Below are 144,179 nucleotides of genomic sequence, written 5' to 3'. Positions count from 1 at the left end.
TCATCTGCGTACTTGATTTCTTTGCCCTCTGAATTCAATAGTCCTCTTTCTTTATACAAAGCTCCGTGGGCATGAGTGGTTAAAAACGCATACTTGGAGTCCGTGTAGATGTTCACTCTTAAACCTTCAGCCAATTGTAACGCTCGTGTCAGTGCTATCAATTCTGCTTTCTGTGCTGATGTTCCTTTTGCCAGTGGCCGAGCTTCTATCACCTTGTCTATCATTGTTACTGCATATCCTGCATAGCGGATCCCTTCTTTCACATAACTACTGCCGTCTGTGTAATATTGAACATCGGGGTTCTGGATGGGAAAATCACGAAGATCTGGTCTACTTGAGAATACTTCATCCATCACTTCCAAACAATCATGTTGACTTTCAGTTGGTTGTGGCAAAAGGGTAGCTGGATTTAAGGTATTTACAGTCTCTAAATGCACTCTTGGGTTTTCACACAACATTGCTTGATACTTAGTCATACGGCTATTACTAAACCAATGATTTCCTTTGTAATCCAACAACGTCTGTACTGCATGTGGGACTCGTACATAAAGTTCTTGACCCAGAGTGAGTTTATCGGCTTCAGCTACCAGCAGGGCGGCTGCAGCTACGGCTCTTAGACAAGGTGGAAGTCCGCTGGCCACTGCATCCAATTGCTTAGACATGTAGGCAACGGGTCTTTGCCATGATCCCAAGTACTGTGTCAATACTCACACAGCCATTCTTCTTTGCTCGTGTACATACAGGTAGAATGGTCGTGTGTGATCAGGCAGACCTAATGCTGGGGCACTCATCAAAGCCTTCTTCACATCTTCAAATGCCTTTTGCTGTTCTGGGGTCCATAGGAAGGGATCGTGTTCTGTACCCTTGATAGCTGCATACAGAGGTTTTGCCAATATCGCGTAACTGGGAATCCATATCCTACAGAAGCCTGCTGCCCCCATGAACTCTCGCACTTGTCTTCTATTCTTGGGTGTTGGTATTTGGCACACAGCTTCTTTTCTCTCTGGCCCCATTATCCTTTGACCTTCAGAGATATGGAATCCCAGATATTTGACAGTTGGCAGACACAACTGAGCCTTCTTCCTAGACACCTTGTATCCTGCCTTCCAGAGAATGTGTAGTAGATCGTGCGTTGCTTGCTGACATATTTCCCTTGTAACTGCGGCTATCAACAAGTCATCTACATATTGTAGTAATACACACTCTCCTGGGATGGACTCGAAATCCAGTAGATCTTGACTTAGAGCTGAACCGAACAGGGTAGGTGAATTTTTAAACCCTTGGGGCAGTCTTGTCCAAGTCATTTGGCGTTTTGGCGTTTTTTAACGGGCTACAGCATTTTCCCATTGGAAAGCGAAGATACATTGGCTTTCTGCGGCAATTCGGAGGCAAAAGAAGGCATCTTTGAGGTCTAAGACTGTAAAATAGGTAGCCCCGCCCGGAATTAAAGCAAGCAGGTTATATGGATTGGGCACAACTGGATGTATACTAACAACCGCATCATTGACTGCTCTCAAGTCCTGCACAGGGCGATACTCATCTGTACCGGGCTTTTGAACAGGCAGCAATGGGGTGTTCCAGGGGGAAGTACAGAATTTTAGGATACCATACCGTATGAACTTATCCAGATAAGATTGAATGTTCTTCTTAGCCTTCTGCGGAATGTGATATTGTCGTAGGCTCACTGGATAAACTCCAAGTTTTAGTTCGATTTTAATAGGTGGAATATTGCGGGCCAGTCCTGGTGGGTTGTTCTCTGCCCAAACTCCTGGTATGTTGAATAAGGATTCATCACTCCTAGGGTTTTGGCTAGTCAACGCTGTATAAAGTCGCCACTCTTCTTCCTTTGGTATGGATAATGTCATAATACCTGAAGGTCCATTAAACTTTAAGGATGTTGTTCCGTTTGGTAGGAACGTAATCTGCGCTTGTAATTTGGATAGCAAATCACGTCCCAGCAATTGGACTGGACATTCAGGCATGTAAAGGAATTGATGTTTTACTACGTGGCCTCCCAATGTACAGAGTCGACTTTTAAGAACCGGTTTTGCAGCACTCCTTCCAGTTGCTCCTATTACGGTAATAGTTCTTCCAGATGGAGGAGCAACTAGGTTAGTCACCACCGAATGTTCAGCACCAGTGTCGATCATGAATGCACTCCTTTTTCCCCCTATTGATACATCGACCATAGGCTCCGCTCGACCAAGGGGGATGGAGCCCGGTTGGTATCAATAGTCCTCCATGACCGTGTCAGCCAATCCTACAAAGTCCCTTCTCTATCGCGGGACCTTTGCGCTGCGGGATAGTACCTATCCTCTCTTACACTTCCTCTATTACCATTACTCCCTCCGGGACCTCCTCTACCTTTCGCTCTGCCTCTAAAGTTTCCATAACCTGCCCTGGGTGGGTCTCTCTCGTACTGCTCTCTTTTCGGACACTCGCTTCTCCAATGCCCTTCTTCTCTGCAATACGCGCACTGATTCCTACTCAAGGGCTCCCTATTCCACCTACTATTGCCTCTATCTGGGCCCCGTCTATCTACGCCTGCGATCGCTACCGCTAGCATATCCGCCTTTTTACGCATCTTGCGCTCTTCCTCTTTCTTACTTTCTGATTCCCTATTCATGTACACCTTATTTGCTACCTCCATTAGTTGGGTGATAGACATTCCTGCAAACCCTTCTAACTTCTGTAGCTTGCGCTTAATATCTCTGTAGGGTTGGCTGACAAAGGCAGAGTTTACCATTCGGGAATTATCAGTGTCTTCCGGATCAAAGGGGGTATACAAGCGGTATGCCTCCAATAATCAGTCATAAAAGACACTAGGTGCTTCATCACTTTTCTGAATCACCTCAACTGTCTTCGACATATTAATGGCTTTCTTCCCTCCGGCTTTCATGCCAGCAATTATAGCATCTCTATAGGCTTTTAGGTGACGCATATCTGCGCCATTAACGTTCCATTCGGGATCGGTATTTGGATAATGAGTTGCGGCTCATGCTGCTGGATTGGCTTGATTTAAAGTACGGCTTCTTCCTCCAGTGCTTTAATGGCCGCTTGATTAATCCTAGTCCTCTCCTCATTATTAAACAATGTCATTAATAATTGCTGGCAATCAGCCCAGATTGGATTATGCGTCTGGACTATCGAGGTGAACAGGTCGGTCATGGCTTGTGGTTTCTCAGTATACGAGGAATTGTGGGTCTTCCAATTCAAGAGATCGGTAGTCGTGAACGGGACATATACGAAGACTGGGTCAGCATACACCATTTGACCTGTGGCATCAAGATAGGCTGACCCAGGATTCAAACGAAGAGGCATCTGATAATGTTTGGGTCGTTGGGTACCGGTCAGTTGTCGGGTTAGTATAGGGCTACGTGGAAGGGCGTCGGTTAGAGGTTCCGGTCGGGGGGTAGTAAGACATGAGGATGTAGAAGCTTGATTTTGGGGAAGGTCGGTGAATAGAATATTCCGAGCCGGGCTAGAAGAAGCCTGACCAGAAGCTTGAGTTGGCGCCAAATCAGGATATATGGGTTTAACGGGGGTTGGTACCGGAAGGGGAGGTTTAGTAACGGGTGGGATGGATTCTGAGCTGGAGGAGGAAGTAGATGGGGACAACGGACGAGTGGGTGTGGAACTTCCTGTACTTGTATCACTTCCCTCTACAGGGAAGTAAGGGGGCGGCATAGGGATCTCGGACTCAGGGGGCGTGTCCAAAATGGGCTTAACCATGGTCCTAGTGGACAAACAAGTCCTGGCCACCATGAGGCGACATTGCTCCTCGTGGCATATCCGGATCCATCTTGGCGAGTCGTTTACGGCCTGCCTCCAACAATCAATGTATGGAAACTGTCCGTAAAGTTCAGGCCTACCTGATACAGCCACGTGTACACGCTGTACCAGATTTGGATCCAAACTGCCACGCGGCGGCCATGCCGCGACCAAAGTAGGCCACTCCCTAGTGCACAAAGTGACCAAACGTACAGAAGACATTTTAACCCCAAAATCACATTTTGTAAATCCCTTTTTAAAATTCTTCACCATACAACCTAAGGGATCCAAAATCGTTGACTCCGACGCACCCATACTTATCAATGGAGCGTCGTTGACAACGAATGCTATACACACACTCTATTCAACAGTCACACCCATTTCTTCCGGCAACAGCACCACGTGGTACAGTTACCAAGTGAAACATACACAATAACACGATAAAAACACTCAGGGAATTCCCGTACACACACAGCTGTTACACCAGTCACTAAGTAATCGATATTATGCCCTTTGGCGAAACCTTACAGTCACCCACGCTATAATTCTCTATATATGAATTACCCGTCTATAACACACCCCAGTAACATCGTCTTTTACAAATAGTAGTTACAGTACGGTTAGCATAGGTCAAAGTACAATTTAAGGTCACAATACAATTATTAGTGGTTATGGTGTTAGACATGCATTAGACGACAATGATTAGTACTTATATACAGTGTCAGTAAGTATACAGTGTTATGGTACCGTGCACTATAATACAGCAACACACTATTAACACTCTCGCTAGACGGCTGAGCTTGCGCTATCTAACAAGATATACACTTTACTAACAATCTTTAACACATATACAATCCCAACTAAACTATTGGCCAGTACCTTGATGGACTACCTAAAACTATCTACATCTGTTTTGGTTAGCCACACTGCCCAAGCACCACATATAGCGAACTAGAGGGCGGAATTTACAACAGAACCCTTTTAGTCTTTCTACTCTATCAATAGTCTAGTGGGTTCCAAATTTACACGCCTTCCCACTTAGCCAAGATAGGTTGAGAGCTAGCAAACGATAATGTACATCAGAGTCTGCTTAGTCTCCCGGTCCCTCCGACCTAGCGAACAAATTGTACACCCTAGAACGCTAGTCTAGACAAGACACCGGTGTCCGGCTAGGGCTATTTACACAGAACCTCGCCTGACTCCAAACCAAATCAAACGGTCTTACTAAAGAGCGTTCGATTGAGCGGTGCGCCTTCGCTCCTTCCCTCCGACAGAGGGGGCAGATTCCATACACAGATTTAACCCCTTATGAGCCTACCGCACAATCGGTATACCCCTAGTGGGTCCGCCGTCTAAAACAGCGGTCGTCTTACCTCCTCGTTCCTGAACCTGAGTTCACACTCATCGACGGGGACACCCCAGCACTTACTACGTAGCGGCCGATGATCTCCTGGACAACAGACCAGTGGCGCCGAGACGAAGGGAGGTCCACGCAGAAGTTCAGGGGTGCAGCCGTAGAGAACGTGGGCAAAGATAGACCGTCTCACGCCTCTGCTTCTCAGCTACCGTTGAAGCTTCCCGGCCAATGCACCAAATGATACCGGAGAAACTGACGGAAGCCAAGCACAGAGAGATGGACACAGGTTTCATCAGGAAGGAAGAGATTCTTTATTCGGTTCACCGATCGGGACTCAGAGGGACTAATGTCACCAAAATACAGCAAGTTCTGAGCCCCGGACAATAGTGCAGGCTCCTTATATAGGCATATAACTCCTCCCATATTAAGCTCCACCCGCACATTCTCTTAACCAATCAATACAAATAAGAATTAACTTCCTGCTTGACCGCATGGCCTGTCCAGCACAATGGAGGAGGGGAATACTACATCCTGTATTCTCGCACATGCTCCGTACACTACTGATCGTATCTTGCCACGTGCAACCAACTGATCGATACGTCAGCATATGCACGTACACATGCCACGTGGTAATCTCGGCCTACTAAATTTATTTTTACCGAGATTCCACCACACAGTATCTGATGACTATATCTGCCTGTCATACTGGTAATCCTATTGCAAACTTTTCATAGGGGTTATTCCCCAATTAGGAAGATACGCAAATATTGGCTCCTGCTTTCTTTTTTTCTTTAATTTTGACAAATATATATAAACACATATGCATGCGTTATTAACTGTGCGCGGTTTTCTTGAATCTACATTATCTTTGATAACTCCACCGGGGTGGGGTCTGGTGACCATGGTAACCATTCAACCGGGCCTCGTCTACCTATCTACATATTGAATCATTTTTCACCGCTACAGCATAGTGAGGAAGGGCTCCATCTTGTTAAAAAAAATAAGTCTTCATTTTCATGCTCCAACTGCAATTGTGGTATAACATTTTCTGGGACCATGGTCTGAGGTATAAGAATAAACAATATACGATAATAGAATGGAAACTGTATACCTAATTATGCATCCCCCCGTATAAAATTATATATATCATTCCATTCTAAGTGTATTTTGAGATACATGTGTGTGTATATATATATATATGTATTAAGGCCTTTTGGCCTGTAATTGTGGGAGGGGCGTATGACACATCTCTTCCCTACTTAAGGGACACCCCTTACCTGGCTCCATACCATTCGAGGTCAGCGCTGCATAAGGATCCACTTCCGGTTCTCGTACGGCGCCATCTTGGTTTTTCAGAAACCCACGATTTCTCCATGTGTAGCTGTGTCCAGGAATCCTCTTCAAGGTTTTCCGCCCATCCAGCTCCTCGTGGCTCCGGTCTTCATCGTAGATAACGTCCCAGGGACTTCAAAATCGTAAGTCAGACGCCCGGTTTAGTCTCAAACGGGTCCTCACTTTACGGCTTTACGGCTTTACGGCCAGGCCGCAATCGCATACGTTAATTTCTCATTTCGGTATCACTTGTCCGTGGCACACCATTTCGTATCACTTCACTGTCGCTTCATTGTAGCGAAGCTCTCATTCATGCTGCCTTCCGTTTCGACTGTTACATACCTCTCATCTAGGTCGGTCACAATTTGACGATTTTCACTGGTTTTCTTTCCATTCATTCTAAGTATGCGTTCGACAGTTTGCTCAGTTATGCACACATTCGTTTCACATCTGTCATAGGGCAAACTCTGTTTCTGTTCTATATTTAAGCAATTCGGTTTTACTTATTTTAGGTAATGTCATGAATTCGTATAAATCAGTTATACTTGCCATACTTATGCATATGATACTCAGTTCCTATCTGGTTAAAATTGTCTCTTATGTATTGGTTTAGATGATTTTAATTTAATAATTTATAGATTTCATGTAATAATTAGCCTACAATTATGGCTTATTTCTAAGGTTTTGGTAATCATGCTTTTCCTTACAACCATGTACATCACGTTTATTACATGGCATTTACAAACTCAGGCCTTTTCTTGACATACTCAGACGACGTAACACGAGTATTCAAGAACACGTTCATATATGTCTCACAAGACTTTCGGGTTTGAATCACACGTTTTGGTTCAACCATTCATACGTCACGTTACAGCAACATTTTCTGCATATTGTCATTTCACATTAAAAGGCCCTTGCATTTCCCAGATCAGTTTAGTGACATGCATATCATCTGATCACCTTCCATATATACACATTACACGGCCAATCCCCTGCTGCTAGGTATCGGACTCAGCGTAACGCTTGTCACCAAGCATGGGCAGTCATGTCACTATCATACCCATAGACTTTTACACCTCCCACACATACTGGTAGAAGCCCTAATCCCAGCCTATACAGATTACACAGGTCTCACATGATCCATTCTCACTCTATCACATTTAGTTTTCTACCCTTTTAGGTTTATCCGGGTTTTTCATACCTGTCGAATCTCAAAAACTTTATACATACGACCAGGTACGTAAGCCTGCTCACGTTGTAATTCACATACGTTTCATTCTCCTAGGCCATAGAGTCAGGGGCGTACCTAGAGCATTTGGCACCCGGGGCGGGTCCTATTTTTGGCACCCCCCTGCCCCCCCCCCAAATTTAAATATAAAAACAACCAATTTTTTTATGTATTTAGCACTAAGCAGTGTTTGTGTGTTTGAATGTATGCATGTTTTTGTATGGAGTATATGTGAGTGAATGTAGCGGTGTGTTTGTATGTAGTGTTGGCGTTTGAATGCAAGCATGCATTTGTGTGTTGTGTGGTATTTGAATGCAGTGGTATGGTTATATATAATGGTGGGGTGTGTATGTAGTGTTGACATTGAAATTCATGAGTGTATTTGTGTGTAGTGTTGGCGAGATTGTTAGATGTCTGCACATATACACATACACGGACATACACACATGCAGATACATATACACAAAACACAGTCACACACAGATACACATTGACACACATGCAGACATCGTGGCGACTCTAGGAACAATATATATGGGGGGGGCACATAAGATACCACAGTCAAAACAGGAGGGGGAGGGGGAGCAGTAAAACTTCTCACTAGGGGATGGGGTAATATGCTGCCATTGGCTGTCTGATGCCAGCATGCTGTGTTCTGCATGCTGGCATCTGACTACACATTTGCATATTATTCACATTAGCCACCCAGATTTCTTGTTGTGGGCTGGCTGACAACTCTTAATTGCAATCTTTGTTTAGCAGATAACTCCTCTATTTGCTATCCTTTGTGGGATTGCCATATTTAAGGACACCAAATAAGGTGCTATCTGCTAAACAGCACCCTCATTTGGTATCTTTAAATATGGAAATCTCACATACGGGCACCAATTCAGGGAATGATCTACTAAACAGATAAAGGATAAAAAAATGCCCTTTTCTTATTTTCAGTTGTTTAGCAGATAAATCCCTTATTTGTTATCCTTATGTGGGATTGCAATATTTAAGGACAGGAAATAAGGGAGCTATCTACTAAACACATACGCAGAGATACACACAATCACACATAAGCACAGATTTACACAAACACAATCACTGACCCACAATCACATACACACACACAAATATTACATACATACACACATTTAATCATTAAGAGGTCCATCCTGCCTCCCTACCTTGCTCTAGAAGGGCTGGAGTGGATCCTCAGTCCCTGGTGGTCAGTGGTTGCTGCTGGGATCTCTGTGCTCTTTCTGCACAGGTCCATCGCACGCCCTGTAATGATGCCGAGGCCGCGATGACATCATATCCTGGCTGCCGGCTCACTGCAGGGCGAAGACCGTCAGACACAGTCACTCACACACAGTTACAGGCACAGTCAAACACGCAGGCAATCACACAGGCAGACAGTCACACATACACACACAGATTCACAGACAGTCACACCCACAATCACAGGCAGACAGTCACACATACACACAACACAGTCACAGGCAGTCACTCACACACACACACACACACAGTCACAGACAGTCACTCACACACACACACACAGTCACAGACAGTCACTCACACACACACGCACGCACACACACACACAATCACAGGCTGACAGTCACACACAGTCACACAGACAATCACAGTCAGACAGTCACACACACAGTGGCACACACACACACACACAGTCACAGACAGTCACACACACAATCAGAGGCAGACAGTCACACATACACACAACATAATCACAGACAGTCACACACACACAATCAAAGACGGTCACAATTAGGGATCGACCGATATTGATTTTTTAGAGCCGATACCGATACCGATAAGCTGTGAACTTTCATGCCGATAGCCGATAGCCGATATTCTGTACATTTACCATTTTGAAAAAATAAACTCTTTCTAACGGTAAATGCACAAAATATACATGCCACATGTAGTGGATGAAGTGTATTTAGACAGGGGAGCTGTGTGTGTAGTGGATGCAGTGTGTATTTGTGTAGTGTGTATATATAGTGTATGCAGAGTGTATAGTGAATGCAGTGAGTGTTTGTGTAGTGTGTGTATATATATATATATATATATATATATATATAGTGAATGCAGAGTGTGTATAGTGAATGCAGAGTGTGTGTTTGTGTAGTGTGTGTATAGTGAATGCAGAGTGTGTGTTTGTGTAGTGTGTGTATAGTGAATGCAGAGTGTGTGTTTGTGTAGTGTGTGTATAGTGAATGCAGAGTGTGTGTTTGTGTAGTGTGTGTATAGTGAATGCAGAGTGTGTGTTTGTGAAGTGTGTATGTATGTAATGCAGTGTGTGTGTATGTATGTAATGCAGTTTGTGTGTGTGTAGTTTGTGTATGTAATGCAGTGTGTGTGTGTAGTTTGTGTATGTAATGCAGTGTGTGTGTTTGTGTAGTGTGTATGTATGTAATGCAGTTTGTGTGTGTTTGTGTAGTGTGTATGTATGTTATGCAGTGTGTGTGTGTTTGTGTAGTGTGTATGTATGTCATGCAGTGAGAGTGTGTGTGTGTGTGTGTGTAGTGATGTAATTTGTGTAAAATGGAGGGGGGATTTTTTATGTTTATTATAATTTTTTTTTATATTTAAATTGTATTGTTTTTGTTTCTTTTAGTCCCCCCCCCCCCACCTGCTTCTTACCAGGGAGGGGGGGATATAGTATTCCCTGGTGGTCCGGTGGCTTGTTAAGTACTGTGGGGCGGCTGCTCCCTCCCAGCAGCTCCTCCAGCTCCCCAGTGTAAATCTCGCGTCCCTTAGTGCCGCGCGGAGCGTTGCCATGGTAACCCGTGGCAACGCTCTGCAGACGCGGGTCTCGCGAGATTTAGACATGGAGCTGCAGGAGCTGCTGGGAGGGTAAGTCAGCGCTTGCCGCCGGCCCCCCCAGGATCGCCGGGCTTGTAATGAGCCTGGCGGTCCTAGGAGGTATTATCGGCAATATCGGTAGCTATATTGGCCGATACCGATATTTCCGAAAATAACGAATATCGGCCGATTATATCGGTAAAACCGATAATCGGTCGATCCCTAGTCACAATCACAGTTACACACTCACACACAGTCAAAGACAGTCACAATCACAATTACACACTCACACACAGTCAAAGACAGTCACAATCACAGTTACACACAGCACACAGTCAAAGACAGTCACAATCACAGTTACACACAGCACACACAGTCAAAGACAGTCACAATCACAGTTACACACAGCACACACAGTCAAAGACAGTCACAATCACAGTTACACACTCACACACAGTCAAAGACAGTCACAATCACAATTACACACTCACATACAGTCAAAGACAGTCACAATCACAGTTACACACAGCACACACAGTCAAAGACAGTCACAATCACAGTTACACACAGCACACACAGTCACAATCACAGTTACACACTCACACACAGTCAGTCACAATCACAGTTACACACAGCACACAGTCAGACAGTCACAATCACAGTTACACACTCACACACAGTCAGTCACAATCACAGTTACACACAGCACACAGTCAGACAGTCACAATCACAGTTACACACTCACACACAGTCAGACAGTCACAATCACAGTTACACACTCACACACAGTCAGACAGTCACAATCACAGTTACACACTCACACACAGTCAAAGACAGTCACAATCACAGTTACACACAGCACACACAGTCAGACAGTCACAATCACAGTTACACACTCACACACAGTCAGACAGTCACAATCACAGTTACACACTCACACACAGTCAGACAGTCACAATCACAGTTACACACAGCACACACTCTCTCACTTACAGTAAGCTTGGGCTGGAGTAGGAGTGGATCCAGTCCCTCCTGTGCTGTAGTTGGGGAAGCAGGGACTCCTTCCTGCTTCCCCTCTCTCTGTGTGCAGCAGTATGAGGCTGCATTTGGCTCCGCCCCCGCATCCGGCTTGGCTCCGCCCCCACGGCCGTTTTAGCTCCGCCCCCAAATCTCCGTGCAGGTTTCCTGCTTCCAGCCCCTGCGTGTGAGCTGTGTCGGCTGCCCGGCGCCCTGCTGCTACGGCACCCGGTGCAGCCACACAGCTCACAGAATAGCAAGCCTGGCCAGCCCTGGTGGCACCCCCCTGCCTGATGGCACCCGGAGCGGACCGCCCCCCCCGCCCCCCCCTTAGTACGCCACTGCATAGAGTACTGGCAAGTTAGGGGTATAGGCCAAATAGGTACCTCCCTTCTTGGCATTTCTGCCTATCGTTTAGTGGTCCGCGAGGCCAACACCCCGCCTCAACGTTTCGGAGGCAAACGCCATCGAGCCACACGTGAGTTAGCCGCCTCGCATATTATAGAGAGGGCCTCACCTGTCACTCCCTCCCCCTGTTTTTCTTTTACTATCACCGAGAGGCCTACGATTCCTGCCACTACGACGGGTGGCCTCAATAACCCCTCGCGCCAACTCATAGACAGAGCCTCTCATAGCCACTTGGCAACTAGCAGGGCCTCACCTGTCACAAAACTAGATTAATTCTTCGCCTTTAAAGGGAAACTCCAATGCCAGGAAAACGATCAGTTTTCCTGGCACTGGAGGGTCCCTCTCCCTCCCACCCACCAATCCCCAGTTACTGAAGGGGTGAAAGCCCCTTCAGTCACTTACCTGAGGCAGTGACATGTCCCACGTCGCTGCCTGCTCCTCCCCTGCCGCTCCTCCTACTGGCTCCGGCGGCCGGCGGACGAGACTGATCCCGCCCACCGGCCGAGGAGACCTAATGCGCATGCGCGGCAATTCCGCGCATGCGCATTAGGTCTCCCCATAGGAAAGCATTGAAAACTAATTTCAATGCTTTCCTATGGGGATTTGAGCTACGCTGGAGGTCCTCACACAGCGTGAGGACGTCCAGCGATGCTCTAGCACAAGTTTCCTGTGCTATGGACCAGGAAGAGACCTCTAGTGGCTGTGTAGTAGACAGCCACTAGAGGTGGAGTTAACCCTGCAAGGTAATTATTGCAGTTTATAAAAAACTGCAATAATTACACTTACAGGGTTAGGAGTAGTGGGAGTTGGCACCCAGACCACTCCAATGAGCAGAAGTGATCTGGGTGCCTACAGTGTCCCTTTAAGGCCGAGTTAGCCTGCCAGTATCACCCCTGGGTTTTTCATACACTAACCAAATATTTTGTCATCTAGTATGTTTCAAGAAGGGGTAGAGGATTTCTCCCTACCGGGCACTCCGGCTAGAGCAAACTAGCCAGAGGTGGCTAGTCCAGCATCTTTCAGGTCATGGACAATCCCTCGCATAACCAACGAACTCAGGAGACGTCAAATCCCATTTCCTGCAACAGCAAGGAAAGCGGAACTCTACAAGTTACTGCACACCTCAACCGATAACATGGACGCTGGGGAAGGGACTAGCCAGTCTAACCCAGGACATGGCATGCTCTCATCCCTCATGGCATCCATGAGCAAGGTCAATTCTAGGCTGGAGAAACTTGAATCGGTCACTACAGCCCTTACCATGGCTGGACCGGCCGCTGCAACCCCTCCAGTACTGGTCGAGTTGCAATCCGTTTCTCCAGCCATCACCTCGGATGATCAAGAGGTTTACCCTGCCCATATGATACCTGAGCACCTCAAAAAAGATATCCTGGAAGGTAAAGATATCAACTTGGCTTCATTGCTGATTGCCTCCCAGGATGTCGTAGAACATAAGACATACGCTTATGACGATATTTCTGTGGTGGTCAAATCTAGGGATGCCCGATTAAATAGGAAACTGACTATCCCTGAATTTGTGTTGGCATTTATCATGGGAAACTGACTATCCCTGAATTTGTGTTGGCATTTATCGTGATGTTATCTGTGCTGTATATCCCCACAGACGTGAGGAGTTCGACTTGTATATGCACAAGCTGGTGGACCTGGGTAACAAATATGGTGGGTCAGCTTTCTATGATTACCATAGATCCTTTTCTGCCAAAGTGTCTGGCGCTTTCTCCCAGTACGGAACAAGGTCCAACTGGAGCAAGATTGATACGGTCATTTTCTGCAGACACTTTGCAGGTCTAAGAACGCCGGCTTGTGCATACTGCTCCTCCATGGCTCATACGGCTAATTTCTGTCCAACCACTGCGAACGAACCTACCCCCTCGCAGGGCACTAGTTCCGCTGGTTCTGCAGAAAAAACACCCAAAGATAAACTGGGACGGCCTATTAAGTTTCTGGGCAAGTCCCAGATATGTAATAATATTAATGTCGGAGCATGTAATTACAGTGGATGTCGGTTATTGCATATATGTTCAAAATGTTTCAGGGCACATGCTAAAACTATGTGTCCAAAAAAAATGTACCCTAAACAATACTTAACGTCGATAAACATTTCTGTACTTACGGCATTACTGTCACATCATCCATCTAGACATTTGGTGGAATTCATTATCTCAGGTCTATCAGAAGGATTCCACACAGGTCTCATACACATGCCTTCCGGAATCCTGGAATGTCCTAATTTACAATCCGCACAACAAAACCCTACAGCGGTGGACACACTCATAGCCAAAGAAGTGGCAGAGGGCTTCCTATTGGGGCCCTCCAGTCCCCTCCTTTCACCACATGGCAGACAAACCCCATTGTCACGGGGAAATCTTCCCACAAACAGAGACTTATCATCGATCTATCTGCACCTCACACCTCTGCCACTCCTAGTCTGAACTCCCTCATACCCTCTGAGGAATTTTCACTGCAATATTCCACCATAGATCACGCCATTACGGCTATCATGCAGGCAGGGGTCGGAGCATGGCTCAGTAAGACCGATATCACAAATGCCTTCAAGTTATTGCCTATCCACCCTACACTATGGCACCTGCATGGTATTAAGTGGGCCGGGAACTACTATTTTTTCTCACGCTTAACTTTTGGTTCCAAAAGTAGTCCGTCCATTTTCGACGTATTCGCCGAAACCCTATGCTGGTTATTATTAAATATAGCCAGATGCCCTATAGTTATACATTATCTGGTTGATTTCTTACTGGTCGAGGAGAATATTTCCCCTACCAGTAGCCTCAAAGAAACCATCAGCCTTTTCAAACAGGTGGGCGTCCCAGTCTCCTCCACCAAGACTGAAGGACCAGATACCTTCATCACATCCCTGGGTATCATGCTAGACTCAGCCACCATGCAAGCTAGCCTGCCACGCACCAAGGTAGAAAACATTCTTACCAACATAAATCTCTACATACAACTCGGTACTTGCAACCGCAAAGAATTACAGTCTCTGCTTGGGTCACTGAATTTTGCCATGCGCATCATACCTCAAGGCCGGGCTTTCATCTCACGACTCCTTTACATGTTCCCACTTTTTAGACATGATGCACACAGGTTACCCCTGGATACCCAAGCCACGGCAGACCTACTTATGTGGAGAAACTTTTTAACCACCTGGAATGGTAAAAGTATGTTCCTCCCTAAATTGTCTGACTCCTCACCTACCATTTGGTCAGGCGCGGCGTCTACCACAGGTTTTGCGGCAATTTTCGGGAACGAATGGCTTTGGGGCAGCTGGCCTTCAGAGGTTCAGGACTTGGAGGGTTTTTCCACTATCTCAGCTCTGTTTGAGATATATCCCATCGTGGCGGCTGCCGTGGCATGGGGGCATTTATGGGCATGTTCGTCAGTACGTTGCTACTCAGACAACCTGTCACATTATAAACAAAGGCTGATCCAAATCACTGACTATTATGAGATTCCTGAGGAAACTCACTTGGCTGGCTGCATGTCATCATTTCTTCTTGTTTTGTGTTCATGTTCCAGGTGTATGTAACACGGCTGCTGACAACTTGTCTCGTTTTAATTTCCAGGCTTTTCGGCAAATACTCCCATCAGCCGCACTCACAGCCACGACCACTCCACTTTTCCACCATCTAGTAATGGACTAGACGCTATCATGCAACATAGCAGGACATTGTCCCAATTAGCACTGTCTACCAATACCCGGAAAACTTACGACAGGGCCTTCATTTTATTTAAAAGATTCCTGTCGGAACACAACATCTTGCAACCTTTCATCATGACATCCTTGTTGGGCTTTGCTTCTTTTTGCCACCTCAAACTCAAACTATCAACGGTCATTCAACGCTGACCTCGAACGGTAAGGAGCAAGGCAAGGGGAGTGCCTTAAGTAGGCAAGGGGTAGCAAACCAGCACCACAAATCCAGGCAAAATTGCCTTAATACTTGTGTTAGGTGCTTATGATAGTACAGTGTGAAATACCATAAATAAATGTAGGATAATAAAAAGAGCAAGTCGGTTGTGGTGTGCCGGAACCGACGATGAGGTAGGCCTGAGGACACACATTAAGTAATCAAATTTATTACACACAACCAATAAAGATACATATATCAACCAGACATGTTTTTAAAAAGCATCCCTTAATTCTTGTACTGGGTTCGGTATGTACCGTGAGTAAGCGGATGATTTCCAGCGCCCCAGTGTTTTTATAACATGAGTTGGGATGTTGACACTGGAGGCTGTGGACGCGGCTCCTATACGAAAGGAGTGTCCTGAGTAGTTGGCTGCGTTGAGGCCCAGTTGTGTGAGCAAGGACCTGACGTAGGTCATGAAGGTTGTAGTGGTGAGTACTGAACCTTGTAGCTGTAGTAATGGTTGTGAGGGTAGTAAGTTATGATGCTGTATGTATGCATCAAGAACCCTGACGGGACACCATCTGTTGTGCGTGGGATAGTACGGAATGTTTACGGGTATGTGCTGACTGGTTTTGGAGTGAGGTAAAGTCAGGATGTAATGATCCATATGTTTTGTCAAGTGGGAATAGAGGAGGAAAGGAGTAGTTTGGGTCATGGTGGTTGTAGGGAACTCTCTAGGTCTTAGAAATCGATAGAAAGCTATGTATATTGCTGTTTTGATGATAGAATATGTATTGGTGTCAAACGGTTTTAAGTCAAGCAGGTTAGACAACGCTTTGAAGATATGGTTATCTATGGGTAGCCTCTGGGCTGTATGTGTGGGTTCTGATTTCTGAATACCTCTGAGTATGGTCTTAATCTGGTGAGAGGCCATAAAACTGTTGTTATTTGGGTATAAGATTAGCATGTGGTGTTGAATGCCAGTGAGATAGAGTTTGATGGTGTTATATGACATTTTAAGTTTAAGGTGGCAAAAATAAGCAAATCCCAAAAAAGATGTCATAACAAATGGTTGCATGATGTTATGTTCCAGAAGGAATCTTTTGAATAGTGTGAAAGCCCTGTTGTATGTTTTGTGTGTATTATCTGATAGTGCCAATTGGGACAATGTCCTGCTATGCTGCATGATGGTTTCTAGTCCAGTATGAGTTGTTGAAATGTTGGAGTGATGGTGGCTGTGGGCGCAGCTGACGAGAGTGCTTGATGAAAAGCCTGAAATTTAAAACGAGACAAATTGTCAGCAGCTGTGTTACATATACCTGGAACATGGAAACAACATAGAAAGAAATTATGACAAGCTGCCAACCAAGTGAGTTTCCTCAGAAATCTCATGATCGTAAGGGATTTGGAACGACCTTTGTTGATGATGTGACAGGTTGCCTGGTTGTCTGAGTAACAACGCACTGGCATATTTGCCCATAAATGACCCCATGCTATGGCAGCCGCCACGATGGGAAAGATCTCAAAGGGAGCAGAGGTAGTGGAAAAACCTTCCAAATCCTGAACTGCTGTAGGCCAGCTGCCCCAAAGCCATTCGTTCCCAAAAATTGCTGCAAAACCTGTGGTAGATGCAGCATCTGACCAAATGGTGGGAGATGAGTCAGTCAATTGAGTGAGGAACATACTTTTACCATTCCAAGTGGTTAAAAATCTCTTCCACATGTTTAGGTCTGCCGTAGCTTGGGTATCTAAGGACAACCTGTGTGTGTCGTGTAGGAAGCGTGGAAAAAGATACAAGAGTCGTGATATGAAGGAGCGGCCTTGAGGTATGATACGCATAGCAAAATTTAGTGATCCCAGCAAGGACTGTAGCTCTTTGCGGTTGCAAGTACCGAGCTGAAGGTAGCGGTTGATGTAGGTAAGAATGCTCTCTATCTTGTCGTGTGGTCGGCTTGTTTGCATTGTGGCTGAGTCTAATTGAATACCCAGGAAAGTGATAATCGTGTCTGGCCCCTCCGTTTTCTTAGGGGAGATTGGTACACCTAGTTGCTCAAATAGATTGGTGATAGCTTTGAGGCTACTAGGAGGGGAAGTATTCTCCTCGACCAGTAAGAAATCGTCCAGGTAATGTTCAATGTCGAAAATAGCTGGGCTACTTTTGGACCCAAAAGTTAAACGGGAGAAAAAAATAGTAGTTCCCGGCCCACTTGATGCCATGCAGGTGCAACAGTGTGGGGTGGATTGGCAGTAATTTAAAGGCATTAGTAATATCGGTCTTACAAAGCCAGGCTCTGACCCCTGCTTGTATGATAGCTGTAATGGCGTGATCTATGGTGGTGTATTGCAGGGAGAATTCCTCAGAGGGTATGAGGGAGTTAAGACTGGCGTTGGCCGATGAGTGTGGTGCCGACAAGTCAATGATGAGTCCCTGTTTAAGGGAAGATTTCCCTGTGACAATACCAATGGGGTTAGTGCGCCATTCTATGAATGGAGGAGCTTTGAAAGGCCCCAATACGAAACCCTCAGACACTTCTTGGGCTATGAGAGTGTCAACCGCTGTGGGGTTGTGTTGTGCGGATTGTAGATTAGGGCATTCCAGAGTCCCGGATGGTATGTGTAGAATACCCGTGTGGAAGCCTTCTGTTAAACCAGAGATAAGAAAGTCCACCAAGTGTCTAGACGGGTGATGTGACATAAATGCAGTAAATACCGGCATATTAATGGACGTTAGGTAAGGCTTGGAGTACATTTTATGTGGACACATGGTTTTTGCATGCGCCCTAGAACATTTTAAACAGATATGCAATAATCTGCACCCGCTATAATTACAAGACCCAACATTGAAATTATTACATATCTGGGACTTGCCCAGAAACTTGATTGGGCGTCCCAGTTTGTCTCTTGACAATTTCTCTGGAACACCAGAGGAACTAGCTCCTTGCGTAGAGGCATGTTCGTCCGCTGTGTTGGGACAGAAATTTGTCGTATGGGCTGTAGAGGAGCAGTATGCACAAGCTGGTGTTCTTAGACCTGCAAAGTGTCTGCAAAATATGACGGTATCAATCCTTCCCCAGTTGGATCTTGTTCCATACTGGGAGAAGGCTCCAGACACTTTTGCAGAAAAAGACCTATGGTAATCATAAAAGGCTGAACCACCATATTTGTTGCCAAGGTCTACCAGCTTGTGCATATAAAGATCAAACTCCTCTCTTCTATTGAGATAGACCGCACAGATGACATCCCGGTAAATACCAAAGGCTAGTACAAACTCAGTTTTTTAGTCAGTTTTCTGTTTAGGCGGGCGTCCCTAGATCTGACAACAACAGACACATCATCATAAGCGTAAGTCTTATTCTCAACAATATCCTGGGAGGCAATTAACAGGGAAGCCAGGTTGACGTCTTTACCTTCCAGGATATCTCTTTTAATGTGCTCAGGGATCATATGAGCAGGGCTAACTTCCTGGCCATCCAGGGTGATGGTTGGAGTAACTAATAGCAAGTCGGCGGGTGCTTGTGAAGCAGCAGCGGGTGGCCCTGCTAAAGTAAGGGCCGTGGTGACCGACTCAAGTTTCTCCAGCCTGGAGTTGACCTTGCTCATGGACGCCATGAGTGAAGACAACATGGAATGTATGTCTCCTGGGTTGGACTGGCTAGATCCTTCCCCGGCATCCATGTTGTTTGTTGAAGTGCGTAGCAATTTGAAAAGTTCTGCTTTCCTTGCTGTAGCGGGGTAGGGGATTTGCCGTCTCCTCAATTCCGTAGTTATACGAGGGATCATCCAGGATCTGATCGATGCTGGACTAGTTACCTCTCCTCCTTGTGTAGGAGTGATAGCTCTAGCCGGAGTGCTGGGTAGGGAGAAATCCTCTACCCCTTCCTGAGACATACTACAAACAAAACAATTAATTAGTGTATGAAAAATCGTACTGGCAGGCTAGCTAAGCCGGATGGCGAAACATTACACTTGTTTGGTGACAGGTGAGGCCCTACTAGTTGCCAAGTGGCTTGAGAGGCTCTATGCGTTGGCGCGAGGGGATTTGAGGCCACCCGTCGTAGTGGCAGGAATTTTAGGCCTCTCGGTGACTGTAACACAGAAAAACAGGGGAAGGGAGTGACAAGTGAGGCCCTCTCTATGCAACATGCGAGGCGGCTAGCTACCGTGTGGCCCGATGGGTGTTTGCCTCTGAAACGTTGAGGCGGGGTGTTGGCCTCGCGGGACCACTAACTGATGGCAATTGCCAAGAAGGGGTAAATACCTATTGGGAAGCCAATGACCCTATTGCCAGTACTCTAACCTAGGGGGGGAGAAATGAAATGTATGGCAGAATACCATATGAACAGGTGTACGTACCTGGTAGTATGAATATCTCACAGGAAAACCGTGTGGTGAAAATATATCTAAACCTGGAGAGCCTGAAACGGGTAAAAAAAAGAGTAGTATAATGAGTGTGGACTGTGTGGGAAAGAAGTAGACTGTGTAGCCTGTCCCAGCGATGTTTTTAAGGCTTGCTGGCGTATTACTTGTAAATGAAATGTAGTGATATACCATGGGAATATAAATGTGTTACCAAGGCAAAGTGAAGCCATGGCTTTAATACACAATTCTGTCTAAAACAGTGGGGTATATACATGAAATGATGAAATGTAATCCACGAAAGGATTTATACATAGCAAGAAAACCGAAACTCAATGTGAAGGGAAACAGAAGCTGGGACGAATAGTTTAAACGTATGAATTTTCATGCGAACAGCAAGCGTGTTTAAGCATATCATGAATTAAGTGCCGAACAGCAAAACAACCGAAATGATAACTTGTTTCACTGTAGCAAGGGAACAGTTATATGCAAAATGATCACCTAACTAATATATATGATTAGCCTAATAACCATACGAAATGAAGCCGCGAACGGCTTGTTCAATTGCGGCATAACAGGGAAAAACAGTAAAGAGAGGACCCGTGCTGTACCGTGCACCGTGGGAAACGAGCCTGGCGTGACAGGTAGGTCTAACTTACGGTTTAGGAATCCCTGGGACGCGATCTACGACGAAGACCGGTGTCAGAAGAAGCTGGATGGACGGAAAGGCCTGCAACAGGATTCCAAATTGCCTTAATACATATATATATATATATATATTATGAAATTATATATCTTTCTTAAATGTATGTGTGTGTGTATATGTATTAAGGCCTTTTGGCCTGTGTTTGTGGGAGGGGCGTATGACACACCCCTTTCCTACTTAAGGGACACCCCTTACCTGGCTCCATACCGCTCGAGGTCAGCGTTGCATGAGGATCCACTTCCGGTTCACGTACGACGCCATCTTGGTTTTTCAGAAAACCCGCGATTTCGTCTGGTATAGCTGTGTCCAGGATTCCTTGAAGGTTTTCCGCCCGTCCAGCTCCTCACAAATCCGGTCTTCGTCGCAGACCACGTCCCAGGGACTGCAAAATCGTAAGTCCGACGCCTGGATCATTCCCACGGCGTCGCGCTTTTAAACGGGCCTTACTTTACGGCCCCACGGTTTACGGCCTGCTCACATTCATATTGTTCCCCCTTTTTATCGGCAAACTTTTTGTGGTATAAATCCTTTCGGTACTTTCTAAACGAATGGTACTCATTTCACTAAAGTACTCATCTCGGTTCATTTCGTCATTTCATAGTACCATAAGCACTCATTTATGCTGACTGGCGTTCGGTTTCTATATTTCGTAAACACATATCTTTCGTCTATGTCAGTGTCAAATAACACAGTATCTTGTTATTCATGCTAAATATGCTTTCGGCAGTTTTGCTCATTCATTCACGCAATTCGTTTCATATCTTTGTCATGCAGCCACTCCATTCTGTTTTATATTTAAAATACATTTCGGTACATTTACCTTTTCATGTGCAGTCTCATTATATATTAAGCTACATATTAGGTTTTCTATCTCATGATTTTCCTATGTTTATTGGCTTAGATGATAGTCTAATTTACATTAATTATCGATATCATGTATAGTACATAAATGTTATAGCTTATCTCTAAAGGTTATTTTATGAAGATTACGTTTTATCACAACCATGTACACACGATTACATGGCACGTACAATTTTCTGACCTTTCTTTATGTACTCGGACGACATACCGAGTATACAAGAACACGGTCCCAATTTCACAAAACTTTCGGGTTGAATCACACGTTTTGGTTCAACCACTCATACGTCAACGTTTCTGCATTTGGTTATTATTTCTTGTAACCATATAGACACATTATACACACCCAAAACCCTGCTACCAGGGTAAATCTCAGCTTCATGTTTATACACCATAACAAGACCAGTCAGGTCACTACCATGCTTATAAATTTTTCCCCTCCAACACATACTGGTAGAAACTCAACTACAGCCTATCTAGACTACATAGGTATCACAGGATCCATTTCTCACACTATCATATCTTGTACCCATTTAGGTTTACCCAGGTTTTTCTATACCTGTCGCATCTCAAAACTTTATACATACTTCCAGGTACGTAAGCCTGCTCACGTCATATTTCACATACGTTCCATCTCTACATAGGACATAGAGTACTGGCAATTTTAGGGGTATAGGCCCAAATAGGTATCTCCCCTCTTGGCATACTGCCTATCGTTTAGCGGTCCGCAAGGCCAACACCGCGCCTCAACGTTTCGGAGGCAAATGCCCCTCGGGCCACACGTGAGTTAGCCGCCTCGCAAAATTATAGAGAGGGCGTCACCTGTCACTCCCTTTCCCTATTTTTCTTTTATTGTCACCGAGAGGCCTACGAATTCCTGCCACTACGTCGGGTGGCCTCAATATCCCCTCGCGCCAACGCATAGACAGAGCCTCTCATAGCCACTTGGCAACTAGCAGGGCCTCACCTGTCACCAAAGAACAAGATTAATTTTTCGCCTTTGCCGGCATAGTTAGCCTGCCAGTACATTCCCTGGGGTTCCACACACTAACCATATATTTTGTCATCTAGTATGTCTCAAGAAGGGGTAGAGGAATTCTCCATCCTGAGCACTCCGGCTGGAGCAAATACACCATCACAGGAAGAAGATATGGCTAGTCCAGCATCTTTCAGGTGATGGACAATCCCTCGCATAACCAGCGAACTCAGGAGACAACAAATCCCTTTCCCCGCTATGGCAAGGAAGCCGGAACTTTAGAAGTTACTGCACACCTCAACTGATAACATTGATGCAGGGGAAGGGACTAGCCAGTCTAACCTGGCAGATATACACAGCATGCTATCATCCCTCATTGCATCCATGAGCAAGGTCAATTCTAGGCTGGAGAAACTTGAATCGGTCACCACAGCCCTTACCATGGCTGGACCGGCCACTGCGACCCCTCCTCCACTGGTCGAGTTGCAATTAGTTTCTCCAGCCACCACCTCTGATGAGCAGGATGTTAACCCTGCCCATATGATACCTGAGCACCTCAAAAAAGACATCCTGGAAGGTAAAGAAGGCAACTTGGCTTCACTACTAATTGCCTCCCAGGATGTGGTGGAGCATAAAATGTATGCGTATGATGATATTTCTGTGGTGGTCAAATCTAGGGATGCCTGCCTAAATAGGAAACTCACCATCCCGGAATTTGTGTTGGCCTTTGGCATTTACCGAGATGTCATTTGTGCCGTATACCCACACAGGCGTGAAGAGTTCAATTTGTATATGCACAAGCTGGTGGACCTGGGCAATAAATATGATGGATCGGCATTCTATGATTACCATAGATCTTTTTCTGCTAAAGTGTCGGGCGCTTTCTCCCATTACGGGACAAGGTCCAACTGGAGCAAGATAGACACGGTTATTTTCTGCAGACACATTGCAGGTCTAAGGACGCCGGCTTGTGCATACTGCTCTTCCATGTCTCATACGGCAAATGTTTGTCCCACCACTGCTAATGAGCATGCCCACTTGCAAGGACCTAGCTCTGCTGGTCCTACAGAGAAAATATCCAAAGACAAACTGGGAAGCCCTATCAAGTTTCTGGGCAAGTCCCAGATATGTAATAATTTTAATGTCGGATCATGTAATTACAGCGGATGTCGATTATTGCATATATGTTCAAAATGTTTCAGGGCACATGCTAAAATCATGTGTCCCAATAAAATGTATCCTAAACAATACTTAACGTCGATAAACATTTCCCTATTTTCGACATTTCTGTCACATCATCCATCTACACATTTGGTAGATTTCATAATCTCTGGTCTATCAGAAGGATTCCACACGGGTATCATACATATGCCTTCTGGAATCCTGGAATGTCCAAATTTACAATCCGCCCAGCACAACCCTACAGCTGTTGACACACTCATAGCTCAAGAAGTCACAGAGGGTTTCTTATTGGGACCTTTTCAGTCCCCTCCTTTCACCACATGGCGGACAAACCCCATCGGTATTGTCACAGGGAAATCTTCCAATAAGCAGAGACTTATTATCGATTTATCGGCACCACACACCTCAACCACTCCTAGCCTGAACTCCCTCATACCCTCTGAGGAATTCTCCCTGCAATATTCCACCATAGATCACGCCATTACGGCTATCATGCAGGCAGACCGACATAACAAATGCCTTCAAACTACTACCTATCCACCCTACACTGTGGCACCTACATGGCATCAAATGGGCAGGAAACTACTACTTTTTCTCACGCCTAACTTTTGGTTCTAAAAGTAGTCCAGCCATATTTGACAAATTCGCCGAAACCCTATGCTGGTTACTACTCAATATATCCAGATGCCCTACATTCATACATTATCTGGACGATATCCTACTGGTCGAGGAGAATACTTCCCCTCCCAGTAGCCTCAAAGAAACCGTCAGCCTATTCAACCAGTTGGGGGTCCCAGTCTCCCCTACCAAGACCGAAGGCCCAGATACCATCATCACATTCCTGGGTATCATGCTAGACTCAGCCACCATGCAAGCTAGCCTGCCACGCATCAAGGTAGAAAACATTTGTACAAACATTAATCTCTACATACAACTCTGCACTTGTAACCGCAAAGAACTACAATCTTTACTGGGGTCACTCAATTTTGCCATGCGTATTATACCTCAAGGCCGTGCTTTCATCTCACAACTCCTCCACATGTTCCCACTTTTTCTACATGATGCACACAGATTATCCCTAGATACCCAAGCTACGGCATACCTACTCATGTGGAGAAACACATGGATATCCCATCGTGGCGGCTGCCGTGGCATGGGGACATTTATGGACAGGTTCGTCAGTAAGGTGTTACTCAGACAACCAAGCAACCGGTCACATTATTAACAAAGGTCGCTCCAAATCCCTTACTGTCATGAGATTTCTGAGGAAACTCACTTGGTTGGCAGCATGTCATAATTTCTTCTTGTATTGTGTTCAGATTCCAGGTGTATGTAACACGTCAGCTGACAATTTGTCTTGCTTTAAATTCCAGGCCTTTCATCAACTACTCCCGTCAGCTGCGCTCACAGCCACGGCCACTCCACTTTTCCATCATCTAGTAATGGACTAGACGCTATCATGCAACATAGCAGAACGTTGTCCCAACTAGCACTATCTACAAATACCCGAAAAACTTACGACAGAGCTTTCATTTTATTTAAAAGATTCCTTTCGGAACACAACATATTACAACTTTTCATAATGACATCATTTTTAGGTTTTGCCTCTTTTTGCCACATCAAACTCAAACTTTCTTACAATACAATCAAACTATATCTAACAGGCATCCAACATCACATGCTAACGTTACAACCCAACAACTCAGGTTTTATGTCGTCTTACCAAATTAGGAACATCCTTAGGGGTATACAAAGATCTGAACCCCTGCATACAGCACAGAGGCTACCTATAGATTTTCATATCTTCAAAAACTTATCACACCTACTAGATTTAAAACCCTTTGCCAACGGCACAAATCTAGTCATCAAAACAGCAATTTATGTAGCTTTTTATGGTTTCTTGAGACCAAGAGAATTTACCGCCATCAACACAACACAGTCCACTCGCATCCTGCTTCATTCACACTTAATTAAACACATGGACTATTATATCCTGACACTACCTCATTCCAAAACCAATCAACATGCACCCCCAGTAGAGGTTAAGTACTATCCTACTCAAAACAGGTGGTGCCCTGTCAAAATACTGGACTCTTATACACAGCATAACAATGCACCGCCATCACAACCACTTTTTGTTCTACAAGGTTCAGTACTCACCACTACCACCTTTATGACCCACGTCAGGTCGTTACTAACACAGCTGGGACTCAAGTCAGCTAACTATTCAGGCCACTCCTTCCGCATAGGAGCGGCCTCCACAGCCTCCAGTGTAAACATACCGGTTCATGTTATCAAGACACTGGGGCGCTGGAAATCATCCGCTTACACACGATACATTCCTAACCCTGTACAAGAAGTAAGAAATGCTTTTCAGAACAGGTCTTGTTAAAAGTATGTATCTTGGTGGTATGTAATAAATCTTGGATTTTCTATTTTTGCCCTCTTTATTTACAGGCCTACCTCATCGTCGGTTCCGGCACACCACAACCGACTTGCTATCTTAATACCATCCTACGCTTATTAATGTTTTATTCCTCTGTACTATCATGAGCCTATCACACAAATATATATATATATATACACACACATATATACAGTTGCAGGAAAAAGTATGTGAACCCTTTGAAATTATATGGATTTCTGCACAAATTGGTCATAAAATGTGATCTGATCATCATCTAAGTCACAACAATAGACAATCACAGTCTGCTTAAACTAATAACACACAAAGAATGAAATGTTGCCATGTTTTTTATTGAACACACCATGTAAACATTCACAGTGCAGGTGGAAAAAGTATGTGAACCCTTGGATTTAATAACTGGTTGAACCTCCTTTGGCAGCAATAACTTCAACCAAACGTTTCCTGTAGTTGCAGATCAGACGTGCACAATGGTCAGGAGTAATTCTTGACCAATTTTCCTCTTTACAGAACTGTTTCAGTTCAGCAATATTCTTGGGATGTCTTGTGTGAATCGCTTTCTTGAGGTCATGCCACAGCATCTCAATCGGGTTGAGGTCAGGACTCTGACTGGGCCACTTCAGAAGGTGTATTTTCTTCTGTTTAAGCCATTCTGTTGTTGATTTACTTCTATGCTTTGGATCATTGTCCAGTTGCAACACCCATCTTCTGTTGAGCATCAGCTGGTAGACAGATGGCCTTAAGGTCTCCTGCAAAATGTCTTGATAAACTTGGGAATTAATTTTTCCTTCGATGATAGCAATCCGTCCAGGCCCTGATGCAGCAAAGCAGCCCCAAACCATGATGCCCCCACCACCATACTTCACAGTTGGGATGAGCTTTTGATGTTGGTGTGCTGTGCCTCTTTATCGCCACACATAGTGTTGTGTGTTTCTTCCAAACAACTCAACTTTGGTTTCATCTGTCCACAGAATATTTTGCCAGTACTGCTGTGGAACATCCAGTTGCTCTTGCGCAAACTGTAAACGTGCAGCAATGTTTTGTTTGGACAGCAGTGGTTTCCTCTGTGGTATCCTCTCTTGAAATCCATTCTTGTTTAGTGTTTTACGTATTGTAGATTCGCTAACAGGGATGTTAGCATTTGCCAGTGACTTTTTGTAGCTGACACTCTAGGATTCTTCTTCACCTCATTGAGCAGTCTGCGCTGTGCTCTTGCAGTCATCTTTACAGGACGGCCACTCCTAGGGAGAGTAGCAGCAGTGCTGAACTTTCTCCATTTATAGACAATTTGTCTTGCCGTGGACTGATGAACAGCAAGGCTTTTGGAGATACTTTTGTAACCCTTTCCAGCTTTATGCAAGTCAACAATTCTTAATCGTAGGTCTTCTGAAAGCTCTTTTGTGCGAGGCATCATTCACATCAGGCAACGCTTCTTGTGAAAAGCAAACCCAGAACTGGTGTGTGTTTTTTATAGGGCAGGGCAGCTGTAACCAACACCTCCAATCTCATCTCATTGATTGGACTCCAGTTGGCTGACATCTCACTCCAATTAGCTCTTGGAGATGTCATTAGTCTAGGGTTTCACATGCTTTTTCCACCTGCACTGTGAATGCTTACATGGTGTGTTCAATAAAAACATGGAAACATTTCATTCTTTGTGTCTTATTAGTTTAAGCAGACTGTGATTGTCTATTGTTGTGACTTAGATGATGATCAGATCACATTTTATGACCAATTTGTGCAGAAATCCATATCATTCCAAAGGGTTCACATACTTTTTCTTGCAACTGTATATATATAAATATGTTGGGGCATGTAGAATGTTTTTTTGTTTTGTTTTTTAAACTTATTTCAGTGTTCGGGGACTGCCTGACAACCCAGGCAGCTTTCCCTGCAATCACAGCTATAGAAAGCCATTCCGACCATGCGATCACATGGCCCAGAAGAGACGTATTTTTATTTATAAAATATTTTACCAGGAAAGATACATTGAGATTTCTCTCGTTTTCAAGTATGTCCTGGGTCCATAAATCATTGCATTGTTACATTAGGGTACAATAAAATACAAAAACAATATTAATACACAATATATACAAAATTTAACATAGAACAGGTAGGAAATATATAATCAACCATGACATGTGCATTCTGTTTTGAGGTATGTAGAGAGGGATCGCTTAAAGGACTTTAGGCTTGGGGAAGATTTTCAAGTGTGTGAGAGGTTGTTCCATAATTCCGGTTCTCTTTAGGAGAAGGAGGATCAGGCTGCTTTCTTTTTGTATTGAGGTAGACTAAATAAAGTGCTGGTACTGGGTCGGAGGTTATAGGAGGTGGGAACAGCCGGGGAGAGCATTCTGCTCAGGTAGAGTGGGAGTTTCCCAGAAAAGCTCTTAAACACAAGGCTGGAAAGATGAAGGGTGCGTCTGGATTCCAGCAACAGCCAGTTTAGTTCTTTTAGCATGTCACAATGGTGGGTCCTGCAATTACTTTATAGCACAAATTGGCAGAACGAGTTATACAATGTATTGAGTTTATTAAGGTGGGATTGCGATGCAGGTGCATATACTACATCCCCATAATTAATGATTGGCATCAGCATTTGCTGTACAATCTTTTCCTTTACTGAAGGGCTTAGGCAGGATTTGTTTCTGTACAGGGGAACCTAGTTTTGGCTAAAGTTTAGATGCAAGTTTTTCTATGTGGAGGCCAAAAGATAGATCGAGGTCTAACAACATACCCAAGTATTTGAAAGAGTGGACTGCGGTCAGTTTGCTCTTTGAATTAGTTTTGATGGATAGGTGGGAATTGTGTAATTTGGGTACTGTTCCAAAGATCATTGTGACAGTTTTGTCAGTGTTCAGGAAGAGTTTGTTTTTTGTGATCCACTTTTCTACCTCTGTGAACTGGTCTTGGAGCACAGCCTCAAGCTGCGGTAGATCAGATTTGCTTGCATAGATTAGTGTGTCATCTGCGTACATGTGTACATTTGAGGATTTGCAGACATTAGGCAGATCATTTAAACATAATGTAAATAGTAGGGGGCTGAGAATGGAACCTTTGGGAACACCACACTTCCTGGGAGAGGGAGTCGCTGTCAGAAATGGACACATATTGCGATCGATCCAATACATACGATCGAAACCAGGTTAGCGACAATCACCTGAGTTTTTGAGTTTGTGCAGTAGAATGTCGTGGTCTTTACTGTGTCAAAGGTCTTTGCAAAATCAAGGAAAATAGCTCCAGTTAGGTCTCCTTGTTCCATGCCAGTTTGGATGTCATTGCAAACTTTTAAGAGGGCAGTTGTAGTGGAGTGATTCTGGCGAAAACCCAATTGATCAGGGGTTAGATCGTTAGATTCAGGGCCGGCGCTACCATTAAGGCGGACTAGGCAGCCGCCAGGAGCGCCGGCCCCCCTAATGCTGCAGTCGCCCGAGCGCTCTGTAGAGAGCCTCAGGCGGCTGCAGCTTCGCCCGGGCTGGTGCGTCCATGAGGGCGCACCATGAGGAGAGGGGCTGACAGGAGGGTAGCGCTCAGCGCTCCCTCCTGTCACTCCCTCTCTGTAGCGTGGCCGAGCCCTGTATGATTCGCCGGTACAGGGAGCATTTGTCTCCTGTACCCGGACGGACTAACAGGAAGTGAACACTGAGTGTTCACTTCCTTTTAGTCCGGCCGGGTACAGGAAACAAAAGCTCCCTGTACCTGCAGACAGTACAGAGCTCGGCCACGCTACAACATAGGTAGGGGAGGGTGGGGGGAATAAAGGGAGAGGGGAGGATAAATAAATGGAGAGGGAGGGAGGGGGGGAGAAATAAATGGAGAGGGTGGGGGGAGAAATAAATGGAGAGGGAGGGAGGGGGGGAGAAATAAATGGAGAGGGGGGAGAAATAAATGGAGAGGGGGGGAGAAATAAATGGAGAGGGAGGGAGGGGGGGAGAAATGGAGAGGGGGAGAAATAAATGGAGAGGGAGGGAGGGGGGAGAAATAAATGTAGAGGGAGGGGGGGAAATAAATGGAGAGGGAGGGGGAGGAGAAATAAATGGAGAGGGAGGGAGGGGGGGAGAAATAAATGGAGAGGGAGGGAGGGGGGGAGAAATAAATGGAGAGGGGGAGAAATAAATGGAGAGGGAGGGAGGGGGGGAGAAATAAATGGAGAGGGAGGGAGGGGGGGAGAAATAAATGGAGAGGGGGGGGGAGAGAAATAAATGGAGAGGGAGGGGGGGGAGAAATAAATGGAGAGGGGGGAGAAATAAATGTAGAGGGAGGGGGGGAGAAATAATTGTAGAGGGAGGGGGGGGAAATAAACGGAGAGGGAGGGGGGGAAGAGAAATAAATGGAGAGGGAGGGAGGGGGGGAAATAAATGGAGAGGGAGGGAGGGGGGGGAGAAATAAATGGAGAGGGGGGGAGAAATAAATGGAGAGGGAGGGAGGGGGGGGATAAATAAATGTAGAGGGAGGGGGGGAGGAGAAATAAATGGAGAGGGAGGGGGGGAGAAATAAATGGACAGGGGGGGAGAAATAAATGGACAGGGAGGGGGGGAATAAATGGACAGGGAGAATAAATGGACAGGGAGGGGGGGAGGAATAAATGGACAGGGAGGGGGGGAATAAATGGACAGGGAGGGGGGGAATAAATGGACAGGGAGGGGGGGAATAAGTGGACAGGGAGGGGGGGATAAATGGACAGGGAGGGTGGGGGAATAAATGGACAGGCAGGGTGGGGGGAATAAATTGAAAGGGGGGGGGAATAAATTGACAAGGTGGGGGGGAAGTAATTAACAGGGAGTGGAATTGACGGGGTTAGGAGGGGGAATGAGAGTGGGGAGGGGAGAAGAGAGTGACAAGGGAGGGGGGAGAAGAAAGGGACACGCAGGGGAGAAGAGAGTGACAAGGGAGGGGGAGAAGAGAGGGACAAGAGGGGGAAGAAGAGAGGGACAAGAGGGGGAAGAAGAGAGGGACAAGAGGGGGGAGAAGAGAGGGACAAGGGGGAGAGAAGAGAGGGACAAGGGGGGAGAAGAGAGGGACAAGGGGGGGAGAAGAGAGGGACAAGGGGGGGAGAGAAGAGAGTGACGAGGGGGGGAGAGAAGAGAGTGACGAGGGGGGGAGAGAAGAGAGTGACGAGGGGGGGAGAGAAGAGAGTGACAAGGGAGGGGGGGAGAGATTGACATCCATCACACACACACAATGCACCCCTTGCACACAGAAAAACACACAATGCATTACACACACAGACACACACACACAAGCAATTCAACCCTTACATACAATGCATCCCTTACACACAGAAACACACAATGCATTCCTTACACACACTCAATGCACCCCTTACAGAAGCACACACTGCATCCCGTACATACACAGAAACACACCTTGCAGCCGTTACACATACAAACACAGATTCACACAATGCATTCCTTACACACATATCAGGACATCCCTTACTCCTGTGAACAAACTATTTGGTGGAACATGAAGGTGGACCCTGGGGCCCAGACCATGAGCTGTGTAAAGGGCCTTTAAAAAAATGGAGCTGCTTTCCGTTCTCCCAGAACACAAACAGCCTCCAGAGAGCCTGTTCTACACCAGACGAGTGGAGCCAGACTGCAGCTAGAGCCCATCACCATCCTCATCTGATTGTAAGTAGGCAATCTAGTATATTATTCGTGGCACTAATCTCTAATTTACCTCACATTAAAGGGACACTTTAGTCCCCAGAACCACTGCAGCTTAATGTAGTGGTTCTGGTGTCTATAGCCTGTCCCTGCAGGCCTTTTAATGTAAACACGGCGGCACTGCAGCACTTGCGTTAGTTAACATGGGGCATTGTGATGTCATATGGGGGGGGGGGGGGGGAGGGCGGCAAACTTTACTTTTGCCTAGGGCGGCAAAAATCCTTGCACCGGCCCTGGTTAGATTGTTGGTAATACTCACATAGTTGCGTATGGACACATTTTTCTAAGATTTTTGACAATACTGGGAGCAATGATATTGGGCGATAGTTAGAAACCAAAGTAGCGTCACCACTTTTATGGATAAGTACTACTCTTGCAGTCTTCCAAAGTTTGGGTATGTATCCAGACAGCAAGGATTCGTTAATTAGGGTTGCGATAGGTTTAGCAATTGCCGGCTCACTGAGCTTCAACAGCATTGCTGGTATTTGATCAGCTCCAGACTGCTTTTTCATTTTAGATTATTAAGGTGTTTTTTAATGACACTAATAGGTACAGGTCTAAAATTGAACTTGTCTATGTTGGGTCTTTGCAAATTTTGTGGGACCTGATCCACATTTGTAGTTTCAGGATGTGTCATTTATTAGCTTGGCAATCAGGGTGGTGGCATTTGCTACATCTAAGGGAAGTTGCAGGGTTTGGTTGTCTACTTTGACAGTGGAGGGTTGGGAGTGGATTGGGGGAGTTTGTAATTTATTTATGACTTTCCAAAAGTTTCTAGGGTTTGATAGGGTATTGTTAAGATTTTCACAGAAATATTGGGCCTTGGCCAATTTTGTTTGTGTTGTGCATATATTTAGCCATTGTCTATATACACAGTGATCATTCATAGAGCCAGTACGCTTGAACTTTGACCACAATGAATCCCGAAACTGGTACATTTGGATGAGGTTAGCTGTGATCCATTTCATATGTGCTCCTTTTACTCTCACCTTACGCAGCGGGGCATGCAAATTCTAAATTTGTAGGAGTTCAGACTGAAAGAATTTAACTGCACAGTCTAGATCTGGGATAATGTTTAATCTGGGCCATGGGAGGTTCTTGATGTCCTTTAGAAAGGATTCAAGATTAAATTTTTTGAAAGACCTGGTGAGTTTAACCTCGGAAGTACACTAAACAGTGATCGCTGAAACTGTTATGGAGAACACCTGCCTCCTGGATTCTATCAGGAGAAGTGGAGAGAATCTGTCAGGGTCTTACCTGAGTTGGGAGTCTGTAGCGCAGATATGTTGCTCACCCTTGCAGATAGCCACAGGCCAAGGTGGTCAGGTAAGAATTCACCTGGCCTGTGGTAGCCGAAGTCAAGGGATGCCAGAGGTCAGAGTAAATGTAGTCAGAAGCCGGGGTCAATAATAAGTAGAAGATCAAACGACAGGAACACTGGTACGGAACACACAACAGGATCAAAGACTTGATCCAGATCACAGGGCGAGGCTGAGTTTAAATACCCTGCTGATGTCTGATCAGGGTCAGGTGAAGCACATCCATAGTCAAGGTACAGCCGCCAGTGTAGTACATATGCCAGGATGAACAGGACCAGAATGACTTGTAGCTAAACAAAGCTGCTGTGGCTCAGAGATAGGAAGAAGGACCAGGACTGTGAAGTTCCCTGGTTCAAATCCTCTGTTGGGAACTCATGGGGCGACCATATCTGGCGGTGAGAACTGTGACAGAATCCAATCTAGCAGGGTATGGTTAAGGCTTTTAATGTTTATGCGAGTTGGGGAGGAGATTCATTGCGTTAGCTGCAAAGTCTTAAACAGCGTGCAAGAACTATTATTTTTAGGATTCAGACAATCGATATTAAAATCTCAAAAGACCAACAGTTCACTTTTTGGGTTTTGAGCTATGGTTTCACTAAGGAGATGGGCTATGTCAGAAAGGGAATGCACAGGGGAGCTAGGTGGGCGGTAGATTCCTGCAATAATGATTGATTTACTGCACGGGATCTCAATTGTGCCAGAGAGGAAATCAAAGGTGGCAGAAGGGCTAAAGTTTTGTAAAGGGGTAAACTTTATGGAATTGTCAACATAAATAACAATGCCTCCTCCTCTCTTTGCTCTGTCATTTCTAAAACATGAATACCCCTGTATTGCAATGGCGGTGTCTGGTATTTTAGTTGTTAACCAAGATTCTGAGAGCACAATGATTTTTGGTTTGTAATGGGAACACCAGGCTTGCAGTGCATCCAGATTAGGGAGTAAACTACGGATGTTGCAGTGCACAAAAGAGAGGCCTTTTTTAGTGGGGAGATTAGAACTAGAATTAGCTGGGGGACCAGGGTTAGACTTCACATCATTTGCAAGGGCAAGTAACATAAGGAATAGGAATTAGGACATCATTTTTGTTTGGCCATATATTGAATGGGATACTTTATAATTTTGTGAGGTGGGGATAGGAGGGCTATTTTTTTTTATAACTCTCCACCAGCACTCAGCAGATAAGTTACAGCAGCAGAGCAGGCCATGGTGTAGGATAATTTGTTTTCCAATTTGAGATGTGTGCCGGAGGGGGACGGACTGGGTTGTCAGACAGTCTCCCTCCCCCCCGAAGCGGATCGGCAAGGTGGGTAAATATATGAGCACAGGGGCTGAAAAGCGTTACGGCATTCTGTGCCGCAGTAAAGACCTAAGCCCTTTAAATGCGGACGGCAACACCGTAACAGCGGTTAGGGGTTCTCCCTCTAAGGCAAGCATGTCAAACTCAAAGGCTAGCAAAGGCCAAATAAACAAGGTTCAAGTTCATGTAAGCAGCAAAAAAAATAAATGTACATTTATGTAGAAACATAGGTTTATTTGGAAAGTACAGTATGTAACAAAACACTACCCTATGCCTGGGAACATCTGCTATTACCGGCCCTTTAAGAGCCAGCCGGGCACATACACAGGTACAGAGACATGGGATTATAACGATATATTGTTTATCCAGTAAAAGGATACCAAACTGTATAGAAATTGAAAATGCTTACCTGCTTTCGTGGGGATTCTTCGTTAAAGCAGTTCGTGTCTTTTAAAACATTCGCTTTTTTGTGAGACCCAGACGGTATGGACCCAGCATTCATCATACGAATGCAAACTACCGAACACCGGACCACCCTGCTACCTAATTAAGTGGTAATTTACCTCCCTGATCAGCACATCCAGTCTTTATGGGAAACGCACGAACGCTTTGTTTAAGTTCCTGGGTGGCCGCCATTTTGGGACTTTTACACGTGTTTGCGGTCATCTTAACTCCCGAACAGCGGTGTTTTGCCGTCGAGTGTCTGGAACTAAAATTGGACACTCGAGTAGGCGAACACCGCTGAGATCTCCATAGCACCGTAAATTCGTGGAAAAACTACCGACCGCCATGCCGTTCGGTAGAAAGACTATGCAGCATATGGGGATTCTGACGAACATCAAGATACCCACGGATGGCAAGCTTTTCGTGACGTTTTAACAGACGAACGAGGACCGACCGCAAGGCCAAAACTCATGGAACTATTTTCAGCTAATGTGCCTGTGCGGTTGGTCAAAACTTTAAAGCTCCATAACTCCCGAACCCGTTAACCGAATGGGATGATTTTTACATATGTTGCTCACATATTTGGGGTACATCCAAAACTAGGGTAAAAATGTGTGCTTGTTACATAGTTACATAGTTAGATAGCTGAAAAGAGACTTGCGTCCATCAAGTTCAGCCTTCCTCACACCTGGTTTTTGCTGTTGATCCAAAAGAGAAAAAAAAAAAAAAAAAGAAAACCCAGTTTGTAGCACAATTTTGCAACAAGCTAGGACAAAAAATTCCTTATTGACCCCAGAATGGCAGTCAGATTTATCCTTGAATCAAGCAGTTATTACCCTACATTGAAAGATTATATCCTTGAATATTCTGTCTTTGCAAGTATGCATCTAGTAGCTGTTTGAACATCTGTATGGACTCTGATAAAACCACTTCTTCAGGCAGAGAATTCCACATCCTGATTGTTCTTACAGTAAAAAAACCTTTCCTTTGCCTTAGACGAAATCTTCTTTCTTCCAGTCTAAACGCATGGCCTCGTGTCCTATGTAAAGTCCGGTTTGTGAATAGATTTCCACACAATGGTTTGTATTGGCCCCGAATATATTTGTATAATGTTATCATATCCCCTCTCAGGCGACGTTTTTCTAAACTAAATAGGTTTAAATTTGTTAACCTTTCTTCATAGCTGATATGTTCCATTCCTTTTATTAATTTTGTAGCCCGTCTCTGCACTTTTTCTAGTGCCATGATATCCTTCTTTAGAACAGGTGCCCAAAATTTCACAGCATATTCAATATGTGGTCTTACCAGTGATTTATAGAGAGGCAAAATGATATTCTCGTCCCGAGAATGAATGCCCTTTTTCATGCATGACAATACCTTACTGGCCTTGGCCACTGCTGATTGACATTGCACATTGTTGCATAGTTTGTTGTCTATAACAATTCCCAAGTCCTTTTCGTGTGTTGTTATCCCTAATTCACTTCCATTAAGGGTATACGTTGCTTGTGTATTCTTTACGCCGAAGTGCATAACTTTGCATTTTTCAACATTAAATTTCATCTGCCATTTGAGTGCCCAGTCCTCCAGTCTATCTAAATCCTTCTGCAGCAAAGTAATATCTTGCTCACATTGTATTATTTTACAAAGTTTTGTGTCCTCTGCAAACACTGAAACATGACTTTCAATGCTGTCTTCAAGATCATTTATAAAAATGTTAAATAGAATTATGTTAAATATGTTAAATATTTATCTGAGGGGAGGAGATGTGTGGGTTGTACCTTATCTGTTATTGGTTACTGTGTTAATTATGTAGGAGTCTCCCTTGCATGGGCAGCATCACATAAAAGGAGAATGCATGCCATTAAAATTCAGTTCTTCTTGACCCTTCAAAACGTAGCCTTGTCTCGTTCTTGGAAGGGGATTTACTGCATAACCACCTTGCTCTTTTAATAGCTATGCCTGACTCTTCACTTGGATCTCGTGGATGGGAATAAGCAACTTCATTACTATACAGCAACTTGCCGGGAAAAAGGACGTCTCCAATGGCAGATACCCTCTCACTACCTGGGTAGCCGTTACACAGTATAATAATAATAATAATTAAAAAAAAAAAACAGCATCCCCTTCTACTAAACCCCAGTCCCCCCCCCCCCCCGTCCATCTACTAAATCTTAGTCTCCCCCTTTTATACTAAACCCCTGCCCCTGTTCTAACTCACACTCACTGACAGACATAGACACAGAATTACTCTAACACGCACATTCACTGACAGACACACTGACAAACAGGCTCCCACACACATACAGCCATACACCCAAACACACAGCCAGCCATACACCCAAAACACACAGCCAGACATCCATACACCCATTTCCCCCAACACGGTTTTTACAATTATTTTAATTTAAATCCACCCAGTGTCCCTACCTTTGGGAGAGCTGGGTGGATTTATTACCTGGTATCTAGTGGGGCTGCTGGGCAGGTGTACATTCAGGCAGGCAAAGGGGCGGACAGGCAGTGAGGGAGCATTGATTTTGAGCTCTCCCTGCTCAGCTCCCTAGAGCGCCGCAGAGTAACGCCGGGAGCCGGAGTGACGTCATATTCCGGCTCCCGGCATCACTGTGGGCACTGTGCAGGGAGAACAATGTAAATAAATAGTGTGGGTTGGCGCTTCACCCTTATGGCTTTCTTATATATTCTTAATAAGTCAGTGGGTAGTGTAACTGAAATTGTGGTGCTTCCCAGTAACACCAGATACAGAAATGCAATATACCAGCTATATCTGAACATATGGGGGTATAACCCTATTCATTTATTATCTGCACTGGGTTTTGTGTACATACTGGTAGATTGTATACTGTGCAGGGAGAGCTTACACTCAGCGCTCCCTCACGGCCCATGGGCTGCAAACATATTAGTTGTGGGCCACGGGCCGCAAGTTTGACATCTATGCTCTAATGAAAGCAGAAATGAATAAACAGACTCCGGTAAAAGGTTTTTATTTGTCCAGCTCCTGCTTGCTGGAGACTTCACCTTGTTTTGCCCTGGATTATGATACATAGTGAGGGGTAGAGAGAGCAGCAAGGGGGGCCAGGCGGAGGACGACTCACGCCATTAATAGCAGCAGAGAGCAGAGTAGTGTGGATGCAAGGTTGAGGAGATCATGATAATTATTCTCATTATTCTGCTAAGTATTAAACACATGTCTATGTAGCGTTAGAAGACATTCTGCCAGGTTGATTCCGGGCACAGTAAACAGGGAGAAGAGGTCCACTATAGAGGGTACAATTCATGGCAGAGCTCACTACCTGCCCCCATCATTACCCACCTGGACCCTCAACCATTGTCCACAAATTCAGTGATGGGGCACATAACCCCTGTAAGTGCTGAAATACTGAGGAAGGAATAGGGCCATGTCTGCCTTTACTTCGCTTTAGTCCACCGAGCACATGGTAAATAGAGAGCCAGCTGCACAGAACCCTTGCCCTTCACCCATGAACGTGCAACAGTTGTGTTTTTCTGTGGCAAGAGAGGGGTTAATGGCTTGGATGTGCATCACTCCCTCGGATCTCAGAATATTGAACCCCACACATGAAAATCCAGTAAATACATCTTGTAGAGTAGGCTTCAGAACCCATTCCAGTATTTTCCCTCCACCACGCTCCTGCAGATTTTGGTGTCTGCTCTTCAGGTAAGAGGGACCAATAGAGTCTACAACCGCTAAGTCCCACATTCAACTGTACATAGATAATACAAGCAAATCTGCCCCCCGCGGGGCGCTGGGTCATGTGACATTGACCTCCAGCACATGGTCATCCGTACTGGGAATAACTAGGATCTGTCGTCCAATACTGCTGTTGCTAATTTGGCCAGTGTGGAAAGGCTGCAGACGTGGCATTGGTAGTCCCTTTTGTTCTTTCGAGGAGGCGGAGGGTCCCGGGGATAGAGAGCTGCTCTGAGCTCGGCCGCTCATTGCTTCAGTTGGGTCCTCCACTGACACAGAGTCATTTTCAATCCAACTATCTGCAAAGAGATGGAATACAAAGCAGAGCGTTATTTGATTTATAAACTAATTGGGAATTGTGGAGAAATAAAAGACGAAACTCGTGTATAGTCAAGCTGGAGAGCTGTCCAGAATAACTATATGAGAAGGTAGCATTCCTCTAATGAAGTGAAAATGGATTCAATTTGCAGCCAGGCGTTACCACTTCCCAACTCACCTGCATCCAGTTGTTGGGAGTGTGAATGGTGTGGCACGTATCGGAAGAGACGTACATCAGGGTAAGGAAGAAACCCAGCAAACAGCGGCATCACCTCCATCCGTACAGTGTGACATGACCCCCGCTGCACGGGCATTAACACCACTCCAGAACTGCGCCCACAGACAGCCCAGTTACTGCCACCATCCACTACTGCAAGACACAGACCGTCAGTACTAGGTCAAGGCACCCTACACGCACTGACACACACAACTTACCCTGATAGAACAGCTGAGTGCTGCGGAATCCCTCACACTCACTGAGTGTCCCCTCCTTCTCTGGCTCCAATGGGTCACAAAGCCGGGTAATACAAACCTCAAGGGAGCACAAAGACCCCATTTTACAGAACTGGGCATCTGTAGGGGGGATGATATCCACCTGCACCGTGTACAGAGTCTACGGAACAAAGATCACACAGTCAAAACATCACTCTACCACTAGGGAAGGCATGAAAGGATGGAGAGGAATGAGAGGCAAAAAGCTGCGTTGCTCAGAAGGTGTGGATTAATAATAATAAGGGGGGGACAGGGGACAGGCTGTGTTACGCAGTAGGTGTGGATTAATGAATAATAAGGAGCGGGGGGACAGGCTGTGTTACGCAGTAGGTGTGGATTAATGAATAATAAGGAGCGGGGGGACAGACTGTTACGCAGTAGGTGTGGATTAATGAATAATAAGGAGCGGGGGACAGACTGTTACGCAGTAGGTGTGGATTAATGAATAATAAGGAGCGGGGGACAGGCTGTGTTACACAGTAGGTGTGGATCAATGAATAATAAGGAGCAGGGGGACAGACTGTTACGCAGTAGGTGTGGATCAATGAATAATAAGGAGCGGGGGACAGGCTGTGTTACGCAGTAGGTGTGGATTAATTAATAATAAGGAGCGGGGGGACAGGCTGTGTTATGCAGTAGGTGTGGATTAATGAATAATAAGGAGCGGGGGGACAGGCTGTGTTACGCAGTAGGTGTGGATTAATAAATAATAAGGAGCGGGGGGGACAGACTGTGTTACGCAGTAGGTGTGGATTAATGAATAATAAGGAGCGGGGGGGACAGGCTGGGTTACGCAGTAGGTGTGGATTAATAAATAATAAGGAGCGGGGGGGACAGGCTGTGTTACGCAGTAGGTGTGGATTAATGAATAATAAGGAGCGGGGGGGGGACAGACTGGGTTACGCAGTAGGTGTGGATTAATGAATAATAAGGAGCGGGGGGACAGGCTGTGTTACGCAGTAGGTGTGGATTAATGAATAATAAGGAGCGGGGGGACAGACTGTTACGCAGTAGGTGTGGATTAATGAATAATAAGGAGCGGGGGACAGACTGTTACGCAGTAGGTGTGGATTAATGAATAATAAGGAGCGGGGGACAGGCTGTGTTACGCAGTAGGTGTGGATTAATGAATAGGGAGCGGGGGGACAGGCTGTGTACTGTGTGTACTCATATCACGTTACAAATATTATGATTATGTCACTTTACATAAAACAAAAAAAAACATTTTATATAAACTGTACCCAATATACTTTATAGTTAGGTGAACAATCAGTATTACTCCTCTCCATTTGTGACAGAATAATAGCAGGCGTTTCTTTATAAAAACTCTTTATCCCAGTTGTACCAAATTGTACACAGGATTAAAGAATTTTCTACCACTCTCTCTCGAGCAGTCATATCATTACATTGTATCTTGGTTGTACAACTCCCCAAATATGAATAATTCATTCATTTCTGCCTTCTTACCACTTAAGTACCGTCTCCCCAAGATCTACCAGTTATATATATATATATAAAAAAAAAACGCGGAGCATTGCAAATATGAATTGTTTAATCAAGATAGGGAGGGAACCAGAACTGCCACTATATTAACCCCTTAAGGACCAAACTTCTGGAATAAAAGGGAATCATGACATGTCACACATGTCATGTGTCCTTAAGGGGTTAAGGAAATAAGTATTTACGGTAAGCAGAAATTTCTGGTTTTCCTGTCATAGTTGCAGTACTGACAAGAGGGATATAGCTAGATTCCCATATATAAGTACAGGGTGGGAATTTCAATAAACTACCGCTTCAAGCACCTTGTGCCCAAAAGCCGCTTCAGAGGAGGAGATGACGTCCAGCCTGTTATGTTTCATGAAGGTCGCCACCTTACAGATCACTTCCGACCTTTCTGCCCATGAAGGTCGCCACCTTACAGATCTCTTCCGACCTTTCTGCCCATGAAGGTCGCCACCTTACAGATCTCTTCCGACCTTTCTGCCCATGAAGGTCGCCACCTTATAGACCTCTTCCGACATTTCTGTCCATGAAGGTCGCCACCTTACAGATCTCTTCCGACCTTTCTGTCCATGAAGGTCGCCACCTTACAGATCTCTTCTGACCTTTCTGCTCATGAAGGTCGCCACCTTACAGATCTCTTTCGACCTTTCTGCTCATGAAGGTCGCCACCTTACAGATCTCTTCCGACCTTTCTGCCCATGAAGGTCGCCACCTTACAGATCTCTTCCGACCTTTCTGCCCATGAAGGTCGCCACCTTATAGACCTCTTCCGACATTTCTGTCCATGAAGGTCGCCACCTTACAGATCTCTTCCGACCTTTCTGTCCATGAAGGTCGCCACCTTACAGATCTCTTCCGACCTTTCTGTCCATGAAGGTCGCCACCTTACAGATCTCTTCCGACCTTTCTGCTCATGAAGGTCGCCACCTTACAGATCTCTTCCGACCTTTCTGCTCATGAAGGTCGCCACCTTACAGATCCCTTCCGACCTTTCTGCTCATGAAGGTCGCCACCTTACATATCCCTTCCGACCTTTCTCCACATGAAGTTGCCATTGCTCTGGTGGAATGTGCTTTCACAGGAAATCAAAGCTAATTACAGCTTCATACGCTAATTCAATAGCTTCAGTAAGTCACCTAGCAATAGTTTGTCTAGAAGGCTCTTTGCGCCTCAGGAAATATTTAGAAAATTAACAAATATGTGATCCAAAGCTCTATATTCACTTTCTGAATCTGATAATGTAGACTGACAAAAAGCCTGAAGAATAATAGGCTGATTAATTGTCTGTCTTGAAATCACCTTGGGTAAAAAGGAAGGTTTTCGATGTAAAAAAAATCTTGTCTTGGTGAAAAAACTAATTCTGCAGAAGATGAAAGTGCTTTTATTTCTCTAACCCTCCGAGCAGAAGGGATTGCCACTATAATGATGTCTTCAACTGAATCTCTTCCAAGGGCTTAAAAGGAGCTTCGTACACAGCCTTTAGCACCACCAACAAATCCCAAGTGGGAAAAGAAGAGAGTTGCCGGAGGGTGCTTGATAAAAATGGCCTTAATAAAATCTGCAAATTAAAATATTAGAAGCCAAAACGTAAGCCATCTTGAATTTTCAAAGATCGGACAGACCGTCCAGGAAGTGTGGATTACCTTGCCTTAGAAGAGACGCAAATACTGAAACTTTCCTGCTCTTTCTTGTGGTCGTAGGATTGATGTCTAGAACGTCAAACCTTTTTACTAAAATTGAAAACATGACTGGGTGAATGGACCAATCTGCCTGTGTCCATCGACACCTGCTTAAATCGTCTTCAATGAGGTTTTGCGTGCCTTTGATGTGAGTAGCAGAAACAGATCTAATTCTTCCTGTGCCCACGACATGATTTGAGAACAAAGCATTTGTAGAGATTATCCTTTTGTCCCTCCTTGTCTGTTTAGAGAAGTTACTCTAGTGATACTGTCTGACTATATTCTCACCGACTTCATAACAACCCTTGGTTTAAAAGCCAACATGGCATTTAATACTGCCTTCATTTCATCTCTGTAGTTTCAGGACTGGGCAGCCTTTTGCAGACCAAATTCCCTGACGAAATGGAGTATCCAGGTGAGCACCCCATTCTGTTTGAGAGGCGTCTGCGGTTAGGGATTTTTTTTTTCCACCATGACAGTTGTCTTCTTACACTGTTTGAAAGGCTACTAAAAGACCTACGTATTGTATTCTTGTAGTAGAATCCTTCAGAGATTTGTTTTAATTGATGATCCAACCGTGGTCCTGTAAAAACTCAACAGTCTCCTGAAGGGTTCTTCTCAGACACGGTTTTGTTTCTGCCTTCAGAAGCCAGTTGTCCAGGTAAGGTACAATCTCTATACTTTTTAACCTTAGAGTGGCTGCCAGGATCTTTGTGAACACTTGCAGTGCCGATGCAAGGCCAAAGGGTAAGGCCTTGAACTGAAAGTGAAGAATCATCTTCTTCCTTGATATTACTGCAAATCTCAAGAACTTTTTTTGTACAGTTGTGCTCAAAAAGTTTGCATGGTCTGCAGTTGGAGAATTGATAAAAAATATGTACCATTTTTTAAAGAAAACCCGAGTGAGCAGGAAAAACACATTTCTTTCATTTCTTAGGGGATTCATATTCAACTGTAGATTATAACATTCATCTTGCCACCAATTTTCACAAGATTCCCTGTGCCTTTAGAGCTCCCCCCGCTTACCCCCCCAGTGCTTCCACATGAGAGCTAATACACCCAGTGACTATGTATACACAGAAATGAATAAGGACCAGGGCTTATTCACTAAATGTCTAATATATCACCATATGTGAAAAACTATTGCAATATTAGCTGCTGTACATTCATGTGATACCTTCTAATGTCACAGACACAATATACAAAAATAAAAAGAGAATGTGGCGCTTATTTATAAATAAATAATATATCACCTTTGAGAAATTGAGGAGTGTATCTTTTGGATGTCAAATTATGCTGATATCTACAAAGAGACAATCTCGCATAGTATAGACCAAATATGGTTAAATAAAAACGAAAATTGTAATATGTATTATGAACTCACAAACAGAGAGCTGTGGACCCAGCTCTGGTATGAATCACTTCTGGGTCCGTTTAGGCGACCCACCCCTATTCCTGGAAAAAAAGATTTTTCTTTATCCTACAGAGGAGAATAGAAGCACAAACGATTGCGCAGTATTGTTTGTATAATTCTTGATGTATAAAGCAAATTCCCAAGTGGGTACTTACAAAACTGGAGTCAATATAAATGACTCAATTCCAAAGTATTGTGCAGATTTTAGGACTGCACTCCCTCCTTGTAAAAGATGAATCCGGGAACCAGGATAAGATGAGAAAATAAAAAAACTGAATTTATTACAATAATATATAACAAATTAAAAAAAGGTAGCAATGTCCTTAATCACCGGAACGCGTTTCACCACTTCCACTGTTGCTTCCTCAACCGGATAAATGTATACAATGTCCTTGGTTCCCTGTTCGTATTAAATACCGCGAAAATCAACGGGTGAAGGGTCAAGGCATGTGTACCGCAACTCGTTGTTACCACCCACAGGTAGAACGTGTGCGGTCCATGCCTCCCTCTCCCCTGCCAGTCAGCAGTAATCAATGCTGTCCCATAACGCTGCATCGGCTGGATCTGTTTCTCCTTATGTTCGTTTGCAGCCTCCTTTTAAATCCAGATTTCTCCTCTTTCTATTTTGTTCCACATGTAGTTCCATAATCCTATTCTTACTCCTAAATATATCGCAGAATTCCGTTCAAGGTTTCCTTCTTAATAGTGCCATCGAAATTCTTATGCGGTACATTAACCCATTCATTGCCATAGTCCATGTTCATTAATTTATACATATGAAAAAGGTGAAAGAGAAAGAAGGAGATGTTCAGCGTTCGTTTCTGTTCTTACTATTGATTTTCAGACATATCATAATATCCTACATTGTTTCTTTCTTTTAACATAATGATATATTTAATCCTGTAGCAATCTGATAACGAAAAGCTTGATACTTTAGACATTCTGTTTGTAACTATTTCGTTTCATAATTAGTTCACAAAGATAAGTTCAAATTCCCATAATTGGTTTCCGTATTCATTATAAGGTTTATGCAAATCAAACATACTAATTAATTCTGCAGAAAATATCAAAGAATATCAGTTTATATCACCTATATACATATTCATGTGTAAAATTCGTTGTATTTCTACCAGAGACAAACTCTAGCTTTTTTTTTTTTTTTTTTTTATATACAATTTAATTTAGAGGAAATTATAGGCTTACTTAAATATTCTTACAAAAATGTATATCTATAACATTAATGACACTTATATAGTAAATTAACTTTTAAAAGATCTAATTAAAATTGCTGGTCATTAATGTGAATGAGTTAAGATTATTGGTCTTAAAAATAGATAAATGAATGTATAAATAAAGGGGAGTTTCTTAAAGTGTAGAATATATAAAATAGATGGAAATTAACAGACAGATTAGAGACAAGGGGCAAAAGACTGAGTGGTTAGTTTATAAAAAATGGCACAACTCGAAATCGGCATTCAAGCCGTTGGGGATCAAAGTATTTAATTTATATATCCATTCCATTTCAGACCTCCCAAGTTCCTTAATAAAATCCCCTCCTCTCCAGTTTTTATTCCGCTTCTTTACCCCCATAAACATTAGACCTTCCGATTTTTGATTATGGAATTTTTTAAATGGCTAGAAACACTGTGCTTTTCAAATCCTGTTTGGATCTTGTATATAATTTAACTGCATCATACCCTTTAGCTAAGAAGTCTGTTTTGATTCTTAGTGTCTGTTCCTCATAATCCGTTAAATCACTACAATTTCGACGGATTCTGAGGAATTGTCCCTTTGGGGCATTCTCCAGCCAAGGTGAATGATGGCAGCTTAGGCTTTCAATAAAACTGTTGCAATCTACTTTTTTGAAATGGTTCCTAGTTTTGATTTCGCTGCCTTCGATATATATATATCCAGGTCTAAAAAAGTGACCTGTTGCTTACTCCATGTGCTTGTTAATTTAATACCCCAATTAAGCACATGGAGTAAACAGGTCACCTTTTTAGACCTGGATATATATATATCGAAGGCAGCGAAATCAAAACTAGGAACCATTTCCAAAAAGTAGATTGCAACAGTTTTATTGAAAGCATAAGCTGCCATCATTCACCTTGGCTGGAGAATGCTATTATAATTATAACTATATTATATTATAATAACTATAACACGAATAATTATCAAGTACGTAGGATTATTAATAAGTATTGGCCAATCCTATTACAGGATCCAGCTTTGAAACAAATCCTGCCTATTAAACCAAGGATGATCCATAGAGGAGTAAGAAATCTCAAAAGCACATTAGTACGAAGTTCCCTTAAAGAGGACAATCACTCATCAACTCGATTTAAAAACGAGAAGGGTTTTTATGGGTGTGGCTTATGCACAGCCTGTAAAAAATCAGGATGTACCCGGAGGGTAATTAAAGAAATGGCTCTTAATGGGGAGGTAAAAAACCCCATTAAACAATTTATGACCTATTATACAAAAAATATAGTTTATCTTTTAATATGCCCATGTGGACTAAAATATGTAGGGAGAACAACTAGACCATACATGTAAGGATTAGGGAACATATATACAAGATCCAAACAGGATTTGAAAAGCACAGTGTTTCTAGCCATTTTAAAAAATTCCATAATCAAAAATCGGAAGGTCTAATGTTTATGGGGGTAAAGAAGCGGAATAAAAACTGGAGAGGAGGGGATTTTATTAAGGAACTTGGGAGGTCTGAAATGGAATGGATATATAAATTAAATACTTTGATCCCCAACGGCTTGAATGCCGATTTCGAGTTGTGCCATTTTTTATAAACTAACCACTCAGTCTTTTGCCCCTTGTCTCTAATCTGTCTGTTAATTTCCATCTATTTTATATATTCTACACTTTAAGAAACTCCCCTTTATTTATACATTCATTTATCTATTTTTAAGACCAATAATCTTAACTCATTCACATTAATGACCAGCTATTTTAATTAGATCTTTTAAAAGTTAATTTACTATATAAGTGTCATTAATGTTATAGATATACATTTTTGTAAGAATATTTAAGTAAGCCTATAATTTCCTCTAAATTAAATTGTATATATAAAAAAAAAAAAAAAAAAAAAAAAAAAAAGCTAGAGTTTGTCTCTGGTAGAAATACAACGAATTTTACACATGAATATGTATGTAGGTGATATAAACTGATATTCTTTGATATTTTCTGCAGAATTAATTAGTATGTTTGATTTTCATAAACCTTATAATGAATACGGAAACCAATTATGGGAATTTGAACTTATCTTTGTGAACTAATTATGAAACGAAATAGTTACAAACAGAATGTCTAAAGTATCAAGCTTTTCGTTATCAGATTGCTACAGGATTAAATATATCATTATGTTAAAAGAAAGAAACAATGTAGGATATTATGATATGTCTGAAAATCAATAGTAAGAACAGAAACGAACGCTGAACATCTCCTTCTTTCTCTTTCACCTTTTTCATATGTATAAATTAATGAACATGGACTATGGCAATGAATGGGTTAATGTACCGCATAAGAATTTCGATGGCACTATTAAGAAGGAAACCTTGAACGGAATTCTGCGATATATTTAGGAGTAAGAATAGGATTATGGAACTACATGTGGAACAAAATAGAAAGAGGAGAAATCTGGATTTAAAAGGAGACTGCAAACGTACATAAGGAGAAACAGATCCAGCCGATGCAGCGTTATGGGACAGCATTGATTACTGCTGACTGGCAGGTGAGAGGGAGGCATGGACCGCACACGTTCTACCTGTGGGTGGTAACAACGAGTTGCGGTACACATGCCTTGACCCTTCACCCGTTGATTTTCGCGGTATTTAATACGAACAGGGAACCAAGGACATTGTATACATTTATCCGGTTGAGGAAGCCACAGAGGAAGTGGTGAAACGCGTTCCGGTGAGTAAGGACATTGCTACCTTTTTTAATTTGTTATATATTATTGTAATAAATTCAGTTTTTATTTTCTCATCTTATCCTGGTTCCCGGATTCATCTTTTACAAGGAGGGAGTGCAGTCCCAAATCTGCACAATACTCTGGAATTGAGTCATTTATATTGACTCCAGTTTTGTAAGTACCCACTTGGGAATTTGCTTTATACATCAAGAATTATACAAACAATACTGCGCAATCGTTTGTGCTTCTATTCTCCTCTGTAGGATAAAGAAAAATCTTTTTTCCGGGAATAGGGGTGGGTCGCCTAAACGGACCCAGAAGTGATTCATACCAGAGCTGGGTCCACAGCTCTCTGTTTGTGAGTTCATAATACATATTACAATTTTCGTTTTTATTTAACCATATTTGGTCTATACTATACTATACATTCTCTTTTAATTTATACACAGACACTAATTGCAATTTAAAAAGCCACAAGTGTGGGAAATTAACATTTAATTGCCATTTTAACCTGTGTGTCACCTTGTGTGTGTGTAACAAGACCAAACATCCAAGGGTATGTAAACTTCTGATCAAGGCCATTTGGATGATTTCTGTTATCATTATGATTTAAAAAGGAGCCAAACAACTATGTGATAATAAATGGCTTCATACGATCACTATCCTTCAATAACACACATTGTTACTGCCAGGGTATGCAAACGTTTGATCCCAACTGTAGTTCCTGCTATTGGCATCCATTAAATCTAGTTTCCACATGTAATCTCCTTTTTGAAGAATGTGACTCAGAGAGAATGTTCTCCATACTAAATCTTTGAGTTGACTTTTTTGAGATCCAGCACCGGTCAATGTGATTTGTCTGGTTTTTGGACCAAAATAAGGCGAGAATAGACTCCTTGGAATTACTGACTCTTTGGAACCTTCTCTTCAAAAGAAGCAGTGACTCTGTTAGAAGAGTGTCTATTGTTATTTGAGAGCCTGGGGAGTACCGAGAATGCTATTCTGTACCCCTCTGAAATGGTCTGTTAGATCCATGCATTTGATGGTGTCTGTTCATCTTTGCAGGAAGTCCTTCAGCCGTCCGCCCACTCTTCTGGCGTCAAAATAGTCTCTCTTATCGTGACTGTTGTTATCCATGGATTGCCTGCCTTATCCTCCTGTATATCTCGTGTTTTGAGGAAGAGCTTTCTTCTTTTCGGACAGTTTGCCGCTTTCAAATGGCAGTTCGCATGAAGCCGATTTTGATGCATCCAGGACCAGAGCCTCAGTGCTCTCCTGGCCACTGAAGACAATCTCATAATGCGAGCTGATTGTTTTAACATTTTGTTGGATAATCTGATATTATATGGCCACTGCGCCAAGTCTTTATTGGATCTTTCAACCTGACTGTAACCACAAACTCTGGAAATAGCCGCTTTACATTATCTTGCAGCTTGAAATATTCTTCTGCAAGAGATTTCTGCACACATATGAATGCTCTTCTTTTTGGTTTTTCCACTTCCTCTGGAGCAGCTCTCAAAGTCGAGGATGCATAGGGAGGCCTTTTACCTTACTCTTAGTAAGTTCATCTTCCTGAATAATACCAGAAATGGATTTATTTAACCTTTTTAAGCTCTTCTGGTAGAAAAGCTGCTTCCACACTTTATTCTGGACTGGAAATGTGTGAAATGGATGAGCTATAACATCCCCCAGATGGGAGTTCTGATTGTGAAGAAGACCTTTGTCTCCTGAAATGTTAAAGTTTGAGATAGGTTGGAACTAGCTTAAAAAGGAATGTATCTCTTTTTGTAAAGATTTTCCAGCATTTCAGCAGAGCACTGATTGCATGTTTCCTTCCTACATCCATTAGAAAGTGGCGTTCGCCTTGCATTTAGCCTTTCTTGGAGCAGGAGTAGACATTTTATCTTTATCAAGTATTTCCGGAGAGGCAGGACTAAACATTTCTGTAATAAAATAATATTAATCAATAAGTGAATGAACCAAATTGTACCTTAAAACCCTCACAACTGACACAGAGTATCTATGCTGACACCCTTGGTGTCAGCTAGGTGTGGTACAGTACAAATAATCTTTTCTAAGTTGGAAGTTCCGATCTGTGGGCATGCGTTCCACTATTGTGCGCAGGCGCGAAGTCTGCAAACTAATTTGAGGGCCGGCCGGGACCTCCTACCTTACAATGCCGCATAAAATATCATCACATTATTTGCTCCGTAACGGAGTTGCGGAGGTCAGGTCCCTCAGCTCTCCACCAGAAGGCTTTTGGAAACACGCCCCCAGGCATCATTCAGTGTGCCTCACCAGACTTTGTATGAGTACCTGTCTGTACCTAAGTCAGGAGAAGAAGAACTAGTAGATCTTGGGGGAGACAGTATTTACATGGTAACTAGGCAGGGATTTATTAGATTTAGCATTTAAATTGCAGAGCTTCTTCTCATTAAGATGAAGTTACAACTCACTTGTCAGTACTGCCACTATAGGACAGGAAAAGCCTGTTCACTATCCTGCTTTCTCCAAGAGGGAAATGGCTATTCCGCCTAGACTTTGAGGAGCTGAGCAGAGGCATGGAAGCAATGCCCTTAAATAACCGGGGAAGTCAATCAAAGTGATCACCAAATGACAAGTCCATGGTTACTGTAAAGACATCTGGTTGGATCTGAAGCGAAGGCTGAATTCAGAGAAATGCATAAGTCAAGAAGTACAGACAGTGGTGAAAACTCAAACCAACCAATGATGGCTGCAGCTGAGGTTTTAGCGTTACTGACAATGTACCAGGCATTCAGAAACCACGGGGTACACTCACATAAAAGTGCTCCAGGTGGAAGAGGTAGGTGAAGGGCTGCAGATGTTCACACCGCTCGGCAAAGGGCACAGGACAGAAGCTGACTGAGAAGTGGACGGGAAGAGAAGTTGGAAGGTCTTGGCACCACGTAATCTCCCACACAAAGAATAGGCACTGCTGACTCTGGATGTCCTGCCAAGAGGTGGTTGGTGTTATTAGCAGAGCACAGTGTAGTTTCAGGGAAAGGTATGTGGCTGGCAGTGGGGACTGTCCAAAGGAATGGGTCTGGAGACTGGGACAATATATGTGTTATGGCAGGGGAATGCAGCTGATGTGTGCGAGGTGTTGCTGGAAACATGTTAATATAACCCCGTCTGTTGGTGGACTAGTGAGGGTACTCCCACCATCACAAAGGAGAACTAGGGCATTAACTAGACCTTCTGATAGGTGCAAGGTGTGAAGGGGTCACTGGATTGCTAACCATGTTACCTACTACCTATATGTTATGCTGGGTGAGTTACTCTAACCTAGATGCCCGCTAGCTGTAGGGGGGGCTGGGCGAGTTACTCTAACCTAGATGCCCGCTAGCTGTAGGGGGGGCTGGGCGAGTTACTCTAACCTAGATGCCCGCTAGCTGTAGTGGGGGCTGGGTGTTACCTAGATGCCCGCTAGCTGTAGGGGGGCTGGGTGTTACCTAGATGCCTGCTAGCTGTAGGGGGGGCTGGGTGTTACCTGGATGCCCGCTAGCTGTAGGGGGGGCTGGGTGTTACCTAGATGCCCGCTAGCTGTAGGGGGGGCTGGATGTTACCTAGATGCCCGCTAGCTGTAGGGGGGGCTGGGTGTTACCTAGATGCCCGCTAGCTGTAGGGGGGGCTGGATGTTACCTAGATGCCCGCTAGCTGTAGGGGGGGCTGGATGTTACCTAGATGCCCGCTAGCTGTAGGGGGGGCTGGGTGTTACCTATATGCCCTCTAGCTGTAGGGGGGGCTGGGTGTTACCTAGGTGCCCGCTAGCTGTAGGGGGGGCTGGGTGTTACCTAGAGGCCCTCTAGCTGTAGGGGGGGCTGGGTGTTACCTAGATGCCCTCTAGCTGTAGGGGGGGCTGGGTGTTACCTAGATGCCTGCTAGCTGTAGGGGGGGCTGGGTGTTACCTGGATGCCCGCTAGCTGTAGGGGGGGCTGGGTGTTACCTAGATGCCCTCTAGCTGTAGGGGGGCTGGGTGTTACCTAGATGCCCGCTAGCTGTAGGGGGGGCTGGGTGAGTTACTCTAACCTAGATGCCCGCTAGCTGTAGGGGGGCTGGGTGTTACCTAGAGGCCCTCTAGCTGTAGGGGGGGCTGGGTGTTACCTAGATGCCTGCTAGCTGTAGGGGGGGCTGGGTGTTACCTGGATACCCGCTAGCTGTAGGGGGGGCTGGGTGTTACCTAGATGCCCTCTAGCTGTAGGGGGGGCTGGGTGTTACCTAGATGCCTGCTAGCTGTAGGGGGGGCTGGGTGAGTTACTCTAACCTAGATGCCCGCTAGCTGTAGGGGGGGCTGGGTGTTACCTAGATGCCCGCTAGCTGTAGGGGGGGCTGGGTGTTACCTAGATGCCCGCTAGCTGTAGGGGGGGCTGGGTGTTACCTAGATGCCCGCTAGCTGTAGGGGGGGCTGGGTGAGTTACTCTAACCTAGATGCCCGCTAGCTGTAGGGGGGGCTGGGTGTTACCTAGATGCCCGCTAGCTGTAGGGGGGGCTGGGTGTTACCTAGATGCCCTCTAGCTGTAGGGGGGGCTGGGTGTTACCTAGATGCCCTCTAGCTGTAGGGGGGGCTGGGTGTTACCTAGATGCCCGCTAGCTGTAGGGGGGGCTGGGTGTTACCTAGATGCCCGCTAGCTGTAGGGGGGGCTGGGTGTTACCTAGATGCCCGCTAGCTGTAGGGGGGGCTGGGTGTTACCTAGATGCCCGCTAGCTGTAGGGGGGGCTGGGTGTTACCTAGATGCCCGCTAGCTGTAGGGGGGCTGGGTGTTACCTAGATGCCCGCTAGCTGTAGGGGGGGCTGGGTGTTACCTAGATGCCCGCTAGCTGTGGGGGAGATGGGTGTTACCTAGATGCCCTCTAGCTGTGGGGGAGATGGGTGTTACCTAGATGCCCTCTAGCTGTGGGGGAGATGGGTGTTACCTAGATGCCCTCTAGCTGTGGGGGAGATGGGTGTTACCTAGATGCCCTCTAGCTGTGGGGGAGATGGGTGTTACCTGGATGCCCTCTAGCTGTGGGGAAGATGGGTGTTACCTAGATGCCCTCAAGCTGTGGGGGAGATGGGTGTTACCTGGATGCCCGTCTGGTGCAAGGGGTGAAAGTGCACATCTTGAGAGGTGTTTATGCCGCTTTCAGTAAGCTGGAAATTAAATACAGATGTGTTTTCCACACAAACCTGGATATATTTCCTGAAAGAAAGAAATACCACAGGAGTTTTAAGACAGAGATAGAACTCGACATCAGTAGACAGACAGAAATCGACATCAGTAGACAGACAGAAATCGACATCAGTAGACAGACAAACAGAGATAGAACTCGACATCAGTAGACAGACAAACAGAGACAGAAATCGACATCAGTAGACAGACAAACAGAGATAGAACTCGACATCAGTAGACAGACAAACAGAGATAGAACTCGACATCAGTAGACAGACAAACAGAGATAGAACTCGACATCAGTAGACAGACAAACAGAGATAGAACTCGACATCAGTAGACAGACAAACAGAGATAGAACTCGACATCAGTAGACAGACAAACAGAGATAGAACTCGACATCAGTAGACAGACAAACAGAGATAGAACTCGACATCAGTAGACAGACAAACAGAGATAGAACTCGACATCAGTAGACAGACAAACAGAGATAGGACTCGACATCAGTAGACAGACAAACAGAGATAGGACTCGACATCAGTAGACAAACAGAAATCGACATCAGTAGACAAACAGAAATCGACATCAGTAGACAAACAGAAATCGACATCAGTAGACAAACAGAAATCGACATCAGTAGACAAACAGAAATCGACATCAGTAGACAAACAGAAATCGACATCAGTAGACAGACAAACAGAGATAGGACTCGACATCAGTAGACAGACAAACAGAGATAGGACTCGACATCAGTAGACAGACAAACAGAGACAGGAATCGACATCAGTAGACAGACAAACAGAGACAGAAATCAACATCAGTAGACAGACAGACACAGAAATCAACATCAGTAGACAGACAGACAGACAGAAATCGACATCAGTAGACAGACAGACAGAAATCGACATCAGTAGACAGACAGACAGACAGAAATCGACATCAGTAGACAGACAGACAGAAATCGACATCAGTAGACAGACAGAAATCGACATCAGTAGACAGACAGAAATCGACATCAGTAGACAGACAGAAATCGACATCAGTAGACAGACAGAAATCGACATCAGTAGACAGACAGAAATCGACATCAGTAGACAGACATTTTGTTTATGGATTTTATATTGATGTTTGGTGTTAGAAGAGTTAGTCTGCCATAAAATCGATAATTTACCGCATTAATACTGCTCACTGTAATTGTTTGTCACACATTAAAGATTTGGCTTATGTGTGAGTAGTTGTTGGGTATTTGTGTAGTTTTATATGATATTCACATTTTAAACTATATTTTGGATAATTGTATATACTTAAAGGACCACTATAGTGCCAGGAAAACAAACTCATTTTCCTGGCACTATAGTGCCCTGAGGGTGCCCTCACCCTCAGGGTCCCACTCCCGCCAGGCTGTAGGGGGAGGAAGGGGGTTAAACACTCACCTTTTTTCCAGCGCCGAGTTCCTTCTGTGCTGGGGACTCTCCTCCTTCTTCGGTCTTCATCGGCTGAATGCGCATGCGCCTTCAGCCAGTCCATAGGAAAGCATTCTCAATACTTTCCTATGGACGCTGGCATCTTCTCACTGTGAATGTCAATGAGACAGCCACTAGAGGCTAGATTAACCATAATGTAAACATAGCAGTTTCTCTGAAACTGCTATGTTTACAGCAGGTAGGGTTTACCCTGGAGGGACCTGGCACCCAAACCACTTCATTAAGGTGAAGTGGTCTGGGTGCCTATAGTGGTCCCTTTAATATCCATAATTAGAAACAATGAATTCTATATAATTATCTATCCTTAGACATTTTTGCAATAAATGCACACCTCTGTTTTACAATAAAAGTTCCGACAGGAATGTGCAATGTGCTGTATGAGAGGATTTCATATAGACAGTGACTAAAACAAAGAATAATAATCACAATTTTATATTAAGGGAGTGCTCACCTTGTGTCAGAGGACAGAACTGAACGAGTGCTCACCTTGTGCCAGAGGACCGAACTGAGCGAGTGCTCACCTTGTGCCAGAGGACCGAACTGAGCGAGTGCTCACCTTGTGCCAGAGGACCGAACTGAGAGAGTGCTCACCTTGTGCCAGTGGACCGAGCTGAGCGAGTGCTCACCTTGTGCCAGAGGACAGAACTGAACGAGTGCTCACCTTGTGCCAGAGGACTGAACTGAGCGAGTGCTCACCTTGTGCCAGAGGACCAAATTGAGCGAGTGCTCACCTTGTGCCAGAGGAGCAAACTGAGCGAGTGCTCACCTTGTGCCAGAGGAGCAAACTGAGCGAGTGCTCACCTTGTGCCAGAGGACCGAACTGAGCGAGTGCTCACCTTGTGCCAGAGGACCGAACTGAGCGAGTGCTCACCTTGTGCCAGAGGACCGAACTGAGCGAGTGCTCACCTTGTGCCAGAGGACCGAACTGAGCGAGTGCTCACCTTGTGCCAGAGGACCAAACTGAGGGAGTAATCACCTTGTGCCAGAGGACCAAACTGAGCGAGTAATCACCTTGTGCCAGAGGACCAAACTGAGCGAGTAATCACGTTGTGCCAAAGGACAGAACTGAGCGAGTGCTCACCTTGTGCCAGAGGACAGCAGGGTGTGTTGAGCTTTGAGGGGGAGGTGAAAGGTCAAACTGATGATGGTGGAGTAGATGGACCAAGGACAGTCAACCGAAACCTACGGACAATTAGAAAGTGTAACAAAGCCAGCAGTGCATCGAGCTCCCCCCATATTTCCCCTGCATAGCACCCTGATATTATTTCCTTACCCTCTGTTCAGTAATGTTACCGTTGTGGGAATCGTGGCGTTCCTTTGCCATGTGAGGCACTTCTCCATTTAGTAGCCTGCCCCCTTCAGGCAACACACACACCACATCCAGCTCAAACTCCATGAGGTGATAGGGAGGGGCCGGAGGCAAAGAGATTGTGGTCACCTTGTCAGAATGCTGGATACTAAGAGTGCTGTGAGACACATCCCCTGTGAAACAAAGTATGTTACCATTCTACAGGAAAGCTGGGGCGATAATGATAAAACACATGGCAAAGTGCTAAAAGTGGAGCTATCGGCAAAGTTATAACCTTATCACAGAAACAGTAAGAGGAGGGGCGGGCTGTCGGACAGAGGAGGGAGGGGCGGGCTGTCGGACAGAGGAGGGAAGGCGGGCTGTCGGACAGAGAGAGGAAGGGCGGGCTGTCAGACAGAGAGAGGAAGGGCGGGCGGGCTGTCGGACAGAGGAGGAAGGGCGGGCGGGCTGTCGGACAGAGAGAGGAAGGGCGGGCTGTCGGACAGAGAGAGGAAGGGCGGGCTGTCGGACAGAGGAGGGAGGGCGGGCTGTCGGGCAGAGGAGGGAGGGCGGGCTGTCGGACAGAGGAGGGAGGGCGGGCTGTCGGACAGAGGAGGGAGGGCGGGCTGTCGGACAGAGAGAGGAAGGGCGGGCTGTCAGACAGAGGAGGGAGGGGCGGGCTGTCAGACAGAGAGAGGAGGGAGGGGCGGGCTGTCAGACAGAGAGGAGGGAGGGGCGGGCTGTCAGACAGAGAGGAGGGAGGGAGGGGCGGGCTGTCAGACAGCGAGAGGAGGGAGGGGGGGCTGTCAGACAGAGAGAGGAGGGAGGGGCGGGCTGTCAGACAGAGAGAGGAGGGAGGGGGGGCTGTCAGACAGAGAGAGGAGGGAGGGGGGGCTGTCAGACAGAGAGAGGAGGGAGGGGCGGGCTGTCAGACAGAGAGAGGAGGGAGGGGCGGGCTGTCAGACAGAGAGAGGAGGGAGGGGCGGGCTGTCAGACAGCGAGAGGAGGGAGGGGGGGCTGTCAGACAGAGAGAGGAGGGAGGGGCGGGCTGTCAGACAGAGAGAGGAGGGAGGGGCGGGCTGTCAGACAGAGAGAGGAGGGAGGGGCGGGCTGTCAGACAGAGAGAGGAGGGAGGGGGGGCTGTCAGACAGAGAGAGGAGGGAGGGGCGGGCTGTCAGACAGAGAGAGGAGGGAGGGGCGGGCTGTCAGACAGAGAGAGGAGGGAGGGGCGGGCTGTCAGACAGAGAGAGGAGGGAGGGGCGGGCTGTCAGACAGAGAGAGGAAGGGCGGGCTGTCAGACAGAGAGAGGAGGGAGGGGGGGCTGTCAGACAGCGAGAGGAGGGAGGGGGGGCTGTCAGACAGAGAGAGGAGGGAGGGGCGGGCTGTCAGACAGAGAGAGGAGGGAGGGGGGGCTGTCAGACAGAGAGAGGAGGGAGGGGGGGCTGTCAGACAGAGAGAGGAGGGAGGGGCGGGCTGTCAGACAGAGAGAGGAGGGAGGGGCGGGCTGTCAGACAGAGAGAGGAGGGAGGGGCGGGCTGTCAGACAGAGAGAGGAGGGAGGGGCGGGCTGTCAGACAGAGAGAGGAGGGAGGGGCGGGCTGTCAGACAGCGAGAGGAGGGAGGGGGGGCTGTCAGACAGAGAGAGGAGGGAGGGGCGGGCTGTCAGACAGAGAGAGGAGGGAGGGGCGGGCTGTCAGACAGAGAGAGGAGGGAGGGGCGGGCTGTCAGACAGAGAGAGGAGGGAGGGGGGGCTGTCAGACAGAGAGAGGAGGGAGGGGCGGGCTGTCAGACAGAGAGGAGGGAGGGGCGGGCTGTCAGACAGAGAGAGGAGGGAGGGGCGGGCTGTCAGACAGAGAGAGGAAGGGCGGGCTGTCAGACAGAGAGAGGAGGGAGGGGGGGCTGTCAGACAGAGAGAGGAGGGAGGGGCGGGCTGTCAGACAGAGAGAGGAGGGACGGGTCAGACAAATATAGGAGGGCTTTACACCCACTGGAACAGACAGGCATACAGCTTCTCTCACCGTTGTGATTTTTAGAAATAGACGCCATTGGACTCTGCCGTAGCAGGAAGTGCATACTGTCTGCATTGCTAAGTTGTAACGTGTCTCCTTCCTTCACGCTGTAATGCCCAGTTGTGACTGTAAACTTCAGTTTCTGTGGAACTCCAGCCAAAAGACATTCTAGGTGGAAAAAAAGTCTTAATGAAGTGGTTATGGTGCAAAGCCTCTCTTTCTATAGATAGTTAATTCTGCCAAGCTGCCCATGGTTGGTTACACACACTGCCTTCTTTACTAAAGTGAGAATTGCTGGGAACTCAAAGCGAATTTTACATTTCCAAAATTAAAGTCGGCTACGCTTCCAGTGCGGGTAATTAAATGTGAGATTCACTTGGATTTTGACAATTCTCACTTGTGACAGTGAATAGCCTGGCATGTGTCTAAGCTCCTACTTCCCGAATCTCAGGAAACGACTCAATTCTCGCCGTACATGGTGCCAGATTGGGATTTTATTCTCTGTAAGAAAGGCTCTCATTGCAGTATCTGTGCTGTATGAAGGTTTCATTGGACAATACCAGCACGAACAGGAAGTAGGGGCTGGATCTGTAGCCAATGACCGGTAAGAGTTTATATATTATAAAATATTTGTGCAAATTTTAGTAAACAATTATATTATAAGCATTAAAAAAAAAGTATTATTTGACAACATTTCTTTTAATGAAGTTATAATACTGACCCTGAGGCCATTTGTACAATGTGCATGCTGGCTGGTTGTAATACTCCTCATAGGGTAGCACTAGACTGGGGAACATGCGCAGCTAAGAGTGATGACTTCACAAAAGGCGGAGCAGGCAGCAGAGACTAGACTCCGCACTAAACTACAGGCGAGGACAAACAAAGACATCAACTTAAAATATAAACAGTGTGGCGAAACCAACCTCGCCACTGGGCATTGGAGGAGCCTGGTTGCTCGCCTGCTCCCTTTAGACTATGGACCCATGTTAAAACGCTTGATTTTCCCCTGCAGAAAGGCTTGTTCGTGCCTTTCTGCCTGGGTGTTCGGTAGATTGAATCTACCGAACAAACTACTGAACGATCGACCACCTGGGAACTAGAGTGTCCAATCAATTGACCTCCCAGAAGTAGTTCACTCAAGTAGCCATTTTAAAGTCCCGAACGGCCAGCGGTGTTAAGCGCCCAAACTATGGAACTGGAAACTGACACTTATTTGCGCAAACACCGCTGAGCCGTCAGCCTCCTTGCTTCTGCATTCGGTCATTTCACTGAACCCCAGATAGCTATGCCATGGAGCCTATTCGTGTAACGAAAGACTATGGGAAAGACTTTGGTTCAATGGCGATTGAACTATATGTATGTGATCTGAGCGCCATTCAGTAATAATGTGCGCTCAGATCTAAGCTATCTGAGGATAGGTTGAACATGCATATTTCATTGAGTAGTTTTTATATTATGTATTTTTAAGTCTTTTACTGTCTTTGTGTCCCCACGTGTGTAATGGAGTTTTGCCTCAGTCCTTGGAGATAATTGGATTACTTCCCAATTATCTCCAGGATAGAGAGGAGGGACTGTGATGTCATTGTGGGAGTGTTTGACTGTGTATGTATGTGATTGGCTACTATATCCTTTTGGTCACAGTCTTCCATCTGGTCCCCTAGGGGAGTGTCCACCAGGTGGGAGACCTGCATAAATACCGGGCAGGTAGCCCTCATTAAACCAGACCACTGCTTGACCCTCAACACGGAGCCTTGTCTCGTTCTTGGGGGGATTTACTGTATGCTGTTAGAGACTGATTGCCAGGAGTGTAAGCCGCTTGGAGTGCTACTTTGTATCCTGTTCGGGAGTTTGGGGTTCTGCCGTAGCTGTGCCTGTGTCTCTGGAAGGGGAAGATCTTCTAAATGGGGGTTTAACCCCTTTTAAGCCTGGGGGTGCCGTTACAAACAGTGTTTGTTACAGTCAGGTTTTCTTTAAGGGATTCTCAGTGTCAGAAACGTGGGCTGTGTCCCCCATCTTACTTACCACTTAGCGGTTCCACTTTTAGCTGAGGCTCCTGACAGTAAACATCATATTGTACTATCGGGTAGATATGGGGAAGAAGTAGCTTCACGTTTCCAATAGATGCCCCCAGCTGACGTAAGCTATAGGTACCAGTCTCCTGAGCCTGAAAAAAAAAAAAAATACAAAAAAAAAATATTTGTTCTTTGCTAAGAATGATTATACATTATAGCCCATTGTGTCTGTATCAGTAACGAGGGTGAATGATTATACATTGTAGCCCATTCTGTCTGTATCAGTAACCTGGGTGAATGATTATACATTATAGCCCATTCTGTCTGTATCAGTAACGAGGGTGAATGATTATACATTATAGCCCATTCTGTCTGTATCAGTAACGAGGGTGAATGATTATACATTATAGCCCATTCTGTCTGTATCAGTAACGAGAGTGAATGATTATACATTGTAGCCCATTCTGTCTGTATCAGTAACGAGGGCGAATGATTATACATTGTAGCCCATTCTGTCTGTATCAGTAACGGGAGGGAATGATTATACATTGTAGCCCATTCTGTCTGTATCAGTAACGAGGGTGAATGATTATACATTGTAGCCCATTCTGTCTGTATCAGTAACGAGGGCGAATGATTATACATTGTAGCCCATTCTGTCTGTATCAGTAACGAGGGCGAATGATTATACATTGTAGCCCATTCTGTCTGTATCAGTAACGAGGGTGAATGTTTATACATTATAGCCCATTCTGTCTGTATCAGTAACGAGGGTGAATGATTATACATTGTAGCCCATTCTGTCTGTATCAGTAACGAGGGTAAATGATTATACATTATAGCCCATTCTGTCTGTATCAGTAACGAGGGCGAATGATTATACATTGTAGCCCATTCTGTCTGTATCAGTAACGAGGGCGAATGATTATACATTGTAGCCCATTCTGTCTGTATCAGTAACGAGGGCGAATGATTATACATTATAGCCCATTCTGTCTGTATCAGTAACGAGGGTGAATGATTATACATTGTAGCCCATTCTGTCTGTATCAGTAACGAGAGTGAATGATTATACATTATAGCCCTTTCTGTCTGTATCAGTAACGAGGGTGAATGATTATACATTATAGCCCATTCTGTCTGTATCAGTAACGAGGGTGAATGATTATACATTATAGCCCATTCTGTCTGTATCAGTAACGAGGGTGAATGATTATACATTATAGCCCATTCTGTCTGTATCAGTAACGAGGGTGAATGATTTTACATTGTAGCCCATTCTGTCTGTATCAGTAACGAGAGTGAATGATTATACATTATAGCCCATTCTGTCTGTATCAGTAACGAGGGTGAATGATTATACATTGTAGCCCATTCTGTCTGTATCAGTAACGGGAGTGAATGATTATACATTATAGCCCATTCTGTCTGTACTAGTAACGGGAGTGAATGATTATACATTGTAGCCCATTCTGTCTGTATCAGTAACGAGGGTGAATGATTATACATTGTAGCCCATTCTGTCTGTATCAGTAACGAGGGTGAATGTTTATACATTATAGCCCATTCTGTCTGTACTAGTAACGAGGGTGAATGTTTATACATTATAGCCCATTCTGTCTGTATCAGTAACGAGGGTGAATGATTATACATTGTAGCCTATTTTGTCTGTATCAGTAACGAGGGTGAATGATTATACATTATAGCCCATTCTGTCTGTACTAGTAACGAGGGTGAATGTTTATACATTATAGCCCATTCTGTCTGTATCAGTAACGAGGGCGAATGATTATACATTATAGCCCATTCTGTCTGTATCAGTAACGAGGGTGAATGATTATACATTATAGCCCATTCTGTCTGTATCAGTAACGAGGGTGAATGATTATACATTATAGCCCATTCTGTCTGTATCAGTAACGAGGGTGAATGATTATACATTATAGCCCATTCTGTCTGTATCAGTAACGAGGGTGAATGATTATACATTGTAGCCCATTCTGTCTGTATCAGTAACGAGGGTGAATGATTATACATTATAGCCCATTCTGTCTGTATCAGTAACGAGGGTGAATGATTATACATTATAGCCCATTCTGTCTGTATCAGTAACGAGGGTGAATGATTATACATTGTAGCCCATTCTGTCTGTTCCAGGTACAGTAATACACTGTGTACCCCATTGGCTGATTTCTCCTACCTGGGTATGGAAGGTGAGCTGGTTGAGACCCGGCTGTAGGGTGACATTGCTGCATTTCAAGGTGTTTGCTCCATTCTCCAGATTAATTGCGGAGGTCTTGTCCAGCGGGGATAATAAAGACGATTGGGAGTCTGGTGGGCGGATCAGCATGTGCACGTTCTTGCAGATGACTCCTGTGCTCACTAGAATGCCTTCAGATGGGCTCTTCTCGTACATCTCGGACAGCTCCAGAGACGGTGTTGTGCCCCTGTTACCCTGAGTCCCCTCTGTCTGGAAAGTAAAAGTTCCAGTAGCGGGTTTGTGACGTGTTAGCCACTCGGCAGTCTTACGGTAGCTGTTTTTATCCAGGCTGTAGTGGAAGTGTCCTGAGAGCTGATCAAGCTGCAATGCCTGAGGCATCAAACTCTTTAGAGTGAGTTCCATGCAGAGGGAGCCTCCCACATGCACTACAGCATTGGCAGGTTCAAAGCACAGAGACACGAGCTGAGCAAAGGAGCCCAAGGGGAGGCAGACCGCTTTCTCTGGATGGTGGGGGAAATCAGAAAACAGGTATGTCAGCTTTACAACAGGCAGCTAAATAGCATCACCTTATTATTAACATTAAACAACTGTAATACATGTAATGCAAGTTAGAGCAGTACCCAATACTATATAGTGTATTATAGACCATGCCTCAGTACATACTATATAGTGTATTATAGACCATGCCTCAGTACATACTATATAGTGTATTATAGGCCATGCCTCAGTACATACTATATAGTGTATTATAGACCATGCCTCAGTACATACTATATAGTGTATTATAGACCATGCCTCAGTACATACTATATAGTGTATTATAGACCATGCCTCAGTACATACTATATAGTGTATTATAGACCATGCCTCAGTACATACTATATAGTGTATTATAGACCATGCCTCAGTACATACTATATAGTGTATTATAGACCATGCCTCAGTACATACTATATAATGTATTATAGGCCATGCCTCAGTACATACTATATAGTGTATTATAGACCATGCCTCAGTACATACTATATAGTGTATTATAGACCATGCCTCAGTACATACTATATAGTGTATTATAGGCCATGCCTCAGTACATACTATATAATGTATTATAGACCATGCCTCAGTACATACTATATAGTGTATTATAGACCATGCCTCAGTACATACTATATAGTGTATTATAGACCATGCCTCAGTACATACTATATAGTGTATTATAGGCCATGCCTCAGTACATACTATATAATGTATTATAGACCATGCCTCAGTACATACTATATAGTGTATTATAGACCATGCCTCAGTACATACTATATAATGTATTATAGACCATGCCTCAGTACATACTATATAGTGTATTATAGACCATGCCTCTGTACATACTATATAGTGTATTATAGGCCATGCCTCAGTACATACTATATAGTGTATTATAGACCATGCCTCAGTACATACTATATAGTGTATTATAGACCATGCCTCAGTACATACTATATAGTGTATTATAGACCATGCCTCAGTACATACTATATAGTGTATTATAGACCATGCCTCAGTACATACTATATAGTGTATTATAGGCCATGCCTCAGTACATACTATATAATGTATTATAGACCATGCCTCAGTACATACTATATAGTGTATTATAGACCATGCCTCAGTACATACTATATAATGTATTATAGACCATGCCTCAGTACATACTATATAGTGTATTATAGACCATGCCTCTGCAGTCTCACTGCTCAATTCTCTGCCATTTAGGAGGTAAATCCATTTGTTTATGTAGTAGCCCTAGCTACACCTCCTCTAGCTGTAACTGACACAGTCTGCATGAAAACAATATGGTTTCATTTTCATTTAGATGTTAAAGGGACACTATAATCACTACAACCACTATAGCTTAATGTAGTGCCAGCAGGCTTTTCAATGTAAACATCTCACTAGAGGGTTCCTATTTCAGGGCTGCATAGAGTTTGGCAATGCCATTCAGCATCTCCACATTTCCCATAGATTCAATGCACCCCAGATTGATGATCTCATGGACCATGTTTGGCGTGGGAAAAAGTTGAACAAACTCACCTTTCCTAATCGATGGGGGCTCCTACACAGCCACACCAAGACTATAGTGCCAGAAATATTACATAGTCACAGAATAATGGGGGCTCCCACACAGCCACACCAAGACTATGGTGCCAGAAATATTACATAGTCACAGAATAATGGGGGCTCCTACACAGCCACACCAAGACTATAGTGCCAGGAATATTACATAGTCACAGAATAATGGGGGCTCCCACACAGCCACACCAAGACTATAGTGCCAGGAATATTACATAGTCACAGAATAATGGGGGCTCCTACACAGCCACACCAAGACTATAGTGCCAGGAATATTACATAGTCACAGAATAATGGGGGCTCCTACACAGCCACACCAAGACTATAGTGCCAGAAATATTACATAGTCACAGAATAATGGGGGCTCCCACACAGCCACACCAAGACTATGGTGCCAGAAATATTACATAGTCACAGAATAATGGGGGCTCCTACACAGCCACACCAAGACTATAGTGCCAGGAATATTACATAGTCACAGAATAATGGGGGCTCCTACACAGCCCCACCAAGACTATAGTGCCAGAAATATTACATAGTCACAGAATAATGGGGGCTCCTACACAGCCACACCAAGACTATAGTGCCAGGAATATTACATAGTCACAGAATAATGGGGGCTCCCACACAGCCCCACCAAGACTATAGTGCCAGGAATATTACATAGTCACAGAATAATGGGGGCTCCTACACAGCCCCACCAAGACTATAGTGCCAGAAATATTACATAGTCACAGAATAATGGGGGCTCCTACACAGCCACACCAAGACTATAGCGCCAGGAATATTACATAGTCACAGAATAATGGGGGCTCCCACACAGCCCCACCAAGACTATAGTGCCAGGAATATTACATAGTCACAGAATAATGGGGGCTCCCACACAGCCCCACCAAGACTATAGTGCCAGGAATATTACATAGTCACAGAATAATGGGGGCTCCTACACAGCCACACCAAGACTATAGTGCCAGGAATATTACATAGTCACAGAATAATGGGGGCTCCCACACAGCCCCACCAAGACTATAGTGCCAGAAATATTACATAGTCACAGAATAATGGGGGTTCATACACAGCCACACCAAGACTATAGTGCCAGGAATATTACATAGTCACAGAATAATGGGGGCTCCTACACAGCCACACCAACACTATAGTGCCAGAAATATTACATAGTCACAGAATAATGGGGGCTCCTACACAGCCACACCAAGACTATAGCGCCAGGAATATTACATAGTCACAGAATAATGGGGGCTCCTACACAGCCACACCAACACTATAGTGCCAGAAATATTACATAGTCACAGAATAATGGGGGCTCCTACACAGCCACACCAAGACTATAGTGCCAGAAATATTACATAGTCACAGAATAATGGGGGCTCCTACACAGCCACACCAAGACTATAGCGCCAGGAATATTACATAGTCACAGAATAATGGGGGCTCCTACACAGCCACACCAAGACTATAGTGCCAGAAATATTACATAGTCACAGAATAATGGGGGTTCATACACAGCCACACCAAGACTATAGTGCCAGGAATATTACATAGTCACAGAATAATGGGGGTTCATACACAGCCCCACCAAGACTATAGTGCCAGGAATATTACATAGTCACAGAATAATGGGGGCTCCCACACAGCCACACCAAGACTATGGTGCCAGAAATATTACATAGTCACAGAATAATGGGGGCTCCTACACAGCCCCACCAAGACTATAGTGCCAGAAATATTACATAGTCACAGAATAATGGGGGCTCCTACACAGCCCCACCAAGACTATAGTGCCAGGAATATTACATAGTCACAGAATAATGGGGGCTCCCACACAGCCCCACCAAGACTATAGTGCCAGAAATATTACATAGTCACAGAATAATGGGGGCTCCTACACAGCCACACCAAGACTATAGTGCCAGGAATATTACATAGTCACAGAATAATGGGGGCTCCTACACAGCCACACCAAGACTATAGTGCCAGAAATATTACATAGTCACAGAATAATGGGGGCTCCCACACAGCCACACCAAGACTATGGTGCCAGAAATATTACATAGTCACAGAATAATGGGGGCTCCTACACAGCCACACCAAGACTATAGTGCCAGGAATATTACATAGTCACAGAATAATGGGGGCTCCTACACAGCCACACCAAGACTATAGTGCCAGAAATATTACATAGTCACAGAATACATGTTTGTTTAAGAAGTTAGTTTCTCCTGCTCTGTAAAATTAACTTTAATCACAAATAGAAGGCTCCTGCAGCGTCTAGAAGAGCAGGAAATGTTTTCTAAATTAATCAGAATTTGCAATAAAGGAAATTTAAACATTAGATTTCTCTTTACAGGAAGTGCTTAAGAAGGCTGTGCAAGTCACAGCCAGAGGAGGTGTGGCTATGGCTGTAGAAAAGTGATTTTACTCTAAATGAACTGAGAACTGAGCAGTGAGACTGCAGGGGCATGATGTATACACCAAAAGTGCTTCATTTAACTAAATATGTTTCTGTGACTGGAGTGTCCCTTTAACCCCTTAAGGACCAAACTTCTGGAATAAAAAGGAATCATGACATGTCACACATGTCATGTGTCCTTAAGGGGTTAATAGAGTACTCTAAACAACGACAAGATTATGTCACTTTAAAGTACCCTGGTTTCATATCTAGTACTTTTAGCGCTTCTGGGATGTTACAGGTTTCTTTGATTGAGCCACATGTGAACCCTGACAATGCATTATAAACCATACATGACTGCCTGAGAGTGCTAGGAGTAGGATAGCCCACGGCTCTCAGCTTATCAATGCCCATTATCACTTTCACATTCAGCATCTTATTGCTTAGAAGAAAGAAAAGAAAAACGAAAAACAACAAAGCTGCAAAAAGCAGCCGGGATGTGAATAAGAACTGAAAGACTGACGTGAGCCTTGGATTTGTCGATTAGCGATTTCCCAGGAGAGGAAGGGAAATGACAGTGGATATCTGCACTGCTTGTATGAGCTCAGAACTAAGGAGATCAGGCTGAATCCCACAGAGGAGCCGTGGTACCCATCAGGTCCGTCAGAAAGACAGACAAGGACACAATGACAGGCAGATTGGATAAAGCCTGAATACCTAATAATGGGATGATGGAAATAATCAATCATTACTACTGATATCTGCACCAAGTCATCGTGAATAAAGAGAAGCACACATACCTCTGGTACCCGAGCTCTGTGTAGCGAATGAAAGGATTTCCTGACAGTATACCTTGCGCTCATCCAATGATAAGTTAGCATCCGCTGCCAACAAGCAGCAGGTCTGTAGGTATCTGTATCATGGCTGAGGAACACTCTCCAAACAAGCTCCCTGCTCTATTGCCACTGAGGCACCAGAAGAAACCCCTCGTCCATAGTAGGCACAAATCTCCCAATACCACAAGCAGAGACCCCTACACTGCCACACGGCAAATGCATCATTATAGAAACTTCAAGAAACACACACAGTATACACCTTGTGAAATAATATACAGAGTACGGAACAAGTCAATTAAAAGAAATACTCCTGCCACTGGCAGAATACCCCATTACAGATAAAAACCCGATCCAGCCTCCAAACCCCCATCACAGAGAGATACCCCCCACCCATCACAGACAGAAACCCGATCCAGCCTCCAAACCCCCATCACAGAGAGATACCCCCCACCCATCACAGACAGAAACCCGATCCAGCCTCCAAACCCCCATCACAGAGAGATACCCCCCACCCATCACAGACAGAAACCCAATCCAGCCTCCAAACCCCCATCACAGAGAGATACCCCCCACCCATCACAGACAGAAACCCAATCCAGCCTCCAAACCCCCATCACAGAGAGATACCCCCCACCCATCACAGACAGAAACCCGATCCAGCCTCCAAACCCCCATCACAGAGAGATACCCCCCACCCATCACAGACAGAAACCCAATCCAGCCTCCAAACCCCCATCACAGAGAGATACCCCCCACCCATCACAGACAGAAACCCGATCCAGCCTCCAAATCCCCATCACAGAGAGATACCCCCCACCCATCACAGACAGAAACCCAATCCAGCCTCCAAACCCCCATCCCAGAGAGATACCCCCCCATCACAGACAAAAATCCCCTCAGAGAGAACCCCCCCCATATCAGAGACACAACACCCCCCTCCCCCCATCCCAGAGAGAAACCCCCCTCCCCCATCACAGACAAAAATCCCCTCAGAGAGAACCCCCCCATATCACAGACAGAACCCCCCCCCCCCATATCACAACACCCCCCTCCCCCCATCCCAGAGAGAAACCCCCCCTCCCCCATCACAGACAGAACCCCCATCCAGCCTCCAACAAAACCCTATTACAGCCAAAAGACCTACAGTGAAAATCACCCCCATCTCACCAGGGGTGCTGAACGTTAAACAAAAGGATACGGTTCTGTCTGGTGCAGCTGTCTCTGACACTCTGCCAGCTGTTTGCGAGTGTGAGTGAGGGGCAGCGCCCACCCCTCTGTTTGGTACATACGCAAAGCACCCTGCAAGAATGGCTCTGCTTTCTGCGGCAAAGACTTCCTCCTGTGAATTACAGCACACAAAAAGCATTATTGGAACAAGCAATAGGGAACCCTGGAGATAGGGCAGGACGTGAGGAAGGGGGAACCCTGGAGATAGGGCAGGACGTGAGGAAGGGGGAACCCTGGAGATAGGGCAGGACGTGAGGAAGGGGGAACCCTGGAGATAGGGCAGGACGTGAGGAAGGGGGAACCCTGGAGATAGGGCAGGACGTGAGGAAGGGGGAACCCTGGAGATAGGGCAGGACGTGAGGAAGGGGGAACCCTGGAGATAGGGCAGGACGTGAGGAAGGGGGAACCCTGGAGATAGGGCGAGACCCCAGAGATAGGGCAGGATGTGAGGAAGGGCGAGACCCCAGAGATAGGGCAGGATGTGAGAAGGGGCGAGACCCCTGGAGATAGGGCAGGATGTGAGAAGGAGGGAAGATTAGGGATAGGACAGGATAATAATAATGGACGTCGGTCGATGCTCTGATGTCCATATACAGTTTAAGGGTAGGGAGTGCTAGGTGCAGAAAGGACACATGAGTACTGGAGATTAATCGAACAGCTGATTACATGTAAAAGTCAGCGAGATCTTTCCCCACAAGTTTAGCCGATCGAGATCTCCCAATACTGTTATACATCTCTATGGTCGTGTTGGACAAATCCTGAGGAGAGAGACAACATTAAAAGAGAGTCCGAGATAAGGCATTAGGGTGACAGGGAGAGAGGTTGTGGGGATATTTATGGGATAATAATAGTAAACAGTTGAGAATTGCCCACTATTTCAATTCTCAGATCCCAAAGATCGTTATGGTGTAAGTGAAATGTATTCCATATAAATAAAATCACAATTTGTTATAAAAATAGATACAATTTATTGTGACAATTTAAATAATAATAATAAGTAACATGCGTGATAATAATCAATGAATATTTAGTATAACATAGTATGCAATACAAATGGCAATACACAATCCAATGGTTAATATAGCCAATTGTCAAGACAATGATTTATGACGGTAGTTCACAGAGAAACGAAAGTGAAACTTACACACACAGAGCTTGCAGCTTAAGGCCATAACACTTAGCTAGCAGTTAGAATAACCCTTTCATTGCTGGTTAGACCTCCTAGGTAATTAAGACCTATTCTCATGTGATTTTAAATAAAATAACATTTAAACCAGCTCATTAGTCATTTCCTGGAACCATCCAATAAGAGTAATCTACCATGTTCTATAAGCAGAATCTGAACTTGCCTAAACAGATATTTTATCTTATTTTAGAGCAAATCAATACACCTGGATAAATATCACGATATGCTAACATGTGATATGTCACATTAATACATATAATTATTCCTTTCTATCTGCAGAATAGAATATTATAACTATATATTCTTTAGTAACTAAGATTTCTAAATATCGAAATCTGATCGTGATTTATCCAGTCATATATCATGCTATTAGAAAATTTTAATTAAATTAGATTAATTAAATGAAACCAGTATAATTACCAGTTAGGTAGATTTTCTCATCATATGAGTAGGTAGTCTCAGGAACTGAATGGATGTGTGATTGTGTGTAAGAAATTCTGAGTGCCCTGGAGTGGATATCTGTCATGGATTTCTCTGCATTGCCCCCAACTGCTCACCTCTTTGCTTCCTTTGCATCTCTCTCTGCCCTTTTTTTTTAAAGAAAAAATTCACTAGGTGATAGACCAATAGAAAACTGGAGGTGTGGTTACCTTCCAGATAGCAATTTAAGTATTTGGTCTATAGAGGGCAGTCTCGTCCCACTAAACATTCCTATCCAGGAAAGAGTTAACTTTTCCTGGTGGCTATTTTGACGTAATTTACCTTATCTTTATGGTTGTCTATAACTTAAGTTTACTGTCAGTTCAAAGAGTTTCTTTGGGCTTTCTTCAGACTATGTGTCTCCAATTCCTGCTGTAATTTGTAATATGACAGTTCGGAAACTAAGTTTCACCTTTCTCTTACAATGGGAATCTTATACAATATTGAAAGTAAAATTAAATTATTTAATGTTCTCTGTCACAAATGTCTGGGTTTAGAATTAATTATATTCCATTAGCATTTAGACAGTCTGTCCATCCCCCGACTAAGCATTCCTTAGCTCTGGCAAAGGGGTTAGTTTTACAGAAGGGATAGAAATTTTGTGTCTTTTGTTAGCCTGAAGATAACAACATGGAGTCTGCTCTGTTCAGAATGATTTAGGCAATATACACTTTAATTTCTATCATAGCACAAAATGTCTGCCGATATAAATACCCTGACAATGTATGAAGTACAGCTACGAGGACGTTACCAGGTAATGCTTCTCAAAGGCTTCCTCGGATGACAGAGCCTCCTGGAGCTTCTTATAAGGGCTCTGGGCAGTGTTAGCTGGAAGGAGAGAGGCAATAAATAACAATCCTGTCAATGGAATGCTTTGTAGATAAACGTATCCCACATATAAGGAAACGGACCCCAAGACTGGACCGATACCAACACTCTGGAATTTATAGTGCTGATAATGATAAATAATATTGGCAGAGTAAAAATAGCTTTTATAGCACATAAAGAATCTGTGTTGGGCTCTGAATATTTGTATAGAGCAGCACCGGGATTCTCTAACAGATGAAAGATTGAACCCCTTAAAAACGGAGGCAATTGTAAAAAAAGTTTTTAACTATAAGTTGGTTCAGCCGTAATTCACCTCTCTTTCATATTAAGTGCACCCACACTTGTTACAACTATCTGTTCAGGAGAAACAGGGCTTTCATTTCACATCGAATATTTATATATGAAACAATTTTACATGAATAAAATCTAAATACGTGTGAGAAATGAATACATTGTTATTTTCTTAGTTCTGCGAATCATTTTAACTATGAATACCATAATATTATAAATAATCTATATTCATTATATACCGGATATACTTGAGTATAAGACGAGTTTTTCGGCACATTTTTTGTGCTGAAAAACCCCCACTCGACTTATACTCGAGTCACTGTCTGTATTATGGCAACTTACATTGCCAGAATACAGACCAGGACCGCCGGGCTCATTACAAGCCCGGCGGTCCTGTTGGGGGCTGGCAGGAAGTGTTTACTTACCTTTCCTGCAGCTCCTGTCAGCTCCCTTCTCTCTCCTCCGGTCCGGTCAGCTCCCCTGACAGCTCCACTGCAAGTCTCGCGAGAGCCGCGGGGTCAGAGCGTTGCCACGGGTTACCCCCTAACACCGCGACACTTACAGTAGGAGCTGACCAGAGGAGAGAGAAGGGAGCTGACAGGAGCTGCAAGAAAGGTAAGTAAACGCTTCCTGCCAGCCCCCTCCTACACAGTGCCCACCACTGGACCACCAGGGAATGAGAGCCTCCCTGACCAGGTATTAAGCAGGGAGGGGGGACAAAAAAAATAAATACAAATAAATACAAATTTAAATAATAATAAAATATTAATAATATTTTTAAAAATAAAATTAAAAATGAATAAAAATATTAATATAACAACAAAAAAAATATATTAAAATAATAATAATAATAAAATAAAAAAAAATGCCCACCCCCCCACCAAGGCTCTGCATCACATACACAAACACTGCATTAATACACACACACACTGTAAATAAATATTCAATTAATATAATTTTGGGGGGATATATTTTTATTTGGAATTTATTTATTTGTTACACAAAAACTGCACTTTCACTGATGGTTAATTATATCCAGGGACAAACACAGCCTCCATTAAGCACATGTTACCAGCAACCACCAAAAGACATAAAAATACATAACTCCTGTTATACTAAACAGAACCCCAACATTCATCTGATCTGAGCGCTCAACATATCCAAACAGCGTTTAGATGCCACAAACACAGTTCAAACGCCATGGGGTTTAAGTTTCGTATGGGCTGATGAGAGGGCCCATAATCCTGGGGCAGCCCAATAACCCACAGTATGCCCAAATACCGTGCATAAAGGGCCAAATCGCCCAGGGACCGTAGTCACAGGGTACGAGGCGGGCAAGCAGCCCCCTCCAAACCACAGTGGCGAAGTGGCTTTTGCTACATATCTTCCCATTCGGGGGTAGACTAACCAGGTACCTGACCTTCTGCCGGTCAGAACCTAGATTAGTCGGGCAGCCCACCCATAAAACAAAATTAGCAGAGTAGCCCACCCACAAAACAAATTTAGCAGTGTAGCCCCCCCCCCCCACAATAAAGAATTCACAGAATGGCCCACCCACGGTACATAGTTCACAGAGGGTCTAACCCACAAAACAAATTTAGCAGTGTAGCCCCCCCACAATAAAGAATTCACAGAATAGCCCCCCCACAATAAGTCATACTGGCCTGTAGGTCCCAAGTTGTGGGGTGAAACTGTGGCACCCTCGGCCTTGCTGGGCAAATGGCTGTGAGTACTTGGGGGCCCGATGTGCTCTGCTCCGGGGTCAGAGCTGGGGTAGTCTCAGGGTAAGGAAAAAAGGAAGGACAGAGGCCAGCGGCGCTCTGCCCAGTTGCCAGCTCTTCCGTTGGGGCAGCCTGTAGAAAGTCAGGCTCAGGGGAAGGAAACAAGGGAGGACAGAGGCCAGCGGGGGTCAGAGGCCAGCGGTCTGCTGGGGGGTCAGGGAACAAAGGAGTTGACTGGGGGAGGAAAAATATCACTTACCTCCCCCTGGTACTCCGGCTGCTGCTGGGGGGGGGAGGTCGATGCTCTCCACTTTCTGTAACTCCAGCTCTAGTTGGGGATTTGGGCCGGTTGCCCAGCATCCCTGTAGGGCCGGTGGAGAGATCTCGGTCCCATCTCCACCTGCCTGCAGGGGGTCCTCCCAGGACCAGTCTATGAGGTCCTCTACCTCGGGTACCTCTGGTTGCTGTTGGGGAGGGAGACCGGTTGTCTCTTCCTCCAATAACACATTCTGCCGCTGGGGAGTGAGACCGACTGTCTCCCCTCCCTGTAAAACATACTGCTGCTGGGGATCTGGGCCGGGTGCAATAAAGGGGGTGAATGTGAATCCTTCATTGAGGCCATTGGGGGATAAGGTGTTTAGTGTCTGGATCCAATAGCATTCTCGCCTTTTTAGGATCAGATCAAGATCTCCTCCTCTTTTCCCCTTTTCGACCCCTGCAAATTTAAAGCATCTAAATGTATCGCTATGGTGTGCTCTAGCATGTCTAGCCACAGGAGTGTCCCCGTCTTACCTTAGGGACACTAAAGATACTCTAAGTTGCATCACGTCAATCAAAGTACCACAGGGGGGCCATCCTATGTAGCCTCGACGTGGAGGCACTATACTCCTCGATACCTCATACGGGAGGTATACAGCACACAGGCTCGTTCCTTGAAACAAGAGGCCCTAGTCATTCATGTCATACCACCTTTGGCCATGACCTTCTAAAGTTCATTTTGACCCACAATTGTTTCCTGTTCAACAATAAATTCTACCACCAGGTGCAGGGGAATGCGATGGGGACGTCTTGTGCCCCCTCCTATGCGAACCTGCACCTGGGTTGGTGGGAACAACATGTCGTCTATTCAGAACGTTTAAAACATTACATGGCATTTGTCCAACTTTGGAAACGTTATATAGACGATATTTTGGTGATATGGACAGGTACTAAACAACTATTCATTGAATTCGTGGGTATTTTGAATCAAAATGACCTAAATTTACGTTTGACCATGGAAATTGGTACATCCTCTTTGAACTTTTTAGACTGCACTTTCACTATCACGGACCAACTCGAGATCCAGACCTCCCTATATCGCAAACCCACGTCAACCAATAACATGCTTAATTGGCGTAGTTACCATCCCAACCCTCTTAAGAGAGGCATTCCTGTGGGGCAGTACTTGCGACTGAAAAGGAATTGCTCCTCTATGGATGACTTTATAGAGAAGGCAGCCTTATTAAGAGCAAGATTTAAAGCTAAGGGTTACCCGAACAGATGTCTGAAACAGGCATATCAAAGGGCACTATTAAGCGAACGTGAGGTCCTTCTCGACAATAGTCCAAAACCATACCCCCCCAAAATTATCAGGTGTGTGGCAAACTTTGATGCAGGGTGGGACACAGCTAAAAAGATCCTGGCTAGATTCTGGCCATTACTCACACAAGACAGGCATTTGAAAGATGTGATCCCCCCACGTGTCTCAACAACGGCAAAAAGGGGTAAAAATCTCAAGGACATGTTGGTACCAAGTCATCTTTCAAAACGAAATGAAAATAAGCAATGTTGGCTCAATGTATATGGTACTTATCAGTGTGGACGCTGTGTAGCTTGTCGCTACATAGATAGATATTCTAAGTCCATAACTGACTCCTCTGGTACACATATAATTCCAATCAAACAATTTTTCAACTGCAATTCAATGGGTGTAGTCTACCTCCTAACTTGTAAATGTGGTAAAAAATACGTGGGGAAAACAATACGTCCCCTCAAAAGACGAATGATGGAACACATCCACTCAGTCTCATCCGACAGGGACACTCCTGTGGCTAGACATGCTAGAGCACACCATAGCGATACATTTAGATGCTTTAAATTTGCAGGGGTCGAAAAGGGGAAAAGAGGAGGTGATCTTGATCTGATCCTAAAAAGGCGAGAATGCTATTGGATCCAGACACTAAACACCTTATCCCCCAATGGCCTCAATGAAGGATTCACATTCACCCCCTTTAGTGCATCATGACAATCCTTCTTATGGTTATATATTTATTGTTTGTCACCTTATTTAATCTATATAATCATCATTACTACTATTTGATTATTATTTTGTGAATATGTCATTTTCATGAACTAACCAGCGGCCATTATACACTTCAGCCATGTAGAGTTTATCTTTGTCAAGCTTGTAGCACTATAATATTGCCCATATTCTATCTTCACTTCCCAAATAGGTTTTCAAGTGGTACCTAGGTCCCATTTGAAACAAGGTGGTAATATCTCTTTAAAAATGTGCAGCCACTGATCACTGAGTTATCCCTTTAATGCATGAGACGCTGCTCTGGGAATTATGGTGGCAATGCAGCAATGAGCAATATATTACCCAGGTGATTTCTACAGATTGATATCAATATTCTTGGGTATCTATGAGCATTGGGGATTGGGTTAACATAGCAATCAGTGCCCATGGCAACGCAATACACTTGCGGTCCTGATCGGCACTTGGCTCCGCCCCTATACCCTCCCCTCCTTTTGATTGGTGCACAAACACATGATTGATGGATCATGAACCAATCACAAACGACAACGTCATCGGGCTAAACGCCACCTCCACTCACCTCTTATTGGCTAAAACCTTGCCGCCGAACATACTTAACACGAGTCCGTGGATATTTCCACACTGATAGCCTTTGAGAAAGGCGCTCTTTATAGCGCCAAAACGCGTTAGGCAGATTATGACTTTTTAATTCCACAGCACTTTATTCACTTCACACGGTTTGGGGTGTGTTACTGAGGGAAGAGGAATTGTAGCCTGATTGGAGCGTTATGTAGGGAACTGATAGCTTACTTTTGTTAAACGGCATTTCTCCACTAAGGATGTATCCTATTACTACTAGACAGCATTTAGCTACTATGTAACATAGAGCTTACTATATCCTTTAGTGTAGCCATTTCAACTGTGACGAATATGTCTCTTTACCTTTAGCTAATACCTCCCTACTGAGGATTTATTCGATCTCAGTATACTGTGGGGGTTCTTTATGCTGTATAGGTTTTATGAGCGCCCTTTAGTGTAGCCACTGTTTGGTGTGCACCTATTTAGGCAATATACATATCGTCAATTTAAGCCTATCCCTTAGCTCCCTGAGCTACTTATTTATCCTCCCCCCCCCCCTTTTTTTGAGTGGGTTTATTATTTATTTGATTTTTCTTATTACCTTTGTTCCTTCTATACAGTTCATGGTCTTGTATACCGATTAAATATTTTTATTTTAAAGTGACAGACGATTCAGTTTCATATCTCACAAGTGTTCTTTAGACGTTCTGTCTTAGGTTTACACTTTCTCTCCTTCTCAGGAAGGTTACTCAAATTGTAATTAATAATATCACATAACTATGTAAAAAGATTACATTCATATACACGTATATATATATATATATATATATATATATATATATATATATATATATATATATATAAATAATCAAAATACAATTAGAATAAAATTATATATTGTGAAGCCACTACTTTGTTTATTTTGTTAAATTGGACCTTTCTTTTTTCGGTAGATAAAACTACCGAACACCTACCACCCCCTGGCTCATTAACTTCACAGGAAACCACAGAATTAAGTGCTCTCCCAGTGTGGCCACCGTTCGTATAGTCGAATGCCACGTGCAGGAGAAAACAGCGGCCATCTTGTTCACAAAAACAGGAGAGCACTATTTGGTAGTTTTGTTCCCACAAACTAGGGCAACAAATGCTACCTATGAGCCAGGGATACCGTTCGTGGATTTGTTCGGTTTACAGACTTTCCAAAATAGACCGACCGCACAACCTAAACTTATGGAACTATTTCTGGGCAGGAACCTCGTGTGCGGTCGGTCAAACTAAGACTTCCAGGAAACTCTTGAACCCCTGATCCGATCTGGGTGATTTATGAATATGTTGGTCACCCAGATCAGGGCTATCAGAGGACATAACTTTTGAGGGATTCCTAGGAAGTTTGGGGTACTTTCCGAGTTTTGTGAAAATGTTTGCTTTTTGGGTTTGGAGGTAATGGAGTTTAGCATAGTGCTTGACTCAATTATCTCCCAAGTACAGGGGAAAAGATTTATTACTGTTGTAGGAGTGTCCTGGATCGGAGAGCCAATGGAACAGTAGAATGTAACTTGTCACTGTCCCCTCTCAGGTCCAGTGGGGAATGCCTCTGGAATATGTCAATGGAAACCCTGTATGTTTGTAACCACATAAAAGCCAGGCGGTTAGCCTGAATAATGTTCCCCCACACAGGTTTAACACTATATAAACCTCTATAAAATGTGCATTATGTTACCAAGTTATGCCTTACTACAATGTTGTATATTACCACAGTGTGAGCCATGACACACGCATTTATAACCGTTATGCCTTTATATGCACTCAAAAATAAAGAATAAAAAAAAATGAGTCATGTTGTACCCTTCATCTAGTCTAGGCTGATGTTTGGGTAACTGTCTACTTGATGTGGAGAACCTGCTTGGATGCTGTATTTCGTCTGGAGCGTTATAACCAACACACGAACTGCGAGCTATAATCACTCAGGCTCCAGCAGTTTGTGAGGAAATAGACGTATGGGTATCTGCAATACCAGCGTTTGTAACATATCTATATAATTTAATTATTATTTTGATATAAAAAATGATTTGCTATATGTACAATTATTTTTATTTGCTTATATCACAATCACATGGGCCGAAAAAGGCAGATTTGCCCCTCCCCCCCTACAGCGGATCACAATGATATTCAAATTCCTGGCAGCTCAGGGGGTGAAAGCCATTACAGTGTTAATAGGGTAGGGGAGCAGAAGGGATACGGCTCAGATAATATGGGGAATAATCATTTACCCGTCTCTGGCCTCTCAGCGCCAAGTCCAGCTAGTATATCAACAGTGCGTTGGAGATCTTCAGAGCACGGGCCCTTCTCTGATACCAACCCACATAGAGAGCCCAGGGACTGGAGCTGCAAAACAGACAAGAATTGATTGAAAACAAAGGAGGTTCCAGGTTATCAGCAGGAAACCCTACTGCAGCACTACTCCCAACACAAATCCCGCAAAGTCAAAGTCGTCACATCAGACACTCCGCCGTGTCACATCAGACACTCCGCCGTGTCACATCAGACACTCCGCCGTGTCACATACTGAGAGGCAGTCGTACCAGACTATCCATCCACTCACTCAACACAAGAATAGTCATATAACGCCACAGACTTACGTGGGACACCAACACACAACACAGTACTCCATGTACCTTTTCAGTGGCATAGCTCCACAGCCCAACTGTGTGCGCAACATTGGCCTCAATTTGAGATCGTTCACAGCACCCCTCGATCCTCTGCAGAACCTCCAGGCAGCTCAGAAAAACCCAGCAGTCCAGGGCCCCAGGAGGGACAGACACCTAGAACAATGAAAGAGAAATAATACAAAACTTTCAGAGTCCAACCAACCATCAGGGCATCACAATACAGCACCATGAATGTCCATCCCTGCACACAAAGGCTTTCGTAAACATTGTTACCTGTAGCACTCCCTGGATCTATGCAGCCATCTGAGCTAAGCTTGGCTGTGTAGTACATTGGCCATCAGCTTTCGACTCTCAATACAGTAAAAGGAAAGACTGGACAGGTGCCCGGCGGATCCAAGTAACAAGTCAACGGTTAGCAAAGGGTTTGACTATTTACACTGTGGGAAGCCAGGGCATTCCGAACAATATAACCATTACAGTGCCTTAAAATTCCTTACTGAGACTTTCCAACATTTTATTTTCCTGCCATTGTTTCGCTTCCCATATTTGTTGCCTCCAATGTATTAATAGTCCACTTTTCCCACTGGTTCCAAAAGAGGAGCAAACAATGGAACAATGGATTAATCTTGCTCACTCGAGAAAAGGCAGGAAAGCAAGGAAGCAGGAGACACCAACACCTTACTCAGCCTCTCCAGGGGACCCCAGCCTCTCCAGGGGACACCAACCTCCCCAGGGGACACCTAACCGAGATACACACAGTGCCTGACGGAAGATCCGAGATACACACAGTGCCTGACGGAAGATCCGAGATACACACAGTGCCTGACGGAAGATCCGAGATACACACAGTGCCTGACGGAAGATCCGAGATACACACAGTGCCTGACGGAAGATCCGAGATACACACAGTGCCTGACGGAAGATCCGAGATACACACAGTGCCTGACGGAAGATCCGAGATACACACAGTGCCTGACGGAAGATCCGAGATACACACAGTGCCTGACGGAAGATCCGAGATACACACAGTGCCTGACGGAAGATCCGAGATACACACAGTGCCTGACGGAAGATCCGAGATACACACAGTGCCTGACGGAAGATCCGAGATACACACAGTGCCTGACGGAAGATCCGAGATACACACAGTGCCTGACGGAAGATCCGAGATACACACAGTGCCTGACGGAAGATCCGAGATACACACAGTGCCTGACGGAAGATCCGAGATACACACAGTGCCTGACGGAAGATCCGAGATACACACAGTGCCTGACGGAAGATCCGAGATACACACAGTGCCTGACGGAAGATCCGAGATACACACCGTGCCCGCCGGAAGATCCGAGATACACACAGTGTCTGACTGATGATCTAAGATACACACACAGTGTCGTGGCTAAAGAAAGACCGGCCATGAGCACAGCAAGCACAGTTCTAAGCTCTCACCTCCAGCAGTCGAAGCTCCTGTACACAGTTATGGAGAAGCTCCAGGGCCCGGTGAGACACCTCCCAGGGACGCTGGAGGAAAAGCAGCAGGGTGCACTGGCGGGAGAACAGGTAACTGCGGAGCTCCAGCAGGTTTGCACGCCGTTTCTGAATCATATCCCTTTTCTCCATGTCAATGGGCTTTCGAAGAGCAAGTCCGTCCCAACTTTGGACAGGCTGGCAGAATGAGCTCAACCAATTCGCACCATCTAAAGAGCAGATAGGGATCATTGCTAGATTGACAGATGCATCCCTGCAAAGTTATGCCTACCCCATCACTACCTCGTCATCCCAAACCCTCTAACTGATACAGGCAGATGTATAAGGAATGATAATGGTAGAAATTTATAGGCAATGGATTATGGTTGGTATGTGTCTCTTAAATCGACCCCAACATCACGATGATGTATATCAGACCAACTGCCTACATACCTCCCCTCACCATCCCATCCCCCCATACCTCTATACCTGCCTTGTCATCCACTCTCCATGGGAACTCCTATAAACCATATTTTATTTCATCCCCCTTTATCAAACATGATTCAATTACATACTAAATCCCAACCGGCCATCACCTAGCTCCAATCCTGGGAGCCCTCACATATGATTAAATTACATACTAAATCCCAACCAGCCATCAGCTAGCTCCAATCCTGGGAGCCCTTACATATGATTAAATTACATACTAAATCCCAACCGGCCATCACCTAGCTCCAATCCTGGGAGCCCTCACATATGATTAAATTACATACTAAATCCCAACCAGCCATCAGCTAGCTCCAATCCTGGGAGCCCTTACATGATTAAATTACATACTAAATCCCAACCGGCCATCAGCTAGCTCCAATCCTGGGAGTCCTCACATATGATTAAATTACATACTAAATCCCAACCGGCCATCACCTAGCTCCAATCCTGGGAGCCCTCACATATGATTAAATTACATACTAAATCCCAACCAGCCATCAGCTAGCTCCAATCCTGGGAGCCCTTACATATGATTAAATTACATACTAAATCCCAACCGGCCATCACCTAGCTCCAATCCTGGGAGCCCTCACATATGATTAAATTACATACTAAATCCCAACCAGCCATCAGCTAGCTCCAATCCTGGGAGCCCTTACATATGATTAAATTACATACTAAATCCCAACCGGCCATCACCTAGCTCCAATCCTGGGAGCCCTCACATATGATTAAATTACATACTAAATCCCAACCAGCCATCAGCTAGCTCCAATCCTGGGAGCCCTTACATGATTAAATTACATACTAAATCCCAACCGGCCATCAGCTAGCTCCAATCCTGGGAGCCCTCACATATGATTAAATTACATACTAAATCCCAACCAGCCATCAGCTAGCTCCAATCCTGGGAGCCCTTACATGATTAAATTACATACTAAATCCCAACCGGCCATCAGCTAGCTCCAATCCTGGGAGTCCTCACATATGATTAAATTACATACTAAATCCCAACCGGCCATCACCTAGCTCCAATCCTGGGAGCCCTCACATATGATTAAATTACATACTAAATCCCAACCAGCCATCAGCTAGCTCCAATCCTGGGAGCCCTTACATGATTAAATTACATACTAAATCCCAACCGGCCATCACCTAGCTCCAATCCTGGGAGTCCTCACATATGATTAAATTACATACTAAATCCCAACCGGCCATCACCTAGCTCCAATCCTGGGAGCCCTCACATATGATTAAATTACATACTAAATCCCAACCAGCCATCAGCTAGCTCCAATCCTGGGAGTCCTCACATATGATTAAATTACATACTAAATCCCAACCAGCCATCACATAGCTCCAATCCTGGGAGCCCTCACAATACTAAATCCCAACCAGCCATCACCTAGCTCCAATCCTGGGAGCCCTCACATATGATTAAATTACATACTAAATCCCAACCGGCCATCAGCTAGCTCCAATCCTGGGAGCCCTCACATATGATTAAATTACATACTAAATCCCAACCGGCCATCAGCTAGCTCCAATCCTGGGAGTCCTCACATATGATTAAATTACATACTAAATCCCAACCGGCCATCACCTAGCTCCAATCCTGGGAGCCCTCACATATGATTAAATTACATACTAAATCCCAACCAGCCATCACCTAGCTCCAATCCTGGGAGCCCTCACATATGATTAAATTACATACTAAATCCCAACCAGCCATCACCTAGCTCCAATCCTGGGAGCCCTCACATATGATTAAATTACATACTAAATCCCAACCAGCCATCACCTAGCTCCAATCCTGGGAGCCCTCACATATGATTAAATTACATACTAAATCCCAACCGGCCATCAGCTAGCTCCAATCCTGGGAGCCCTCACATATGATTAAATTACATACTAAATCCCAACCAGCCATCAGCTAGCTCCAATCCTGGGAGCCCTTACATATGATTAAATTACATACTAAATCCAACCGGCCATCAGCTAGCTCCAATCCTGGGAGTCCTCACATATGATTAAATTACATACTAAATCCCAACCGGCCATCAGCTAGCTCCAATCCTGGGAGTCCTCACATATGATTAAATTACATACTAAATCCCAACCGGCCATCACCTAGCTCCAATCCTGGGAGCCCTCACATATGATTAAATTACATACTAAATCCCAACCGGCCATCACCTAGCTCCAATCCTGGGAGCCCTCACATATGATTAAATTACACACTAAATCCCAACCAGCCATCACCTAGCTCCAATCCTGGGAGTCCTCACATATGATTAAATTACATACTAAATCCCAACCGGCCATCACCTAGCTCCAATCCTGGGAGCCCTCACATATGATTAAATTACATACTAAATCCCAACCGGCCATCAGCTAGCTCCAATCCTGGGAGCCCTCACATATGATTAAATTACATACTAAATCCCAACCAGCCATCACCTAGCTCCAATCCTGGGAGCCCTCACATATGATTAAATTACATACTAAATCCCAACCGGCCATCAGCTAGCTCCAATCCTGGGAGTCCTCACATATGATTAAATTACATACTAAATCCCAACCAGCCATCAGCTAGCTCCAATCCTGGGAGCCCTTACATATGATTAAATTACATACTAAATCCCAAACGGCCATCAGCTAGCTCCAATCCTGGGAGTCCTCACATATGATTAAATTACATACTAAATCCCAACCGGCCATCAGCTAGCTCCAATCCTGGGAGTCCTCACATATGATTAAATTACATACTAAATCCCAACCGGCCATCACCTAGCTCCAATCCTGGGAGCCCTCACATATGATTAAATTACATACTAAATCCCAACCGGCCATCACCTAGCTCCAATCCTGGGAGCCCTCACATATGATTAAATTACATACTAAATCCCAACCGGCCATCAGCTAGCTCCAATCCTGGGAGCCCTCACATATGATTAAATTACATACTAAATCCCAACCGGCCATCAGCTAGCTCCAATCCTGGGAGTCCTCACATATGATTAAATTACATACTAAATCCCAACCAGCCATCAGCTAGCTCCAATCCTGGGAGACCTCACATATGATTAAATTACATACTAAATCCCAACCGGCCATCACCTAGCTCCAATCCTGGGAGCCCTCACATATGATTAAATTACATACTAAATCCCAACCGGCCATCAGCTAGCTCCAATCCTGGGAGTCCTCACATATGATTAAATTACATACTAAATCCCAACCGGCCATCAGCTAGCTCCAATCCTGGGAGTCCTCACATATGATTAAATTACATACTAAATCCCAACCGGCCATCACCTAGCTCCAATCCTGGGAGTCCTCACATATGATTAAATTACATACTAAATCCCAACCAGCCATCAGCTAGCTCCAATCCTGGGAGCCCTCACATATGATTAAATTACATACTAAATCCCAACCGGCCATCACCTAGCTCCAATCCTGGGAGCCCTCACATATGATTAAATTACATACTAAATCCCAACCGGCCATCACCTAGCTCCAACCCTGGGAGTCCTCACATATGATTAAATTACATACTAAATCCCAACCAGCCATCACCTAGCTCCAATCCTGGGAGTCCTCACATATGATTAAATTACATACTAAATCCCAACCGGCCATCACCTAGCTCCAATCCTGGGAGTGCTCACATATGATTAAATTACATACTAAATCCCAACCGGCCATCAGCTAGCTCCAATCCTGGGAGCCCTCACATATGATTAAATTACATACTAAATCCCAACCGGCCATCACCTAGCTCCAATCCTGGGAGTCCTCACATATGATTAAATTACATACTAAATCCCAACCAGCCATCAGCTAGCTCCAATCCTGGGAGACCTCACATGTGATTAAATTACATACTAAATCCCAACCGGCCATCACCTAGCTCCAATCCTGGGAGCCCTCACATATGATTAAATTACATACTAAATCCCAACCAGCCATCAGCTAGCTCCAATCCTGGGAGTCCTCACATATGATTAAATTACATACTAAATCCCAACCAGCCATCAGCTAGCTCCAATCCTGGGAGTCCTCACATATGATTAAATTACATACTAAATCCCAACCGGCCATCACCTAGCTCCAATCCTGGGAGCCCTCACATATGATTAAATTACATACTAAATCCCAACCGGCCATCAGCTAGCTCCAATCCTGGGAGTCCTCACATATGATTAAATTACATACTAAATCCCAACCGGCCATCAGCTAGCTCCAATCCTGGGAGTCCTCACATATGATTAAATTACATACTAAATCCCAACCGGCCATCACCTAGCTCCAATCCTGGGAGTCCTCACATATGATTAAATTACATACTAAATCCCAACCAGCCATCAGCTAGCTCCAATCCTGGGAGCCCTCACATATGATTAAATTACATACTAAATCCCAACCGGCCATCACCTAGCTCCAATCCTGGGAGCCCTCACATATGATTAAATTACATACTAAATCCCAACCGGCCATCACCTAGCTCCAACCCTGGGAGTCCTCACATATGATTAAATTACATACTAAATCCCAACCAGCCATCATCACCTAGCTCCAATCCTGGGAGTCCTCACATATGATTAAATTACATACTAAATCCCAACCAGCCATCATCACCTAGCTCCAATCCTGGGAGCCCTCACATATGATTAAATTACATACTAAATCCCAAGTGGCCATCAGCTAGCTCCAATCCTGGGAGTCCTCACATATGATTAAATTACATACTAAATCCCAACCAGCCATCACCTAGCTCCAATCCTGGGAGCCCTCACATATGATTAAATTACATACTAAATCCCAACCGGCCATCACCTAGCTCCAATCCTGGGAGCCCTCACATATGATTAAATTACATACTAAATCCCAACCAGCCATCAGCTAGCTCCAATCCTGGGAGCCCTTACATGATTAAATTACATACTAAATCCCAACCGGCCATCACCTAGCTCCAATCCTGGGAGTCCTCACATATGATTAAATTACATACTAAATCCCAACCGGCCATCACCTAGCTCCAATCCTGGGAGCCCTCACATATGATTAAATTACATACTAAATCCCAACCAGCCATCAGCTAGCTCCAATCCTGGGAGTCCTCACATATGATTAAATTACATACTAAATCCCAACCAGCCATCACCTAGCTCCAATCCTGGGAGCCCTCACAATACTAAATCCCAACCAGCCATCACCTAGCTCCAATCCTGGGAGCCCTCACATATGATTAAATTACATACTAAATCCCAACCGGCCATCAGCTAGCTCCAATCCTGGGAGCCCTCACATATGATTAAATTACATACTAAATCCCAACCGGCCATCAGCTAGCTCCAATCCTGGGAGTCCTCACATATGATTAAATTACATACTAAATCCCAACCGGCCATCACCTAGCTCCAATCCTGGGAGCCCTCACATATGATTAAATTACATACTAAATCCCAACCAGCCATCACCTAGCTCCAATCCTGGGAGCCCTCACATATGATTAAATTACATACTAAATCCCAACCAGCCATCACCTAGCTCCAATCCTGGGAGCCCTCACATATGATTAAATTACATACTAAATCCCAACCAGCCATCACCTAGCTCCAATCCTGGGAGCCCTCACATATGATTAAATTACATACTAAATCCCAACCGGCCATCAGCTAGCTCCAATCCTGGGAGCCCTCACATATGATTAAATTACATACTAAATCCCAACCAGCCATCAGCTAGCTCCAATCCTGGGAGCCCTTACATATGATTAAATTACATACTAAATCCAACCGGCCATCAGCTAGCTCCAATCCTGGGAGTCCTCACATATGATTAAATTACATACTAAATCCCAACCGGCCATCAGCTAGCTCCAATCCTGGGAGTCCTCACATATGATTAAATTACATACTAAATCCCAACCGGCCATCACCTAGCTCCAATCCTGGGAGCCCTCACATATGATTAAATTACATACTAAATCCCAACCGGCCATCACCTAGCTCCAATCCTGGGAGCCCTCACATATGATTAAATTACACACTAAATCCCAACCAGCCATCACCTAGCTCCAATCCTGGGAGTCCTCACATATGATTAAATTACATACTAAATCCCAACCGGCCATCACCTAGCTCCAATCCTGGGAGCCCTCACATATGATTAAATTACATACTAAATCCCAACCGGCCATCAGCTAGCTCCAATCCTGGGAGCCCTCACATATGATTAAATTACATACTAAATCCCAACCAGCCATCACCTAGCTCCAATCCTGGGAGCCCTCACATATGATTAAATTACATACTAAATCCCAACCGGCCATCAGCTAGCTCCAATCCTGGGAGTCCTCACACATGATTAAATTACATACTAAATCCCAACCAGCCATCAGCTAGCTCCAATCCTGGGAGCCCTTACATATGATTAAATTACATACTAAATCCCAAACGGCCATCAGCTAGCTCCAATCCTGGGAGTCCTCACATATGATTAAATTACATACTAAATCCCAACCGCCCATCAGCTAGCTCCAATCCTGGGAGTCCTCACATATGATTAAATTACATACTAAATCCCAACCGGCCATCACCTAGCTCCAATCCTGGGAGCCCTCACATATGATTAAATTACATACTAAATCCCAACCGGCCATCACCTAGCTCCAATCCTGGGAGCCCTCACATATGATTAAATTACATACTAAATCCCAACCGGCCATCACCTAGCTCCAATCCTGGGAGCCCTCACATATGATTAAATTACACACTAAATCCCAACCAGCCATCACCTAGCTCCAATCCTGGGAGTCCTCACATATGATTAAATTACATACTAAATCCCAACCGGCCATCACCTAGCTCCAATCCTGGGAGCCCTCACATATGATTAAATTACATACTAAATCCCAACCGGCCATCACCTAGCTCCAATCCTGGGAGTCCTCACATATGATTAAATTACATACTAAATCCCAACCGGCCATCACCTAGCTCCAATCCTGGGAGTCCTCACATATGATTAAATTACATACTAAATCCCAACCGGCCATCACCTAGCTCCAATCCTGGGAGTGCTCACATATGATTAAATTACATACTAAATCCCAACCGGCCATCAGCTAGCTCCAATCCTGGGAGCCCTCACATATGATTAAATTACATACTAAATCCCAACCGGCCATCAGCTAGCTCCAATCCTGGGAGTCCTCACATATGATTAAATTACATACTAAATCCCAACCAGCCATCAGCTAGCTCCAATCCTGGGAGACCTCACATATGATTAAATTACATACTAAATCCCAACCGGCCATCACCTAGCTCCAATCCTGGGAGCCCTCACATATGATTAAATTACATACTAAATCCCAACCGGCCATCAGCTAGCTCCAATCCTGGGAGTCCTCACATATGATTAAATTACATACTAAATCCCAACCGGCCATCAGCTAGCTCCAATCCTGGGAGTCCTCACATATGATTAAATTACATACTAAATCCCAACCGGCCATCACCTAGCTCCAATCCTGGGAGTCCTCACATATGATTAAATTACATACTAAATCCCAACCAGCCATCAGCTAGCTCCAATCCTGGGAGCCCTCACATATGATTAAATTACATACTAAATCCCAACCGGCCATCACCTAGCTCCAATCCTGGGAGCCCTCACATATGATTAAATTACATACTAAATCCCAACCGGCCATCACCTAGCTCCAACCCTGGGAGTCCTCACATATGATTAAATTACATACTAAATCCCAACCAGCCATCACCTAGCTCCAATCCTGGGAGTCCTCACATATGATTAAATTACATACTAAATCCCAACCGGCCATCAGCTAGCTCCAATCCTGGGAGCCCTCACATATGATTAAATTACATACTAAATCCCAACCGGCCATCACCTAGCTCCAATCCTGGGAGTCCTCACATATGATTAAATTACATACTAAATCCCAACCAGCCATCAGCTAGCTCCAATCCTGGGAGACCTCACATGTGATTAAATTACATACTAAATCCCAACCGGCCATCACCTAGCTCCAATCCTGGGAGCCCTCACATATGATTAAATTACATACTAAATCCCAACCAGCCATCAGCTAGCTCCAATCCTGGGAGTCCTCACATATGATTAAATTACATACTAAATCCCAACCAGCCATCAGCTAGCTCCAATCCTGGGAGTCCTCACATATGATTAAATTACATACTAAATCCCAACCGGCCATCACCTAGCTCCAATCCTGGGAGCCCTCACATATGATTAAATTACATACTAAATCCCAACCGGCCATCAGCTAGCTCCAATCCTGGGAGTCCTCACATATGATTAAATTACATACTAAATCCCAACCAGCCATCAGCTAGCTCCAATCCTGGGAGACCTCACATGTGATTAAATTACATACTAAATCCCAACCGGCCATCACCTAGCTCCAATCCTGGGAGCCCTCACATATGATTAAATTACATACTAAATCCCAACCGGCCATCACCTAGCTCCAACCCTGGGAGTCCTCACATATGATTAAATTACATACTAAATCCCAACCAGCCATCATCACCTAGCTCCAATCCTGGGAGTCCTCACATATGATTAAATTACATACTAAATCCCAACCAGCCATCATCACCTAGCTCCAATCCTGGGAGCCCTCACATATGATTAAATTACATACTAAATCCCAAGTGGCCATCAGCTAGCTCCAATCCTGGGAGTCCTCACATATGATTAAATTACATACTAAATCCCAACCAGCCATCACCTAGCTCCAATCCTGGGAGCCCTCACATATGATTAAATTACATACTAAATCCCAACCGGCCATCACCTAGCTCCAATCCTGGGAGCCCTCACATATGATTAAATTACATACTAAATCCCAACCAGCCATCAGCTAGCTCCAATCCTGGGAGCCCTCACATATGATTAAATTACATACTAAATCCCAACCGGCCATCAGCTAGCTCCAATCCTGGGAGTCCTCACATATGATTAAATTACATACTAAATCCCAACCGGCCATCAGCTAGCTCCAATCCTGGGAGTCCTCACATATGATTAAATTACATACTAAATCCCAACCGGCCATCAGCTAGCTCCAATACTGGGAGCCCTCACATATGATTAAATTACATACTAAATCCCAACCGGCCATCACCTAGCTCCAATCCTGGGAGCCCTTACATATGATTAAATTACATACTAAATCCCAACCGGCCATCAGCTAGCTCCAATCCTGGGAGTCCTCACATATGATTAAATTACATACTAAATCCCAACCGGCCATCAGCTAGCTCCAATCCTGGGAGTCCTCACATATGATTAAATTACATACTAAATCCCAACCGGCCATCACCTAGCTCCAATCCTGGGAGCCCTCACATATGATTAAATTACATACTAAATCCCAACCGGCCATCACCTAGCTCCAATCCTGGGAGTCCTCACATATGATTAAATTACATACTAAATCCCAACCGGCCATCACCTAGCTCCAATCCTGGGAGCCCTCACATATGATTAAATTACATACTAAATCCCAACCGGCCATCAGCTAGCTCCAATCCTGGGAGTCCTCACATATGATTAAATTACATACTAAATCCCAACCGGCCATCAGCTAGCCCCAATCCTGGGAGCCCTCACATATGATTAAATTACATACTAAATCCCAACCGGCCATCAGCTAGCTCCAATCCTGGGAGTCCTCACATATGATTAAATTACATACTAAATCCCAACCGGCCATCAGCTAGCTCCAATCCTGGGAGTCCTCACATATGATTAAATTACATACTAAATCCCAACCGGCCATCAGCTAGCTCCAATCCTGGGAGTCCTCACATATGATTAAATTACATACTAAATCCCAACCAGCCATCACCTAGCTCCAATCCTGGGAGCCCTCACATATGATTAAATTACATACTAAATCCCAACCGGCCATCACCTAGCTCCAATCCTGGGAGCCCTCACATATGATTAAATTACATACTAAATCCCAACCGGCCATCAGCTAGCTCCAATCCTGGGAGTCCTCACATATGATTAAATTACATACTAAATCCCAACCGGCCATCAGCTAGCTCCAATCCTGGGAGCCCTCACATATGATTAAATTACATACTAAATCCCAACCGGCCATCACCTAGCTCCAATCCTGGGAGTCCTCACATGTGATTAAATTACATACTAAATCCCAACCGGCCATCACCTAGCTCCAATCCTGGGAGCCCTCACATATGATTAAATTACATACTAAATCCCAACCGGCCATCACCTAGCTCCAATCCTGGGAGTCCTCACATATGATTAAATTACATACTAAATCCCAACCAGCCATCACCTAGCTCCAATCCTGGGAGTCCTCACATATGATTAAATTACATACTAAATCCCAACCGGCCATCACCTAGCTCCAATCCTGGGAGCCCTCACATATGATTAAATTACATACTAAATCCCAACCAGCCATCAGCTAGCTCCAATCCTGGGAGCCCTTACATATGATTAAATTACATACTAAATCCCAACCGGCCATCAGCTAGCTCCAATCCTGGGAGTCCTCACATATGATTAAATTACATACTAAATCCCAACCGGCCATCACCTAGCTCCAATCCTGGGAGCCCTCACATATGATTAAATTACATACTAAATCCCAACCGGCCATCACCTAGCTCCAATCCTGGGAGCCCTCACATATGATTAAATTACATACTAAATCCCAACCAGCCATCAGCTAGCTCCAATCCTGGGAGCCCTTACATATGATTAAATTACATACTAAATCCCAACCGGCCATCACCTAGCTCCAATCCTGGGAGCCCTCACATATGATTAAATTACATACTAAATCCCAACCAGCCATCAGCTAGCTCCAATCCTGGGAGCCCTTACATGATTAAATTACATACTAAATCCCAACCGGCCATCACCTAGCTCCAATCTACTTCCTTCCCATATCTCGAACACCAATTATGAGAATACACAGCAGGAGCCTCATTAATTTCTCTATCACCGGGATAAGCCACTCACCGCCAGCGCCAAAGTTCAGAACATACTGAGAAAAGAGGGCGTCCAATTCATCATACTGAACCAACGCATCTTCAAATTGTTGTAACATCTCAAACACAAAGGCAAGTTCTTCCTGCAGAGAGATTAGTGAGAGAGAGGGAGACAATTAACAACAGAAAAATAGACAGGGAGGAGACACAGACAGTAAACGTGGACAAGAGAAATGGAGAGAGGATATCTCCATCATAAACCTGAACAGAGAAAATAAACGTTCCAAAACCGTCTCTCTGGGTAACACAAATACTGCCTGTGCCCAAAAAGCTGACTGAGGGAGTGAGAGACATTTCCAACCCGTAACATATTCTGCAGGACGGTTCCTGGCACCACGCACCTGCACCATAAAGTAGTCACAGAAACTCCAGCACGGCTCAGTTCTCTTCTCTCTCAGAGTTCTCATTTCGTCCTCGAAGTGTCCCAGGTTCCTTGTGAAAGATGTAAGCAGCAATGTGCGCAGCTTAGCCAAGAAGAGAGACCAGGACTCCTGTGAGCGAGGCGTGTCTTTTAGGGGGTCTACCAACACCATACACCTGCAGAGAGTAAATAGAAAAGTACTTGGAACAATCTCTTACACTCAACCCAAAGCCACAAGACTATAACTGCACAGCCGGCATGTCCCCTCTTCCCTATACATTAATTCCATGCACATATATTGAAAGATATACCCAAAGCCACAAGACTATAACTGCACAGCCAGCATGTCCCCTCTTCCCTATACATTAATTCCATGCACATATATTGAGAAATATACCCAAAGTCACTGCCTTTACATGCCCTATTCCTTCTAAACCCTCCTCAGCACCCAACATGTTCTCCACTATCCCATTTAATCCAAGTTTATCTACCTTCACTTCCCCCAGCAACTCCACTGCATACCAGCAACGCAGGATGCCCTCTAACCTCCATATTCACAAACCCTTCCCCTGCTAAATCCCATGGAAGGTGCTCACCGGTCGCTCTGCTTGTTGCAGAAGTCGCTCCGGATCTTGTCTGCAATAGAGGTACGTGGGAGAATGTTTGTTTTATTCTTTTTCTTAGCTTCACTTTCCACCACTACAATCAGCCAATCCGTAGTGCTGTGAGTGCGGAGTGCGTTCTGCCACTTGGTGATGTCATCCTTGGTTGTGGCTTTATATACTTCGGTATCCTGAACGAGAAAGAGAGATGGGTTGATTCTGCATCGTTGCAGAGCTTTCTGACACAGCGCGGTCGGCATTGTAATACAGTGCACGCCATCGGATGGCTCTCGATATCGTTATTGTTCTTACAATGCATTTATCAAAGCAATGTGAAAGGGCTTTCATTTTGTCCTCCCATCTGCTCATATTCATTAAATTGTGTCAATCTAAACTCTGCCAATTGCTAGAAGAAATATCTATTTAAGAAAAGACTTGACAGCGGCTTACGTTGGTTCTGAATTTGTAAACCATTACTAACAAAATACTTCCAAAGAGATTTTATTTGTAAAACAGCAAAGTCTATTTTCATAAGATTACGTTAATGGTGTACAACTTTTCTTACTGAAAGCAATTCACCCCTCAACAAGTTGCAAATATACAGCTATGCTACCAATCCAGAATATTATCTTTTTATTCTTTTAATTAAATTTCTGTCCATCACATTCCTTCCATACTGTCCATCGAGTAGAGATACCCCCATACTGTCCATCGAGTACAGATACCTTCCATACTGTTCGAGTAGATACCCCCCCCCCATACTGTCCATAGAGTAGAGATACCTCCACCCATACTGTCCATCGAGTACAGATACCCCCCCATACTGTCCATAGAGTACAGATATCCCCCCATACTGTCCATAGAGTACAGATATCCCCCCCATACTGTCCATAGAGTACAGATATCCCCCCCATACTGTCCATAGAGTACAGATATCCCCCCCATACTGTCCATCGAGTACAGATACCTCCCCCCCATAATGTCCATAGAGTACAGATATCCCCCTATACTGCATGCTTAACTTTTACACGGCATCTCATTTGTGAAAACCCTCACTCATTAAACTTCAAAATAAACCAATCTTCTCAATCTATACATGACACCACTAATTTATATCTAGCCCACCACCCCAAATCTTAAGTTCAAGCTGTGATGTCTATGATAAACTGCAATACTGACAGCAATATGTTCTTGCAGAGGTCTCTTTATAAAATACAGGGCTGCACTCTATATTACAAATAACTTCTTGTCCGTAGCAATCTGCAGAATGAGTAGTTCAGTCACTATAAAATCACAGGATAACTGCTCTCTATATCACGGACTCAGTGTAACACACTACTTACCTGCTGTTAATACCGGGCAGTCTACCAGAGAGTCTGTCGCTAGACAGCACACAGTCTGCAGGGATGACAATTGTAATACACACAGTTTGACGAACACAGGAAGTTGGATGTAAAAGACTTGGACGTCACAGTGTGAGTTACTGAGGGAATGGCAGTAGGATCACAAATCCTCCCACAGCAAACAGACACAACGATTAGGATCACACAGAAACATGACACTGAGAACCCAATACAGGAACAAAACTGACCCCATAGCACAGTGTGCGAGAATCCCCCCAATATAGGAACCGACCCCATAACACAGTGTGTGAGAATCCCCCCCAATAACAGGGAACTAATTACCCAATACAGGAACCGACCCCATAACACAGTGTGCGAGAATCCCCCAAAACAGAGAACTAATTACCCAATACAGGAACCGACCCCATAACACAGTGTGCGAGAATCCCCCCCAATAACAGGGAACTAATTACCCAATACAGGAACTGACCCCATAACACAGTGTGTGAGAATCCCCCCAATACAGGAACCGACCCCATAACACAGTGTGCGAGAATCCCCCCAATAACAGGGAACTAATTACCCAATACAGGAACTGACCCCATAACAGTGTGCGAGAATCCCCCCAATACAGGAACCGACCCCATAATACAGTGTGTGAGAATCCCCCCAATAACAGGGAACTAATTACCCAATACAGGAACTGACCCCATAACACAGTGTGCGAGAATCCCCCAAAACAGGGAACTAATTACCCAATACAGGAACTGACCCCATAACACAGTGTGCGAGAATCCCCCAAAACAGAGAACTAATTACCCAATACAGGAACTGACCCCATAACACAGTGTGCGAGAATCCCCCCAAAACAGGGAACTAATTACCCAATACAGGAACCGACCCCATAACACAGTGTGCGAGAATCCCCCAAAACAGGGAACTAATTACCCAATACAGGAACTGACCCCATAACACAGTGTGCGAGAATCCCCCAAAACAGGGAACTAATTACCCAATACAGGAACCGACCCCATAACACAGTGTGTGAGAATCCCCCCAATAACAGGGAACTAATTACCCAATACAGGAACTGACCCCATAACACAGTGTGCGAGAATCCCCCAAAACAGAGAACTAATTACCCAATACAGGAACCGACCCCATAACACAGTGTGTGAGAATCCCCCAAAACAGGGAACTAATTACCCAATACAGGAACCGACCCCATAATACAGTGTGTGAGAATCCCCCCAATAACAGGGAACTAATTACCCAATACAGGAACTGACCCCATAACACAGTGTGCGAGAATCCCCCAAAACAGAGAACTAATTACCCAATACAGGAACTGACCCCATAACACAGTGTGCTAGAATCCCCCAAAACAGGGAACTAATTACCCAATACAGGAACTGACCCCATAACACAGTGTGCGAGAATCCCCCCCAATAACAGGGAACTAATTACCCCTACAGGGTTATACCCCTTACCCGGCATACAGACACTTTTTCCCTATTTAGGATCCTCTGTTAGATATAGTAGCTGTATTTTTAGTTTGAATAAACTGTGTTCCCCATCTACCCCTTATTAGTTGCTGTTTGGCAGTAGGATATCCCTTGTGTTCCTATCTACCCCTTATTGGTTTCTGTTTGGCAGTAGGATATCCCTTGTGTTCCCCATCTACCCCTTATTGGTTTCTGTTTGGCAGTAGGATATCCCTTGTGTTCCCTATCTACCCCGTATTAGTTTCTGTTTGGCATTGAGATATCCCTTGTGTTCCCCATCTACCCCTTATTAGTTTCTGTTTGGCAGTAGGATATCCTTTGTGTTCCCTATCTACCCCTTATTAGTTGCTGTTTGGCACTGGGATATCCCTTGTGTTCCCTATCTACCCCGTAACCGGCCTTTGACCCCAAAAGTAACTACCAGGTTTCCATGTGCATGATTGCTGCTCGGAACAACTTTTCCTATCAGGACGGTAATGTTGCTCGGCATAGCTTTTCCTGTCACGACAGTAAATGCCATTAATCAAATTTTTATGCACTGATGAATACGTGAAATTTCCCCCCACCAGGCGGCCAGGACCAGATTTGAGAGGAAACTTGTTGTGAAAAGAACAAATTTCACGGCCAGCATGGATATCAGAAGCCGAAACACAAGAACGGTCAGCAGGCCCATACCCCCTCCCATCAACCAAATACTGTAAGGAACCACAAGAAAACCTGAAATCAATGATGGAGAAGACTTTGTACTCCTCCTGTCAAGAAACAACCAAATTAGGAGGGGGAACAATCAGACTTGTGTACCGATTGCAAACAAGCGGTTTGAGCAAGGACACATAAAAAGTATTAGGTATACGTAAGGATGCTGGAAGGGCCAAAGAATAAGAAACAGGGTTGATTCTCCTAACCACACGAAAAGAACCAAGGAACCTCGGAGCAAACTTCATGCTGGGAACCTTAAACCTGATGTTGCGTGAGGATAACCAAACCCGATCACCCACCTGGTAAACTGGATTGGCACTCTGCTGTTTATCCGCATGAAACAAAGCGAGCAGCCACAGTTTCAAGAGCGGAGTGAACCTTAGTCCAGGTATCACAAATAGAGGTAAGGTGATCATCCAGAGTAGGGATAGCTGTATCAGAAAACACAGCAGGATGGCGACCCGTACTGACAAAAAACGGACTATGCACAGATGAGTCCTTGGTAGCATTATTGCCCTGGGCAATAATTCAGCCCAGTTAGACTGTGAACTTTTCACGAAGCAACGTAAATACAGCTCAAGTGATTGGTTAGCTCTTTCAGCCGTACCATTAGTTTGGGGATGGTGTGACAAACTATAATTTGCCACTGGGCATTGGAGAGGACTGACTGCTAGCCTCCTGCCCTGCGACTATGGCCCTGGGATGGATTGCCCTTTAAGGTACTGAGTTGGGGCTTATGGACTTATATTATGCTGTTTCTGGCCCTTTCACTTTTTTGTACAAAGGATTGGTACTTCGATATGGCACTTCGGGTACAGCCGAAGTAGTCGAAGTGGCCGCCATTAGACAGTCGAACACGTGGCGGCGGCCATTTTAATCCAGTCGAACGCGGAAATCGGCCACACATTTGAACAAACACCGCTGACCTGTACCTTCCCCTGCCCTTCGACACTGCGGCTGGAGACCAAGTCCCGTTCAAAGATTCGAACACACGTTCGAACGGGACTTTGTCATTTTGGGTGCAAAATAGACCTCCAGTAGACAATTGAACACCGTGGAAACGCAACCCCGGTTTCACTTCGACACAAGTCGAATTGCGTTCAACGATTCGAACGCCGCCTTCGTATGGGACTTTGTTACTTTTCGGGGCAGAAATAGACCAATAGACTTTTTAATATTTCTAGAACCCCTGAACGGATTTGTACGAATTTTGAATATGTTTTTCCCCAAGTTGTGTTGTTCATAAAACGTTTTATTCCTGTGTGATGAAAAATCATCATAAAGTTATAAATATGCATAAAAAGTATAAGTTTTTAGCTTGGAGATAATGGAGTAGATACAGTAAGAAACTCAATTATCTCCCAAGCAGAGGGGAGGGAATCTGTGGGATGTAACCGTTGTCCGATTGGTTAATGCCCAATTGCCTGTGGGCGTCTCCCTTGCAGGGGAGCACTGCATAAAAGCAGAGTACCTGCCATTAAACACCAGTTCTTCTTGACCCTCAACACGTAGTCTTGTCTCGTGATTGGAGGGGACAGCTATATTCACACTGGGGATTGCTATGCTCTGCATACTCCCTTGGGCTTTTATCACTTAGCTCTTTTAAGAGCTTGTTCCGGTTACGCTCTCCTTGAAGGAGGTCTTCCCCACACGGTCCTGGAGGACAGAAGCTGATCCAGGGTGGACGGAAGACAACGGACGGAAGACGGCAGGGTGGATGGAAGACGGCGAGGCTCCAGTTAAGCTACGGGGGTTGTGGAGTCTGCGGTGCTTGTGGTCCTCAGCGCAAGCTAGGAAGCGTCCATTAACGGAAGGATCCGTTACAGATGGTATGCAGAGGAAAATGACAATTGAATGCCCAACTGTTTATTGAATGCCCTCCAGAACCGTGACACAAATTGGGAACCCCTGTCAGACACAATATTTTGAGGAATACTATGTAGCCTGACAATATTGCATATAAATATGTGCACCAGGTCCTGAGACGATGGCAATTTTTTAAGTGGAGTAAAGTGTGCCATTTTGGAAAAACGGTCAACTACCATGAGGATGGTAGTATACCCATTGGAACTAGGCAGTTCAACAATGAAATCCATCGATAAATGAGACCATAGGATACTGAACAATCCAAACGGAAGTTTATGAGGAACCTTCGAAATTGCACAGACAGAGCAGACTTCTATGTAATCTTTAATATCCCTCCTGAGTGACTCCCACTAAAATGACCTGGAAATGGTGGATACAGTTTTATTAATACCCGGATGCCCAGCGGTCACATTGTCATAGAATACCTTCAGCACCTCTTTCCTGTCAGACAATGAAATAAAGAATTTATCTTGAGGTTTGTTGCAAGGTGCCTGGGGCTGAGCCGCCATGATAGCACGGAGCAAAGGGGACGATAAAGAAAGGACAGTGGATGCAATAATACACTCAGGAGAAATAATAGGGGATGTCTTTTGCTCTAGATCCGATTCAACGTCAAATTGCCTAGACAAGGCGTCAGCTTTAATGTTCCTAGAACCGGGTCTGTAGGTGATAATGAAGTTAAAGCGAGATAAAAATATAATTACCCTCTAGCTTATCTAGAAGACAGTAATTTGGCATCCCCAATATATGCCAGGTTCTTGTGATCAGTAATAATCAGAATGGGATCCTTGGAACCCTCCCAAAGATGTCGCCATTCCTTAAGCGCTAGTATGATGGATAACAGTTCTCTATTATCAATGTCATAGTTACGCTCAGCAGGAGACGAATTCCTGGAGAAGTAATGTAATGCAAAGGGGCATCCTGACTCTCTCTCTGAGAAAGAACAGCCCCTACCCCTGTCTCGGAGGCGTCAACCTCAAGTAAGAAAGATTTACTAGTGTCAGGATGTCTTAATAGGTCAGCAGATGTGAACATTTGTTTAAGAAGCTCAAAAGCCTCTTTAGGCCATATAGTACAATTAGCCCCCTTGCGTGTCATATTGGTGATAGGGGCTATTACCGAAGAGAAACCTTTGATGAATCTCCTGTAATAGTTAGAGAAACCAATAAACCTCTGTAGGGCTTTTAACCCACTGGGTAATGGCCACTGTAGAACGTCCTCTAGTTTGCGAGGTTCGGGTTCAGAGAGCGTTGAGAGGTCAGGGACAATAGATTTGGAGAATCGAGGTGCAAGTGACATAGTCAAACGTCTAGTTCTGTTTCTAGTCATTTCCCTGGTCCTGAGTCTATTATCGACCTACATCACATAGGTAATAAAGTAATTTAACCCCTTAGGTAGGTCTTTGGCAGCAATTTCATCAAGTATAACTTCAGATACTTAGTTGGTAGAACATTGGGGAGATACACGTTCACAAAAGTATAGTTAATAGAGTCTATTTTACACATCAAAATCTGATATCTACCTTCTTTATATACCTCAAAGTAAATTATCTCATTATTGATCTTTTTATAAAAAATTATGGGCACTCTTTTTTTGGCTCTCTCAAACCCCTCATATTTCCACCGAGTTTCTTGGAACATTGCTATATCAATCCGATTGTTCCTGAGCAATTCATATAAAAGCTTTCTTTTAAATGGGGTATTTAAACCCTGTATATTCATAGAAATTCAATTCAGAGTAATAACTTGGTTAGTTGCTCCCTGCCCCAGTCACAGCAGTACCCACAAAAACACTACATATATGCTCTCCTATAGAACAAGGAGACCAACATCAGAGGCGGCTGTAAGTCCCCTCTTGACGTAATCCTTAACATATAAACTGTCCAAGCGGGAGCCAGATTCTCATTTTATCCATATACCATGAAATTAAGACACAAACAACCTATAGAATACCACGAATCCATTACCAAAACGATCAATGTGCCCACTGAGTGTATTAGACTTATATTTCATTTTCCAAAGTATTACCTTTATACAAAATTATTTTTCAAAACTTCTCCAAAATGTGGTCATTCTTAGTCATTTTCTAAATCTTGCACTGTGCAAAAAATGACTCATTATGTATCTCTTCTTGTGCTCCTAGATTGAGGATTATATTATTAGCAACCGATAGCAATGTGAGAAAACAAACCAAACCATTTCCCACTGTATTGCATACCTTAAATCCAATCTCTATTATTAGTGCCAATTCATAATAGGATAGTAACGGACAAGGTGGAAAAAGTTAAATCAGGAATTCTAGTTATGACGGAAGATTTCAATTGTGTTCAAGATATCGCAATAGATAAAAAAAAATTAAAGAAAATAAGTAAGCAATTAAAAGAAACACAATCTAAGATTCTTAGAAATAAAATGCAAGAGAATAATTTCCTGGATATATGGCGAGTATTTCATTCAGAAGAAAAATCATTTACACACCTTTCCAGAGTACATCACTTGTTGTCTAGAATTGATCTGGTGCTGGGCGAGACTAGTCTGGTTGAACAAATACAGAATCTTACCATAATAGACAATCCATGTGCGGACCACAGTTATAATATGTTTGAAATAAAGGAAAAAAGAAAATATAGACCTTTTACCACGTGGCGCATGGATGATAGCATTTTGTCTAATGTTGTGGATCAAAATCAAATTAGAAACTTAATAGAATTGTATTTTAATGAAAATAAAACAGAAGGATTATCGGCTGGAACCATTTAGTGTGCTTTTTAAGCACTAGTGAGAAGGTATCTGATTAAACTTAAAAGTAAAGTGCAGAGAGAAATAGGATTGCCTAGGGAAAAAACTATATATAGAATATTATAAGCTATCAAAAATCAATAAGGGACAACTGTGGCAAATCTAGCCACCTAAGACTGTAAAAGGAAAAGACATTTTGTGCAGTGAACTAATCTCATTCGTGTAAAAGGACATATTGCAGCTTGTATATATTTTCGTATGCTAACGGCACGAATAGCCGCCAGCAGGCCATGGAAAGTTTCACAAACAGTAACTGCTTGCTCTGTTCGTGAAACAAATGTCCCGAACAAGAGACCACACCGATGAGGTCGTGTGTCTCCAATTAAGAAGTTGCAACATTGTTTCCAGCGCTTGTTAATGGGTTTCATGGGTGGCCGCCGTTCGTATGCGGCGGCCATCTTTGTTCGCTAAAAGTTCAGCGGTGTTTGGTCGTCGAGTGCCTGGAATTAAAATCGGCTACTTGATTTCCAAACACCGCTGGACTTCCCGAGCGTTCGGGAGACTCGCTCTTTTGGTAGATTGAAGCCGTTCGTGAGTTCTACCTTATCAGTACCTGTTCACCTAAAAGTGTAATTCATGTGGCGTTCGGTTGTTTCTGCAGGGATCTGAGCGGTATTTCGTTAGAAAATATGTTGTAAATTGTCAAAGTTATTGAATTTAATGTAAAATGTTACATTTCACTGTACATGCTAGTAATGTAATTATCTGTGCCTGCTGACGTCATCTGGGTCCCTGTACAGTAAGGAATGCTGGGAAATGACCTTGCATGGTCAGTTTCCCACACAGTCCACCCGATTAAAATCCCTGCTGTAACAGTTTAGAAACCCCTTGCATGGGGAACCGTATAAATTTGGTGACTTTTCAATAAAGCCCTTAGTTGACTCCCAGACGATGTGTCGTCTAGTCATTGGGAAAGGGGATTATACTGCGCTACCTGCCTTTTGTATGCTGAATCCTGACTACCAGCGGAGAGATCGTGCATTAACCCTTGCTACTCGGCTACAACTAAAAATGAAACGATGAAGATATTAAAAAGAAAATAAATAACATAGAAATGGAACGGATTAGTAAAAATCTGGAAAAAATGAAAATTAATTTCTATCATGATAATAAGTAGAGATGTCCCGAACTGTTCGCCAGGAACCGTTCGCCGGCGAATATAGCTTGTTCGTGGCGAACGCGGCGGGTGAACATATGCGATGGTCGGTCCGCCCCCTATTCGTCATGGAGGTGGGAGGTTCTGGGAGGGAGGGTCTGCTGCTGATTGGCTGGAATGTGTCTGCTGACTGTGAGGTACAGGGTCAAAGTTTACTCAATGATGACGAATAGAGGGTGGACCGAACATCGCATATGTTCGCCCGCCACGAACAAGCTATGTTCGCCGGCGAACAGTTCGGGACATCACTAATAATAAGATAACTAAATGGTTAACTAAAACATAGAAACATAGAATGTGACGGCAGATAAGAACCATTCGGCCCATCTAGTCTGCCCAGTTTTCTAAATACTTTCATTAGTCCCTGGCCTTATCTTATAGTTAGGATAGCCTTATGCCTATCCCACGCATGCTTAAACTCCTTTACTGTGTTAACCTCTACCACTTCAGCTGGAAGGCTATTCCATGCATCCACTACCCTCTCAGTAAAGTAATACTTCCTGATATTATTTTTAAACCTTTGTCCCTCTAATTTAAGACTATGTCCTCTTGTTGTGGTAGTTTTTCTTCTTTTAAATATAGTCTCCTCCTTTACTGTGTTGATTCCCTTTATGTATTTAAATGTTTCTATCATATCCCCCCTGTCTCGTCTTTCCTCCAAGCTATACATGTTAAGATCCTTTAACCTTTCCTGGTAAGTTTTATCCTGCAATCCATGAACCAGTTTAGTAGCCCTTCTTTGAACTCACTCTAAGGTATCAATATCCTTCTGAAGATAGGGTCTCCAGTACTGTGTACAGTACTCCAAGTGAGGTCTCACCAGTGTTCTGTACAATGGCATGAGCACTTCCCTCTTTCTACTGCTAATACCTCTCCCTATACAACCAAGCATTCTGCTAGCATTTCCTGCTGCTCTATTACATTGTCTGCCTACCTTTAAGTCATCAGAAATAATCACCCCTAAATCCCTTTCCTCAGATGTTGAGGTTAGGACTCTATCAAATATTCTGTACTCTGCCCTTGGGTTTTTACGTCCAAGATGCATTATCTTGCACTTATCCACATTAAATGTCAGTTGCCACAACTCTGACCATTTTTCTAGTTTACCTAAATCATTTTCCATTTGGCTTATCCCTCCTGGAAAAAATACTTAATTATTTGCACATATGGTGGAATTGCGAGAAAAAAAAAACAAAACTATGGGATCAGAAATTTGGAACGCTATGGGTATGCGGTAAGAAAGCCAATACATAAAAATACCTATTAGATGTACTAGGGACTGTTATACAAGTTTGAGTAATTCATGCACTTTAGAGATTTTATTAATATAAAAGAATAGAAGTAAAAGAGGCCACAAGCACTGCTCCAGTCCTGCACTTTTCCCACATTTGAAACAAGAGAGGAGAGAAACACTGCCCTAAGTAGAAATAGTTAAAACATAACTTTTAATCACAAAAATGTAATAGTTAATGTGTGAAGAGAAGATTACTCCCAGAAAACATACATGTACATAGAGGGATTTAAGAGAGAATACTTGAAATAAAAAAAATATTAAACTGATTGACATTAAGAATGTCACTACAGACAGACTAAGAGAAATAAATGTCTAGCTATAGGCATTTACTGATAAATCGAGCTGGACAGTGTAACAGAGAGCTGGTTTCTCACAGGCTATCTCCGCTGGTAATCCAAGTGAGGCTCAGGAACAAGTAATAAAACCCAAGAGAATAATATCCACGGTTAGTAAAGTAATCCAATCATTTGCTCGTCACCTCCCACACATCTCCTCCCCTCAGTGTGACACATAATCCACTTATCCCTTACATAGTTTTACCCTGTTTCTAGATGTACCCCAAATTAGTCAGATATAGGTATGTAGTGGGGATCCCCTGGTAGCCCTGATCTGGGTGATCAACATATTGCAAAATCACACAGATCGGGCCAGGGGTTCAGAATTTAGGTGTAAGTGACAATTTTGACCGACCATACATGAGGTGGTAGCCGAACGCGCTTCCATGAGTTTTGGCCTTGCGGTCGATCTTTGTTCGGGAGGTAAAACACATGCAAATCTATGCCATCCAGGGATGAGCCGGCGTTTGTATTAATCCCCTCGTTCGGGACATTAATTTCACCGAACGGGGAACCGGTTGGGTATTCCGTTCGTGAGTTATGGAGCCCTGGAGGTCTCAGCGGTGTTCGGGTAATCGAGTGTCCGATTTGAGTTCCAGACACTTGACGACCAAACACCGTTTAGCGTTCGTACGCAAGATGGCCACCGCCACGTTGTTCGTATGCCGAACAGCGGCCACCCAGATACACACAAAGTAACGATTAATTTACCAATTAGTCTGCGGTTACAGAATAGGAAATACTAAACGAGGGGCACACTTCTCTCTGGGGTGGTCGGATGGTTCGGTAGTTTCATTCGGATGGTGAACAGAATGAAAATACCGAACAATCAGCCGAATGCTATGTACAATAGGAATATACATAGCGGAAATTTACCGAAAGCACATTGTAACATGAAATTTTGCAGACAGCCCAATGCAATCTGCTACAGACAGATCGCTGGAAAGTGTAGCAAAAAAGTCGCTATTAAATGTTGCAATATGCAATAACTGTGGCAACTTGCATATATGATCCCAAAAACCCAAATTATACTAGTCCAACACGGATTCAGCAGTACGTGCCTATCAAAATGGATAAATCTAAACATAAGAAATACATTTTGTCCGGTCTGTCTATAAACTCCAAACGTTGCCTGAACAATCAGCAATGCTAGAGAGTCTGTTAGTGCTGCTTAGCATTCAGAGATTGCGAAAAAATAAAACGATATACATGAGTAAAGATCTGCTTAACTAGGTCAATATGGTTGGCTGCAAGTTTTTTTTGCCAAATACAGAATATTAGTTCGTTCAAATGCATACATTGCATACAATGCCAGAACAAAGAACCTACCAACATCACACAACCCACACAAACTACCTCCATCTATACTAGAACAAGGAACCTACCAACATCACACAACCAACACAAACTACCTCCATCTATGCTAGAACAAGGAACCTACCAACATCACACAACCAACACAAACTACCTCCATCTACGCTAGAACAAGGAACCTACCAACATCACACAACCCACACAAACTACCTCCATCTATACTAGAACAAGGAACCTACCAACAACATCACACAACCAACACAAACTACCTCCATCTATACTAGAACAAGGAACCTACCAACATCACACAACCAACACAAACTACCTCCATCTATGCTAGAACAAGGAACCTACCAACATCACACAACCAACACAAACTACCTCCATCTATGCTAGAACAAGGAACCTACCAACATCCCACAACCAACACAAACTACCTCCATCTATGCTAGAACAAGGGACCTACCAACATCACACAACCAACACAAACTACCTCCATCTATGCTAGAACAAGGGACCTACCAACATCACACAACCAACACAAACTACCTCCATCTATGCTAGAACAAGGGACCTACCAACATCACACAACCAGCACAAACTACCTCCATCTATGCTAGAACAAGGAACCTACCAACATCACACAACCAACACAAACTACCTCCATTTATACTAGAACAAGGAACCTACCAACAACATCACACAACCAACACAAACTACCTCCATTTATACTAGAACAAGGAACCTACCAACAACATCACACAACCAACACAAACTACCTCCATCTATGCTAGAACAAGGAACCTACCAACAACATCACACAACCAACACAAACTACCTCCATTTATACTAGAACAAGGAACCTACCAACAACATCACACAACCAACACAAACTACCTCCATCTATGCTAGAACAAGGAACCTACCAACATCACACAACCAACACAAACTACCTCCATTTATACTAGAACAAGGAACCTACCAACAACATCAAACAACCAACACAAACTACCTCCATCTATACTAGAACAAGGAACCTACCAACATCACACAACCAACACAAACTACCTCCATCTATGCTAGAACAAGGGACCTACCAACATCACACAACCAACACAAACTACCTCCATCTATGCTAGAACAAAGAACCTACCAACAACATCACACAACCAACACAAACTACCTCCATCTATACTAGAACAAGGAACCTACCAACATCACACAACCAACACAAACTACCTCCATCTATGCTAGAACAAGGGACCTACCAACATCACACAACCAACACAAACTACCTCCATCTATACTAGAACAAGGAACCTACCAACAACATCACACAACCAACACAAACTACCTCCATCTATACTAGAACAAGGAACCTACCAACAACATCACACAACCAACACAAACTACCTCCATCTAGTCTAGAACAAGGAACCTACCAACAACATCACACAACCAACACAAACTACCTCCATTTATACTAGAACAAGGAACCTACCAACAACATCACACAACCAACACAAACTACCTCCATCTATACTAGAACAAGGAACCTACCAACAACATCACACAACCAACACAAACTACCTCCATCTATGCTAGAACAAGGAACCTACCAACAACATCACACAACCAACACAAACTACCTCCATCTATACTAGAACAAGGAACCTACCAACAACATCACACAACCAACACAAACTACCTCCATCTATACTAGAACAAGGAACCTACCAACAACATCACACAACCAACACAAACTACCTCCATCTATACTAGAACAAGGAACCTACCAACATCACACAACCAACACAAACTACCTCCATCTACGCTAGAACAAGGAACCTACCAACATCACACAACCAACACAAACTACCTCCATCTATGCTAGAACAAGGGACCTACCAACATCACACAACCAACACAAACTACCTCCATCTATGCTAGAAGAAGGAACCTACCAACATCACACAACCAACACAAACTACCTCCATCTATGCTAGAACAAGGGACCTACCAACATCACACAACCAACACAAACTACCTCCATCTATGCTAGAACAAGGAACCTACCAACATCACACAACCAACACAAACTACCTCCATCTATGCTAGAACAAAGAACCTACCAACAACATCACACAACCAACACAAACTACCTCCATCTATACTAGAACAAGGAACCTACCAACATCACACAACCAACACAAACTACCTCCATCTATGCTAGAACAAGGGACCTACCAACATCACACAACCAACACAAACTACCTCCATCTATGCTAGAACAAGGAACCTACCAACATCACACAACCCACACAAACTACCTCCATCTATACTAGAACAAGGAACCTACCAACAACATCACACAACCAACACAAACTACCTCCATCTATACTAGAACAAGGAACCTACCAACATCACACAACCAACACAAACTACCTCCATCTATGCTAGAACAAGGGACCTACCAACATCACACAACCAACACAAACTACCTCCATCAACAACATCACACAAGCCCAAATTTCTAAATACTTTCATTAGTCCCTGGTCTTATCTTATAGTTAGGATAGCCTTATGCCTATTCCACGCATGCTTAAACTCCTTTACTGTGTTAACCTCTACCACTTCAGCTGGAAGGCTATTCCATGCATCCACTACCCTCTCAGTAAAGTAATACTTCCTGATATTATTTTTAAACCTTTGTCCCTCTAATTTAAGACTATGTCCTCTTGTTGTGGTAGTTTTTCTTCTTTTAAATATAGTCTCCTCCTTTACTGTGTTGATTGCCTTTATGTATTTAAATGTTTCTATCATATCCCCCCCGTCTCGTCTTTCCTCCAAGCTATACATGTTAAGATCCTTTAACCTTTCCTGGTAAGTTTTATCCTGCAATCCATGAACCAGTTTAGTAGCCCTTCTCTGAGCTCTCTCTAAGGTATTAATATCCTTCTGAAGATACGGTCTCCAGTACTGTGTACAGTACTCCAAGTGAGGTCTCACCAGTGTTCTGTACAATGGCATGAGCACTTCCCTCTTTCTACTGTTTATACCTCTCCCTATACAACCAAGCATTCTGCTAGCATTTCCTGCTGCTCTATTACATTGTCTGCCTACCTTTAAGTCATCAGAAATAATCACCCCTAAATCCCTTTCCTCAGATGTTGAGTCTGTAATTAATAAATCACGGCCTTCTCTAACTAGTGAGCAAAAACCAGCACCACATCCACTACTCACACAGCACTCAGTCCAGTAAATGTGCAGGAATGGGAAGGTGAGTAGGGCCTTGTTTCCTTCTTTGGGTAAAAGTTCTTCTTTAAACTGAACAAAGTTAGACTCCAGGTGGATCATCTTTGGAGCACGGCCATAAGCCCTGAATATAGAGAGAGAAGAGAAAAGTGATATCACATGGACAGGAACATAGGAAGTGGTTGGTGTCAGTTTAGAGACACAGAGTGAGGACGAAAAGATGAAAAATAATCACGGATTTTTAATGTTATGTAGCAGACTCACCTTCTCCACTCCATAGGTTCTCGGGGCAGCTGTTGGGTAAGGTTGGAATAAACTGCAGTGAACAAGTTTTGATCCCCAGCACCTGTAAAAAAAATAAAATAATGAAAAGCACAATAGTAAGTCATGTATATCGGAAACAGACATCTCCAATTATTCACTTACTAATGGGACGATACAGAACATGGTGGGATTCACAAATTGTCCAGTTAAAGGAAGAGCCCTCTGGTCCCACCTCTCTGGCATATAAGGGGTAAAAAAAACACTTTAGTTACTTACCAGTCTCTAGCGCAGATGTCCCTCGGCACCGAGTCAGTGCTCTGCTTCCTCAGACATAATTTGACTCACATGTGTGACAAGTGCAGCAAGCACATTAGGGTCTCCAAGTCTCAATGCTTTCCTATGAGGATTCCACCGACACTGGATATCCTCATGCAGAGCGTGAGGACGTCCAGTCTCATTTAAAGGATTTAGATTCTGTTAGCAGCCAGGAAGTGCCTTTTGTTGCTGTCTGATTGACAGAAATGCCCTAGACATTTTTATAATATCAGATTTTTATTTTGCCTACATTTTGAAATTCCCTTTGCATTCCTGGCAACTGTAACTTCAGTGAATATCAGATTATTATTATTTATATAGTGCCATCAGATTCCGTAGCGCTGTCCAATGTGTGGACTAACAGACATGCAATTGTAACCAGACAACTGGACGTACTCAATGAGCTCACATTCTCGAGTGAGTGGGGAATAGTGACACAAAGGGTAAACTACCACAACAAGAGGACAGTATTAAATTAGAGGGACAAAGGTTTAAAAATAATATCAGGAAGTATTACTTTACTGATTGGGTACGGACCGAGAATATACAGCAGATCGTAGGGGCCCTCTACGGGACATAAGCAAGCACCAGAATTTTAAATTGAGCCCTGTATCTAACTGAAAGCCAATGCAGGGACTAACAGAGCTGGGAGGCGTGGGAGGTGCGAGCAGACAGGAAAATGAGCCTTGCCGCCGCATTCATTATAGATTGCAGCGGTGCAATCTGGGAACACGTAAGACCACTGAAAAGGGGATTGCAGTAATCAAGGTGAAAGAGAACAACCGCATGGACCAGCACCGTAGCCGCATCCAGCGTTAAATAGGGGCGGATGTGTGATATTTGGCGATTGATTGGACATGAGGGGTGAAGGAGAGGTTGGAGTAAAAAAAAAAAAAAAACCACTCAGGCTGCGAGCCTGTGAGGTAGAGGTGATGGTAGCGCTGTAGACTTGGAGGGAGACAGACACGGGAGTAGTAACACTTGAGGGAGGAAAGACCAGAAGTTCTGTTTTGGACAGGTGGAGTTTAAAAAAGTGAGCAGCCATCCAGTTGGAAATTGCAGAGAGGCAGTCAGAGACATGAGTCAAAGATGGGCGGAGAGAGATCAGCAGAGGACAGGTAGATTAGCGTGTCATCCGCATAGAAATGATAACGGAAGCCAAAGGAGCTGATGAGTTTACCAAGGGAGACAGTATAGATAGAGAATAGTAGGAGACCAAAGACAGAACCCCTCACCGTCTGGTTACAGACCCATTATACACACAATGTAAGGATTTGGAGGGTAGTGCCCTTACTCACCCTCACCGTCTGGTTACAGACCCATTATACACACAATGTAAGGATTTGGAGGGTAGTGCCCTTACTGACCCTCACCGTCTGGTTACAGACCCATTATACACACAATGTAAGGATTTGGAGGGTAGTGCCCTTACTCACCCTCACCGTCTGGTTACAGACCCATTATACACACAATGTAAGGATTTGGAGGGTAGTGTCCTTACTGACCCTCACCATCTGGTTACAGACCCATTATACACACAATGTAAGGATTTGGAGGGTAGTGCCCTTACTGACCCTCACCGTCTGGTTACAGACCCATTATACACACAATGTAAGGATTTGGAGGGTAGTGCCCTTACTCACCCTCACCGCCTGGTTACAGACCCATTATACACACAATGTAAGGATTTGGAGGGTAGAGCCCTTACCCACCCTCACCGTCTGGTTACAGACCCATTATACACACAATGTAAGGATTTGGAGGGTAGTGCCCTTACTCACCCTCACCGTCTGGTTACAGACCCATTATACACACAATGTAAGGATTTGGAGGGTAGTGCCCTTACTGACCCTCACCGTCTGGTTACAGACCCATTATACACACTATGTAAGGATTTGGAGGGTAGTGCCCTTACTCACCCTCACCGCCTGGTTACAGACCCATTATACACACAATGTAAGGATTTGGAGGGTAGTGCCCTTACTCACCCTCACCGCCTGGTTACAGACCCATTATACACACAATGTAAGGATTTGGAGGGTAGAGCCCTTACCCACCCTCACCGTCTGGTTACAGACCCATTATACACACAATGTAAGGATTTGGAGGGTAGTGCCCTTACTCACCCTCACCGTCTGGTTACAGACCCATTATACACACAATGTAAGGATTTGGAGGGTAGTGCCCTTACTCACCCTCACCGTCTGGTTACAGACCCATTATACACACAATGTAAGGATTTGGAGGGTAGTGCCCTTACTGACCCTCACCGTCTGGTTACAGACCCATTATACACACAATGTAAGGATTTGGAGGGTAGTGCCCTTACTCACCCTCACCGTCTGGTTACAGACCCATTATACACACAATGTAAGGATTTGGAGGGTAGAGCCCTTACTCACCCTCACCGCCTGGTTACAGACCCATTATACACACAATGTAAGGATTTGGAGGGTAGTGCCCTTACTCACCCTCACCATCTGGTTACAGACCCATTATACACACAATGTAAGGATTTGGAGGGTAGTGCCCTTACTCACCCTCACCGTCTGGTTACAGACCCATTATACACACAATGTAAGGATTTGGAGGGTAGCGCCCTTACTCACCCTCACCGCCTGGTTACAGACCCATTATACACACAATGTAAGGATTTGGAGGGTAGTGCCCTTACTGACCCTCACCGTCTGGTTACAGACCCATTATACACACAATGTAAGGATTTGGAGGGTAGTGCCCTTACTCACCCTCACCGTCTGGTTACAGACCCATTATACACACAATGTAAGGATTTGGAGGGTAGTGCCCTTACTCACCCTCACCGTCTGGTTACAGACCCATTATACACACAATGTAAGGATTTGGAGGGTAGAGCCCTTACTCACCCTCACCGTCTGGTTACAGACCCATTATACACACAATGTAAGGATTTGGAGGGTAGTGCCCTTACTCACCCTCACCATCTGGTTACAGACCCATTATACACACAATGTAAGGATTTGGAGGGTAGTGCCCTTACTGACCCTCACCGTCTGGTTACAGACCCATTATACACACAATGTAAGGATTTGGAGGGTAGTGCCCTTACTCACCCTCACCGTCTGGTTACAGACCCATTATACACACAATGTAAGGATTTGGAGGGTAGAGCCCTTACTCACCCTCACCGCCTGGTTACAGACCCATTATACACACAATGTAAGGATTTGGAGGGTAGTGCCCTTACTCACCCTCACCATCTGGTTACAGACCCATTATACACACAATGTAAGGATTTGGAGGGTAGTGCCCTTACTCACCCTCACCGTCTGGTTACAGACCCATTATACACACAATGTAAGGATTTGGAGGGTAGAGCCCTTACTCACCCTCACCGCCTGGTTACAGACCCATTATACACACAATGTAAGGATTTGGAGGGTAGTGCCCTTACTGACCCTCACCGTCTGGTTACAGACCCATTATACACACAATGTAAGGATTTGGAGGGTAGTGCCCTTACTCACCCTCACCGTCTGGTTACAGACCCATTATACACACAATGTAAGGATTTGGAGGGTAGTGCCCTTACTCACCCTCACCGTCTGGTTACAGACCCATTATACACACAATGTAAGGATTTGGAGGGTAGAGCCCTTACTCACCCTCACCGCCTGGTTACAGACCCATTATACACACAATGTAAGGATTTGGAGGGTAGTGCCCTTACTGACCCTCACCGTCTGGTTACAGACCCATTATACACACAATGTAAGGATTTGGAGGGTAGTGCCCTTACTCACCCTCACCGTCTGGTTACAGACCCATTATACACACAATGTAAGGATTTGGAGGGTAGTGCCCTTACTCACCCTCACCGTCTGGTTACAGACCCATTATACACACAATGTAAGGATTTGGAGGGTAGTGCCCTTACTCACCCTCACCATCTGGTTACAGACCCATTATACACACAATGTAAGGATTTGGAGGGTAGTGCCCTTACTCACCCTCACCGTCTGGTTACAGACCCATTATACACACAATGTAAGGATTTGGAGGGTAGTGCCCTTACTCACCCTCACCGTCTGGTTACAGACCCATTATACACACAATGTAAGGATTTGGAGGGTAGTGCCCTTACTCACCCTCACCATCTGGTTACAGACCCATTATACACAAAATGTAAGGATTTGGAGGGTAGTGCCCTTACTCACCCTCACCATCTGGTTACAGACCCATTTGTGGCGAAACCAACTTCGCCACTGTGAACTGGAGAAGCCTGGTTGCTAGCCTCCTGCCCTGCGACTATGGCCCCTGGACATATTTGGGGCATATTGTATTTTATCGTGCGACTGCTGGCCCTTTAAGTACAGTGAATGGTATTTTATTGTACTGCTGCTGGCCCTTTAAGAACTGTCTGGGGACCTATTGAGACTTTGGGTAACAATACCCTTTAAGACTATGGCCCCTGAAAACGTATGGACTTTTATTGGTGTGTATGGCCCTTTAAGAACCGTCTGGGGACATATTGTGACTTTGGTGAACAATGTCCCTTTAAGACTATGTCCCCAGACCTGTAAAATAACTTGTTCCTGGCTTTCCCCCACTTGGTTCAGTAAATAGGGCTTACTGAACCAAGTACCACACAGGCGGACCACCCAGAAGTTAAAGTGTGCAGGCAATTTACCTCCCAGGCTGTGAGGTTACTGCAGGTTAATTGCCAAGCGCTGGGTGGCCGCCATTCGACAGCCGAACACGTGGCGGCGGCCATTTTAGTCATTCGAATGCGGTCAGCGGTGTATGCTAAAGATTCTGTGGAACTGAAATTGGCTACACATTCTGCCGAACACCGCTGACCCTTACCTTCTCCCATACGGAACTTGCAGCTCCAGAGACTAAGTCCCGTTCGAAATGGGACTTAGTCGTTTTTTCGCATGAAATTGACCGACCGCACAGCCCAAATCTATGGAACTGTTTTGGGCAGGAAATTGTGCTTGCGGTCGGTCATAAAGGACTTCCAGCTAACTTTTGATCCACTGGAGGGATTTGGCTGATTTTTGGAAGGGTTTATGTTTGATGTATGCTGCGTCTGAATATGCAACTTTTATTGAAATTGAATGCATGGTTTTAAAGTTACAGTGTGTGTGTAAAAACTGTATTTTTATTGTATGTAATAATTGGTTTAACTGTTTATCTGAGGGGAGGAAATGTGTGGGCTGCACCAGATGTGTGATTGGTGATTTTATACCTCCCCCTGGGAGTGTCCTATTTGCATGTAACCTCAATAAAAGCCAGGCTGGATGAGCCAGTCCAGAGTCTTGCTTAACCCTCAAAGCGATGTGTCGTCTCGGTCTTTGGGGGAATGGGATTGTATGCTGACTGCCAAGAGTGTAAGCCGATGTCTGCTTTTCTTGTTCAGCTGTTCCAGTGTTCGTGTGGTTCCAGTCGGGAGAATGGTGTTTGCAGTAGCTGCCTGTGCATCTGGAAAGGGGATTATCGCCTAAACTGGGTTTTATCCTCTTGTAAGTGAAACGGTCCGTTACACCATTATACACACAATGTAAGGATTTGGAGGGTAGTGCCCTTACTCACCCTCACCGTCTGGTTACAGACCCATTATACACACAATGTAAGGATTTGGAGGGTAGTGCCCTTACTCACCCTCACCATCTGGTTACAGACCCATTATACACACAATGTAAGGATTTGGAGGGTAGTGCCCTTACTGACCCTCACCGTCTGGTTACAGACCCATTATACACACAATGTAAGGATTTGGAGGGTAGTGCCCTTACTCACCCTCACCGTCTGGTTACAGACCCATTATACACACAATGTAAGGATTTGGAGGGTAGTGCCCTTACTGACCCTCACCGTCTGGTTACAGACCCATTATACACACAATGTAAGGATTTGGAGGGTAGTGCCCTTACTCACCCTCACCGCCTGGTTACAGACCCATTATACACACAATGTAAGGATTTGGAGGGTAGAGCCCTTACTCACCCTCACCATCTGGTTACAGACCCATTATACACACAATGTAAGGATTTGGAGGGTAGTGCCCTTACTCACCCTCACCGTCTGGTTACAGACCCATTATACACACAATGTAAGGATTTGGAGGGTAGCGCCCTTACTCACCCTCACCGCCTGGTTACAGACCCATTATACACACAATGTAAGGATTTGGAGGGTAGTGCCCTTACTGACCCTCACCGTCTGGTTACAGACCCATTATACACACAATGTAAGGATTTGGAGGGTAGTGCCCTTACTCACCCTCACCGTCTGGTTACAGACCCATTATACACACAATGTAAGGATTTGGAGGGTAGTGCCCTTACTCACCCTCACCGTCTGGTTACAGACCCATTATACACACAATGTAAGGATTTGGAGGGTAGAGCCCTTACTCACCCTCACCGTCTGGTTACAGACCCATTATACACACAATGTAAGGATTTGGAGGGTAGTGCCCTTACTCACCCTCACCGTCTGGTTACAGACCCATTATACACACAATGCAAGGATTTGGAGGGTAGTGCCCTTACTGACCCTCACCGTCTGGTTACAGACCCATTATACACACAATGTAAGGATTTGGAGGGTAGTGCCCTTACTCACCCTCACCGTCTGGTTACAGACCCATTATACACACAATGTAAGGATTTGGAGGGTAGTGCCCTTACTCACCCTCACCGTCTGGTTACAGACCCATTATACACACAATGTAAGGATTTGGAGGGTAGTGCCCTTACTCACCCTCACCGTCTGGTTACAGACCCATTATACACACAATGTAAGGATTTGGAGGGTAGTGCCCTTACTCACCCTCACCGTCTGGTTACAGACCCATTATACACACATTGTAAGGATTTGGAGGGTAGTGCCCTTACTGACCCTCACCGTCTGGTTACAGACCCATTATACACACAATGTAAGGATTTGGAGGGTAGAGCCCTTACTCACCCTCACAGTCTGGTTACAGACCCATTATACACACAATGTAAGGATTTGGAGGGTAGTGCCCTTACTCACCCTCTTTGATGCCACTAGAAGGCAAGGCATTTACTCTCTCCCAGTAAAGGGCAAGGAGCCTAAAATGTCTGAGGTTATCACTGGTTCCTCAATAATGACGATTTGGGAAATAATTGTGGAGTGTCACTTGGTGAATGAAAAGTATAGACTTAATATAATTTAGATATCATGTCCAGGCAATAATGGGAAGGAAGTCTGATTTGACGTAGCAATGATAAGTAGGCTACTATAAGCCTAAATTGGTAAATAAAGAGGGGCAAAGTTATATCATAACCACAATAACCAATGTGTGAGCGCTAAAATCCCATGCAGATAATATGGCAGCGTTCAAAAATACAATGCACAAAAAATTGTGAAAAGCAGAACAATAATTACCAAAAAGAACGCGCTAAATTAATCTGTAAATACAAAGAAACAAATAATGGTGCAGACCATCTGGTAATAGTAATATGGGGAAAAGGAGTTATATGAAAAAAAACTCACATGTCCCAGAGCCCTATCACCCCTGGCTCTGGGTTTGAAATGCTCCTTGGGAGAGGGGATATTCCCACACTGCAGGGTAATCCAGAGGATATGTCCACTGATGATTCTGTTGTGCTGTGTATAAAAGGAAGAAGGGCAGGACCCCCAATTGAATAATATCACAATTAGGTTTATTGTACAAAATAGGTTAAAAACCCTTACTTTGTAGTTGTAGTCCGGTCACGTGATCGCTTCCGGGTCCGCCCTCCAATGACGTCCGTGTGACGCGTTTCGCCCGCCTCCACAGGCTTCTTCCACAGGCTTCTTCGGAAGAAGCCTGTGGAGGCGGGCGAAACGCGTCACACGGACGTCATTGGAGGGCGGACCCGGAAGCGATCACGTGACCGGACTACAACCAGGAAGCGTTTTCGAGTATATGTGTTTTATGCTTTTATGTGGGTGACTCTGCGAGTTCATACCCACCACATCCAAAGTAAGGGTTTTTAACCTATTTTGTACAATAAACCTAATTGTGATATTATTCAATTGGGGGTCCTGCCCTTCTTCCTTTTATACACAGCACAACAGAATCATCAGTGGACATATCCTCTGGATTACCCTGCAGTGTGGGAATATCCCCTCTCCCAAGGAGCATTTCAAACCCAGAGCCAGGGGTGATAGGGCTCTGGGACATGTGAGTTTTTTTTCATATAACTCCTTTTCCCCATATTACTATTACCAGATGGTCTGCACCATTATTTGTTTCTTTGTATTTACAGATTAATTTAGCGCGTTCTTTTTGGTAATTATTATATCATAACCATGTTATAATAATAACAAGATATCATAATATAGGGACTCACAGGCGGGTTTGTTCTCCATGGTAGAAAAATCTAATAAAAATATATAATAACAGATACTCTTAGGTGACGTTGGGTTTGTTCTCCATGGTATAATAATATAGAATAATAAATATAATAACAGATACTCTCAGGTGACGTTGGGTTTGTTCTCCATGGTATAATAATATAGAATAATAAATATAATAACAGATACTCTCAGGTGACGTTGGGTTTGTTCTCCATGGTATAATAATATAGAATAATAAATATAATAACAGATACTCTCAGGTGACGTTGGGTTTGTTCTCCATGGTATAATAATATAGAATAATAAATATAATAAACAGATACTCTCATGTGACGTTGGGTTTGCTCTCCATGGTATAATAATATAGAATAATAAATATAATAAACAGATACTCTCATGTGACGTTGGGTTTGCTCTCCATGGTATAATAATATAGAATAATAAATATAATAACAGATACTCTCATGTGACGTTGGGTTTGTTCTCCATGGTATAATAATATAGAATAATAAATATAATAACAGATACTCTCATGTGACGTTGGGTTTGCTCTCCATGGTATAATAATATAGAATAATAAATATAATAACAGATACTCTCATGTGACGTTGGGTTTGCTCTCCATGGTATAATAATATAGAATAATAAATATAATAACAGATACTCTCATGTGACGTTGGGTTTGTTCTCCATGGTATAATAATATAGAATAATAAATATAATAACAGATACTCTCATGTGACGTTGGGTTTGTTCTCCATGGTATAATAATATAGAATAATAAATATAATAACAGATACTCTCAGGTGACGTTGGGTTTGTTCTCCATAGTATAATAATATAGAATAATAAATATAATAACAGATACTCTCATGTGACGTTGGGTTTGCTCTCCATGGTATAATAATATAGAATAATAAATATAATAACAGATACTCACAGATGACTATGGGTTTGTTCTCCGTAGTATAATATAATAATAATGATAATACTATTGACTCACAGGCGACGGTGGGTTTTTTAATAATTGTTATATGTGTATATGCCAAAATAGAGAAATAAAACACAATTTTACTCCAAAATTTAGCAGAGTGAAAAAGCTACGCAATAAGTGTGAAACTAACCTTAGGGAAATAGTCTGTGATGTCTACATTATATAAATATATACTTTTGTGTGGCAATTTTGTTTCCTGTGATGGCTACTAAACCTACAAGACAAACATACCAACTTCTAAAATTGTTTCACATTGAGGTTTTATTTTAGTCCTTGTATTTTGTGACCTGTAACTTTCAAAATAAACTGAAATCCTACACTTATTCTGTACTCTGTAAATCAAGGCACATAAATACATTGATTTAGAATTACTTTTCCTAAGCTGGACATATTATGCACACACTATTATTGCCAAAACGTGGGGGGGAAAAAGCATTTTTTTGTTTTCTCCCCATTATTTTGCATTTTTTTGGGTAATAAATGAGAATGTATCTATGAATATGTCACATCAACTTAATAACCTTTTTGTTGTCTAAAAAAAACTGTATATAATATGTGTTGGTACAATAAATGACAGAGATGCAAATTGCAGTTGAACACAAACAACAAAAAATGTAAAAATTGCTTGTGTCCTTAAAGGTAAGTCCAGCTTCTGAAGCTGTGTCCTTAAGGGGATAATAATAGTAATACAAGAATAGTAATATAATATAATAATGATAATAGTAACAGTAATAGTATATAGTAATAATATAATAATAATAATAACAGTAATAGTATATAGTAATAATATAATAATAATAATAATAACAGTAATAGTATATAGTAATAATATAATAATAATAACAGTAATAGTATATAGTAATAATATAATAATAATAATAACAGTAATAATAATATAATAATAATAACAACAGTAATAGTATATAGTAATAATATAATAATAATAACAGTAATAGTATATAGTAATAATATAATAATAATAATAACAGTAATAATAATATAATAATAATAACAGTAATAGTATATAGTAATAATATAATAATAATAATAATAACAGTAATAGTATATAGTAATATAATAATATAATAATAACAGTAATAGTATATAGTAATAATATAATAATAATAATAATAACAGTAATATAATATAATAATAATAACAGTAATAGTATATAGTAATATAATAATAATATAGTGATAATAACAGTAATAGTATATAGTAATAATATAATAATAACAGTAATATAATATAATAATAATAACAGTAATAGTATATAGTAATAATATAATAATATAATAATAACAGTAATAGTATATAGTAATAATATAATAATAATAACAGTAATAGTATATAGTAATAATAATAATAACAGTAATAGTATACAGTAATATAATATAATAATAACAGTAATAGTATATAGTAATAATAATAATAATAATAATAACAGTAATAGTATATAGTAATAATAATAATAACAGTAATAGTATACAGTAATAATAATAATAATAATAATAATAATAATAATAACAGTAATAGTATATAGTAATAATATAATAATAATAATAATAACAGTAATAGTATATAGTAATAATAATAATAATAATAACAGTAATAGTATACAGTAATAATAATAATAACAGTAATAGTATACAGTAATAATATAATAATAATAACAGTAATAGTATATAGTAATAATAATAATAATAACAGTAATAGTATACAGTAATATAATATAATAATAATAACAGTAATAGTATATAGTAATAATAATAACAGTAATAGTATACAGTAATATAATATAATAATAATAACAGTAATAGTATATAGTAATAATATAATAATATAATAATAATAACAGTAATAGTATACAGTAATATAATATAATAATAATAACAGTAATAGTATATAGTAATAATATAATAATAATAATAACAGTAATATAGTAATATGATAGATAATAACAGTAATACAGTAATAATATAATATAATAATAATAACAGTAATATAGTAATATGATAGATAATAACAGTAATACAGTAATAATATAATATAGTGATAATAACAGTAATAGTATATAGTAATAATAATAATAATAACAGTAATAGTATACAGTAATAATAATAATAATAATAATAATAATAACAGTAATAGTATACAGTAATAATAATAATAATAATAATAATAATAATAATAACAGTAATAGTATACAGTAATAATATAATAATAATAACAGTAATAGTATATAGTAATAATAATAATAATAATAACAGTAATAGTATATAGTAATAATATAATAATAATAACAGTAATAGTATACAGTAATATAATATAATAATAATAACAGTAATAGTATATAGTAATAATATAATAATATAATAATAATAACAGTAATAGTATACAGTAATATAATATAATAATAATAACAGTAATAGTATATAGTAATAATATAATAATATAATAATAATAACAGTAATAGTATACAGTAATAATATAATAATAATAATAACAGTAATATAGTAATATGATAGATAATAACAGTAATACAGTAATAATATAATATAATAATAATAATAATAGTAATATAGTAATATGATAGATAATAACAGTAATAGTATATAGTAATAATATAATAATAATAACAGTAATAGTATATAGTAATAATAATAATAATAATAACAGTAATAGTATACAGTAATATAATAATAATAACAGTAATAGTATATAGTAATAATATAATAATAATAATAACAGTAATAGTATACAGTAATATAATATAATAATAATAACAGTAATAGTATACAGTAATATAATAATAATAACAGTAATAGTATATAGTAATAATATAATAATAATAACAGTAATAGTATACAGTAATATAATATAATAATAATAACAGTAATAGTATATAGTAATAATATAATAATAATAACAGTAATAGTATATAGTAATAATATAATAATAATAACAGTAATAGTATACAGTAATATAATATAATAATAATAACAGTAATAGTATATAGTAATAATATAATAATAATAACAGTAATAGTATACAGTAATATAATATAATAATAATAACAGTAATAGTATACAGTAATAATATAATAATATAATAATAATAACAGTAATAGTATACAGTAATATAATAATAATAACAGTAATAGTATATAGTAATAATATAATAATAATAACAGTAATAGTATACAGTAATATAATATAATAATAATAACAGTAATAGTATATAGTAATAATATAATAATATAATAATAATAACAGTAATAGTATACAGTAATATAATAATAATAACAGTAATAGTATATAGTAATAATATAATAATAATAATAACAGTAATATAGTAATATGATAGATAATAACAGTAATACAGTAATAATATAATATAATAATAATAATAATAACAGTAATACAGTAATAATATAATATAATAATAATAATAATAACAGTAATACAGTAATAATATAATATAATAATAATAATAATAACAGTAATACAGTAATAATATAATATAATAATAATAATAATAACAGTAATACAGTAATAATATAATATAGTGATAATAACAGTAATAGTATATAGTAATATAATATAATATAATAATAATAACAGTAATAGTATATAGTAATAATATAATAATAATAACAGTAATAGTATACAGTAATATAATATAATAATAATAACAGTAATAGTATATAGTAATAATATAATAATAATAACAGTAATAGTATACAGTAATATAATATAATAATAATAACAGTAATAGTATACAGTAATAATATAATAATATAATAATAATAACAGTAATAGTATACAGTAATATAATATAATAATAATAACAGTAATAGTATATAGTAATAATATAATAATATAATAATAATAACAGTAATAGTATACAGTAATATAATAATAATAACAGTAATAGTATATAGTAATAATATAATAATAATAATAACAGTAATATAGTAATATGATAGATAATAACAGTAATACAGTAATAATATAATATAATAATAATAATAATAACAGTAATACAGTAATAATATAATATAATATAATAATAATAACAGTAATAGTATATAGTAATATAATAATAATAATAATAATAACAGTAATATAGTAATATGATAGATAATAACAGTAATACAGTAATAATATAATATAATAATAATAATAATAACAGTAATACAGTAATAATATAATATAATATAATAATAATAACAGTAATAGTATACAGTAATATAATATAATAATAATAACAGTAATAGTATACAGTAATATAATAATAATAACAGTAATAGTATATAGTAATAATATAATAATAATAACAGTAATAGTATACAGTAATATAATATAATAATAATAACAGTAATAGTATATAGTAATAATATAATAATAATAACAGTAATAGTATATAGTAATAATATAATAATAATAACAGTAATAGTATACAGTAATATAATATAATAATAATAACAGTAATAGTATATAGTAATAATATAATAATAATAACAGTAATAGTATACAGTAATATAATATAATAATAATAACAGTAATAGTATACAGTAATAATATAATAATATAATAATAATAACAGTAATAGTATACAGTAATATAATAATAATAACAGTAATAGTATATAGTAATAATATAATAATAATAACAGTAATAGTATACAGTAATATAATATAATAATAATAACAGTAATAGTATATAGTAATAATATAATAATATAATAATAATAACAGTAATAGTATACAGTAATATAATAATAATAACAGTAATAGTATATAGTAATAATATAATAATAATAATAACAGTAATATAGTAATATGATAGATAATAACAGTAATACAGTAATAATATAATATAATAATAATAATAATAACAGTAATACAGTAATAATATAATATAATAATAATAATAATAACAGTAATACAGTAATAATATAATATAGTGATAATAACAGTAATAGTATATAGTAATATAATATAATAATAATAATAACAGTAATAGTAATATAATAATATAATAATAACAGTAATAGTAATATAATAATATAATAATAACAGTAATAGTATATAGTAATAATATAATAACAGTAATAGTATATAATAATAATAATAATAATAACAGTAATAGTATATAATAATAATAATATAATAACAGTAATAGTAATATAATAATATAATATAATGATAATAATGATAATAGTATATAACTCACAGGTGACGATGGGTTTGTTCTCCATGGTGTAAACCACGCCTGTTTCCCCGCCGCCGCTGCCAGTCCCGTTTCCCGAGTCCCCCGGACCCGCCCCTTCCATCGGCCTCTGTCACCGATCCATCCCGACACCGTAACAGCGGCCTCGGTCACTTCCGGCTTCCTCCTGACCCACTCACACTACTTCCGGGATGGATGGCGAGCGCTGATTGGTCGCATTCGGAAACTGGGCGTGGAGCTACATGACGCTCATTGATTGGCTGTACGATTCGGGGCGTGGTCTCCGGGTATTGATGTCCTGATCGTTAATTGGAGCTAGTGATGATGACGTCGGTAGCAAAACATGTCGTACAGCCATATTTAATAAGGGCAAAGGGCTGGCTCTACCAGTCCTGTCACACTCACTCATACTGCCCAGCCACCTGAGGGGGCACTCACACTCACTACCCAGCTACCTGAGGGGGCACTCACACTCACTCATACTGCCCAGCCACCTGAGGGGGCACTCACACTGACACACTGCCCAGCCACCTGAGGGGGCACTCACACTCACTCATACTAACCAGCCACCTGAGGGGGCACTCACACTGACACACTGCCCAGCCACCTGAGGGAGCACTCACACTGACACACTGCCCAGCCACCTGAGGGAGCACTCACACTGACACACTGCCCAGCCACCTGAGGGAGCACTCACACTGACACACTGCCCAGCCACCTGAGGGAGCACTCACACTGACACACTGCCCAGCCACCTGAGGGAGCACTCACACTGACACACTGCCCAGCAACCTGAGGGAGCACTCACACTGACACACTGCCCAGCCACCTGAGGGAGCACTCACACTGACACACTGCCCAGCCACCTGAGGGAGCACTCACACTGACACACTGCCCAGCCACCTGAGGGAGCACTCACACTGACACACTGCCCAGCCACCTGAGGGGGCACTCACACTGACACACTGCCCAGCCACCTGAGGGGGCACTCACACTGACACACTGCCCAGCCACCTGAGGGAGCACTCACACTGACACACTGCCCAGCCACCTGAGGGGGCACTCACACTGACACACTGCCCAGCCACCTGAGGGGGCACTCACACTGACACACTGCCCAGCCACCTGAGGGAGCACTCACACTGACACACTGCCCAGCCACCTGAGGGAGCACTCACACTGACACACTGCCCAGCCACCTGAGGGAGCACTCACACTGACACACTGCCCAGCCACCTGAGGGGGCACTCACACTGACACACTGCCCAGCCACCTGAGGGAGCACTCACACTGACACACTGCCCAGCCACCTGAGGGAGCACTCACACTGACACACTGCCCAGCAACCTGAGGGAGCACTCACACTGACACACTGCCCAGCCACCTGAGGGGGCACTCACACTGACACACTGCCCAGCCACCTGAGGGAGCACTCACACTGACACACTGCCCAGCCACCTGAGGGAGCACTCACACTGACATACTGCCCAGCCACCTGAGGGAGCACTCACACTGACACACTGCCCAGCCACCTGAGGGGGCACTCACACTGACACACTGCCCAGCCACCTGAGGGAGCACTCACACTGACACACTGCCCAGCCACCTGAGGGAGCACTCACACTGACACACTGCCCAGCCACCTGAGGGAGCACTCACACTGACACACTGCCCAGCCACCTGAGGGGGCACTCACACTGACACACTGCCCAGCCACCTGAGGGGGCACTCACACTGACACACTGCCCAGCCACCTGAGGGGGCACTCACACTCACTGCCCAGCCACCTGAGGGGGCACTCACACTGACACACTGCCCAGCCACCTGAGGGAGCACTCACACTGACACACTGCCCAGCCACCTGAGGGAGCACTCACACTCATACTGCCCAGCCACCTAAGGGGGCACTCACACTGCCCAGCCACCTGAGGGAGCACTCACACTCACACTGCCCAGCCACCTGAGGGGGCACTCACTCACACTGCCCAGCCACCTGAGGGGCCACTCACACACTCACTGCCCAGCCACCTGAGGGAGCACTCACACTCACTGCCCAGCCACCTGAGGGAGCACTCACACTGACACACTGCCCAGCCACCTGAGGGAGCACTCACACTGACACACTGCCCAGCCACCTGAGGGAGCACTCACACTGACACACTGCCCAGCCACCTGAGGGGGCACTCACACTGACACACTGCCCAGCCACCTGAGGGGGCACTCACACTGACACACTGCCCAGCCACCTGAGGGGGCACTCACACTCACTGCCCAGCCACCTGAGGGGGCACTCACACTGACACACTGCCCAGCCACCTGAGGGAGCACTCACACACTCACTGCCCAGCCACCTGAGGGAGCACTCACACTCACTGCCCAGCCACCTAAGGGGGCACTCACACTGCCCAGCCACCTGAGGGGGCACTCACTCACACTGCCCAGCCACCTGAGGGGCCACTCACACACTCACTGCCCAGCCACCTGAGGGAGCACTCACACTGACACACTGCCCAGCCACCTGAGGGAGCACTCACACTGACACACTGCCCAGCCACCTGAGGGAGCACTCACTCACACTGCCCAGCAACCTGAGGGGGCACTCACACTCATACTGCCCAGCCACCTAAGGGGGCACTCACACTGCCCAGCCACCTGAGGGAGCACTCACACTCACACTGCCCAGCCACCTGAGGGGGCACTCACTCACACTGCCCAGCCACCTGAGGGGCCACTCACACACTCACTGCCCAGCCACCTGAGGGAGCACTCACACTCACTGCCCAGCCACCTAAGGGGGCACTCACACTGCCCAGCCACCTGAGGGAGCACTCACACTCACACTGCCCAGCCACCTGAGGGGGCACTCACTCACACTGCCCAGCCACCTGAGGGGCCACTCACACACTCACTGCCCAGCCACCTGAGGGAGCACTCACACACTGCCCAGCCACCTGAGGGGGCAATCACTCACACTGCCCAGCCACCTGAGGGAGCACTCACACTGCCCAGCCACCTGAGGGAGCACTCACACTGCCCAGCCACCTGAGCGGGCACTGACACTCACTGCCCAGCCACCTGAGGGAGCACTGACACTCACTGCCCAGCCACCTGAGGGAGCACTCACTCACTAATACTGCCCAGCCACCTGAGGGGGCACTCACACTCACTTGTACTGCCCAGTCACCTGAGCGGGCACTCACACTCACTCACACTGCCCAGCCACCTGAGGGGGCACTCACACACTGCCCAGCCACCTGAGGGGGCAATCACTCACACTGCCCAGCCACCTGAGGGAGCACTCACACTGCCCAGCCACCTGAGCGGGCACTGACACTCACTGCCCAGCCACCTGAGCGGGCACTGACACTCACTGCCCAGCCACCTGAGGGAGCACTCACTCACTAATACTGCCCAGCCACCTGAGGGGGCACTCACACTCACTTGTACTGCCCAGTCACCTGAGCGGGCACTCACACTCACTCACACTGCCCAGCCACCTGAGGGGGCACTCATACTGCCCAGCCACCTGAGGGAGCACTCACACTCACACTGCCCAGCCACCTGAGGGAGCACTCACACACTGCCCAGCCACCTGAGGGGGCACTCACACTCCCTCACACTGCCCAGCCACCTGAGCGGGCACTCACACTCACTACCCAGCCACCTGAGGGAACTTTCACACTGCCCAGCCACCTGAGGGAGCACTCACACTGCCCAGCCACCTGAGGGAGCACTCACACTCACACTGCCCAGCCACCTGAGGGAGCACTCACACTCACACTGCCCAGCCACCTGAGGGGGCACTCACACTGCCCAGCCACCTGAGGGAGCTGCCCAGCCACCTGAGGGAGCACTCACACTCACTGCCCAGCCACCTGAGGGGGCACTCACACTCACTCATACTGCCCAGCCAACTGAGGGGCCGCTCACACACTCACTGCCCAGCCACCTGAGGGGGCACTCACACTCACTCACTGCCCAGCCACCTGAGGGGGCACTCACACTCACTCATACTGCCCAGCCACCTGAGGGAGCACTCACACTCACTCATACTGCCCAGCCACCTGAGCGGCCACACACTCACTCATACTGCCCAGCCACCTGAGGGAGCACTCACACTCACTCATACTGCCCAGCCACCTGAGGGGGCACTCACTCACACTGCCCAGCCACCTGAGGGGGCACTTACACTCACACACTGCCCAGCCACCTGAGGGGGCACTCATACTGCCCAGCCACCTGAGGGAGCACTCACACTCACTCATACTGCCCAGCCACCTATGGGGGCACTCACACTGCCCAGCCACCTGAGGGAGCATTCACACTCATACTGCCCAGCCACCTGAGGGAGCACTCACACTCACACTGCCCAGCCACCTGAGGGGGCACTCACACTCACACTGCCCAGCCACCTGAGGGGGCACTCACACTCACTCATACTGCCCAGCCACCTGAGGGGGCACTCACACTCACTCAAACTGCCCAGCCACCTGAGGGAGCACTCACACTGCCCAGCCACCTGAGCGGCCACTCACTCATACTGCCCAGCCACCTGAGGGAGCACTCACACTCACTCATACTGCCCAGCCACCTGAGGGGCCACTCACACTCACTCATACTGCCCAGCCACCTGAGGGGCCACTCACACTTACTCACTGCCCAGCCACCTGAGGGGGCACTCACACTCACTAATACTGCCCAGCCACCTGAGGGGGCACTCACTCATACTGCCCAGTCACCTGAGGGGGCACTCACACTCACTCATACTGCCCAGCCACCTGAGGGAGCACTCTCAGTCACACACTGCCCAGTCACCTGAGGGAGCACTCACACTCCCACTGCCCAGCCGCCACCTGAGGGAGCACTCACACTCACTCATACTGCCCAGCCACCTGAGGGGGCACTCACTCACACTGCCCAGCCACCTGAGGGGGCACTTACACTCACACACTGCCCAGCCACCTGAGGTGGCACTCACACTCATACTGCCCAGCCACCTGAGGGAGCACTCACACTCACTCATACTGCCCAGCCACCTAAGGGGGCACTCACACTGCCCAGCCACCTGAGGGAGCATTCACACTCATACTGCCCAGCCACCTGAGGGGGCACTCACACTGCCCAGCCACCTGAGGGAACACTCACACTGCCCAGCCACCTGAGGGAGCACTCACACTGCCCAGCCACCTGAGGGAGCACTCACACTCACACTGCCCAGCCACCTGTGGGAGCACTCACACTGCCCAGCCACCTGAGCGGGCACTGACACTCACTGCCCAGCCACCTGAGGGAGCACTCACACTCACTAATACTGCCCAGCCACCTGAGGGGGCACTCACACTCACTCATACTGCCCAGTCACCTGAGGGAGCACTCAAAGTCACACACTGCCCAGCCACCTGAGGGAGCACTCCCACTGCCAAGCCACCTGAGGGAGCACTCCCACTACCCAGCCACCTGAGGGGGCACTCACACTGCCCAGCCACATGGGGGGCACTCACACTTACACTGCCCAGCCACCTGAGGGCACACTCACACACATTGCCCAGCCACCTGAGGGTGCACTCACACATGCACTGCCTAGCCACCTGAGGAAGCACTCACAGTGCCCAGGCACCTGAGGGAGCACTCACACTGCCCAGCCACCTGAGGATGCACTCACATACACTGCCCAGCCACCTGAGGGAGCACTCACACTGCCTCAGCCACCTGAAGGCACACTGACATAGACTGCCCTGCCACCTGAAGGCACGCTGACATAGACTCAGGTGGCTGGGCAGTGTATGTGTGAGCCACTTTAGAGTGCACTCACATACACTGCCCAGCCTACTGGACACAGAACTACTCGGCATAGACCTGCTGCTGAAAGGGTTACACCTACTGGACACAGACCTACTGCTGAAAGGGTTACACTTACCTGAAAGGGTTACACCTACTGGACATAGACCTACTGCTGAAATGGTTACACCTACTGGACATAGACCTACTGCTGAAAAGGTTGTAGCAGACTTGTTCCCCTCTTCCTTCGGTTGTCTGTACGACCCCTGTTTGTTTCCCATGTAAAGAAACAAACAGGGGTCCCTTTTTTATACCCCCCCCCTACCCCCCCACCCCCCCTCCAAACACCGACCACCTCCTGGCTTCTTAACTTCAAAGACTTAATTAGCTTAAGTGCTTTCCCTGGGTGGCCACCATTTATATAACCGTGCTCTAGTGAATTGGGGCCAGTTTGTCTTCCGAACGCAGGCATTGGTACATGGTTGTTGACTGTCTGGGACTCCTTTCGGTTACGCGATCCCGCGATCCTCGGGGAAAACTGTACCACTGCCTGTTCCGCTCACAGATGAATTAGGAGAACGCCGTTCGGGAGAAAGATACTATGTAACGGCACCCCCAGGCATAAAAGGGGGTTAAAAGCCGTTTAGTAGACCTTCCCTTCCAGAGACACAGGCACAGCTACTGTAGACACCAATCCACCGAACCGGAGAAGCATATGAATGCCGTAAACAGTCGAACCGGAACCATACGAATGCTGTAAACAGCCGAATAGGAAAAAACATACGAATAGGTTTACACTCCTAGCAGTCAAACTGGAACAGCATACAATAAATCCCCCCAAGAACGAGACAAGGCTCCGTGGTGAGGGTCAAGCAGTGGTCAGACAGAGCTGTGGGTTTATTGTTCTTATATACACATTAGTACCACCCACAGGGTTTTGGAAACAACCAAACACGTACAATACACTCAGACACTCCCACACAAAATCCTCCCCTCTGCCTGTGATACAATTACCTTACACAATGGGTAATGTAATTATCACAGACAGAGAAATACAGTTTTTCCACATTATTCATAACTTTAAAAGTATGCATCACATTCACATAAAACTTACATTTTCAGAATCAGCATACTCCAAATACAAACATACGTCAAAATCAAATTGGTCCAGTGGTTCAAAAGATAGATCGAAGTCCTTCGTGACCAAATGAAGCATGGCTTTTCTGCCCAAAACCAGTTCCACAGAGTCTTCTATCCTGGAGATAATTGGGAAGTAATCCAATTATCTCCAAGGACAGAGGCAAAACTCCATTAAGCACATGGCAGTAAAAAGACAGTAACATACAATAAAATACACAAGGTTACATTTATTACATAAAATACAGACATGCAACATATCCCCAGATAGCTTAGGTCTGAGCACACACTATTACTGAATGGCGCTCAGACCACACACATACAGTTCAATTGCCATGGAGCCAAAGTCTTTCCCATAGTCTTTCATTATACAAATGGGCTCCATGGCATAGCTATCTGGGGTATCACCGCTCAAGCAGGGCAAAATCAAGTGTTTCAACATGGGGCCATAGTCTAAAGGCAGCAGGCGGGCAACCAGGCTCCTCCAATGCACAGTGGCGAGATTGGTCTTGTCACATACTGTAATGGATCACCTGGCACCCTGACTGGGTACCTCCGTTGAAGGATGCTCTTAGCGCTTCCTGAGGGCTCCAAGCACTGCAGCTGACACCATAACCACCGTAGACTCCTTCAGAGAGCAAGACAGGAACAAGCTCTTACAAGAGCTTAGTAGTGATATAGCAAGAGAGTATGACTAGCATAGCAATCCCTTGTAGCAGATTCCCCCAGTAAGTAGAACTGAAGCTTTAATCCAACACTCAGCTTTTATGCACATTTTACACACATAGTACCGCCCACATGGTTTTGCAGAACAACCAATCAATACGTACAAAACACTCAGACACTCCCAGTGATTACAGACAAAATCATCCCCTCTGCCTGTGATATAATTACTGAACACAATGGGTTAATGTAATTATCACAGGCAGAGAAATACAGTTTTTACACATGTACTATAACTTTAAAACTATACATTCAATATTGCTGAATTATTATTCAGCACACTACAAATATAAACATATCCAAAATTCAGGTGATTCCTTCCAGGGGTTAAAAAGTTAGTCGGAAGTCCTTTATGCGGTCGGTCAATTTCACACTGAAAAAATGACTAAGTCCCATCGCCAAACGGATGAAAACTGAGTGTAGGAGAAGGTAAGGGTCAGCAGTGTTCATGGAACTGTGTAGCCGATTTCAGTTGCATGAATATGGCTACACACACCGCTGACCGTGTTCGGTTAAAAAAAGATGGCAATTTACCTACAGCAGGCTCCCAACATGGGAGGTAAATTGCCTCCACACTTCCAGTTCTGGGTGGTCTGCCTATACAGTACTTGGTTCAGTAAGCCCCATTTACTGAACCAGGTTGGAAAAGGGCACAAACAAAGTATTTTTTTATTTTTTTTAAATTCTTTATTTTTGTTGTGCAGGTAGGTACATGACATATTAACCCCTTAAGGACTGGCCTGTTTTTGCGATGTTGTACATTTGCGACCAGGCATCTTTTTACACTTTTGTGGTGTTTGTGTTTAGCTGTAATTTTCCGCTCTCTCATTTACTGTTCCCATACAAATTATATATTGTTTTTTTCAGGACAAAAGGGGCTTTCTTTACATACCATTATTTATATAATCTCATGTAATTTAGTTTTTAAAAAATGAAAAAATATGATGAAAAATTGAAAAAAAAACACGTTTTTTGACTTTTATGTGAAAAATCTTTTACTCATCTACAAAAGCGAATGAAAAAAAACTGCTAAATAGATTCAAAATTTTGTCCTGAGTTTAAAAATACCCAGTGTTTACATGATTTTTGCTATTTTTTTGCATGTTATAGGGCTATAGGTACAAGTAGGATATTGCGGTTTCAAAACATACATTTTTAAAATTAGCGTTCAATTTAGTTTTTTACTTTTTTCACACACAAACAAATATAAACGCTAACTTTGGCCAGTGTTTGCGACTAAGTGGCTACTAAAAAAGTCTGGACATACCCCATATTGAATACCCTGGGTTGTCTACTTTAAAAAAAATATGTACATGTGGGGTGTTATTTAGCGATTTATGACAGATAATAGTGTCACAATGTCACTATTGATACATTTTTATATAAAAAAAATATAGGTTTTGAAACCGCAATATCCTACTTGTACCTATAGCCCTATAACATGCAAAAAAATAGCAAAAAGCATGTAAACACTGGGTATTTTTAAACTCAGGACAAAATTTGGAATCTATTTAGCAGTTTTTTTCATTCGCTTATGTAGATGAGTAAAAGATTTTTTACATAAAAGTCAAAAAACATGTATTTTTTTTCAATTTTTCATCATATTTTTTCATTTTTTAAAAACTAAATTACATGAGATTATATAAATAATGGTATGTAAAGAAAGCCCCTTTTGTCCTGAAAAAAACAATATATAATTTGTATGGGAACAGTAAATGAGAGAGCGGAAAATTACAGCTAAACACAACCACCACAAAAGTGTCAAAAAGATGCCTGGTCGCAAATGTACAACATCGCAAAAAAAGTCCGGTCCTTAAGGGGTTAATATCAAAATACAGTTAGAATAAAATTTCGTATAGATATATAATTTTTTTTTTTTTTTTATTATTATTTTAAATTTTTTTAATTTAATTTAAATTACTTACTTATTCGTATTTTATAATAATATATATATACAATATATATAGTTATTACATATATTATATATATATACGAGTGTAATTTAATTATAAGTGTATTTTTATATTAATATATGTACATATTAATATAAAAATACACTTAGTATGACATTATATATATGATATATAGACATATATTATATAGGTATAATGTCTATGTATCATATATATATACACATATATAATAATAATTTTTTTTATTAACTTTCACTTTATATTTTTTTCTGATTTTACACTGGCAGGGAGACTGCCTGTCAGCACAGACAGTCCCCCTGCAGGCAGACACATGGACACCTATTGTGACCATGTGGTCGCCCTGTTGAGCGATCACATGGCCACAGGGGTCCTAAACCGCCATGGGGAGACTGTCTGGGCTGCAGGCAGTCTCCCCACAACGGGAGCACCGCCGATCGCCGCCGGGGGAACAACGGCGATCGGGTAAGTACATTGGACGGTTAGGACGGTTCAGGACCGTCACCGGTCGGCAACGCAAAAATGCCGATGACGGTCCTGAACCGTCCTCCGTCCTTAAGGGGTTAAACGCCACAACAGCGTACATATATATTCATATAGATTGAGAGTGGCATGAGTGCGTGCACAGTTTTTGAATACAAACAATATAACAGGCTTAACATTGATGAATATTTACTGCCATATAGTGTGGCATGTGAAAGAGTTCAGGTTGCTTAGCTGTACACGATTGCAGTATAATGAATACTGGGACATACAAGTCTGCATGGACTAGAGTACAATGAGATTGACCAATGTTTAGATTTCAATTCTGCTGTTGCAATGCTATCATAGACATAATGTATAAACACGGTTTACAGTACAGCAGTTGCTAGATTAAAGAATACATGTAAGGGTTAGACTAAGTGTATACATCTAGGGAGCGTCATACAGCAGTTAACTAATCGTGTATAGGAAGAAACACAGCAGGTTTTCAGTGCCACACCAGTGAGGGACAGCCTTTTTCAACTTTAGCTATAGCATAGAGAGCATATTATTAAGTTTGCCTCAGTAACAATTGCAAGCATAGGTTAACGTTCTATGGCTTCAGTCCAGTTATACCTGGTTAGGTAGACAAGTTGGGCCCAGCATCTATCCTTTCTGAGTAGAATTAAGACTGGGTAGTCAGCATTTAACATTACTAGATTAGCTATGGAATACTGGCACATTTAGATCTGGTAAGCTGCCCGTCCAGCCGTTAATTGCTAGTTTGCATTTTGGGGAAGACATTAGAAAACATATATGTGGTTCTGGTCGACTTAGGTTACATGCTAAGGAAATAAACATTCTAAGAATACGTGGGTTAACCATGTCTGTGACCAGGGGCGGGCTGGGCCGGGGGGCAGGTAGGCAATTGCCCCCCAGGCCGCCCAAAATTCTTTTAGGATCGGCCGCGGCGGGCCGGCCGGCCGGCCCTTTAAATGCTGCAGCCGCCGAGCGCTCTGTAAAGAGCGCTCAGACGGCTGCAGCAGCTTTTCCCTCCATCCCCTCCCCTCCCCTGTAGGTGGCCGAGCTGCACTCCGGTCCGCGGTCCCGGCCGGAGTGATGGGAAGGTGCACACTGAGTGTGCACTTCCTGTCAGTCCGGCCGGTTACAGGAAACAGAAACTCCTGTTCCACGCGGAACAGGAGTTTCTGTTTCCTGTACCCGGCCGGACTGACAGGAAGGTGCACACTGAGCACCTTCCTATCACTCCAGCTGGGCACCGCGGACCGGAGTGCAGCTCGGCCACCTACAGGTGATGTAGAATTATTAAAAATCTTTATTGAACTTGTACTGAATTATTGTACTAACTCCATTTTAACCTCACACTGTGACAAACCCTCCATTTTGTCCTCATTACATGACAGATTCTCCATCTTAAACTACATTACATGACAGAATTTCCCAGCAACATTCAATACAATGAACAGAGACTGTATTTTCTATAAAGACATAGCTGACTCCGGAATTATTGAATCTCCTGTGACATGCAACAAAGTATAACCAAGGCCAGAGCCAAGGCCATGAGAACACTGTACTAATGAAATGTTCTATTCATAAAAGAACTTTGCACCTGACCACAAGATTGACATCACTGACTGTGTAAAATGACGCTCAAGCCCCCCTTTGCACCGAGTAAAACTCATGCTGGGAAAGATGGCGCCTGAGCCTTCTGTCCACACCCGTGTCCAGAACAATACCACCTCCCGGTGGGAGGACACCTAGCTAGTCACTCAAACCCCTGAGCCAATTAATAATATTGATGGGTGGACACTGATATAGTCACATAACATTTAATCCAATTAATGATGTTTATTTGTTATTATCTGATAACCAATGATGATGTCATTTTGCCTTTAAAAAGGTCTGCATAACTGTTTTCCAACTAGATGCCATTACATTTTCTGAAGTGCTTTTAACCTGAACTGCATGTGTCAGTGTGAACTTACTTCTGCGTATACGCAATTTAATCATCTCAGATTTGGACAGGAACAGATAAGACATTTAAACATATTTGTTTATTTCTAAATTAATCTACATCACAGGGGAGGGGGTAAGAAGAAGGAGGGGGTAAGAAGAAGAAGGAGGGGGTAAGAAGAAGAAGAGGGGGTAAGAAGAAGAAGAGGGGGTAAGAAGAAGTAGAGGGGGTAAGAAGAAGTAGGAGGGGTAAGAAGAAGAAGGAGGGGGTAAGAAGAAGAAGAGGGGGTAAGAAGAAGTAGGGGGGGTAAGAAGAAGTAGGAGGGGTAAGAAGAAGAAGGGGGGAGTAATAAGAAGAAGGGGGTAAGAAGAACAAGGGGGCCAGTAAGAAGAACACAGGGAGGAGGGGGTGTAAGAAGAACACAGGGGGGGGTGAGAACACACAGAGGGAGGAGTGAGAAGAACACAGGGAGGGTGGAGGGGGGATGAGAAGAGTAAGGGAGGGTGGGTGAGTGTGAGAAGAGACCGCTAGGGGAGGGTGGGGGAGAGGAGAGACCACTAAGGGGCAGGGGAGAGCTCTAAGGGACAGAAGGGACAGCTCTATAGGACAGGGGGCAAGACAGGGAGCTCTTTAACACTACGCGCGCACACACACACACACACACACACACACACACAATGCATCCCTATACATACACAGAAACACACAATGCACCCCTATACATACACAGAAACACACAATGCATCCCTATACATACACATAAACACACAATGCATCCCTATACATACACAGAAACAGAACATGCTTCCCTTACACACAGAGAAACACACAATGCATCCATTACACACACACACAATGCAACCCTTACACACAAAGACAATGCATCATTTGCACACATACACAGAAACATACAATGCAAACCCTTACACACACAGGCAAACACACACACTGTTTTTCTTACATACACACAGAAACACAATGCATCTCTTACACTCAATGCACACACATACAGACACACCTTGCATCCCTTATGCATACAAACACAGATTCACACAATGCATCCCTCACACACAACCAGAAACACATAATACATCCCTTATACACAAATACACACTGCTTCTGTGGTGGAATCTCGGTAAAAATAAATTTAGTAGGCCGAGATTACCACGTGGCATGTGTACGTGCATATGCTGACGTATCGATCAGTTGGTTGCACGAGGCAAGATACGATCAGTAGTGTACGGAGCATGTGCAAGAATACAGGATATAGTATTCCCCCTCCTCCATTGTGCTGGACAAGCCATGCGGTCAAACAGGAAGTTAATTCTTATTTGTGTTGATTGGTTAAGAGAATGTGCGGGTGGAGCTTAATATGGGAGGAGTTATATGCCTATATAAGGAGCCTGCACTATTGTCCGGGGCTCAGAACTTGCTGTATTTTGGTGACATTAGTCCCTCTGAGTCCCGATCGGTGATCCAATAAAGAATCTCTTCCTTCCTGAAGAAACCTGTGTCCATCTCTCTGTGCTTGGCTTCCGTCAGTTTCTCCGGTATCATTTGGTGCATTGGCCGGGAAGCTCATCGTTCAACGGTAGCTGAGAGGCAGAGGCGTGAGACGGTCTATCTTTGCCCACGTTCTCTACGGCTGCACCCCTGAACTTCTGCGTGGACCTCCCTTCGTCTCGGCGCCACTGGGCCGTTGTCCAGGAGATCATCAGCCTCTACGTGAGAAGTGCTGGGGTGTCCCCGTCGATGAGTGTGAACTCAGGTTCAGGAACGAGGAGGTAAGACAACTGCTGTTTTAGACGGCAGGACCCACTAGGGGTATACCGATTGTGCGGTAGGCCCAAAGGGGTTTTGAATCTGTGTATCTGCCCCCTCTGTCGGAGGGAAGGAGCGAAGGCGCACCGCTCGATCGAACGCTCTTTAGTCAGACCGTTTGATTTGGTTAGTCAGGCGGGGTCCTGGTGTAAATAGCCCTAGCCGGACACCGGTGTCTTGTCTAGACTAGCGTTCTAGGGTGTATATTACGTTCGCTAGGTCGGAGGGACCGGGAGACTAAGCGGCGCCTGTGTAAATTCGGTTCGCTAGTTCTCATCCTATCTGGGCTAAGTGGGAAGGCGTGTAAATTTGGAACCCACTAGACTTTTGATAGTGCGACTAAGAGGCGCCTGTGTAAATTCGGTTCTCTAGCTCGCTATATATGTGGTGATTGGGCAGTGTGGCTAACCAAAACGGGTGTATATAGTTTTAGGTAGTCCATTCAAGGTACTGGCCAATAGTTTAGTTGGGAATTGTAAATGTGTTAACGATTGTTTTAGTAAAGTGTATATCTTGTTAGATAGCGCGAGCTCAGCCGTCTAGCGAGAGTGTTAATAGTGTGTTGCTGTATTATAGTGCACGGTACCATAACCCTGTATATTTACTGACACTGTATATAAGTACTAATCATTGTCGTCCATTGCATGTTTAACACCATAACCACTAATAATTGTATTGTGACCTTAACTTGTGCTTTGACCTATGCTAACCGTACTGTAACCGCTATTTGTAAAAGACGATGTTACTGGGGTGTGTTATAGACGGGTAATTCGTATATAGAGAATTATAGCGTGGGTGACTGTATAGTTACGCCAAAGGGCATAATATTGATTATATAGTGACTGGTGTAACAGCTGTGTGTGTACGGGAATTCCCTGAGTGTTTATTGTGTTATTGTGTACGTTTCACTTGGTAACCGTACCACGTGGTGCTGTTACCAGAGGAAACGGGTGTGATTGTTGAATAGTACGCGTGTATAGTATTCGTTGTCGACGACGTTCCATTGTTAAGTATGGGTGCGTCGCAGTCAACGATTCCGGATCCCTTAGGTTGTATGGTGAAGAATTTTAAAAAGGGATTCAAAACTTGTGATTTTGGGGTTAAGATGTCTCCTGTGCGTTTAGTTACTTTGTGCACTAGGGAGTGGCCTACTTTGGTTGCGGCATGGCCGCCACGTGGCAGTTTGGATCTAACTCTGGTACAGCGCTTACACGTGGCTGTATCAGGTAGGCCTGAACTTTACGGCCAGTTTCCTTATATTGATTGTTGGAGACAGGCCGTAAATGACTCGCCAAAATGGCTCCAGACATGCCACGAGGAGCAGTGTCGCCTCATGGTAGCTAGGACTTGTTCGTCCACTAGGACTGGTGTTAGGCCCATTTTGGACACGCCCCCTGAGTCCGAGATCCCTTTGCCGCCCCCTTATTTTCCGTTAAGAAGAAGTGACGAAAACGCAGGAAGTCCTGCACCCCTCCCCTCATTACCCTCATCCACTTCCGCTTCCTCCTCCAGTACAGGATCCACCCCCCCTCGTACTAAATCTCCCCTTCCGGAACCAGAACCCACCCCCATTAGAAACGAATATCCTGATTTGGCGCCACTTCAGACTTCCGGTCAAGCTTCATCTAGCTCGGCTCGAAGTGTTTTATTTACGACCTTTTCCCAAAACCAACCTCCCACATCCCCATACCCTATCTCTCCCCGACCGGAACCCATGACTGACGCCTCTCTACGTAGCCCCATCCAAACCCGACAGTTGACTGGTGCCCAACAATTAAAGCACTATCAGATGCCTCTTCGCCTAAATCCCGGGTCAGCTTATATCGATGCCGCAGGTCAAATGGCACACGCTGACCCAGTCTTCGTATATGTCCCATTTACCACTACCGACCTTTTAAACTGGAAGACCCATAATTCCTCGTATACTGAGAAACCACAAGCCATGACTGATCTGTTCACCTCAATAGTACAGACGCATAATCCGACATGGGCTGATTGCCAGCAGTTACTAATGACTTTATTTAACAATGAGGAAAGGACAAGAATAAATCAAGCAGCCATTAAAGCACTAGAGGATAGAGCCCGTGCTTTGAACCAAGCTAATCCAGCAGCATGGGCCGCAACACATTATCCCAACACTGATCCCGATTGGAACGTAAATGGTGCTGACATGGTTCAACTCAGAGCCTATAGAGACGCTATAATTGCTGGCATGAAAGCCGGAGGAAAGAAAGCTATTAACATGTCAAAGACAGTTGAGGTGATTCAGAAAAGCGATGAAGCGCCCAGTGTCTTTTATGACCGATTATTGGAGGCATACCGCTTGTATACCCCCTTTAATCCGGAAGACGCAGATAATTCCCGAATGGTTAACTCCGCCTTTGTCAGCCAAGCATATGGAGATATTAAGCGCAAGCTACAAAAGTTAGAAGGGTTTGCAGGTATGTCCATCACCCAACTAATGGAGGTAGCTAATAAGGTTTATATGAACAGGGATACAGAAAGTAAGAAAGAGGAAGAGCGCAAGATGCGTAAAAAGGCTGATATGCTAGCGGTAGCGATCGCAGGCGTAGATAAACGGGGCCCAGATAGAGGCAATAATAGATGGAGTAGGGAGCCTCCTTTGAGTAGGGATCAGTGCGCGTATTGCAAGGAAGAAGGGCATTGGAGGAACGAATGTCCGCAAAGAGAGCAGTACGAGAGAGACCAACCCAGGGCAGGCTACGGAAACTTTAGAAGCATAGCGAGAGGTAGAGGAGGCCCCGGAGGGAGTAATGGTTATAGAGGGAGTAATGGGAACAGAGGAAGTGTTAGGGAAGACAGGTATATTCCAGCAGCGCAAAGGTCCCGCGATAGAGAAGGTAGGGACTTCGTAGGATTGGCTGACACGGTCATGGAGGACTATTGATACCGACCGGGCTCCATCCCCCTTGGTCGAGCGGAGCCTATGGTCGATGTATCAATAGGGGGAAAAAGGAGTGCGTTCATGATCGACACTGGTGCTGAACATTCAGTGGTGACTAATCTAGTTGCTCCTCCATCTGGAAGGACTATTACTGTGATAGGAGCAACTGGAAGAAGTGCTGAAAAACCGGTTCTTAAAAGTCGACTCTGTACATTGGGAGGCCACGTAGTAAAACACCAATTCCTTTATATGCCTGAATGTCCAGTCCAATTGCTGGGACGTGATATGCTATCAAAATTACAAGCGCAGATTACGTTCCTACCAAATGGAACAACATCCTTAAAGTTTAATGGACCTTCAGGTATTATGACTTTATCTGTATCAAAGGAAGAAGAGTGGCGACTTTATACAGCGTTGACTAGCCAAAACCCTAGGAGTGATGAGACATTATTTAACATACCAGGAGTTTGGGCAGAGAACAACCCACCAGGACTGGCCCGCAATATTCCACCTATAAAAATTGAACTGAAACTTGGGGTTTATCCAGTGAGCCTAAGACAATACCACATCCCACAGAAGGCTAAGAAGAACATCCAATCCTATCTGGATAAATTCATACGGTATGGTATCCTAAAATTCTGTACTTCCCCCTGGAACACCCCATTGCTGCCTGTTCAAAAGCCCGGTACAGATGAGTATCGACCTGTGCAGGACTTGAGAGCAGTCAATGATGCGGTTGTTAGTATACATCCAGTTGTACCCAATCCATATAACCTGCTTGCTTTAATTCCGGGCGGGGCTACTTACTTCACAGTCTTAGATCTCAAAGATGCCTTCTTTTGCCTCCGAATTGCCGCAGAAAGTCAATGTATTTTCGCTTTCCAATGGGAGAACGCTGTAACGGGCTCAAAACGCCAAATGACTTGGACAAGACTGCCCCAAGGGTTTAAAAATTCACCTACCCTATTTGGTTCAGCTCTAAGTCAAGATCTACTGGATTTCGAGTCTATCCCAGGAGAGTGTGTATTGTTACAATATGTAGATGACTTGTTGATAGCAGCAGTTACAAAGGAAAAATGTCAGCAAGCAACGCACGATCTACTACATATTCTCTGGAAGGCAGGATACAAGGTGTCCAGAAAGAAGGCCCAGTTGTGTTTGCCAATTGTCAAGTATCTGGGATTCCATATCTATGAAGGTCAAAGAATTATGGGGCCAGAGAGAAAAGAAGCTGTCTGCCAAATACCAATACCCAGGAATAGAAGACAAGTGCGAGAATTCTTGGGGGCAGCAGGCTTCTGTAGGATATGGATTCCCAGCTATGCGATACTAGCAAAACCTCTGTACGCAGCTATAAAAGGTACAGAGCACGACCCCTTCTTATGGACCCAAGAACAGCAAACGGCATTTGAAGATGTGAAGAAGGCTTTGATGAGTGCCCCAGCATTAGGTCTACCTGATCACACACGACCATTCTACTTATATGTACACGAGCAAAGAAGAATGGCTGTGGGAGTATTGACACAGTACTTGGGATCATGGCAAAGACCTGTTGCCTACATGTCTAAGCAACTGGATGCAGTGGCCAGCGGACTTCCACCTTGTCTAAGAGCCGTAGCTGCAGCCGCCCTGCTAGTAGCTGAAGCCGATAAACTCACTCTGGGTCAAGAACTTTATGTACGAGTCCCACATGCAGTACAGACGTTGTTGGATTACAAAGGAAATCATTGGTTTAGTAACAGCCGTATGACCAAGTATCAAGCAATGTTGTGTGAAAACCCAAGAGTGCATTTAGAGACTGTAAACACCTTAAATCCAGCTACCCTTTTGCCACAACCTACTGAAAGTCAACATGATTGTTTGGAAGTAATGGATGAAGTATTCTCAAGTAGACCAGATCTTCGTGATTTTCCCATCCAGAACCCCGATGTTCAATATTATACCGACGGCAGTAGTTATGTGAAAGAAGGGATCCGCTATGCAGGATATGCAGTAACAACAATAGACAAGGTGATAGAAGCTCGGCCACTGGCGAAAGGAACATCAGCACAAAAGGCAGAATTAATAGCACTAACACAAGCGTTACAATTGGCTGAAGGTTTAAGAGTGAATATCTATACGGACTCTAAGTATGCGTTCTTAACCACTCATGCCCACGGAGCTTTGTATAAAGAAAGAGGACTACTGAATTCAGAAGGCAAAGAAATCAAATACGCAGCCGAAATCCTACAACTATTGGAAGCAGTGTGGGAGCCGAAAGAAGTCGGTATCATACATTGTCGAGCGCATCTGAGAGGGGATGGTGATGTAACCAAAGGAAATCGGATGGCAGATAGTGCAGCTAAGCGTGCTGCTGAATCAGGAAGACAGGAGTATGTGGGGCATATAGCTGCTCTTATACCAACTCCACTGTCCCAATGGACTCCAGTTTATACAGCTCAAGAAGAGGAGTGGTTAAAGACTGAACCGGGAAAGTATTTGGAGAACAAGTGGTATCAGCTAGAAGATGGAAGAATAGTCATACCAGCATCACTAGCGGTAGAAATTGTCCAAAATTATCACAACGGGACACATTCTGGGAGAGACAGTACTGAAGAATCTCTCAGAAAACATTTCTGGGGCGTGGTCTGAGGTGGGAGCGAGCTGGACGTGTCCGTGTGAGCTCCGCCGGGACCACTGGATCAACGGCTAACAGAAGCGGCATTCCGTGACCGATTGCGGATCAAACTGAAGGGAGACCCGAGATGGAAAAGCGGGCCCCTAAGAAGCCGACCAAAAAACAGGCTGAACAGGGAGCGACGGTGGCAGATCTCTTTGCGGCCTCCCGCGCCATGAGGAACACCCAAGATGGCGGACGGGAAAGCCTTGGAGGGCCGCGATCTCCTTCCAGCCCGGCATCCAGCGGGACTTCGGGATCCCAAGAGCCTGACGCCAAACAGATACTGGCTACCTTGGCGGAGGTAAGATCCTACCTAGCGACAGAGATAGCTAGAAATACCGCCGAAGTTAAGGCGGAGATACAGGCACTCGGCAATAGAACAGCAGTGCTAGAGCAAAGAGTGGAGTCCACAGTGGAAGCTCACAATGCAGCCGCTGCGCAAATTAACCTGTTAACATCCAGGTTAGCGGTGGCTGAATATGCGCTAGAAGATTTGGGCAACCGCTCGCGTAGGAACAATATCAGACTGCGGGGTTTGCCAGAGAGAGAGGGGGAAGGCTCCCTGATTGAGGTGGTACTCGCCATATTTAAACCATTGCTACCAAACATACCGGAAAACCTCTGGCATGTTGAGAGGGCTCATAGGGCTCTCAGGGTCAGACGGCCAAATGATACCAGACCCAGGGATATCATCATCAAATTTCAGTTTTTTCAAACAAAGGAAGCTTTGATGAGATATGGAAGGGAAAACCAAATCAAGTATAGAGGAGCTGAATTGGCCCTATTTCAGGACCTGACACCAGACACCCTGAGACAGAGGAGGGAATGGAGGCCTATAACTGAATTGCTCCAACAGCACTCTATTAAATACGCGTGGGGCCATCCGTTCCGCCTGATGGCCTTTAAGGATGGGCGCTCTAAGATCCTACACCCTGGGGGCGATCCGGCGGTATTCCTGCACGACCTAGGGGTACAAGACACAGGCGACATTGCAGTGCCTGGAGCTGCGACAGCGACGGTACATCCCCTCCCTCGAGAATGGTACACGGCGGGTGAGTGAGGTCCGCGGGGGGCTCCCTTACGTTCCTTTTCTGGTGCCAGCCCC

The 144,179-nt window shown here is 44.0% G+C and overlaps 1 protein-coding gene across 2 annotated transcripts; it reads right to left on the bottom strand.

The window, feature by feature from the left end:
- Nucleotides 1–38,035: 38,035 nt before the first annotated feature.
- Nucleotides 38,036–123,846, bottom strand: TRAPPC10 (trafficking protein particle complex subunit 10). 2 transcript variants are annotated; one of them, XM_063445748.1, is made up of 23 exons: nucleotides 123,687–123,846; nucleotides 108,786–108,867; nucleotides 108,510–108,645; nucleotides 92,951–93,147; nucleotides 92,335–92,530; nucleotides 91,965–92,076; nucleotides 80,391–80,638; nucleotides 78,948–79,094; nucleotides 78,543–78,657; nucleotides 71,309–71,385; nucleotides 69,558–69,649; nucleotides 68,863–69,003; nucleotides 67,629–67,741; nucleotides 62,274–62,794; nucleotides 60,084–60,225; nucleotides 58,071–58,229; nucleotides 56,039–56,247; nucleotides 55,847–55,947; nucleotides 53,194–53,311; nucleotides 50,911–51,081; nucleotides 39,530–39,707; nucleotides 39,273–39,464; nucleotides 38,036–39,075 (listed from the first exon to the last, which is right to left on the bottom strand). In XM_063445748.1, the coding sequence occupies exons 1-23, from the start codon at nucleotides 123,784–123,786 to the stop codon at nucleotides 38,837–38,839; spliced, it is 3,786 nt and encodes a 1,261-aa protein (XP_063301818.1). In that variant the 5' UTR covers nucleotides 123,787–123,846; the 3' UTR covers nucleotides 38,036–38,836. The 2 variants fall into 2 exon arrangements, with proteins under 2 accessions (XP_063301818.1, XP_063301825.1); XM_063445755.1 differs by having other exon boundaries at nucleotides 39,273–39,461.
- Between the last annotated feature and the right edge of the window lie 20,333 nt (nucleotides 123,847–144,179).

Source organism: Pelobates fuscus, chromosome 1, assembly GCF_036172605.1.
Source record: "Pelobates fuscus isolate aPelFus1 chromosome 1, aPelFus1.pri, whole genome shotgun sequence".
In the NCBI taxonomy this organism is placed as follows: Eukaryota; Metazoa; Chordata; class Amphibia; order Anura; family Pelobatidae; genus Pelobates; species Pelobates fuscus.
Note: the sequence above shows the minus strand (reverse complement) of the source record. Positions and strands in the feature narration are given on the sequence as shown.

What these genes read in the sequence shown, in the direction of transcription:
- TRAPPC10 (XM_063445748.1), bottom strand. Translation starts at nt 123,786, where the DNA reads ATGGAAGGGGCGGGTCCGGGGGACTCGGGAAACGGGACTGGCAGCGGC. An exon ending in GTGACTACTTTATGGTGCAG is followed by an intron (nt 92,077 to 92,334) that starts GTGCGTGGTGCC and finishes ATCTCTCTGCAG; the next exon opens with GAAGAACTTGCCTTTGTGTT. An exon ending in TGCACCAGACGGGCATCCAG is followed by an intron (nt 51,082 to 53,193) that starts GTAACACCCATC and finishes ACCTCTTGGCAG; the next exon opens with GACATCCAGAGTCAGCAGTG.